At 41.9% G+C, this 127,244-nt stretch overlaps 2 protein-coding genes across 4 annotated transcripts in view; one reads left to right on the forward strand and one right to left on the reverse strand.

The window, feature by feature from the left end:
• Window positions 1–33,785, forward strand: part of sema3b (sema domain, immunoglobulin domain (Ig), short basic domain, secreted, (semaphorin) 3B) — a 60,109-nt gene extending 26,324 nt beyond the window's left edge. The window contains exons 1-18 of one of the 2 annotated variants that reach the window (XM_068597151.1): window positions 6,404–6,577; window positions 12,718–13,324; window positions 15,047–15,204; window positions 16,460–16,522; window positions 24,500–24,619; window positions 25,032–25,125; window positions 25,297–25,416; window positions 25,534–25,676; window positions 25,833–25,947; window positions 27,708–27,777; window positions 28,201–28,345; window positions 29,411–29,630; window positions 29,726–29,817; window positions 29,935–29,976; window positions 30,720–30,877; window positions 31,021–31,076; window positions 32,481–32,620; window positions 33,190–33,785. In XM_068597151.1, the coding sequence (XP_068453252.1) occupies window positions 13,153–13,324; window positions 15,047–15,204; window positions 16,460–16,522; window positions 24,500–24,619; window positions 25,032–25,125; window positions 25,297–25,416; window positions 25,534–25,676; window positions 25,833–25,947; window positions 27,708–27,777; window positions 28,201–28,345; window positions 29,411–29,630; window positions 29,726–29,817; window positions 29,935–29,976; window positions 30,720–30,877; window positions 31,021–31,076; window positions 32,481–32,620; window positions 33,190–33,702 (2,421 nt within the window). In that variant the 5' untranslated portion in view covers window positions 6,404–6,577; window positions 12,718–13,152 and the 3' untranslated portion in view covers window positions 33,703–33,785. Of the gene's footprint in view, window positions 1–6,403; window positions 6,578–12,717; window positions 13,325–15,046; window positions 15,205–16,459; window positions 16,523–24,499; window positions 24,620–25,031; window positions 25,126–25,296; window positions 25,417–25,533; window positions 25,677–25,832; window positions 25,948–27,707; window positions 27,778–28,200; window positions 28,346–29,410; window positions 29,631–29,725; window positions 29,818–29,934; window positions 29,977–30,719; window positions 30,878–31,020; window positions 31,077–32,480; window positions 32,621–33,189 lie in introns of those variants that run through there. The other variant, XM_068597150.1, reaches the window with a different exon arrangement.
• Window positions 33,786–46,775: 12,990 nt separating this feature from the next.
• Window positions 46,776–105,315, reverse strand: sema3bl (sema domain, immunoglobulin domain (Ig), short basic domain, secreted, (semaphorin) 3bl). Of its 2 annotated transcripts, none has more exons than XM_068597038.1 (16): window positions 104,961–105,315; window positions 89,683–89,843; window positions 84,733–84,795; window positions 76,129–76,248; window positions 67,402–67,492; window positions 65,742–65,858; window positions 65,074–65,207; window positions 63,184–63,298; window positions 62,999–63,068; window positions 62,377–62,521; window positions 58,523–58,754; window positions 58,297–58,388; window positions 57,982–58,023; window positions 57,645–57,870; window positions 55,547–55,677; window positions 46,776–51,309 (listed from the first exon to the last, which is right to left on the reverse strand). In XM_068597038.1, the coding sequence occupies exons 1-16, from the start codon at window positions 105,064–105,066 to the stop codon at window positions 50,797–50,799; spliced, it is 2,358 nt and encodes a 785-aa protein (XP_068453139.1). In that variant the 5' UTR covers window positions 105,067–105,315; the 3' UTR covers window positions 46,776–50,796. The 2 variants fall into 2 exon arrangements, with proteins under 2 accessions (XP_068453139.1, XP_068453138.1); XM_068597037.1 differs by having other exon boundaries at window positions 65,065–65,207.
• Window positions 105,316–127,244: the final 21,929 nt, after the last annotated feature.

Consider the following 127,244-nt stretch of genomic DNA (forward strand, 5'->3'; position numbering starts at 1 on the left):
TTTTTGGCATTCCTCACTTTGGGAAAGTGATTGTAAGTGAAGGTTAACAATGTCTGTAAATGCTTTTTATCCATTCTACTGATACCGTGTTGTGTTATGAAATACAAAATGAAACGTAATCTCTGATGCTTTGTTTGCAAAATTGCAAAATTTAATTATAAAGTCTGGTATAGTCTTTATAAGGTTATATGTTTTTTATAGTGAGGTTTTCATGTCTTTCTCTATTACAAAGCACATAGAAACTGTGCCTTGAAACAAAACATCAGGATTTCTGTACAGTTGTGACCCCACAACTACGCAATGTATCGATCAGTTGCAGTGCATAAGATAACAGGAAGTAAAAATAGCTGTTCCTTAACAACACAATTCCTTTGAAACGCACAAAAACAGAGTCATGAATAAAGGTGTATTCCGACAAGATAAAAACAAAGAGTTTCTGGGAACAATAAAACAAAAAAATGTTCTTGTAGAAATTCAAAGTAAAAAAAATATGAATCTTGAATTGAGCATAATGTGTCTTTTTTAAGAGCAATGGTGGCGCTCAGATTTCCCCTGGGGGTCTACAGCATGTGCACCCTCACACACGAATAGTGTCTCAACATTTCCTCAGTAAGTGCGTGTGTTTCCATACGCAAACGTGTGTGTGGCGTTAATCTGCTGTGGTGCTGAGAGCAGCCTCTCTGGTTTGGATCAGTGCCCATCAGGATCAGGAATCATCTGGTTGGGTCTGCTCACTGCTATCACATCTCAGGCCTTAATGAGGCAGCACAGCAGCACTGCTGGATGTGTGTGTGTGTGTGTGTGTGTGTGTGTGTGTGTGTGTGTGTGTGTGTGTGTGTGTGTGTGTGTTCCATTACACACCCTCTGTGCCTTATCGGCCTGCTTTTCAGCAAAAATACGTCTTAAAAAGCCTCCAAATCCGAACGTTTTAACGACAGTTATTTGGTTTTGATGTTATGTCCAATGTTTGAATAATCCATTGCACCCACTCTCCCTGTTGTACCGTATTATTCTGAGTCAGGTAATAGACATTGTACAAACATTAACCAAATGTCAACATGTCCAACAATGAGAATGGGCGTTGAGATGGGCGTTGCCTTTGTTCTCCACAGTGGCCCAGTATGTAAGGTATAGGTCTGATATGGCTGGCCTTGGAAGCCGAGCTAGCAGCTAAGTAGCCACAAAACTAGCCAATACAAAAATTATCCTTATTTGTTCCAGGGATGCTTGTTGTGCTCCGTAATTTACTTTTTAAATGTTTTTTTTAGTGTTGCAACATGTGTAAAGAAAAGTTAAAATAAGTTGAATATATTTAGGGAACACATTGAAACCGTCTGCATAAATAAAAGCAATAATTTGGTTGATTTAGTGGCAGGAACGGATGCTGGCTTTTATAAACTGTACATTTGAGTCTGTGTGCGGGCTGAACTTTAAAGCTTCTGTCTTTTATTAGGTAATTTCCCCGGTGTTATCTTTCATCCTTCCTCACTGTGATCCCAATTTTTTTTCTCAGAAATGGCAGCAATGTAACACCTAGGGTTGATTAAAGTGAGGCTCTGAATTACAGGGTCTTTGCTGTCCTCATGGATCAAAACCAGCCTCTGCTTGCTCGCATTCTCCAACTTTTATATTCCATATTGTTCCATATTTCATGAAAATAAGGATGAATAGAGAAAGATTATTTGCCAGTGTACATATTGTTTTAATACTTTTATTTGTTAAAATACTTTGTAATCATGTCTTAATACATATGTGATGGCTGATTCAGTCACAGACTTAAAGAAAAGCCCCCATCTATTAGATACAGGCCTTCATTATCTAGTGATCATCCAGCTAGATATAATAGTGGTGGGAACTAGTGGGGCGATGTGCATTCCACTGAGAAATACTGCTTATTGCAAATGTGTGTGTGTGTGTGTGTGTGTGTGTGTGTGTGTGTGTGTGTGTGTGTGTGTGAAACAAAGCTATGTTAATGCAAGGTGCTGTAATCCACTCAGTGACCTTCAGAACCTGCTCGAAGGTGCGTGTGTGTGTGTGTGTGTGTGTGTGTGTGTGTCTGTGTGTGTGTGTGTGTGTGAGTGAGTGAAAATGTGTCACTAAAGCTTATGCTTGAAGGTGGTCTTATCCACCCAGTGACCCTCAGACCCAGATGGTGTGTGACTGCGTGCCTGTGAGAGTGTGTGTCCCACCTATGAGCCTCCTGGCACCACAGTCAGACCCCCACTAACTCCACAATACTGCCCTCCTGACAGGCCAAACAACCCCCCTTTATCCTCCATCCTTTCAGGATGATGTGGGTGTGATCACATCAAAGTGCAACAGGGAGGATTACAGGTTTCTGTGCCTTTAGGGTTCCCAAGTAAGACCTCTCTCCCTCTAACTGTAACACTCTCTCCCTCTCTTTCTTTCTTTCCCGTTGCTGCCACTCTCCACTGGGAACCCTATAATCCCTGGTGTCAGGAGGCCAGGGCACCAAGTCATGGATGACCTGTCAGGACACATATAGTACAGCTGGAAATGGAGAGCTAGCTCGCTGAGCCCAGCCACCCATATTTTTTTGTATGTCTTTTGAATTGTTCCTATCTTGCTTAATGCATGTCATCATTCTGTTCTGCATTTTATCTTTCTTTTTATTTCTGGAATTGCAGATGCAGCCCCACTTCATTGACGATAACCAAGCACAAAAACCACCAAAATGGCATTTTGTTCTGCCCCATCAACTCCTGACCCACTACTGTGGATGCTATTAATAGACAAATTCACCGCACACATGCACAAAAACACACATACTTTTCCCTTCACATTAATGAGGTTAGCATGTGGTTACATACAGCTGGTAGCACAGTCTCCATTGTTGCTATTGATCCACTTAGTCCTGGAATTTGTTTTATGTGGGGTCAGCAGGCCTGGATATTTCTGCATCTGCTGCGCAAATGTTTACAATGCAGCACTTGTAATGTTGGCAGGTGTTAGGCTAACGCAACGGCACAACTGATTTTACAGCTATGGTCGGCCTGACAGAAGTACATGCCGGTTGAATCCGTTGTTCCTCCCTTGCTTTTGAAGAATCTGCATCTGTCCTGCAGGATTCCTCATCGAGGTGGAGCAACAATGCACGGTGCCGCCGTAAATTTAGCTCAGTTTGTTAGAAAGAGATGTGAGATTAGAAGCGAGCATAAACAGTGGCTCAAATCAATCATAACTTAATCGAAGAGTTAGCATGTCTGTTACAAAGCCAGTTTGGTCCAGAATCATCACCATGATGATGCCAAAAAATGCTGATATTTTGCCTCCTGGCTGGTTTCCTCTACAACATACTCATCCACGGAAAGGCCTGGCACGGGCCATGTGCTCAAAAGATCTTCAAAGGCAATGGAAAAATGCCTATCGCAATATTCATCGCATGCTCGCTACTCGACTGTGTGAGGCTGAGGCCAGACTGTCGGATGACACCATGGAGAATCCTCTGTTGCACTTGTTCAGTCAAACGCTCCAGCCAACGAAAACCACACAGTCTCTGGCCGCATCCGTCAAAACTGAACACGGTGACAATGTGTTCTCCGAAGAAAATAGAGAGGACACGGTGTTGGTGAATTCCACGGATACATCTTGAGATGTTGAAAGCCAAATTTTTAGTCAGAGATTATCTGCCAAATAGAACATTGCTTCCACACTATTCAAACACTAAGGCACGTGTTATGTGTGATGTGTAGCTTTCATAAATTCTGTGTTGATATGTTCATATTCAAATAACGGTTAGTCTCATTTCTAAATATTTGAAATATGCAGTCAGCGCCAGTCTGGGCCAGACCCAGAATGAAGTTTGGTGCTGATGACTTTTGTTGGTAAATATAAAAAGATAAACATATATTTACACTTGGAAATTAATTTTTCTGTTCTATACATTTTCATGGAATACCGTCACTTCATAAGACCACAGGGGGAGACACGATCCTGGTTGTGTTCTCACGCCAATCTAAAGATCATTTTGGTTCATTGACCTGCCATAAAACAAAGATTCACTAAAACGCCATTAGGAAACTGAGCCTTCGCCTGTTTCAAAAGAACAGAGGCTCTGGCTGAGACAAAAGCCTTTGTCAGGATCACAGCGCTCACTCTGCAGTCTGTAGAGACATCAGACTGGTTTATGACAGACAGGTCAGCAGGAGGCGGGCAGTGAGCTGAAAACATACTGCGCAAGCACATACACAAACATACACACACACACACTGAAGCACTCAGGGCAAGTGCATTGTGGTTAGAAAAGTGAAGGCAGCACACACACACACACACACACACACACACACACACACACACACACACACACACACACACACACACACACACACACACACACTGCAGTAGACCCCCTACTGTGAGACCCATGACCTCTCTGTATGAGGATCCTACCCTGGGTTTGTGAGTTTGTAGGTGTGTGTGTGTGCGTGTGCGTGTGCGTGTGCGTGTGCGTGTGCGTGTCAGGGTTGCCAAGCACATCACTGCACCTGCCGTAGGAATGAAGGCTAAAGGGCTGGGGCGACTGGAGGGAAGATGGACACACACCAGCACAGTGTAATGGTGGAACAAGCTCTGTACATCAATTAAGGATTGGGATTCGGGCTTTCGATTGAAGCATTTAACTCTGTAGGTAATTTTGTCTATAAACTCATAATGTTTAATGTAAAAAAACTTCATCCAGAAGTAAATACTGAGCTTATCAGTTGGATCAGAGGGTCATGCTGCAAGAGTTGTCTGGTAAGTTGAATGGATGCTTTGATATTTTTTTCCCCCCCTCGTGAAAACTTGTCATCAAAGGAATACATTGTAGCCGGGTGTGACGCTAACCACAGCAAATGTTGTCTGTGAAAACACAAAAACAAATACAAAAAAAGTTTTTAAAAAAATGCTCAGATGCAAACTTTAAGATGTTTAATAACTAAAACACTTGTATAGCATGTAAGAAGAGACACTTTTCACTGAAACTGCACTCCTTATATTAAGCTTTTCACACATACACTCATGTTTTCAGAGGCTGGTTGTCATGAATACCTGACCCACACTTCAACTTTGATTTGTGTGTACATGATGACGTAAAACTCTCATTTTATAAATGTGTGCAAAGTGGCTTATTAGCCTCCGTGATGTCCACATCCACATCAGTTGGTTGTCAGGACATCCGTCTTTCTGTTTGTGCACACTGCATGTCAAAGCTGCTTTAAGTCTTTTGAGGCAAGTTCAAGTCAGTTCTCTTAGTCGAGTCACAGCAATTACACCCAAGTCTCAAGACACATGTCTGTGACTCAAGGCCTCTACTTGCTGTGCAACAACGGGGATGTCGATGCATCGCATGTGAGCCAGAGACCAGAGAGGTGCAAGCAGACCTGGCTAGCAACGTGTCAAGTAAGAGGAGGGCCTTGGCGCAGTATTTCAACGCTGGAGGCTTGCGCGTGGTTAGCGGTGTGAACAGACTGCTGTGGTCCTGAGGTTTTAAAGTATCATCACACAGTATTTAAAGTCACAGATTACACTACAGGACAGTGAAGTTTTAGACAGGTCCCAATGCAAATATGCAGTAGTGTGCACACTCAAACAAACACGTACACACACACACACACACACACACACACACACACACACACACAGTCCCTGCCCCTTTCCACTCCCCACCTCCCACCTTCCCCTCCTCTCTTCAACCCCTCCCTCCCTCCCTCTCTCTCTCTCTGTCTCTCTCTCTCTCTCTCTTGAATTAAGTCCATTATTACTGCCTGCTCTCCCTCTGAGCACTTCTACTGTGCTCAGCTTCTGTGAAAACTGTGTGTGTGCGCGTGTGTGTGTGAGAACTCCTCCTGTGTGTGTGTGTGTGTGTGCTAGGGAGAGTTTTCTGTGTGTGCATAGGGGTTGTGTGTCTTTCTAAGTGGAGCTGGAGTGCAGCCGTTCATCAGTGGAGCTGACTGCAGACGGGGGGATACTCAAATCTCACTGCGTCGCTTTTTAACTCGCACACCGGCTGCTTTTTGGACTTTTTCTTTTTTTTTTAAGACTCGCTGGACTTTTCACACCAAAGTGGGACTCTGCCGCTGCTCTCTTTCAGCCCTCCAGGCACCATTCACATCACTGGAATTACGGGAAGTTTTTCCATCACTGCTTTCCCGAAATAACTTAAATCTATTTGTGAATCGATCTTTTTTTTGTTTGCACCATTTTTATTCTGGACTTCCACATTTTATTAAGACTCACCTCCACTTTCCTGTGCATTCTCATTGCATTTAGACATGCTCCAGCCGGAGAATGGGTGCTTTGCAAGCGCACAACAGGAGCTCAGTGAGAGCTCGTAGGTGTGTGCAGCTCTCTCTGCTCTGGTAGTCTATAATCAAGAGGGTTTGTCTCATGTGGACTTGTTTGTTTTATTCAGTATCGCAATGGAAACATTAGGTCAAACAGGAAAAGGCAGTCCACTCTCTATGAAAACTGTCAGCGCCGTCCGATGCATGTCGGGCTCAAGTGGACGCTGATCCCGACCTGGAATGTTCTGAACCCTTTTTTTTGGAATTTGGTTCCCCTGGAAACGCATGGACAGGTGAGCTGATATTTAGTGGTCCAATCAGGAATATAGAGGTTCGCTGCTTACATCCCACACGTGTTTTCACCATCATTCAAGTTATGATTCAGATAATGATGCACCACGAAAAAAGGATTTGGGAATTTCTGACAATATTTTAATGTGATGCACATGTGGTTTTGAAGTCAAAACCACTAAATGTGTCATTTTGTATATAAAAAAAGCAAACATTCAGTCACAAAACGACGTCAGCACAAACAGAAAGGAGATCCTAATTAAATAGTTAATCCTCAGCCTGCTCTGCTTGTGACCTGGTCTTGTGCAGCGCTGCCGTTACTGAGCCAGTACAAACCCACATATCTTTTCACGAGTCACGCTGATGACATGCGGGCTTCTTCCTCAGAGAAGCGGTCTGAAAGTGAGTCGTCTTCTTCCAGAGAGCCGCTTGGAGCCGCTCCAGTCAGGAGACCAGAGGCAGCTCTGTCAAGTCCTGACTTACCGCCGCTCCTGGGTTTAACACGGCCAAATGGCCGGCTACCAGCCACCAGCGGGCTGCCATCGCCTCAGCGGCTCCTTCATTGTCTCTTTTTTTCACAGCTTGTAATACCACATGAGAGGTTGAAGCATTCTTGGGACCATAGTGAGGCAGTTGTACATTTGAAAAAGAAGAAAAAAAAGTCAGGCTGTGCAAGCTCGACTGATGAAAACAAAACAAAAAAAACTGAAAAGATATCAATAATCATGAGTAAGGGAGCTCGGGGTTGGTGCGGGGTGGCACTTGCATTTTGGACACAAAACCTAGCAGCGGGTTCGCAGGCTGGGAAACTTTCCATTCGTGATGCCGGGCCAGGTGGCTCGGCCCCAGCGACCAGCAGAGCGATGTAACCTTCCTGGCTCTTTCATGCACTTCGTGTCTTTGAGAACTACTAAGCTCTCGAACCCCAGATCGTCTCGCTTTCCCTTTTTCACTCGATTCTTTTTCAGTTTAAATCCCATAAAGACTCCTAATCACTTTTGGCCTATAACTGCTTTACTTTGACATGTGTGTGTGTGTGTGTGTGTGTGTGTGTGTGTGTGTGTGTTTTCCCTTTAATCCTGTAACTTGTTTTGTCCCAAAGACCCTCCACTGAAAACAACACTGTACTTCTAATCCATAGTACACAGTACACTTTCCTTCAACAGTCATGTGACTGAGCTTTTTAGGTTTCGTGTCCCTGCAGATCTCTGCACAGGCTTCAACCAGAACTTTCCTCTTCAGTCTGACTATGGCTCTGACTTTCACAATGAATACATTTATGGATCAATGTGTATCTTATAACAGAGAAATGTATTATATTGCACTTTCCATTTAGTTGGCAATAGGTCTGCCTTCAACCTTTTATTTTTTCCCCCCGCACTTTCCAAGAGAAATGTGCCTCAGCTCAGCTCTGTGCTCTGAAGCAACATGATCACATGGTTTAAAACAATAACATGGTCACAGCTGTCGTCATTGTAAAAGTCATACTTTTTTTTTTCTACATGCTTGCTGCATTCAGTCGTTTGTGAGTCTGCAGTGCGTTGACGTGCAGCCAAGCCGCCCTGCATCACCTGCTCTTCCTCCCTCACTCTCTGCATGTTTGAGAAGCGTCTCGCTTTCATGTGTTATCGCTTTTCTTTTCGCTGGGATTTTATTTAACAGTCTTTTGACTTTTAATAACTCTTTTGACTTCCAAACTCAAATGAGTTTGGAAGTCCAACCTTTGACATGCTTACTGCACTTGTACTTCTATATACTTGTGAAGAAACTGACCCGCATTCAGCCTCCAGAGGGTTTTTCCAACTTTAATCACACTCTTGCTGATCACCACCAGCCCTTCTCTTTAAACAGTAAACTCTGTGTGTTTTTCCCCAAAGTCACTCCTGAAAGCGACGTTTTAACACTCGGATAAATGGTGAACCTTGTGAGGTTCAAATCAAGAATGGTCCCCAGATGGGAGGTTAGTCTCGACAATATGATGAATACACAGCATGCACGCACACACCATTCCTCCTATGTGCTCTGATATGCTGTAGATCATGAGCACTTGGCAAATGTTTGATTCAAATAGCAGAGAAATGCCAGAATGAAATCGTGGCGTGGAACATGTGCATACATTTTAAATGCATTTCAGATGCGTTTTATCACAACAAAATATGGAGAAAGTCATAATTGAATTTCAATTTAACTGCTAACACATAGCAGTTACTTTTTGCCATTTAAGGGAAATTGACTAAATCTTTGCATCCATGCTACCTCCTCTCTTCGGTATCCCCCTGCTCTTCTTCATCAGTTCCCCTTCCTCTGCTCTCCGTTACTCCATTATACTTAAACTACTGTTTTTTAAAGCCCTGTTATTTGCAGGGACAAATACTCCATTGAGGCAGGTAGTACACACGTGGAAATGAATTATTTCAGTGGTTCACAATGGATTTAACAACTGGCTGGAAGAATGAATAAGAATCACGTGCCGTTTTTCAAATGTATTCTTTTTTTGTCTCATTGTTTCACGCAATGGGGCAATTTCTTTTCCCGAGGTTAGATTTTTGCGTTCTTGCATTTCAAATCCTCCATAATTTGCTTAATCTTCCACCTCCCCTCCTATCAGACAAACTGGTGCAAAAGCCACCAGTAACCTGCTGTTTCAGTCATTTTGTTCTGTAAAGCTGAGAGCTCTCCCTCCTCCTCCTTCTCCTCTTCACCCTCTCCACCTCATTCTTCCTCTTCCTCCCTCCATCCATCCCTCCTTCCTTTCATTTCTCCGTCGCAGGGAGGCTTAGACTAGTTGGGAACGGGCCAGGGAAACTCTTTTCTCCCTGCAGGCGAAACAATTGGCTCCTTTCTCTACACCATCTCTCCCCTCGCTCATTTTCTCCTCCCTCCCTCTCTCCCTCCATCGTATTCTCTTTTTCCGTGGGACAGAGCTGAAGTGGTGTAACGTCTGTATATTGCTCTGTCCTTTCTTACATTGTTAACCTCTCGCTCCCCCCCCCCATCTCTTACTCTCCTTCGCTCTCCTCCCTCACCTTTTCTTATTACTTCATCTTCCAACTTTTTCCCCATCTTACACTTTTTTTTTCTCCACTTCCCACCCTTTTCAATCCAATGCCTCGTTATTTCTTTGCCTTCCCATCTCCTCCCCTTTTTTCTGTTTGTCCCCACTGTCTCACATCCTTCTTCTCTCTCATTTTACCTTTCTTGTTTCCTCCGGTTTCAAGTGCTCTTCACATTCACGCACACTCCTTTCCCTCCAATAATGCCCCTTTTCTATCATTCTCTGTCCCAAATAGCTTTCTCTCCTTGTCTTTTTTTGTATCTCCCTCTGTTGGTTCCCTCTTTATTAGATCCTGAGTGTCTTTAACTCTCTTCATATCTTCTTCTCTAACCTGTGGTAGTGAAGGGCTACAGGTTAAACTGCGGATAAACGCTCATTCATTACCTTGTGCTGCACTGTAGGCATGCACTCTAACCTTACTTTGAAAAGTCTGTCTCACCCTGAAGGCGGCGGCTTTGTCTGCCTGTGTCTATTTAGGCTGTTTTTGACAGGACGGCTTGTCCCCCCCCCCCCCCTGTCTCCTAAGAATCTCTCTCTTTTTCTCTTTATTTATAATCCACTCCCTCTTGGCATGCTGCTGCTCCATGTCTATTGAAGCTGAACTGAATGCAAGTGTCAGTGGGCCCAATGGCTTTTTTATTAAGATGCATTATGTAGCATGCAAGGACTTTGTGTATTTGTGTGAGCGTGTGTGCGTGTTTGGGTTTGCAGATCTAAAGTGCTGAGAAGCAGGAGTTTGTATATGATATACGTATATGTTCCCGCACATAATTGTGTGTGCGCTCAGGGCTCTGGGAATAGGCGAGGATGTGCGACACAATAACGCTCTCTTGAACTCATAATGGCAGATTTGTGGAAGACACACACATGATGAAACACACACACACAGCTTGGGGAGACTTTAGAGGAACAATGGGACGGGCCGTTCCTTTTATAGCGGCCGACAGGAGACTACGGGCTTCACTGCTGCACCCGTCACTCCCAGGAACTGTGACGTAAGGTGTCGGCGTGTGTTTCTGTTTGCGTGTTGCAGAGCTGCAGCTGACGAAAGCGCTGACGTCCCTCTCCTTAAAATACTGTAGCGTCTTTGCAGCACAGTGCAGAACCTTGAGACTCACATACAGACTCAGTCTTTATTCTGCCTCACACACAGACACACACAGACACACACTTGAACTCAGCAGATCAAAACTATAAAAGCATCCCAGACGACTCACACCTGCACACAGCTTCTTTGTGCAGGTCTGAAACACGAGGCTGTGTGTCCATTTGTCCATTCGCGTGTGTGTGTTTACATCCTGCAGGTTATGTGATATTTTATGTTCCTGCTCGGCTCTGTCCTGTTGTGTTGTGGCCTGGGAGCGGTGCGCTTATGAGAGCTCTCCTGTCTTCACGCCTCAATAACTTCATTATTCATAAAACTCTGTGCCAATAGCCTTGACGGGTCTGTCTCTCTCTCAGTGTGTGTGTGTGTGTGTGTGTAAACCACATCTTTTCTGTATCTCAGTATGCACGTGTGTGCATAAAAGTGATGCGCCAGAAGTTTTTTTTTTAAAAAGCTTAAAATTACCGAGGTGTTCTTTTTTTATTCAGCATGCTTTAAAGACGGTCGAATGGATGACGTGCATCAGGCTCAAAGCCACACTTTGATGTCCATCAAACCTCGCTTTGGTCACCAATCATACAAATATATATATATATTAATATATATTTAGTGATAAAGAGAATCTGCAGAATCTTGAAAGGACCCACTTTGTACTTTGTAGCTATTCTCGTAAGACTACAAAGACTCTGGTGTCACCTTAACCTGGAGTTCCACCACATCACCGTCTGAGTCGGGATAAGAGCAGCTGGTTGGCGCACTCGGCTATGTTCTTTGTTCTTATGCTACTCGAGTCTAGACCATATATGGCCGCGAGGTTTGAAAAAAGTTCTCGGGGCCAGTGGGCCTGTTTTGTCCACACGGGCTTCCTTAAGTCATTTTGAAGGTTGTTATATAAAAAAAAGTTAAAAACTATTACTCCATTCCTGATATTGTCCCCAGTCATTGCCATCAGATCCAGTTGCCGGGAGGAGGGGTGTGGGGATTGAAAGTGGAAAGCGGGGAAAGCAGACTGTCTGCATGTTACTGACTGAGTGCCAACTGTGAGGTGTAATATAATAAAGGAGACTGTTTCTACTGAAAGGCTTTATTGTTACGCTGACCGCAGAGTCCAAAGTACTGAAAGAGAGGCATGTGTGGTTGTGTGTGTCTGTCCAGAGCACACTTTTGACTACACAACCTTCATATACATGTAGGCTTACAAACAAGTGACCTCATTCCGGCTCCTGCTGTGGCAGAGTTGTGGTTTAACACTCTCACAAGCGAGGCACAAAGTTATTGGGGATTTTTTCCGCAACAATAACAAAACTGTCACCCTAAATTTGACTCCAGTTCTCAAATTACTTTATAGAGATCCTTTTTCTGTACTCCCTGACCATGCTCAATTGACAGAAAGTCCCCATACACCCTGAAAACAGAGAAACTCCACAATATAAAAGCCGTGTGTAAAGAAGATTATAAAAGCCAACATTTTGAAGCTTTATATAAGTTGTAATGTCATTAAATGTTAAATGTAATATTGACACCAAATCCTATTACAAAAGCAAAGAGTTTGAGAGAGGGAGTGAGAGAGAAAGAGAGAGAAAGAGAGGGAAGCCACTTTGAGTTGGCAGGGCCACAGACAGGAGGAGATTGCGTTTGGCAGCGGACATGTCATATCTCTGTCACTCTCTCACACACCCACACAGACACACGCACTCTTCACCATCATGGTCAGTTTGTGTGTTTTGGATACTGTCCCTAGGTCTCTTTGTAATGTGAAGAGATTATAGTGTTGTTGCCATAATGGAGGCTGGCGTTAACACAGCCTGGCATGAGCATCAATCTGACTCCGACTAAATATACCTCAGACGCCAATGCTTCTCTGTGTGTGTGTGTGTGTGTGTGTGTGTGTGTGTGTGTGTGTAGGGGAAACCCTGGCACATGCAAACGAATGTTGGAAGTGTCCATTTCTGAATCCTCTCCCTTTCTGTCTCTATTTTTAGGTCTCTTTGCCCACGTTCTGTCCCGTCTTGGAGGTGAGAGGTGAACCTGGCCATCCTTCACAAGAAGACCAGTGAATCTACCAAGAGCAACTCTGCAGAAACAAGGAGGGAGTTATAGAGATTACGCTGAATATTTAGATCTTGAAAGAAAGCCAGGGAGAGACTAAAAGCTCTGCTTAAGCAAACACCAAGACAGAGAATCTGTGTTGTGCTTACATAGTTAGAGAGCTGAGCTGGTACTGAATCCTCACCAAACAGGACCTAAGCCCAAGCCAAGGCAGGTGGACTGCATCTAATATACAAACATATTGCTCTGAATCAGAATCAGACTCTAACTAAATCAAATAATAAAACGAACATTGGGTATTCTAGGCTGAATACCACATTAAAGTATCTCCTCGTACTCAAGCGGTGAAGTTGACTTTGAAAGGAAAGATGATGACCATGATGATGATGATGGTGGCCATGACGGTCACCTGCAGCTCTCTTTTCCTGCTGGGTCTGGCCGCGGCCCATGCTTCGTCCAGCAGTATGACCCGCACTTCCTCTACATCTTCCTCATCCTCATTCTCCTCCTCTTCACCACGCATGAAGCTGTCCTACAAAGGTGAGATCCACTGCTTTGAGGAGAAAGGAGGACATTTCCCCTGTGTACTCTGGAGTGTTTGACTTGTCTACTGCCCATAATGTATATGTTATTTTGTGTGGACACACACACACACACACACACACACACACACACACACACACACACACACACACTCCCATCATCATGTGAGCTTCCGCAATATCCTTTTCAAAGTAAACAACCCTGAACAGCAGCCAGCTGTAATTTGTGGTTATAGTGTGATCAACAGCCACACACAAACAAATGCACACACACACACACACACACACACACACACACACACACACACACACACACACACAGGCAGGGTTTAGCGTTTTATCTCGAGCATTGTAAGTTAGGAGAAGGCAGCTCAATGCCCAACACAACCACATAAACCAGGGATGTGTTCCATCATTGAGAGCTGGCACTCGCAGCCTGAACTCACCAAGGACACGAGGCTCGCTGAAGGCCGTCTGGCCAGCTGAGATATGTGCTCCCTTTAATTTAGGCTGACAGTAACATGAAGCACACAGGATGGAAAGACAGCAGAGTATTTTATTTTCGTAGACACATGCAGGACTGAACGAGATCTTGATGACCTCATGTATCACTGGAATTACTTTTAACTCAATTTCGCCTACAGGTAAGCGGAACATAGTCAAGAGCCACCCTGGTTTTCTTTCATTTATCCAGGAGAGCATTCAGTAATGTCTGACTGATTTTGCTGTGATGCCTTTTGTGAGACGCTAAGTAAAAAGGTGAGGTGTGGGAGGTGTCTTATGTGGGCACCAGGTTATCATCATCACAGCATGTTGGAGCTGGATAATCACACATTTGCTAAAAATGGCGCATTAATATGAAAAAAGAGCAGACCTACAGTCCCTGATGTCATGCAGGCAGCTGTCGGGTGGCGTCGGAGTCACTTAATAAAAGTTATAAATTAGAACAATGGCAGACTAATAAAGCAATTTTAAAGCTCGAGCAAAGAGGGCTGTTTTCTTTTGAGCTGCTCGTTTAAGCGCGGGCCAGCAGGGTCGATGCACTCCCTTTATTTCTTCAGCTTCTCAGGCCAAGAACACAGTTTTTTTTTTCCATGACTTGGGGTAACTATTATAGCTTAAGTTTACAAATATAAGATGAATTTTCCTGGACACTGTTCCCGTAGAGTCTGTTCTTGCCAGTTTGGAAACATCGAGGATGCTCACTGTTTCCATTGAAACCAACAGTGTCCTTACTATCAGAGGAAATCGTCCCATCTCTTCACAAGTCGCTGGACCGAGGAGACAACCCTATCTCAAAAAGAGCTAAATTAGGGGGTCGTCTTCTTTATTAACAAGGTGACTTGTTGCAGCCTCGTGGACAACCAACTGATTTGAAGACTGATGTTTTGAGGCGGTTTTGCAACTTTGGTCACAGCCGTCCTCAATCTTAAGAGATTAACTCTTACGAGTTACTTTATTGAAGACTTACTCCCCAAAGAATGAGCTCACGGATAATGGCCAAAAATACATTTATTTTTTTTATTGTCGACAGCGTCAACAATAAAATGTACATTTTGTTATTCACTCACAATGAAAGCGCCTGATGATGCTTCATACGTTTTACAACCCTGACTGGTCTCAGTTTTAAGTGAAGGTCTATATTTGTATATTTGGAAGTAACAGGGGAGCATTAAACAGACGCATTAAGCGGTTGTCCTGTACATCTGCGCCCTTTTAGAGCTGCAGCAGTTCCACGGCGTGCGGAGGTTCGAGCTGGAGCGTTCGTGCTGCTTCAGCGCTCTGCTGCTGGATGAAGAAAGAGGCCGCCTCTTCGTTGGGGCCAAGAACTTCCTGCTGTCGCTATCGTTGGACAACATCGCCAAGCAGGAACACAAGGTTGGCCAGAATGTATTTATTTCGATTATGTTTTGGACAGATTGACAAGTAAAGTCTTAATATATGAACTTGTTGCTGGGTCAAAGCATAATGAAACCATACAAATGATGTCAGGACAGGAGGTTCGGTGTTTGACTCAGCCGTTATTTGGTTTCAACACTTTTACTTATTGTTGTATTTGACATTGTGTTAATGGACTATGTGTTTAAAATTCTCACAAGCTTAAGTTGTTATGACTCTGAAACATTGCAGTTATTGCTCTGTGCTCTGATTATCAAGCATATGTGCCTCTTATCATAAAATGACTTTTTTACTTTTACAAGTAAAGCAAGAAACTAGATAGCGGGGATTAAACTGCCATTGGATGGAAATAATGAAGTGTTGTTTTTTTTACAACCACTGTGATATTGTCTGATTCCTAAGGATAATTTGTTACTGTTATCAAGCCACACATGCTTTATGGGTTTTGTCTTCATGTGGACCTAAAGGCAAGGAGGAAGGAGAACTATCTAACTGTGGATAGTTGTTTTTTTTACCAGCATGCTCCTTTGAAAGTGACTGAATCATATTCTTTTACATATGTGACCACTCAAGTGAGCGGCTTCCTGTCTAACAATAGAAGAAAGATAAATGTGGGATTGATAGAGAAAGGTAGAAAATCAAAGAGGTGGACTGAGATGAAAAGAGAGAACGTATCCCAAAAAACATTGTGATTGATATCTAAATGACATAAGTTGATTGAAACCTTTCGCATAACGAAGGCACACTTGAATACACATTGGCGCAGCTTCACATCTATACCAAAATGTACACACTAAAAAAACATTGCGTGCACTTAAATGCATAGCGAACCATAGATACAAATACAGCCCACTCCAAACATCTGTTCACAGCTGTTTGGAGTAAATTACATATACGTGCTTGCTGCGTTAGATGTGAAGCCTCCGTCGGTTTGAGGTTTATGGGTGAGTTTGATTTATGACCTGGGTGTAAAGAGTAACCATAGCTGAAGCGGTTTTTCAATGTGGTGGGGTCATCCTTCTTTACAATGAGAAGGGAGAATGAGGAGGCGTCTCATTCGCTACGCTTAGGGCCATATTATTCATTTAGAGGGAACCAACGTGTCGTTTTTAGTGTTCAACAGTTTGAGGTTGTAAAGTTGTATGTGTTTGATCAAAACATAAATCAAGCCATTCAGATAATTCATTGAGATTTCAGGGATATAATCATTTGACCTTTGGCGGTTGTGTTTCAGATCTACTGGCCTGCTCCCGTCGACTGGAGGGAGGAGTGCAACTGGGCCGGCAAGGATATCACTGTGAGTGTCTTCACACCTCCTACGCGGTGCACGAGTGCATTAGATACCCTCCCATGGGAAATGTAAAGACCGTGCTTTTTGACCAAAGTAAAAAGAGTCGACGATTGATCAGCGAAACAAACTGACTGTGTATGAGTCAAACTCCATGACATAACACCCGTTTTAACACACCAGCCTGCAGACATACAGAACAACACAATGCTACCTTTTAATCCACTGGAGTCATGGGAGTCATCACAAGACAGAAACACCAGGTTTAAACTGATAACATGTTATACTAGGTGCAACACTGCTCCTTTAGGACCTGCGCTATGGTGAGATCACACCCTCAAAATCGGTTTGCTTGAATCCTGTCTGATTGGCTTAGTGTCACACAAAGACATATCTCAAAAATATCTCAAGGACATTTGTGTTTTCCACTCCGGGCTCCAGCGTACGTCCTCATATTTCCTACATTTTGTTGTGTTGTCGTAAGGAGATCTCAATCAAAAGGACCCCGGCCCTGAGATAGCAGGTTTATTGTAATGCTATCACAGATGGAGATGGGTAACAGAGGGGGGATGGCTGGAGATGGCAGAGGTGGATGGAGAGCAGCTGGAGAGCGTAGGGTGGCAAGCGGCCAAGCTGGCAAACAGGCCAACAGGAATCCTGGAGCACAGGAAACAAACAAGCATTAATTCAGAGAACCAGAAAATGGGTGAAACTATTAACAAATATTCTTAAGCTAGAAGCCCGGCTGCAGCTTCCACAGAGGTTGAGACAACAGTCTGGAAGAAACGCTGGGGTTGATATGCAGGAGAGAAGACTTCAGGCAGGTGGGCCGGTAGGGTCCTAGTGAGCAGCAAGACGGAAATGATACACACACACACACACGCACACACACACACACACACACACACACACGCAAACACACTCGAACATGGATTCTTGTGAAATCGTATTTCTTTTGACAATGTATACATATTTGGGTTAGAGTTTTAATCACAGTATTAACATGAGAACAATTTGGAGGTTTTTTGTGAAACATCCACTGACAATTGAACAGGAGCATCTTGAAGCAGCAATACTATTAAAGAACAATAATTACATGGTTTCAAAGGTACGGGACAGATCTGTTTATTGACCCACTGCAGATAAACACGTGGTAAAGCCACGCTGTGACCTAATTTGACCTGTTATTTTACAAAGAAGACATGATTGAAGTTAAAACAGTCATTTTTCAAAACTAACAACATTAAAAGGAATCTTTTCAAAATGTGTCACAAGATAAAATGATGTATAAAAGGAATATCAAGGTTTCCTGCGCGCTTGCAAGCGACTGACAGCATGTACGGCTGCTAGGTTTCTGGGATTTAACTCATGACCTAATGTGATGCTCCCAGGACTGTTGGGCCAAAGATAGCCACCCTGCTACTTCAACCTTTTTATTGGTTGCTAAAAAAAGAGAAAAATAAATCAAAATGTTCTATTTTAATCTACAGAAGACAAATATTATGTTTCTAAGAATATGTAGAGTAAATAGTGTATGTGATGATTATGTGTCTAAATGTGATGTGTGGGGATGGAGTCCGGGCTGAGCAGGCTCGGCTTCACTGACCGACATGTAGAGGCCACCGAGAGCACGCAGACCACCCAGGATCACATCACACACAATGAGCCAACTCGTATAGTTTGTGTGCGCGCGTAGGTGTGCGCACGTGTGAAACAGTAACTTCTCATCAACGCTCCCTGACATGCATATATATACAGTATTCTTATGTTCAACAGAGTGTGTATACGTTTGTTCATGTATGTTCAAGTGTCCGATGGGTGTGCGTCTTTCCATGTGTGTGTGTAGAACAAACCCTTCATCAGTGTGATTACACAGCTGGAGCACACAGACAACGAGCTCCATTCATTCAAAACCCCAGGCTCCAGTTTCACCTGACCAGGAGTCTGTCTGAGTGTGTGTTTGAGTGTGTGCGTGCTCAAGTTTCTGTGTGGATGTGTCCCATGTGTGTGTGTGTGTTTATGTTTGCTTGAAAGAGAGAGTAACAGTGGAGATGGGCGGCGAGTGAGTAACATTTCTCCAGAAGAAGAAGGGAAGGCGAGGTGGAAGGAGAAAGAGATAAGAAAATAAATTAGGGGGAATTTTCAAGACAAAAGATGCTTTGAGAAGAGCTTCCCGTTGTCAGTTGTTATTCCTGCTTTTCTGGCATTCGAAACGTTATTTTCATCCTTTGTTTAACACACTCCCCGTGTATTCCTTTTGACTTTTGGTATCTTTGTGAACATTCACCCGCACAGAGCGCTGACCTGACCTCACACCGTTGACCCTAATTACAGAGACGAGTTTCTCTGTAGCCAACATCTCTTTCTCTCTCTTTCTTCCCCCTTTTCTCTTAGTCGTCCTCTCTCTCTCCCCCACTGGATCTCTCCTCTCTTCCCATGCTCTCTTGTATCTCATATTAGTTTTTCTCTGGGAACCAGAAGTTTCTCATGTTGTTTACGACCCCCTTAGTCCTCACATTGTCTATCCGTACTTGTCGAGGAATCTTTTTGTTGTTTTTAATAATAATAATAATAATAATTTTAACTTGTATAGCGCTTTTCTAGATTCGCAAAGACGCTTTAAATTATGGACAAGAGACAATGACAAACGAAACAGAACAAAAATGGGAAGACAAAGCAAACAAAACAAACACACAGAACATTTTGGGTAACAAGGAAATAAAGGAAAGCAAACTGAAGAAGCTGCGTGGGGCAGGCAGGTGGGAGGTGCAGGGGTTTAACAGGTGAAAGCGAGTTGGGAGAGGTGTGTTTTGAGTCCTTACTAAAATGATGGCAGGGTGGGAGCCTGGAGTTTTTACACTGTAGTACATTTGCTGCACAAGTAGAGACATATACAGTATAAACATAAGAAATAATGTGAGATGCTAAAGTGTATGTTAATAAGTAGAATTAAATATATGCATCTACAGTACACTGCTTTTATATTACATAATTACTCCTAATTCGGAGTGTCTTCATGACACAAGGATTGTGCCAAGGACAAAATCTCAGGGATTCAATCTCTGGCAGGGTTGCTTCTTCTTTGGCCGAGCCGTCTTCAGAGCTTTCAGGTCAAGTGGGAAGCCAGCGATAAATCAAATTCTTGTCACCACAGTAGTGATTTGTCCTAAGCATCATGTTCTGGCTGAAGAGACGTTTTGTCTCACGTCATTCATTTGAACAATTCGGTGATGTGGACTGCGCTGACCAAGAAGTAATCCAACCCTTTCCCCCGCCCCATAGAACCACAGCTGCCTCCTGGTTGGAACATAATTTATCATATTAGCAAGAAGGTGAAACAGCATATTTCCCAAAAATGTCAGTCTGTTACATTAAAAGTTGGAAAAGGTTTGTGTACAGTACAGTACATACATACATATATATATATATATATATATATATATATATATATATATATATATATGCATGATTATTTTTAATGACATCCATTCAAAATTTAACTGCAATTACTAGCTACCTCAGAAATGAGTTTTCCAGCTTACACACCATCATGAGAGCTCAACAAAATACACTCAAGGCATGTGATGGGCTTCAGAAATTACCCACATAAGTAACAACACTGCTTCACTCATACACACATGCCCTAAACCACAGAAAAAAGCCACCTAACATGCATGTCGACACACCAACACAAACACAGACACATGCAAATTAACACAGCCAGACAGTGGCAGTAAACACTTGACTGTTCACCGAGACACTCAGTCTGACTCAGCACTCTGAATGTGGAGCTGGAGCCATATTTAAACCTCAAAAAACAGATAGATTGTGTTCACGCTGCTGTGTTAGCGCAAACTAAAAGAAGATAACCGGTTAAAATCCATTGACCCACTGGGAAATTGTGAAAAAGGAGGTTCATGTTCAGGTTGACGTGTAGTTAAAACCTGAAACTGTCGTCACCACAAAGATAACAACATTGTTCGTTTGTTTGAAGGACTGAAATAACTAATGAGAACACGTTTTCATTTCTTGACAGCGGAATGTCAGCGGAATACAAAGTCAGTATGGTTTTTGCTCAAGGGGACAACAATGGTGTGTACAAAGTGTGATGCCAATCCAGCCAATAGTTGTGTAGCTGCCATATTTTTGTCTCGACTAACACAACCAAGAAAAACGCCCATCGTTTCCATCCACAGAGTCGAGCCGCTGGCCTCGCGCCTGCACAATACTCACGTTTGTTTTGGTTGGCACTAAGGAAAGACCTGTAATTAGTCATTTAGGTATTTGGACCTGAAGTGCCTTTGAGGACGCTAATGCTTAACTATTGGGTGAAGCAGCTTCGTGAATGTGAACCACTAATCATTTGCCTTTCAGTAGAATGATTGAGTAGATCCCTGGAGATCTCCTGTTTGGAGATTCACTATACACACTGAAACAATAGAGCATTTCAATCCAACTAATCCAAAAACAGGAAATCGTGTCCTGCCTCCATGTGTTCCTTGGTCATATTATTACAGCTGAACAGATTGTTAAAGGTTAGAGAGCAGAAATCATTCTGCCGGAGGAGAAATGTGTCAGACAGTCCAATGGCTGTCTACTGTGCACAACCGGTCCGCGTGTTCAGTCAAAAGACTCCGAGCTATTCAAGTTTGCTACACTATGGGGACTCTTTTCTCTCAGACACATTCAAAACAGAGGAATAACAATCTATCAAATAGTTCATAACGACGCACTGAATAGCTAAAAATGTGTATCTAAAAGAAACAAGTGCCAGATAAAGGGGAAGAAAATGAGAGACATTGTTTGAAAATATTCACAGATTTGGGCCAAATTAGCTGTCTGAAAATGATAGTAAATAAGATCTAACATTATAACAAATTAGATGCTAATATATTAAAGAAACAACACATGTAATATTAGTAGAAGAAATGCCTCTGACGTCCAATTTCAACGATCACAAATATCATTGCGATATTGAGATAAACTGTACTTTTCTCTTGACTTTATACATCAACAGGCTACGTAATGCTTGCATGAAAACCAAGTTATTCTGGGACAGACAGAGGTGGAGAGAGGAAGCAGATAATGGCTGAAATAACAAATAGATAGCTCGGGTTAATCATTTCTAGAACGGAGAGGATAGAGAGAGAAAAGGAAAAAAAGACATCCACTGAGGAACAATACAGCTTTATAAGACATGAAGGCAGAGACCTACAGCTCAGGCCGCAGTGAGGTCACAGCCCGCATTTTCCTCACAGTTTCAACTAATGAGTCTGTGGCGGGTCAAAGGTTAGCCAGTGAACCATTTCACACCCACACAGACACACCCACACGCCGAGGAAATGTGATGGCTGGCATAATTCACCTCCCTTGTTCTCCTCCTTCCTTTCTGATCTTTTCAAGGTCTTTCAAGCCTCTTCTCTCTTCTTACCTTTTATTTTCCTCCTGCTTTCTTTTGTCACATCAAAGAATTGACTTTGTCAAAGTACTGGTCCGCTGACTCCTTCACCTACCTCTGCGCTGCGACACACACACACACACACACACACACACACACATAATGGGACTCAGATTGAGCAGGAGGAGGTCTTGCTTCTGTGGGAATCATGGGAGAAAGGTTGATTAAAACATGGTACGAGTGTTTGGAAGCTGTTGAGGTGTGTGTCTGATTTGGTGTATGTTCATATCCGTGTCAGCGCGAGGGTGGAGGCTAAAAGATGGGTGTGTGTGCCTCTTTCTTACTTAGGAAACAGAGGTATCCTGTGTTAGTCAACAGCCCGATCCACCTGTCAATTGGTTGAACACCTTCACACATGCACACACACGGAAGCTCGTATGCAATCACACACCAACAACTCGGACTCTAACCCCTGAGTGGTTTTCAAAGGCTGAAAAGCAGGCCTTTGTTCTAAACCACTGTGTGTGTGGTTGTGTGTGTGTGTGTGTGTTTTTTTTTCAGGCCTAATGAGCCACAATTCCGCTTGCCACTGGTTTCACAACCTGGCCCGTGTGTCTGTCACCCTCGGGTGATGTTTAAAGACAGAAGAGATGAATAAAGAAAGACATTTGATTCAAGGAACGTAAATGTTAAGAGAGATGCAGAAACATAAGTTAAATTGGAAAAATTGGATGACTTCCATTCATCCATATACAAATATTAAGAAAATAAAATGAAGAGAAGCGAAAACTATTCTCCCATCTTGCATTTCTCAAATGTACTTGGATTGAAAACAAAGAACAAAAAAAAACATCACCAAATTAAATATGGAAGAAAGCGATCGTTAATGGAAGGTCAGTTTCATGTCTTTATAAACCTCTTCTCCAGCGGATCCCGGGGGTCTAATAGTGTCTGTAATTTGATCTACAGACAGATGTTGAAATAGCCTGTCTGGAGAATAGTGGACTGAATAGAAAGGGAGGCATTCAGATGTGTGAGCCAGTGTTAGTTTACAGCAAGACATCCTTTAGTAGACTATAGTTTGAGGTGAAATTAACTTGTTTTGCGATTCCAACGCAGATGTTTGAAACCATCGTATTAACTGATCATGTGTTACCGAGGGACTGAAGACCATTGATAATCATGAGGGTAATCTTGTAAATTATAATATTCATCTTTTATTCTGGTAAAGGGTAGTTGAAAAACAGGCTGATCTCTATTAATGGTGTAAAGATCAGGCCAAAAAAGGTGTGTTTCCATCCAGTCTGTCCATGCACAGTAAATCTATTTGTCCAGCTGTCTCCTGAGATCCATCTTAATGAAACCCGACTCCCACATAGACAGATGTAACTGTGGGTCAATAACCCTCTGTCTAGATAAGAAGAGTAGGAAACAAACAGAAAGAAGGTTACTGACATGTGTTCAAATGAAGGATAAAAGAAGAGAATGAAAACTATTCAACAATAGGACACATTTAAAGTCAAATGTTAAGTTTCCAATTTCAGTTTAGAGGAAAACAGAGTTGTGCATCACGCGTGACATTAATATGACACATTTGTTGTGCCGGCTAAGTTAAAACAAATACACCATTAATTCTCAGTTGTGTCAACAACTGAACCATAGAGAGTAGCGGGCCAAAAAAAATGTCAATGACTTCCTCTAAAGGAATAGTTTTGAAATAAGTGAAAAGGTGCATTTGCCAAAATGTCAGTTGAGTTACGAGTTAGATATTAATAACTTATACAACCTCCAGCAGCAAGTTAGGTACATAGCCCCAATGTGACATTTGCACTTTTGTTTTTTGTACAAATGATAGAAGAAAAAATATCATATTAGTTAATGAGCCCCAGAGCTGCTGGACATAGCCAGGCCCGCCGTTTCCCCTTGCTTGAAGTCTTTATGCTGAGCTCAGCTAATCAAGTCAAGTACGCAGCTACGAGAGCACTTTGGATCCTCTCATCTAACTCTCTTGTACCTGTAATGTACAATACAGGAATCTATTCCACAAGTCACTGAGCTAAGCAGGGAGCATTCCTCTTTGGGTTTGTCGTCTCGTCCCATCTGTTGGTCATGAAAACCATCATCTGCTCAGTGTCTCACATGAAATGTCCTCGTGTTTTATGAAATACTTACTGTGCAAGTTAACCAGCAACATATTGACTAGCTCTAAGTCTCAGGCATGTGTTATACAAACCTCCATGTGAACACACACAACAGTGAAAAGTAAGAGTAGACACACACACACACACACACTGTAGGCATGTGTTTGTACAGCCAGGACACAAAGGCTGTCACAACAGTGTGCTAGAGGTGGAGTCATGGACTTGACAGTGTTGTCACAGGCAGACAGGGTGAGAGGAGCTATGTGAGGAATGTACATCACTAAACCTAAAACATAAGAGTCAGAGTTTTGTTGGTCTTGCCCTTAGTGTTTTTTTGTACCATTTTAGAGCGATAACTTCATTATTATCGCCCAGAATTGAATCCCTGCAAGTGTTTGAAGCTCCCAAGCAGTATTAACTAAAACTGTGTTTGTGTGTGTGTTTCAGTCCGACTGTGTGAACTACGTGAAGATTGTGCACCACTTTAACCGCACTCACCTGTATGCCTGTGGAACCGGGGCCTTCCACCCCACCTGTGCCTTTGTGGAGGTGGGACACAGGATGGAGGTGAGGATTACACGAAACTAAACCAACACACGACAGCTGAACTGCAATGTTCCGTTTTTTTTTACTGTTTCTTGTTTAAAGTACATCACAAGATCATTGACATTTAATATCTAGCAGATCTAGCAGTTGCTCATGCTTGGAAAGCGTAGCGTAGCAAAATTGACTCAAGCAAGCGGCAACCTGGACTGACGCTATAGAAAAGGTGATTAATGGCGAGACTGCAGACAAATCCAACAAGCTGAGCTTCAGTTCCCAGTTTCAAATTTGTTTTGAATTTGTTTTGAGTCCCTCAAACTGCCAAAATCTCGAATCTGACAAATTTAACCCATAAAATGTTTTGACAAAAAGGAAGCAACATGAACGTGTGATCACCCTTTAAATCCAAATGTTCCCTGTCCTCTCGCTCCATCAGGACCATGTGTTCAGGATTGACCCCTCCAAGGTGGAGGACGGGAAAGGGAAGAGTCCGTATGATCCTCGCCACAATGCTGCGTCTGTTCTCGTTGGTAACTAAACACATGCACATGGATATGAGCCTATCATGCATTCACTGGAATAGGTTTTTACTGAAATTGGTTTGATTATGTAATAGTTGTGATAATGTTCTAACATTTTCATGCCATAACATGCCTTATGATCCATCCACCTTATGATGGATGATTCAATCTGTTTCCCAGGTGATGAGCTATATGCAGGCGTGGCCACAGACTTAATGGGACGGGACTTCACCATCTTTAGAAGTCTTGGGAAACGCCCCTCCATCCGCACTGAACAGCATGACTCACGCTGGCTAAATGGTCTGTGTGTGTGTTGTGCCTTTGTGTGTCAGCTTAAGCATCACTTCTTTTTCCGTTTAGTTCATTTTATATCATCTGTCTCAACTGACGTTGTTCATCTCTCTTTCCATCTACCAGAACCAAAGTTTGTTGGCTCCTTTTGGGTCCCAGAAAGTGAAAACCCTGATGACGACAAGGTATTTTTCTTCTTCCGCGAGACGGCAGTTGAGGCCCAGGGGCTAGGGAAGTCCACCTACTCCCGCATCGGTCAGCTCTGCAGGGTGAGAGATCGTTTCATCAACCAAGTCCAGTATTCTACTTACAGGCTTACAGGCCTAGTCAACCGAGCTGCAGATTCTGTAACAAAATGAGGACCTATCACATTCAAATAACTACCATATCCTGTTAAAAGACTTGCTTGTTTTGTCTTGAACCAGAATGACATGGGTGGTCAGCGGAGTCTGGTGAACAAGTGGACGACATTCCTCAAGACCCGTCTAATCTGCTCGGTGCCAGGAGCAGACGGGAGCGATACATACTTTGATGAGCTGCGTAAGTTCACAGACACAGTTTCTACTGCATCAACTCGTTTATGATGACAGTGATGCTGAGCAAAGCATGACGTCATAGGAATTGGCGTTTGAGGGCCCTGCATACTCAAGTAGATGTCATCATATGTGACTTTTTGGGATTGAAGAAAGCACACCTTTAAGTATGAAATCACAAACTGTAGTCAAAGTGAACTGGTCTAGGTTTATATTTTGTGTCCAAATCCAAAACATTGTATTTGTCACAAGTTAGGAAAAGCTATAAAAAAAAGTTGCTGTTTGAGCTGATTTTCTAACTTTCTAAACCGTTGATTCTTTTACCCAGAAGCATATTGTGTGGGAGCTAAGGGAGAGAAAGTCCAAGAAAAAATTATAAATTAAACAGGATTTCTGACCTCAATTGAAGATTATTATTCTGCACCACATTCCTGCAGACTTGGAGAAAGCATGAGTTTGAGATTCATTGGTAATATATTCTGGCCTGACCCAAAGCCAATGTTTCAGAGAAAGTTTCAGGCTTTTCTCTGGTGAGCCTTCGAACGACTGAAGGCAATAATAGGTTTTTATCAGCCAAGATCCAGAAGCCGGGCTGTATTTCTAAAGCATAGATTGTGGGCAGAGGAATAGTTCAGGATGAAGAAATGAGTTCACCCCAGATTCAGTTACTTGTGTAATTATGAATACAATGTCCGGGTGAAATGGAACCAGACGTTTATGGAACAATCTAGGAGATAAATCAGCTTGACGTCCCTGAACATTGCGATAAAGTGTAAATCATGTTGGTTTCTCTGCAACAGTCGGTCCCTTTGCTAAACCGGTCCTACAAGCTATTTTCCAGTCATATTTTAGCAATTGAATTAGCCAGGACAGACTCTGAATGATTTTCAACTGAGAGCGTGCCGACTGATCGTTACCGTCGGTAACACACAAAGACTAAGGATATATTAAAAACCTAAATCAGGGCATGTGAGAAAACCTTTTTGCAGGGCTTGGGAAAATAGCATTTTGACAATAAAACAATAAAAATGTTCATATTTTAATATGCAAGGACCGCCAATGTGAAGCTACAGAAAGGTACAAAAACATCTCATAAAAGACAAACACCAACCCTACCGTCATGTGGTTTACATGGCAGCTGCAGCAGTTTCAGCTCTTATGCTGTTCATGATTTATCCCTCTGAACATATCTGTGGGCCATAATATGAACTGTCTTTGCGTTTATCTCGTGACACCATGTAACGTAAACTAAGAGGAAGTATTTTTCCTCACCCATTTGGCTAAGTCCATCCATTAAATTTCCTCATATGAACAATGAGTCCCTTATGTCTCGGCCATAAGTGTTTTGACCATACCTGAGGCCAATTATTTAGAAAGGACCTCCCTGTATAAATACCTGAACCTGGTGAAATACCTACACAACAAAACCTTTTAATAGTACCATATATGCTGAGTTTAACTGCAGCATTGTATGACTCATGTGCCAGATTTTGGAGATGCATCTTGTTTGTGGCAGACTCCAACCTATAAAATAATGTTTTTACACGAATCAATCTTGATAAACGAATGTTAAAAAACACTGCTCGAGGCTGTTGGGAATTTTGCATCATGTCATGACTAAGATATTGGTGAAATGTCTCTTTAAAGTAAACATTGCCATCGGGCTTTGCTTATCTTTCTCTCAACCTTTGACCTCTGGACTACCACCACCTGACTAAAGTGTGTGCGTGTGTGTGTGCGTGTGTGTGTGTGTGCGTGGATCCTCAGGCGATGTGTTCCTGCTGCAGACGAGGGACAGAAAGAACCCTCTGGTCTACACAGTCTTCTCTACATCCAGGTCAGAGTCCATTTATAGTGTGTGTGTGTGTGTGTGTGTGTGTGTGTGTGTGTGTGTGTGTGTGTGTGTGTGTGTGTTTCTGCAAAAGAAGGAAAAGGGAGAGGAAGATAAATGTGCGCGTGTTATTCATGACTTGTGGGGACATAAGTCTGTCTACACAATCACATTGTGGGGACTCGCCTCCCTTATGGGGACATAATCTACATCCAAGTAACATAAATCATCACATTTTATGGTGAATACTTCTTTTAAGGTTAGGCTACACAAGGTGAGGTTAAGGAAAAGTTAAGGGTAGGATTAGTCTGGTAGCGGTTAGTGTCTCTAGTTAATGAATGTATGTCAATGTAATGTCAACAAAAGTCATGAAAACTACACTGTGTGAATTTGGATGTTTCTAACTCAGCTCCCCCTGTCCCCCAGTAGCAGTGTATTTAAAGGCTCAGCTGTGTGTCTCTACTCCATGAATGACATCCGGAGGGCCTTCCTGGGGCCCTTCGCTCACAAAGAGGGGCCCAACTACCAGTGGGTCCCTTTCCAGGGAAAAGTCCCCTATCCACGTCCAGGAATGGTACGTCAATAACTTCTCCCTGCTTTCTAATATTTCTATATCTGAACTGTAAAGATACACAGTTGTATCAATAGGAAAACATTAATCTCATGTATTATCCTTGTGATACAGGTCTTAATGGCACTTCATACACAGTATTAGACCTACTTTCACCCAAAAGCTCTTCACAGTCCTCTCAATCAATATGTGCTTATTAGGTCTCTTACATTCTTCTAAGCACACCAGCATAGCGTCAGCAGGATTTGTTATGCAAAGCTTCAGTTGTTACAGCCACAGCAGAACAATCCCCTTTGTATGACTGCAGAATAGTAATTGTATTTGGCCTACAGTAAACCCTCTATCACTCCATCATTCCCCCACTGGGTTGTAAAATTAGAGGAAAGAATCAAATTGAAAGAAACAGACAACACTTTCAAGAAAAGACATTTCAGAGTTTAAAATGCACGAAACTGATCAAAAGGTTTTCCCCCCTTTATTAATTAACTATCTCCTGTGCACACCATGAAAAAGTATGCAAAGTGCATGCTCGTACAGTATAGGTTCGGAAAGCTTAAATAGAGAATTAGAGTCTAACACTAGAATTTTAATTAGAGAGGGAGGCTGGACTTTTGAGCTGGAGAAAATCTCTCACACCTCTTGTTGTGACCCATCACACCATAACACCTCTCTGTGGCCTGCTCGGCTTTAACTTTAAGTCACACATTGTATCCTAGTTTACATGCAGAACAATCACAAAACAAATCAGAAAAAGTTTGAGTCTAATTAGGGCAAAATGTTTCGAGCATAAAATATTCAAATAAAACAGCAAAAATACTTTTGCTGTATTATTTGAATATTTTAAATTGCTGGTTAAATATAATCCATTCATGATTACAAAATTACATTCTCAGAATAATATTTGCATTTAAAATAGTCAGTCTTAATTCTTTTGTAATATTTAAAAATTACTTTTATATTTGCAACATGTTTGTGCTGCATCTCATGTGTGTTTGTCTGCAAGTTTCTACACAAAAGGACCTTCTGCTGTAAAAATATTTCAACTTTTTTATTTTTGCCCTCCGATAGTGTCCCAGCAAGACATTCGGCAGTTTTGAGTCCACAAAGGGTTTCCCAGATGATGTGATCCAGTTTGCGCGTCACCACCCTCTGATGTACAACCCGGTTTACCCGATGAGCAGACGGCCCGTCTTCGTCAGAACCAACGTGGACTACAGCTTCACACAGATTGCTGTGGACAGAGTCAACGCTGCCGATGGACAGTATGATGTCATGTTTATTGGCACAGGTGAAGGACTTGTTTTCAGTTCTAACTTAGTTTGATATTTAAACATGAAAATAAAGAAATGATGTGAACTTGATGAACTGCATCTCTTATTTCAGACAAAGGGACTGTACTAAAGGTGATCAATGTCCCCAAGGAGAGCTGGAACAACATGGAGGAGCTCCTACTGGAAGAGCTGGAGGTCTTCAAAGTGAGAAAACTATGATAAAGCTCATTTGATGTTGATACAAGTATATGTACTGCTGTATATTGAGAAACAATATGCGTAGCATGGTAATTAATTAGCTGTATCTCATCTGCTCTAAAGGACGCCTCATCCATCATCAACATGCAGATCTCCTCAAAACGGGTATGTTTGTTTTAAATGTAAAATTATTGATAAAAACATATGGAACATTGTGGCTTATTTTGGCTTAGAATATGTATCTTTGTATCATTAATGTAAAAACCAGGGAAAGCAGTTTTACAAGCACAGGCAGCATTTAATGTAGGGATGTTGTAGAGCCTGTACAGTATGGGCTAAGCCTAGCACAGCCTTCAGCAGTTTGCAGGAGGAAGCTGCTTGTCGAGGAGATTCAGAGGCAAGAGGAAACTGCTAGATGAGCAAGAGCAGTTTTGCAGGTGAAGAGGTCAAGATGTAGGGAAGTATCGGGCAACATATATGTGCTTTCATCTTCCCAGAGTCTTGGACAGAAAATAAACAAGCGAGAACCTAAGACGTCCTGTTAATATTTGGGTACGGCTTCCCTTCAGCACGTTCTCTTAGGGTGTATCTCTCAAAGCCGCCACACCTGTAGATATAAGCGGGTGCTCAAGTGTCTAACAGCGGCGACTAAGTGTAAGCGCTTCTGTTCTTGCTGTGAGCAGAAGATAAAGACAACTTAAAGCTAATTTAATTCTGAACTAGAGAAAGGCGTTGCCTGCGATAGTAAATGTATGCGTAACGACCAACAATACCAACGCCATAAGAACGGGAGGCAAGGGTTGATTTTGTGCATGTGTTGAGTGTATTGAGTGTATTGAGTATATTGAGTGTATGCCTTTAAGTCCTGAAACTCTATTGAAACATGCCCCTCCGTCATGTCCTCACAGCAACAGTTGTATCTGGGCTCAGACACAGGCATTGCTCAGGTTCCACTTCACCGCTGCAGTGTGTATGGGAAGGCCTGTGCCGAGTGCTGCCTGGCCAGAGACCCGTATTGCGCCTGGGATGGAACATCCTGTACCCGCTACCTGCCAAATACCAAGAGGTGTGTGACAAAAACACTAGTGACACACATACACACCAGATGACCATTCATTACAATGAACAGGACAAACACAGTGAAAACTGATGTAATTTAAAGTATACATTCCTAATGTTGAAGTTAATTGTAATTAACTACTTTTACAGACGATTCCGTCGCCAGGATGTAAGGAACGGAGACCCCAACACCTTGTGCTCTGGAGGTATTTTACCAAATCTATTGTTGTGTCTGGTTATTAAAATAAATTGGGGGCGGCTGTAGCTCAGGGGGGATGAGAGGTCGTCCCGATACCACAAGGTAGCCGGCTCGATCCCCAGTCCCCCCACAGTTCACATGTCGAAGTGTCTCTGAGCACGACACTTAACCCCTCTTTGCTCCCCTGGCGCCTCACAGGGCAGCCCACTGCTCCTTCATCAAGGATGGGTCAAATGCAGAGAAGAATTTCCCCAAGGGGATAAATAAAAGTGTATGTTTTTTTTTTTTTTTTTTTTTGAAATAATGAAAGCCCTGTGCTTATAACCTTACGCTTAAGCGTACTGAGGATATTCAGCTTACTGAGGATATTCAGAAAATAATGCTCTGTGCTCTGACTCAGAGAGTCTTGGCATCTGACATCTCACGGTCCGTGTGCCAAAAAAATCCTAAATCCTTCCACCCTTTGCCCCTGGTGACCTCTGTCCTCTGAGATCACAATGCCAGCATTCTGCTGCTCTGTCTTTCTGCCGCATAACCAAATCAGGCAAATCGCTCAAACTCTAGGAGCTCTTGGGGAATACGATTACATCATGTGGCATGCAAGCCAGATTGTGTTAAACTAATGAAGGTGAAAGTAATTGTCTCTGATGAGAGTCTTTGCCCCAAAGCGCTGGTCAGAGGTCAGTTTAACACCCTTGCTTTCCCAATACGTTGTGTAGTGCTGGTGGGTAGAAACTAAATTGTTCATTTTCTGACCCAATCACGGTCTTAATAGTTGGATATATTTTTGTAAATCTAAGAAATTATCTTCGCCTAAATGAGTATACATATGTTCAGATTTCTCAGGTTAAGATTTGGGGCACAGACACTGATCCTTTGTCATAGTTAAACCTCATCACTCAGATTGACATCATAGATGAATAAGCACTGCCCAGACCAGAAGAGTCCTTGTTTGGTGTCACACATCAAACATGGGAACAAATGTTCAAATAGTCATCATTGTTCTGCAATATGCAGTCATTTCGTGATTGAAGTGAACTTTCTCATTGACAGCCAACCAAGACTTGCACTAAATCAGTGCCAATTAAGATTATTGTTCTATCACCTCTGTTGGGCAAAGACCTACTGTACTTTACACTTTTCTTGTGTGCCACTGATGCACAAATACATTTGCTCACAAGACTGAAAGACCCAGTAACTTCCTAAAATGTTATCTAAGATTTGGTTTGTTATTCGCGTTCACATTATCAGCTCAAGTCTCTCTGTCCCATATCATCCTGTCCTACTTTATTCTGACCCACCCAGGTGTCTTGGCTTTTCAATTCTTGACCGGTCCTGTATGTTATTAGTGAGCAGATGCCCTTGCTTTCAGTAGATCTCATAATGTCCTTGTCTCTGCTGCCCCCTGCAGACCACCATAAGCACCGCGTTGCAGAGAGGAAGCTGTATGGAGTTGAGGGAAGCAGCACTTTCTTGGAGTGTATCCCAAAGTCCCTTCAGGCGAGAGTGACCTGGACCTTCCAGAAACATCCACAGAACCCACGTGAAGAGGTGAGATGGATGGAGGACAGTGGAGAGAGGTTGTAACTAAAGGATCTGAGCATTTACCAACTACAAACACGTTTTTATATGACTGTATATATCATGAAGTCAGGAAGCCAATCTTTTGCAATGTGCAGTAAGTGTAAACATATTTTGATTCTTGGAAAAAAAGGAGAAAAAAAAACTTTATCCAGGTTGAATACATTTTCCCCAGATGCAATTGTTGTTAGGCAGTGCCACTCAAGTTAGTGTCTTCTGAAACTGAAGCACAATTGGTATCAAAGATCATTTTAGCTTTTTTCCTGAGTCCTTGGAGATTATTAACGCCTAAGCCAATTCAGATTAAAGAGTGTTCCACTGACAGTAAACTGGGTACAATGTTGCAAACCTTCACAGATAAGGTTTTAAATGTTAGCTGCTCTTGCAGTTAAAACATGGGCCTTTTCATATACTTGTGCATTCACATATCGTCAGTGCTGTTTAGAGCCACTGTCAGATCCATAACATGTCAGTTATCTTTGACCCAAGGGCTCAATGTCCAGCTCAAACATGTTGCTGAAGGAATTTCTGTTTCCCAGGTGCGTCTCGATGACCGCATTCTGCAGACAGACAGAGGCCTGCTGATTCGTCGTGTCCTGAAGAGAGATGTTGGCATCTACCAGTGCCATGCCATGGAGCACGGCTTCACCCAAACCTTACTAGGCATCACCTTGGAAGTTGTACCATCAACATCCTCCTCAGTCTCCAATCTACCCTCCGATGCCCCTGCCCGATTAGACCCTCGCAGTGGAGGTGGGCCCCCAATGACCAATCAAAAGCTTTGGTATCGGGACTTCATGCAGCTGGTGGACCACCCTAACCTGAGCACTGTTGACCAGATTTGTGAGCAAGTTTGGGCACGAAAGAATGCTGGCAGTGACCAAGGGGATAAGACTTTTGTTGCTCCTGGGAAAGATGCCCCTTCTGTGGGCCCTGCTCTCCGCCCAGCTAACAAGAAGTGGAAGCATCTTCAGGAGATAAGGAAGGGGAGAAACCGCCGGACCCACGACGGGAAGCCGAATCCTCGGGCGCCCCGCAGTGCAGGGGAGTAACAACGTCGAGAAAGACACGGAGGGTGGAAAGAATGACTTAATACAAGAAAGGAAGGAGGAAAATTATAGAACGAGACAGAGAGACCAAGGAGGTGATCACAACCACGTACATAAAAACAGACAAACACGCAGCGCCTCCTCTACTGTGTATATTTATCCATGGACGCCCCCACTATAGGGTACCCCGATCTCTTAGTCCTCGTCTCACTGGCCAGCCCCTGCATGTGCTGCCTTACGGCCCAAAATGATTCTGCACGATCCCTTTACACTGTTCCACTAGCATAGTCAAGGTTACATGCAAGATACATGAGAGTGAACTCACCTTTATCTGTGGACAATAAACTTACACTCGGCTGCTATTCCTGCTTCCACTGACTGTATATGGAAGGTGGGTCGACACACAGAAATCCCTACATCTTTTGTTGTCTACTTCATGGAAACTACACAATGTTATATGTGGATAGTAGCTCATTGTATGGACATCTAAACTTTGGACTGCACCACCGAGAACAAAAACAGCCCGCAAAGTTTTTGACGACCTCTGTGCACAGCTTTTTTCCTAACTGAAGATTTCGTAACGATGTAGAAAAATGGTGGACTGGAGTGCTGCACATAACAGGAGGGAATACAGAAACTGGAATATACTGGAAAGTAATGGTCTCTAACTGGATACACATTTGAATGCAACTATTTATGTGCAAGTGCAAATGCATTCAGACAAACGTTTTAAAACATTGTTACGACAAACAGACACATTGATCAACTTCCCCTGGTGCTCTTGTTGCACATATTTACAGTAAACTCACGTTTCACATGGGTTTGTGTGCATCATGCAGTCACAGAAGAGGTAGAGATGTCAGCATTGTGGGGCAGCCTGTGGAACAGATCAGCATGTTGCAAAACTGGTTATATTATATAGTAGTTTTTTTTTAATAGTTTCCTTTGGCACATTGAGGCATGTTGCAGCAAAATAAATCACATAATACAATGCAGTTATGGTTAGAGAGCAGTCAAATCTTGCAAGACGTAATTATGTTACTGGTCCAAACCACTAGAGTGATGGGTGGAAAAACTACTGGCATTCCACAATGTGAGAGAAAGATGAGATGTTTACAGGAAATGGACAAAGCTGAAGCACAAATAATTTATTTGTAAAAGCGAATAAAAGCCCCAACAAGACCTGGATCACATCTATACACCTTGTAGCATCTTTTTTACATACACAGCAGTTTTGACAAGATCAAAACCTCACTCTAAAATGTGCTATTTATTGGTTTTGTTTTTGGCTGCGTTTAATGTGAAGAACATGGTGGTTTGAGGTGGGGACATCGATACAATGAGGAGATGGAGGGAAGTAAACTCTCGTATAACAACCCATGTTTCTGGGCTACAGTACAGATATCTAGATATATATCTATAGATATTTAGATATATAGATATCTAGATCTATATAGATATATATCTATATAGATATAAATATATATCTATATATATACACTTATATCTATATAGATATATATAAGCATGATATTTATGAGTGAAACTATGATTTTGTTTTGTATTCTAAACGGTACTTCTACTCCTTGCTCTTTTACACTGTTCTTGCATATGTTTGTGATAGATATATGCAAATATGAGACGAGCCACACGCCAATTTCTCATTCAACATGACAGAGGGCTGTTCTGCGCTATCCACAAAGCATTTCATTGTCTGTCAAAAACAAAACTTTAATCCGACTTCATACACTGTTCGAATCACTTCTCAACGTAGTGTTGCAGTCATTAATATCATTGCCTTTTGCTGCTTAATGATGTCATCTCTTCATCATGAACAATGAGTACACTATGGTCTTCCTTCTCACAGTCTTTAGTCCAATCTCTCTCTGTGTATTATCTGTAAAGAAACCCGTTTGTTGCTCGTCTGTGCAAACATGTCGTGTGTAGCCTGCCTCCTTAGTGTCCATTGTGTGTACAGGCTTGGGTGAAGAGCCTACCTATGGTACCATACTATATTATATCATAGTCTATCCACAACCTGCCATGTTCGATAAAACATGAATTTGTGTTTTGCATTCATGACTCAAGATGATTTTTGGTCCAATTTGTGTTTCTGCCACAAATTCCTCAGAAGTATGGGTTAAAATATTCAGTATACTGAAATTGGCTAAACTTGGCTGTGGTCATTAATTCACAGTCCCTGACAACAGCAGGCAACACAAACTAGGTGAGTGGATTTTAGATGTATGAAATCATTGTCGTTGTTATTTATGTACCTTCTTTATAGAGATGTAATTAACTCTTTAAACTGAACTGAATGACTCCTGTACAAGGGACACTCTGCACTTTGACACCACATCCAGGATTTACTGCAAAGAGATGACATTAAAAAAAAGTTTAAATGTCGAAAGATGCTCTCTTTCGACATTTAAACTGTAGAACTAATTGAGGAAATACTACTAAATCACTAAAAAAGGAGATTTACAATGGTTGTGATGTCAAACCTGTTTGAGTCTCTTTCAAGCCAGCTGTTTTGTGCTCTTTTGAAATTGCATGACCAATGTTAGTGGCTAACGCGTTTGACAATGGTGCGGTGGCGAAAGAGCGAGAGAAAGAAAGCACAATGTTGAATATTATTATCATTCCTTTGTATTTATGTGCAAAGATAAGCTGATATGTTGTGGTGGATTTTTATTTTTATTATAGATTTACATGTGTTTGTGTCTGCTGAAAAGGACTCATCCTCAATTTTTTTTGGGACATTACAGCAGATAGTAAAAAAAAAAAAAAAAGATCCTGAACAATGTCCAATGTATGTCTGTGTTGTTCACACAGCCCTCCAATCAACACTCCTGTTGTATCCCATGTCATGTGACGCACCCCTGTACGCTAGCTCACAAGAAGAGCGTGTGTGTGTATGTGTGTGTGTAAGCAAGAGAAATGTGTGCTTGCTGTTTTTATGTGTGTGAGTTTTGGGGGAAAGCAGAGCTCTGTATATAATGGCAAAGGGAACAGTGGTGTGTGTATGTGTGTAGAGAGGTCTCAAGTTGAAAGTTCAAAGGTCGAAGGCCAAAATTAACGTGGTGCACCGTAATACTCCCAGAGGTCTTTGTGAAATGTCATGTCAGATTGTTTTTGATTAACACAATAAAAATATGCAGTTACTTAAAAATAAAATTCCTGATCCGTTTTTTAAGCTTGGAGGGGAACCGTGAAAAAAAAATCCTAACTGCAAAATAACTTAATGGGTCATATTCCTGGGCCGACTCAGCACTCAACATTTTTAAAAGGTTGAAGATTATGACAATGTGAGGATGTGCTGAATTTTTTTTTCTGCCAGCATAAGATTTCATGAATAAATAACTGACTCGAGAGACAATATTAAGCTTTGTGACAGAGGTTGCTTCATTTAGATCCTTTAAATTAAATATAGTTTGATCAGAAGTCTATTCTACTTTTCCCAGCTCAGGATTCTAAATGATGTCATGCACGTTTGCACCACATGGTGGCAATTGCAATGTGGTGCCTTTGTGTGACTTCTCATTTAGAGATTTGTGGCATATTATAGACCTTGAAATCTTGATTGAGTCCTTGTTTATTAAAATTCTCCATTCCATGTTACATGTAAATTATATATTTTTTTTTAAAAAAGGTGGAGTTTATTAATCTTTAAAAAAAAAAAAAAAAAAAAACTACGGAGGCAAGTAACAAAACCTGTTACAGGATGCACTAAAACATTTAAAGAAAACACAGTAATAAAAGCAACATGTTTTTGTAGTTTCTTCAATACATCTCCAGCTACACACGAGTTATTATGTTGAGTGTTTTGACTATGTCATGCTTCAAGTTAATGCTTAACACTTTTTTCAGTTTCACATGGAGGTGAAGTTGACTTGATCCTTAAAAAAAACAACAACTGATGAATCTCATGATTTTTCTGCAAATAACTGCTTATGCGCCAAATTCAATAATAAAGTAAAAACCAGTGTATTGCTTGCTTTTATTTTCAAGTAATGTTATCATACGCATAAACACGGCACTCTTGGAGCAACAGCAAGTTAACAGTATATAAATCACTTAATCTTTTTATGAACAGGTACCAGAAGAAACATTTGTTTTTATTATTAGGGAACATTATAAAACGGTATGTTCAGTAAAGTCTGGTTAATCTCTCACTGCTCGTTGAGCACAGAAACTACATAAAAATAAACGCTTTCACAACGGTCTGTTGTCAACACTGCCTGTCGGTGAGGCTACGTAAGCACACAGCAGTGCCATTGTATTGCATTTATGGAGTGCATCTTATTTATTTATTTATTGATCGACCCCACGCGGGCCGGACTGGGAAAGCATGCAGGCAGTAAGATGCCCAGGTCTGAACTACGCCAACTGGGAGAGATTTAGTGCAGCGCCTACCTGTGTGCGGCAGTGATACACCCCTCCCAATGCACAAAAAAACCCCGCAGTTTACGCATGGTCAAATAATTGTCGGGTGTTAAAGGATTGCTGCGTTAACACAGTTTTTACGTGTTAATGTGCCAAGCCCTAGTAAATACATATAGTGGCAAACCAGCGGGAAAGGTGGAGCACAGAGAGCGGATCCCCAAGCTCAGGTTGGGGGAGGTGATCAGGGGAGAGTACATCCCAGGTGCTGCAGCCAATTGGCACATGGTATTGGACGCACCTGCAGCCCATCAACTAATTAGTGTGAGTATATCTTCTCAGAGCTTCATGTAAGAAAGGTAGAAACTTGGGACATATTGTGAGGAAACTACAAGAAGGGATAAAAACAACTTGAAGTATGGGGACGAAATGGGGATTTAAATTCTGATTGGAAAAAAAACAAAGTAATGTTCTTTACAAAACAGAACTGGGGGACACTATCAGTTGAATCTTTATGCAAACAAATTAGAAAAAGAGGCACTTTGACAGAAGGTTAACATGGGAAGCCCATGTTAAGTGTTGGTGATGAGTGTAAAAAGTTATAAATGTACTGAGATGTCTGGTAGGGTGGACTGGGGAGCAGAGGTTGTGTCCTTGATAAATATACAAAGCTTTAACGAAAGATGGATTAGATCATGGTATTATATCATATAGTTCAGCATCAACTACACTTAAACAGCTGGATGTTATGCAAATCAGGACCCTCAGAATTTGTATAGGTGCAGTAAGAACATCACTGGTGTGCACCATCCAAGTAGAAACAGCTGAAATGCTTGTATCTTTGCAGAAAACAACTGTTGGTCAATTATTAGATAAATCTGAAAGGTCATGAAGATAATCATCCAACTAAAAAAAGTACTACAAGCATGTTGGGAAAAGCAAAAAGGTACCAAAGACAATTTATGGTTGGATAGGAGAAGCAGCAATAAGGAGTCTCTGATGTAGAGCTTATGTTGCAGTCAAAGTTTTGAAGTATTTAAACATAAAATTGTCTGGCTGGATGCACAGTTGAATTGTAAGCAATTGTTTTGGCCTCAGAGTGGATTAAACAGTGCAAGCCAGGCAAAGTTCTTATTTGTAGTGACTCCATGTCTGCACTCGCTCGTCTGAAGGTAGGTCCATTACTCAGCCAGATCTGATCTGTAAACTGTCAATGCATTCAAGAGCAGTAGAGCGGGCACTTCCATTATATTTATCTCCCCCACTTTTCTGCTCCGTTTTGGATTCCTGTTTTTTTTTGTACGTTCCTCAGCCTGTGTGAAGCCAGTACCTGAAATAACTTAACTGTTGCTTTGGCATTTGGGTCCACCTTCTTAGCCCCAGCCGATCTCTGCTACGACCACTACTATCTGATTAAAAAGGTAAACATGTTTTTTCAGATCATGTCTGCACCTTTTGCTATCGAACCTATGAGACAATAATGGACCATAACTGTCCACAGCTATGCAACGTCTGTTATACGGGTGAATGCCTCACTATGGCCACCGACACACGTGATAAATGTAATTGCATATGCAAATCAGAGTATTGTCTTGTCCAGCATACACAGCTAGCATACTCTATGATAGCATGAAGTATTGTGTGCTCTGCGGCAAGACATACAGGGTTGCCAAAAAAGAGCACATCTGTAAACTACGTGTTTGTATACACTGTGGCGAACCATAAAGGGCAGAGCACACTTGCTTTCTGATTAACAGGCTGAATAATGCATCTGACACCAAGTACATACAGTTTGATTTTGAGACTCGTTACCTCCTCGTCCAGACTGTGTACTAGAGCCAATAAAACCTGTTAGATCCCTCCAGCCTAATTCATGTCATATAGCGATCACACACATGGGGTACGGCCCCTAGTCAGACATCCCTGATCTTATTTAGAAATACTGCTTTATAGGCCTGAAATGCAGCTTTACCATTACCTTTCCATTTAAAAAAGGGTATCTGCACTTATTGATGTTCTTTCGGGTTAGCTCTATATCATCGATGACGTTTTTGGAGAGAGACGTGTTGTGTTGTGTGGCCTGTCATATGTCAGAGTGGGTATGCTGCGTTGATCGTCAGCCACATTCATACATCGCAAAAGTGGCACATAACTGTCACTAACCATTTGATAGTCTACAATATCACTATATATGAATATATTTTAAGACCCTGCATGAATGTCTGCTGAATAGGATGTCTTATATATTCTAACCATGATTTGGTTCTGTGGGGAATGTAAAAGCCACCCCTGGCTTGAACCCCAATATCGCTGCTACCTTACCTCTTAACGTAAAGAACACCCTTATATAATACCCTCAAAGTATATGCGATTTTTATATATATAAAAAAATGCCCCCACTTTGGGTTAAGCCCCGCCCCCTCCACAAAATGTACCAAAATAATATTTTTATATTGTCATTGCAAGTTGATGTAATGTCAAGACATAAGTAAAACTGTTTGACTTCAGTTGTCTGTGTGCTCACATTCATTCATGTAAAGACTCAGTCTTTAAATACGCTTTGGCAACATGTTTTTGATCAAAAAGCCATGCCAATAAAGTTCCATTGAATTGATTTCAGGACATTAAATTAACTGACAACTTCAGCTATATTGGCCGTGTGTATGAAAAGGTTTGGTCTCAGGTGACCAGTTCCTGCGGTGCCTGCTCCATACACAGTACAGCTGTTGCAGCCATCACACAAGACAGGTCATTACCTTTAAAAAAAAAATAAAGGCAAGCTGGGAAAGAGCCAACTCCAGCTTTAGCTCTGTTCCCAAACAGGAAAAGGAAGTTAACCCTAAGTGTGTAAAGTGGTAAACAACCTGTTGTATGAGAGTTATCTACCAGACTTCCCAGCAATACTGTCAACATGTGGAATGTAAGTGTGTTTCTGTACGGTTTACTGCGACCTTTAAATAACCAGGTGTCTGTCGGTCCTCTCAGTTGTTTATTCCGCTCTGGGTATAAACGGCACCTCTTTGTCTTCATCAGTTTCAAATACCTAATAGATGACTCTCAGCAACACAACATGAAAACACATGTTCTCCTGTGTGCTGCAAAAAACATCTGCTCACAACTTAAATAATGTTCTTGTTGAAAAGAACCTTGCCAATGCCGGGAAATAAGGCCCAAACAGTCAGTTGCGGTTATTGATGACTGGCCTCCACCTATTTACTGTGACGACAACTCCAATCTCTGAGTGGTAGACGCAGGCAAATAGGTGGACGCCAGTGGCGAGTCATTGCTGTGTAAATGATTGGCCGGATCAGAAGGAGGGAGACGCATTCAGTCTGGGTCCCTGACCAGCAACAATCCTCTGATCAATCTCAGAAGCTGTATAGCCCAAGAGTACCTTTCAAAAATCTAATTTCACTTGAGGGGCCGAGCAATAATAATTGTATGCTATGTGCCAATCTTTTCGCTGATGGTCTCATTTACTGATAGACGGCATCAAAAATATGATCAATTCAATTGACGTAGGCCAATGCTGCAGATTTTTAGCAAGAGGCTTTACAATCTGCACAGCATGACAGCGTTGATTTAAAGCCTGTTTTAACACATATCTAACACACACACACACACACTTTTCTTGAAGTGGTGGAAGACTTCTTACAAAAGCACACTGTCTCCATGTTATGACTAAGATTGTTTCATGTAATTGTAAATAAGTCTCAAGAGGACACAACCATGTAAAACAGCTGAGCGCTTTGCTTTGTAGTTAGTTTCAAACAGAAACCTGAATCATATTCAAGACTTTGTGGTCACTGTAAGCTGTGGCAAATTTAGGGATTGAAAATTCAGTGAAAACATTCTGGCCACTAAGATGTATTTTCATGGCAAGAGTTAGTTATCTTCTTCCATTGGAACCCTGTCTTTAAAAAACACTGAAACATTTTACTTCATGATTTAGTGCGCAGATGAAATGAACCTCATCCTTCAATGCATTTTTTGATTTTAGACTTACTAAGCCAGGGTTTCATATGAAAAACAATTCATGTAGAAACATTATGACCGCTTTTTAAATTTTGGTTCCTCCCAGTTTCCACTTGACACAAACAGATCAATTCAAAATGGTTCAATTGATAGAGAAAGTAGCAGGATTTAATAGAACTTAAATGTCTCAAATCTTAAAAATTGTCACATTTTAGAGACAAAAATAGGTCAAACTAAACCCAGCTATAATAGCACCTGCCAACATTGAGGTGCCAAAATAAGTCCAAATGAAATTCAACGCATGTTATGGAAATTCTAACACTAAAAGGACAAGGCAGGCCTGCAGTGAGTCAGTGAGACTGATTCTTTCCAGCACACAGACATAAAAGGAAAACCGCATGCCTCCAATCAGGATCAATGAGTTCAGACCCGCTCCAGTGGGTATGATCACAACGAAAACCAAAGAGCTGAACAAAAGGAAACTTGTTTGTAGTCGACCAGAAATAAAAGTGCACCAACAGAGGCCAACAGACCGAGTGGGAAAAGTGCCTCTGACGCAAAAACACAGCTGTGAGGTGCTGCAATAAACCTAAATCATAAGTTATAAAAAACGGCTTTGTCCCACATCTTTCAACGTAAAATGTATTTGAATACATTGAGACTGACACTTGGACACAGGACTGTGGCCTCATGCGCCTTGGGAACACACCAGAGACGGGAACGCAACATATCTTTGGTCTGAGCAAAGGAGACGGAGGCGAAAAGAAGGGTGAACCACTGCAGAGTTAATGTGTGCATGCAACATTTGGAATTGCATGGTGTGTCACTTTTACAACTTTCAAAAGAGGTTTATTATCCTGGGAACGTCCAGCTTGCCGCAGTAGTCTTTTCAGTGGATATTAAACATTGTGTATATTTAACCACCGTTGCTGTCATATATTAGTCTATAAACAATTGCACTTCTATCAGTTTCTTTTGGCAAAAGTCAGCGAATATGACATTAAAGTAATTTAAGTCCATTCAGTTTGGGCCATTATGTCCATTTAATGTATCCAAATACCATTAAACTTGACACATTTTTATACATTTGGCTGTCTTTAAGTCAGTGGTAAAGTAGTGAAGCCCACCTCTTGCTTGATTTGATTGGCTGCCTGGGGAAGGCTGACATTTTATTCCACACCTGGTGCTTAAAAATAGGATATTTTAAACTTTTATGGAAGCCCAAAAACCACTTGATAACACGGCAAAAGAGTTGAGCCTGTCAGACACACTATACCAAGACAAGTCATACCATGACACCTAACCCTAAAATTGCTCCTGTGTAAGCGTCTACGGTGTACGAATGGCTGACGATACCGATGTGGCACCTTGCATGGTGGCTCCTACCACTAAAGTGTGGATGATATCATGTAGTGTTAAAGCGCTTTGAGTAGTCGAAAGGCTAGAAAAGCGTTAAAGTACACGTCCATTACCTTTACCATGAGAAAGCACTGATTGTCGTAGATGCGTTCCTAGCGACGTATCTTGTGTGATCGGGACAGAAGAAAATCAGAGTCGTGATTCCAGTGCGAGGGACGAAGGTATTCCTTAGTGGAGTTCTATGAACTTCTTGAACCTCATTTAAACGTTCACCACAAGATGAAATCCCAAAAGAAGTCCTGCATTTAAGTGCAGCAATACATCTGGCCTGCAACACATCCATACATCACTGTGCAATGATTGATCATATGGAACACTTTTTTGGAAGCGGAGACTCCAATCTTTCAAGTCCCAAACCAACATCTCAGACTTAACAGACCGCTCCAATACATTTAGAATATTTACAGCCAATACAAAAGTTGTGGCTTTGTTACATATCGGGTTACATTCTTGTATTGACAAATAATGGGTTGGCTGTCGAGCTGTCAAGTCAACTGTTGCCAAGTAAAATTTTGCAATCTTTCATATCTATATGAATTACACCAGAAACACTTTATGAATGCCTGATAAGCACAGCAGTGATAGTCAGGAGCTTTTGCAGATATCAAAAAAGGGTAGTCAATTGCTCATTTTTCAAACATGACAAACCAGCACTAAAATAAACTCCTTAGTGTGGGTTCTTTTTTCTGCAGATGTGAAGATGAGGAATTTTTAGATATCCCAACAGGAAACTTCAGGATTGTGGACAGGAAATCCCCTTTTAGAGCAAACTCTGCTTCAATCAACCTTTAAAAGCAGCTTCAATGTTATCCATCAAAAAAGGTGGTGGACATCATTATTCACATTATCTGCACTGCCCTTTGGTCCTGAGCTTTATGAATGTATTAAAGTGTTGCATCATGCATATGTCATATTATTGTACCAGTGAGAAGTAAAGTTTGTACTGAGTGCATAGGGAAAAGCAACAATGACCAAAAGCGACCAAACTGGAGGGTGCGTTTGTCTATAACGTAGTTAGAAGTAATTGTGAGCACTTTGAGTCTATGGTTGTACACATACATTTGTGCACGTATAAAACATTTTACAGAGTTTAGGACTGTGGGATAGCTCTTTGTTCTGTGCCAGTTGGAGGCTGCGTCAGCTGTGGTTGTTTCAGTGCATTTGGTTTCACATACATTATACAGTTGGTACTAATGCATGCCATGCGTTTTTCTGTACCGATGTGATGAGTCTGAATACGAGTTTAATGTGCACAAAATGAACAAACTTACTGGCACAGTAAAGATGTGGTCAAAAGTGTTTTGAAATGTCCATATCAGTCACTATTTTGAAAATCGGATGCGTCACGTCTCCTCTTTCCACTCGTTTGAATATGTGTCACTTCAGTGTGAGCTGCTGCTGATTTGACCACGGAGATGATCCAAGTGTCTGCCGAGTTCACTGCACGAGATGGAGTTTATCACCCACTTTAGGCTGCATTCCCAAACAACCCGACTCAGAAGAATGGACCCGGCACAATGGGGGCTGTTACCGGCCCGGACCCCGGTGCGACCTGGGCCGTTACCGAAACCATTGGGCAAGCAGTCTTCAGAACTGCCCCACACCGCCCCTCCTCTTTTCCTTAAAATTCCAATATGCTTAAATTCAGCAGGTAAGCAAGGAAACACAAACACAAGATTTATAAAAACATATTTGTAATTCGTCAAACACTTAATTTGGGAGAAATTATTTGTCAACGTAATTGAAAATGCATATTAGTTCAGGGGGAACGTAATTTGTAGGGGACAGGGTTGTATCTTCCGGTTCAGTTAGGTGATGCCATTGGGCCCAAAAAGACTCCTTTAAACTCAGCAGATAATTTCTACTTTCCAGTACGAACACTTGAGTAGCCCTTATTCAAAATAATTGCAAATAAAAAATGCTGCACTAGTTAAATCCAGTTATTCTCCTTCCTCCATTCAGTTAAATGAGCTTGAGACAGTGGCAGAGTTAAAAGAAAATCTAGTTTGCTTTACCTATGGTCTATAGATGCGAACGAGCCAAGTAATTGTATACCTAGGAAGTTTATCGTTTTAAACTTCATGCACCACTGAAACCAGGAACAAACAGGCCTCCACCTATAAAAAAGGCGGTATCCAGTTCTGACGGTTCCCCCCTCACCCTCAATGTATTCATGGCTAATTTCTTTCGAGGTTTGACCCATACTGTGGACAACATAAACACTGGGGGCACTTCATTTCCTTTTCAGAATTGGCATTGTGAGGGTTTTTACAAGGCTGTGTGTGTGTGTATGCGTATGTGGGTTTTAATACATAGGCAACCTCAAATCTGTGTGTGCAACGCCTGTGCACACAGGCATCGCCTGTACTTGTGTGCATTTATGTGGCTGCGGTATTTGTCAGGGTGTGAAGTCGTTTAGTGGGTCGTTCAGTTGCAGGTTTGGATTTTATGAGATGGTCTGTTTGCTGAAGCGACAGGCAGCCATTGTTACTGCACAGTTTCCCAGATGTTTACTGCCCAATTACCCTGCAATCACATGCCTGGCCGGACCTCGTAACTAGGTAACGTAATGGGTCAACACTGAGTCTGTAAATTTGCAATCACAGACAAGTCACATTTCCTCCTGCTAAGAACACTTTTCAGTGTGTGCACACCCACACAGAGCAAGCAGAAACACCTGAACCTTTGCACTGACACGTATTGTTGTGATCGCGAACAGCTAACCGCTAACGGAACAGCGAGGGTTGAGACTATACGGGAAAACAGCTTGATAAATTTAATGTTTGTTTTTTTTCAACATTGTATGCCGTGACAACTCGAGTCGATGACCTGCATACTTCACTGCTTATTTTACCATTGATATCTATACAGGGAGTTAGCCAAATGTGGGGTGTAATTGTTGCAGACACCTACCGGAGATATGCACTCTACTAAATGACCTTATCATTTCTCATCTAAACCCAAACAGTCCAGTAGGCAACACTGAATCTAACGTTCTGGCTCTCACATAAAAGACAGACGTACAGAAATAAGTGAAGACAGACATGGGGAATAAAGACAAGTCTAACCCTGAAATTAAATGCCAGGTGTGCAGCCTGCAATTTGTTGATTTTGTATTCAATAGAGCATGTCTTATTCAGTGCAGTACAAGCTATAGTTTAAAGAAACAGCTCATTTCAGAGCACCGCTGTTGCCATCTGTCACTGACATCATTAGACTGCCAACGAAAACATTAAAAGACTTCCTCAGAGAAAAAAACAAAAACAAAATCAGGATTCACCTTCTGTATGTTAGGAAAAAACTCACTTTAATGCTGGTAAATTGCATATAAGTACATAGCATGCATGGTAGAAAGACACTTAAATAACATAAATATGCATTTCAATTAGGCTCCGTCAGAGACCCCACAACTTTACAGTACAATAAAATGGGATTATTAAAGTTGATGCAATTTTTTTAAAGCCAAGGATCTGAAAATCTTTTAGCCTAAATTCTACTTTGAGCATGTTGCCTGCATTTTCAGTAAGAAGGTTTTCTGTGAGGAAACCGTTCTGGTTTGTGACGGCTTGTTTGATTTCTTGGACTGCGGACACACCCGAGTTTACGGTTGCCATAACTATGACTTGATAACGTCAAGCGTGTTTGTTTTCCCTGTAGTGTCTTCTTTCACAGTCAGAAGCTGACTGAACCTGTCGGTCTGGCTTGATATAGAGCAGGTGTGATGGTCAGTGCATGTGCAGGCATTTAGTAATTAGTGGACCTCCAATCAGGAGGCAACTAATCAGTGAAATCAGCTGGTTTGACATCATGGCTATCACAGTACATGGATGACATTGAGCTTCAAAAGCCTTTGTCAAACAATAAATCAACTATGTGTTGTTCGCATAAAACTTTGGACATTAAGGCAGAATAAGTGCTGCAAATTCAACATGTGTTTCAGATCAAATTTATAAAGTATTGACAAACTTCACTGAATTATTAATAGAGTGGACAAATTGAGAGTAAGGTACAAATATAAATGTGAGATACACTATCGTGACACACTTTGTACAACTGTACAAAAAATGTATTTCTGGTCTTAACAATGTGTGCGTCAAACATGAAAAAGAAAGTACTAATTAATGCAAAACAATTATCATTTGCTTTTTCGGCCCCATAATGACGGTGGCCCTAAAATGGAAACTAGCAATTTCAACTTCTACAATTTTACAAACTTTAAGTTTACAGTCATAGTTATAATAGTTATCTTTAACAGAGGTTTTTTTTTATTATTATTTTCTGATTAAAGTTATGCAAGGTCATGATGTGGCATTACAGGAAGAATGATAACAAACTAAATATCATCTTCATTGAACACAAAGTAATCATGTAGCAAGACTCAAATATAACAATTGGAGGAGGGTGATTTTAAAGATGATTATTTTTATTTCTTTCTCCTGCCAATGGTCTCTTTGTTTCATGTATACCCTCCTCCTGTCACACAAACACACTCATTTTCTTTCCTTTTAGATAAACATCAGAAGCAATATTTATAAAGAAAACACCATTAGTGGAGTCTGATAACCAGTCTCACAATCCTCAAACTAAGAAAATAAACTAAAATGCATCCTTAAGTGGGTTGTACTTACTGGGGAAAAATGTCACCCCTTTAAATACTCTCTGCATACTGGTGAATTGTAGAAAATGGGTTTTAATATGCATTATGTTTTTTGTAAGTCTCAAATACAACCTTCACAAGATGCTTATAGTACCTTATTTCATAAAAATCTCTCTTTGCTTTCTTCTCCACATTCCTCTCTTTCTGTTGACCTTTAAGAAGTAATTCACACGCTATGAAGGTTACATAAAGGTTAACAAGTTCACTGGTGTTAATGTTGTTTCTTGGTTACTTTTAAACAATTAGAGGGCTCCCTGAATATCTATACCATCTTCCATATGTACAAATATTACATACTGTGGCGGATATACTGGAGGCCCTTATTAGCAACAGGTTATTTATGAAAATCTGGTTATGTATCTGACGGTTTGCAGCTATCTCCAAATTATTCTGATGATTTCTCCACTTGACAACCAACCAACATGTAATTTATTACAGTACAAATGTAGATAGTATCAGCTTTGATTTTTTTTTTTTTATGGAAACCGACTTGTGCAGGGACAAAGATTAAAGTTCACAGATTACATTAATAAAGTAATTTTAGGCTTAAAAAATATTTACAATTAATTTATTTTTCAGTTTGATTATTTTTTATCTTTTATATTGTATTACTGAAGCTCCAAAATATCTCACTGACCTCTACACACGCTTAGTACTTCTTTGACTGAAGCTTGGCATTCGTTCTCCTCTCCCACTCTTTTCCTGCCTCCTTTCCATTTTTCTATCTGTAGTGAGGACAATAACAATGTGGATTACCATGTGTTCAAACCATGGACCGTCATAAAACCAGTGTTTACAAAGCAGAAGACATAAGAGGAATTGGCCTTTACTACAGCTAAACTGTGGGATAAAGATTTTTGTGGATGATTGAAGTGTGATGTGAGGCTTTAACGGGGAGGTCAGGTCATGTAATTTGTCTTTTAATGGATGCTTTTTGAGTATTGTTAAGAAAGAAAATACAGCCACAGTAATTGTTTAGTTTTAGACTAAACAAACATTTTACACTAAACAATTACTAAAGTAACAAATAAGCAAACTGTTTGAAAATAATTATCTGAAGGCCGACTGGCTAGATGAGTGTTAGTCTTACAGACAACCGAGTTGAGGTTCAGAAGCATTCACATGGAAGCAAATATGAGCGCCTGAACAGGGCCATTAGGTACAGTCCAGGAGGTGTTACGGTATGCGCCCATAAGCATAAAAGTAAGCCACTGTGAAATATCCATTTAAGGGTCGGTGGAGGGGGTATCTTGATCTGTAGCTGGTGTTAATGTAAAGTTCAACCCACAGCAGTAACAATAAACCAAGTTGTCTTTATTCTGTTGAACCATCAACAGTCGTCTCATGGTAACTTCCAGTTTGAGCATTTAAACTAATGCCTTCTGTGTAATGTGTGTGTGTTTGTGTGTGTGAACATTGGCAAGATCAGATACAGTGATACCTGATTTTCACTGCATGATTGAGCTTGACTCGACTCACTTCACTTTTGGTAACGGGTGTTTTTTCTCAATTTCATTTCCTCCGCAGATCGTGTTTACTTAGGGGATCGCACAACACTTCTGTGATCTGCCACAGTACGCGGTAATCAAACAGTAACTTCCATACAAAATTTCACAAACGTCAGAACATCAAACGCCCTCATGTCTGGGTTCATTATATTATCCGTAGCCGCACTGCGTCTTAATAACTGCCGGGTCCAGCGCTTCTTCAGGCTGACCAGTAGCCAGTTTGATCAAACAACAACAAGACCGCAGTGATCACAGGCGGAGCAGCTCAACGCTGATTGGCTTTCGCAACACATTCACGCATATTTTTCACCACAGTTGAAATATGGCAACTCACTGGCCGTAAATTTGCGTTGTTTGCATCTATTCGCGTCTGTACATTGACTTTGCATTTAATCTATTCGCACAAAACATTTGCAAGTGGAAAATCCCAAATGAACGGGCTGCAAGCAAGTTGAGTCAAGCTGTGCCATGCAGTGAAAATGTGGCATAACTGTCTAAACCTGGGTGCATTGGTTGCATACGCCTCTTATAAATACACTGCAAACTCAGTTATGTCTTGCGTTAGAGTCACACATAAATATTTCATTGTAAAAATGCCAAGTGCAGACCAAGGCTGGAAACATGGACCGTTAAATACTACATGAAGGAGATGAATACAGGTATTGCCTCGCTCTGACAAAAATCTAATGGAAAGGAAGCTATTTTGAAAAATGCAATTGCTATGTCGCTCTCATTTTCAAGCCCGTTAGCCAAAACCAAACACCAAGTGTTCCTCAAAGAGTCAGTCCACAGGCATATGTACATTTCATAAATTTGAGATGTGTAAAGCTTTTAAGTGACTTGATGAAATCAAAGCAGTGTTCAATAGTAAAAGTATACAATGGCAAAAGTGTGTGAGCAGGAGGAGTCCTTGGTAATCAAGATTTTTTTTTTCAAACATCCTCAGAGTGTATTTGAAAGATTCTTTACAGCAACAACCTGTTCAGTTCAGTCACAGTCTCTTTTTGTGCCCTCTTTCAAGACGGACACCATCTCTGTGTTTTTGGGCCCTAGCCAGAGCCGGCCCCTCACACCTGCACATCTGCCCCATTCATTTTGTCCTGTACTGTAATCTTTGTCTTTTCTTCCCACCTCTCCCTACTTGCTTTCTCCCCATTACTCCTCCCGTGCGCTGAGATCTCTCGGCGTCCGGTTGCGTTCGCCGGAGCTCTTGCTTCGTGCCTTCCTGGCACTCTCCTGCGCTTGGCGGTATTTCTCCAGCATGCTCTTGTGTTTCCTCCTCAGCTTGTCGTTGCACCACATCCTCTCGCAATACTCCTCCACGTGTGGCAGGTTCGACGGCCCAATCAGCTGCATGATATCTTTGAACCATGTACGCGATTGGCCGATTTGGCTTGATGAGCCACCCCTGCTGTAGGAACTGCAGGGCATCCAGGCCCTGTAGCTCCCTGTGGACCGGTCTTTGAAGGAGTCCGAGAGGCCAGCGGTGTCGCGGGCCATGAGCTCGTCCACTGTCTCCCCCTGGAGGACTTCAAGGGTGAGGCGGGCCAGGGTCTGCGTGAAGCCATGCTCTCGAGAGCGGCAGATGTACACGCCTTCATCATGGCGGAAGACACGACGAAACAGGAGGCCTTGCTCCGTAGACATCATACGTTCGTCCAGCTTCACCTGGGTGAGAAAGAGGGAGAATATGAGTCTATATTTAGCTTTTATACACGATGGAACAATAGTACTGTTAAGATTTTAAAACATGATGCAGAGAAGAAAAGAAATCTGTTGAAGACTGTGTGACATTCATTTGGATTTTGCTGTAAAATCCAAGTTCTGACAGTGATTTCACATTGTTGCAATATTACATAAGAAGCAGTTGGAACAGAGCTCTATTTGACACCTTTAAGCAGCGAAGAGTCTGCAAAGTTGCGAGCCAACCCTGTAACAAAATTTCCTGTTAAATTACAGGAAACAGCTGGCAGCTACAGCTTCCAGTTCTCAACTAATTCTACAGCATTCCTCCTGTAATTTACAACAACTGTTAAATATTACACTACAGCGCGGTATGAAAAAGGATTTACTGTTAGCTTACTGTTCCTACTGTAATGTCAATGAACCGCTCATTACCGTAAAATGTATTACAGTATGAAATGTTATATTTTAAAATAAAACCCTGAAAATTGCTAGCATAGGAACAACTCACGAGATGGTCTTACAAGAAAATATTTTTATTCAAGCCAATGCAATGACAAACACATTCAACAACAATTACAGTCACATTTTTGAAAAATACAAACAATAAAAAGATCCATATACAATTGGCTTCATTAAAGCAAATGTTACATTCAATAGCAGAAAAAAACCATTAAGGAAATACGTTATTATCCATAATCAGACCAGACCACTGAATCATGTAAACACAATCTCAACAATCTATATACAACTTAACTATTTGTAAAAGAAAATAATCTGTAACTGCACATTTAACGAAAGAACGCAGAACGCAATTTCAAAACTCGTTACGCGAGGAAAAAAGACCACCAGGATGCAGAGCGCTAGCTCTCCTTCCTCCGCTGTAAGGTCCTGTGTGGAGATATGCTGTGGGCTACATAAAGCCCCTCTCTAAGCCTCGTAATTTCATCGGGCGTTGCTTCTCAGTAGCAGGTCTCTTGCTGTTGGCAATGTCTGATTGCACTTCCTCCGGCATTTGAGCCCAAGTTTTCGTATCATTTACTGGTCATGTTGGCTGATTGGCTCACTTGCCTCAAAGTACATGGTGACGATGCTTGTTAAGTAAGTAAGTAAGATTTATTTGTACAGCACCTTTTACAGACCAGGGTCACAAAGCGCTTTATAATTACAACAAAACAATACACTGTTAAGAAGTACATGCACATTTAAATTAAGAGCTTGATCGTGAAGATAAAGTAGAACAAGGCAACGGACTGGGGACCAAAGACAGACTTGTATGTGTTGAGATTTGGACATCAAGGGTGACTGTAGTAGTTTCTGACACATATACAACATAAACATGTACAACACATTTATTTTTTTTATAAACAAAAATTAAGTATTACGTCAGTTTTTACAATCTTTGTCTCAAATTCAAATTGATATCATTGTGCTGGATGGTCTGGCAGAACACTCTGGCAGTGCCTGAGTGAAGCTTGGGCTTACAGGTGCATCAATGAATGAATCAATGAATTAGAATATCATCTATATATTAATTGATTTCAGTAATTAAAATTAAAAAAGGGATGATTATGGCTTACAGCTAATAGCCCCAAATAATGAGTTCAGTATTGTAATCAACTTATCAACAGAAAACACCTGCAAACGTTTCCTGAGCATTAAATGGTATCTCAGTCTGGTTCAGTAGAATCATGGAGAAGACTGCTGACCTGTCATATTTATTCATGACAGACGGTCATAAAGAAAAAAACTTTTCGATGATATTTTAATTCATTGAGATGCACCATTCAGTGAATGGAGAAGGTGCAGCAGAGTTGGCAGGTGAGTGTGATAGAGCTAACGAGGCGGGTGTAACTAACAGGTGCACAGAATGAGACGAGGTAATACTGAAGGGAGCGAGTGCAGTGGCGTGGACAGGTGAGTGTAATTGAGCTAACGAGGTGTGACAACCATTGTTTCATTGTAGTCTTCCACGTCGAATTCAGAGAATCCCAGCACTGCAAAAGCTGATGTCTTTCAGCAAGACTTCAACAAAGAATTTTAAAGTTACGCAGCTTTCTTGCACACAGTCTGAAGTAAGTATGCTTACTTTCAAATTGTAATGTCCACAGACGAATGAGCGGCCAAAAGTGCATTAGACATACAACTATGAGTTTGCATCTGCCTGACATGTGCAAATGTATTGCTGCAGGTCCAAACACATATGCTGCAAGTTATCTTCTTTATATTGCAGCCTAAAGGGCTTTAAAACAAAATATAATAACGTCAGTGCACATTAGCTCTTATTCGCATCAACTTGCATTTTTCTAAGCGTCCTGTTCCTCGTGGGCAGAAAAGCAACATGACAAATCCTAAAAATCTTTTTATTTGAAGTAACATTCGCCCCATAGTAGATTATACATAGAGCCCAGCCCTTTCACATAAATTGATATTGTGCAACATGAATAAGGGATTGTATCTTACATGGGATCTTTTTTATTTTACAAAATTAACATTGAAAATGCTGTAGCCAAAATGAACACAATGTCAAGCTAACGTTAGCTGACTTAACTCTGCTTGTTGATTCAATTGCTGAGAAATTTAATCGAGTGTCTATGAGAATGAAATAACTCGCTGGTAATGCGGTTTGACAGAAATATAACGATAATAAATGTTGTGACTCGAAAGTATTAACGTTAAGATGTGCTAGCTAAAGTTAGCTGGAAGCACAATGCGCCACATGTGGTTAACAAGTCACATTATCGGCAACGAATCAATACAATAACATTTGAATTAAACACAAAGTGACTGAACACGGTAATGCTGACTTTGATAACATCCATCTTACCTTATTCAGTGAGCCACAGCATGGACTACAGCGTCCGCTGCGGTGGAGCAGCGGGTGGTGCTCGGTCCACTGAGGCACTTCGTTTCGAGTCCAATGAAAATTGTCTTCTCAAATTTACTTGTCTTCTTATTTCACCCTGAATATAATCAGGAATCTATGATGTCTAAGGCATATATTTCCATAGTCTTCACATTGAGTATGTGCTGAAGAATATACAATAGACACTTGCAATGTTGCAATGTGCTTTTGAAGAGTAATGGGTGAACAAAAAAAGGAATAAATACTGTAGTGTGTGTGTGTGTATATATATATATATATATATATATATATATATATATATATATATATATATATATATGACAGTAATGTGTTGTAGAAACATGTTTTACTGTATTTATGAAGGACAGTACATTACTGTTGAGCATTTCTGGTATTTTACTACAATTTCTGAGTGAAGTGTATTTGACAATGTTTCACAAAAATTACATTTTCAAAAAATTTGAACTTGGATAGATTATTGTCAAAACTGTTACTGTCTATTTTATAGTGTGCTTAATATAAACAAACTATAAAATGGAAATCAGAAATATGTTAGAGTGGATCATTTAGTCCACTTAATAGAATAAGAAAAGAAAGAGGGCGAAGTGGGGTCTTTGTGCAGTAACACCATAAATGCACTATTCAACCTCGTCTATCTCTGACTTCTCCTTTCTTCTCAGTCTCTCTTTTTTTCCCTTACCCCACCCCAAGTCTCTCATCTATAAATTATCTTCCATATTCAGGTCCAACCTCTCCCCCCTCTTCAGATTCCATTCCTCCTCATGTCGATTTATTCCTCCGTGCCAACATAAACACGGCAGCCTTGTCAGCTGGATTGGCAGCCAAATGTTTATTTGCATGAAATGGAGAGGAGTGGTAATTTCCTTACACTTGCACGGCAGGCCTGGAGAAACATACCCTAAAACAAGTGAATGATTACTGTGGGTGTGTGCACCCGCAGCAACATCACTTTCTGAATCGCACTTTGAAAAGATTTTGCACAGTGGCAGGTGGACATTGAGTGACACTTCAGCTTTCAGTGGCACACTGTTGGGATTTGACTCCGCTAGACAGAGTGGTTGTGCATTTTGCTTTGAAATTTAACTGCTTAATTTCAACCACATGTCAAATTGCCGTTGAATGTGTCAACCACGTGCCAAATTCACACGTAAATCCCACTTCAAAAGGCAATTACTCCAGCCACTGTTGTCCCGCCCTCTTATATAAGGGTTAGTGTGTGTGTGTATCATATATATATATATATATATATATATATATATATATATATATATATATATATATATAATCACAATCTTGATTGATCTGAGGCTCTTTAATTATCATTTATCATCTTACCTCCTCCTTGCGGTCATCTCGTTGGACGAGCCAGGTAACGGTAGCTTGTGGGGAGCGAGGAACACACTCCAGAAAGGTGCTGTTGTTCTCGGTCCCATACACCACCCTGTCTTCTATCACGTCAATGTCCTCTGGTGGATAGAGAGATCATTTGAAAGAATGAAAATGCAGACTATAAAGGAATGCATAGGTAAAGGACTTAACTCTTGTTATGGGTTGGACCTTCTAGACACCTACTGTGTGCATAACATGTATGTAAGCATCCACCAAGTAAGCCTAAATTCCTCTAGAGCACCAATGTGAACAATGTGCATTTGAGACGGTTTTACACATCCCCAACTTAATTAAGTGATGAAGTAAAATAAAAGATGAGGATGTGATCTAAATAAAGGCATTATATATATATATATATATATATATATATATATATATATATATATATATATATATATATATATATATATATATATATAAATTAGCAAGTTTTAAAGGCGCTGATACTCAATATCTCTTTACCCTTGTTGGCAGTTGTTCTGCAAAGCTAAACTAACCAGCTGCAGGCTTTACCTTGATATTTATCCTGCAGACATTAGAGTAGAGTCAAACTCTCAGCAAGAAGGCAAAAAAGCTTTTCTAAAAATGTCTAGCTGCAACCTGAAGTGCAAATACAGATGCTACCAGTGGGATACGCAAGTGGTCTGAGCACATAGTTGGTAAACCAGGCAGTATCTCTTCCTTACCTTGTGAAAAGTTTGGGAAAAATCTCTAACAAATAGCAAAGTTATAGAATGATGTTTCAATCTGAGCAAAGACAACACATACCTCTGGGAGTTTTACTATTATAACAACTTGACACCTTGGCACAAATACACCTCATGAAACGTGAGTTCATCCACAGGCCTCGAGGCAGGCATATTTCATCACCTCAGTATTGTACCGACTACTCAAACACACATCCAACATATGCACACATCCTTTCTTCTCCGTCTTCACAGCTTTGTTCTCTTTTTGGTCTGCCTTCACACTTTCTCATACCCTCACCTTCACATCTCATATCTATTTTCTCCTGCTCATTTGTCTTTCTACTTTTTTGTTTGGTATAACTTTTTAATAGGATTGCCGACGGCTTTAGATAACCTCAGTTTGAGTTCATCTGTCAATCTCAGCTCTCACACTCTCTCTCTCACACACACACCATCATCTTTCATTTGTCGTCCTATAGTCTTTGAGTATGACGGCAAAAATATGGAGATCTGAATGTCTTAAAAGCCCAAAAAGTTGTATGATCTGGTGTTAAATAAGAACAACATTGTGTACTAAATGCATTATGTAAATATCCATGTGGTGTTGTCTTTTTTTTGTTTCTATCCTTTACAACATCTTTCTTACAAAGCCTAGGTAAACTGCCAGTGCATATCTGACTTCTCACATAAACACTGTTCATCCTGGGAGAGAGGCACTAACACACTGACCTTCCCAAACTTTACCAACCCAACTTTGCTAACAAAGAATTCAGAACATGACATTCACTGAAAACAATTCAGTTATCCAATTTGTAGGATATTTAGAAGTAATTTGGGTTGTTTATTTGAATCATGTCTCATAATTCAGCTTTTCCTTTTCCTCTCAATTTTCCTCTCCAAATCTAAATGGTGGATCAGAGTCCGCATCCTAACCTGAACCTTTCTAATACACCTACCCTTTATAATAACTTTGACCACTTGTATTGTGAAATTTGTCCGTGATGTTAAAAGGAGAAAGTCTCCAAATCCCCATAATATGAGGCCGACCTCTGCATTTTTACATCTGAGGTTTGCAGTTCAGCTTGGCATAAGGTTTCTTTTAGGATCTCTAAAGCTCATTCATTAACATCTTGTTTGTTTGTTCCATCCAAAAAAAGTGTAAAAACTAAAAGTTTCCTAAGGACTATTATTTGGCCGGGTGCTGTGACTTCCTGGAGTCTCGTCTCCGCTGGTTGCCTGGGATCCTCACAGTTGCAACAAGCCTCCAGGAAGTCACTGGACCCAGCCAAGAAGTGGTCCTGCATCATGATGAAAAAATAACGCCGAAACAAAGAGTTTAAATGGGTCACACGTACCACTCAGATTCTGATCCATACACTGTAACGCAGGGTTTCCGTGCCTGATATCCTGTCTGCGGTAGCGGCGTTTGCTGTTGGGCGCGTAGCGTGCGCACAATGACCCGTCCCAGGCGCAGTACGGGTCTCTGGCCAGGCAGCATTCAGCGCAAGCCTTCCCATAAGTCTCACAGCGATGCAGCTTAACCTGCGCCACACCGGCTGGAGAGCCAACATACAGGGCTTGCTGTTTGAAATCATGATGGGAGGAGAAAAACCGGCGTAAGACGAGATGTCGGAACAATAAGATACTAGAAGTGAAGCGAGCATTATAGTAATAGCAGTCAGATTAACATACCCTTTTCACAGATATGTCCATCGATGTTATTGGAGTTGGCACCTGTAACAATGCAAATGATTCAGGTATTTCATAATGTGCAAAAAGGCTTGCAATCAGAAAAGCAATGCTTTTTAAGAAAATAATTGTTTAAGAAGGAGGAGAAATGATTGTGAAAAGGTTCAAGAAATCTCTGGGGTTCCTTATCCGTCGACAAGAAAGAGACTTAGTAAAATATTATGACTGGCTGCTTCTTCAATATGGACAAAAAAAACATAAGGGGATAAATGGAGAACAGGGATAATAAACTTAAACACACAATGTGGTAAAACGTACTTTGAAGACTTGTAGCTCCTCCAGTGTGACCTCCTCCGTCTCCAGGCTGTTTCCACTGTGCAGGGCAAGGACCTTCAATACCGTGCCAACATCTGGAAGACACAAACACGTATCAGTGACGAGGTTACAGACCGGGAGCACATCGTTTCATGGTATCGCATATTATTCTCTAACACAATAATGCAGCTTCCCCACAGGGCTTGATTTCATTACACGCTCATATTACCTGTGCCAATGAACATCACGTCATACTGCCCGTCCTCTGCCTCGACCCGGTCCACCACGATTTGTTTCAGCTTGTAAGGAATGTTTGCCTTTACAAGCACAGGCTGGCGTAAAGCGGGATACACCGGCCGCCACATCAATGGGTGGCTGCGGGCGAACTGCAGCACTGAATCAGGGAAGTCCTTCGTGCTGCCAAACTCTCTGCCTGGTTGGTTGGTGATTTTACTCGGGCACTGTAGAGGCAGAGGGAGGAATGAGAGAAAAAAGGGCAAAGACACAAACTCGTAGGGTTTGAAAAATATATATCTTTAGTAAAAGTATGATGGTAAAGTCTTTGGCTGGCTAAATGCAAATGCTACACCGGAAGAGCGAGATAATGGATGGAGGCAAAGATAGAGAAGCAAGACAGAAGAAAACATAATTTGGGCCATCCCCAACATGACCATTTTGTTAGTTCTACCAAAAGAAATGTTGCCTAATCATGGTCTTGGAGCCTTTTCGGAGAACCCTCATTAGCTGTTTTATGGTGGCTCAAAAATGTTGATGAAAGTTCAAAACCACAGTTGGAAAGTTATGTGTTTGAAGCAGCTCTACGGAGTCTGAGTTTTTTTTGTGTTTAAAAATCCTCTCATTTGTGTTCCTGTAGTAATGAGAACATTAATGTGATGCTACTTGGCTGCGATACTACACTGGCTGAATCCTCAAAGAATTAAAAGGGTCGAACGCTGTACAAATAAAGACACTTTTGAGTGGGTAAGAAAATGTTGACTGTTCTTTTCAGGAGTAATAGGCTCATCTTGACTGATGGCTTGTTAAACTCTTCCTCCATTAAAAGCAGATTTACCCTCCTGAGAACTGAACCTTCACAGAGCTTCTGTCTGGGTTTGCAAGACTCCAATCTGAACGTGCAACAAAAAGACTGCTTTTGGGATTGATTGCATCACTTGGAAATATAACTGGGAGACGCTCGTAGCTGCTCTGTGGTGATTAATAATTTCACTAAAACTTTGAAGTATTAAAAAATTACCTGAGAGGCTTAACAGTGTCATAAAGGGGGAGGTTGGGATGTATTTCTTTTATTTACTTTAAGTGCAGACAAAAATAACACGTCAGCGGTGACTGCCTAAAATGAAAGCATATGTCAAAGTCAAGAGCTGACAATTATCATAAATGAAGTCGTAGAGATCGACGAGTCTTGAGAGAGCAGTTTGTCATTTGTTCAGGTATTTGTATAAATCTCAATACTGCTATTCCGGCCCATGCTTCCATATGGTAGAAATATTGTTACTCCTCCTTGTCACAACAGAAACTGATCCACACAATAGCTCTTTAATGGTCTGGATTCAATTTCCATTTCAGGTGGGGCGGGGGGGGGGGAGGTTTTAGCTGAGCAGGGACTTTCCACTCAAACCTGCGAAAACTATTGATGGATGGTGTGGAATGTGTCAGCAAATCCAAGCTCCTTATCCAACTCGCTGACTTTAAATGCTTCTTCAAAATGCTTTCTTAAAATGTACATTTACAGTTGGACTTTTCTTGCATGAACTGTGACGTTAACCTTAGCTGTGAGTAAGACGTGCGCCAAAATCAACATCATTGTTATTTTTACATGCGGAACATAAACACGATCTTTTGCACTTCCCATTAGGAACTGACGGGACCAATTTTTTTTTCAACATGTATTTATAGAATATTTCCTCAACATTTATACGTATGCAGTTTCTAATGCACATCTTTGATATGTTAGTGTTTTTAAACTACTCATCTGTTTGCACTGCACCTAAAACCTAAAATGGAACCGCTCCAAAGTGTAAACTCATTCAAACATTGCTGCAGCAAGTCGATTGCTTTTGATCTCCAACTGGGAGCCAAGTGAGGATTAATGACTGGGAACAAGGAGGTGAGCATGTTTGGCAGACTTCTATTCATTCCCATTGTAAGTGCCTGTGTAACTGTGTTTGCATGTATGTGTGTGGAGCAGAGTGTGCATTGGAAATGACCGTTTGTATTGCATTCATATAAAATGACTACATTACAACAAAGGAAAGACAGTTTAGCCGAGGCGCACTTCCTGGAAAGTGACTTTCCTCATTTTCACAGGATCCTCTCTAGTTGTAACTCTTCAGGATTGCTCTACGTTCAGCACAAACACAACTGAGCCCGCTGATGTGATTATGTTGCATGATTCAGGGACCAATAAAAGGCCCACTGGGTGCTACTGTTACTTAATTGTCGGTGCAGTGGAAGAAAACAACACGAGTTGGGAGGAAGGGATTTTGCCTTTCTGGCAAACCAACGTATTAGTAAGTTAGCAGAATCCTCTGTTTGATTTAAGAAACATTGATTATATCACTTTAATTTCCCATGTCAAACCAGAGAAGGCAGTTAACATTCCTGAAACAAAGTTTGGTCCAGCTAGGATTACCGGTGAAGCTTTAATAACTCTGCAGCCTGGGACATCCCATCATTTCCTCTGTTACAGAATGAGTTTTGACACCATGTGCAGTGATGCTTCAATCCAAGATAAAAATCTTGGGAGGATAAATCCACTAAATCAAATGACTAAATCGCTCTCGCATCAACTGAGCTTGTATTTTCCATACCAGGGTACGTTTTGACAGGTGAGTGAGGAGACATAATAGATATTACACAGGATAAAGTTGCAATGAAAAATCTTTAAAGTTAATGATAATATAGACTGTCTGGTGTAAGTGAGACAGTACTGACATGTCGAGATGTCGGTAGATGATTGAATATATATTTGTAATGTAGCAACTACTGTGACTAATTTTCCTTTACATTACACAACTTTCCAGTTCGACATCCATGAAAGATGGCAAGGCATTATTCATAAAATGACTTTGAATTAATATTTTAGCAGGGAACTGTCTATCTTCTCACGCTTCATTCATTTCCATCTCTGCCTCCTCATCCGTCTCTCTTTTTTTTACTCCGTTTTAGGCCAAGACATTCCTGTTAATCAGTTAGTCAGCTGAGTGAAACCACAGAGTTGTCTTTTCTGTTCTCACATATTCATATTCCTTCTGCCTCCATGTGCCCTCCTGCACTCTGGTAATGAGGCTGAATTACACCCGCTGCGTGTGTGTGTGTGTGTGTGTTGCCTTTTATACGCGTGTGTTTGTGTGCATAACGAGTCTGAATTACAGTGATGTGGTTGAGAGAGTGTGACAGAGCTCCGCTGAGAGTCGGGAGTTAAACCAGGAGACGGCTCTGCTGTGTACATTCGGCCCAGCTGCACTGCCACATACAGTTTACTTTATTGATATGAAACTTTTCTCCACCTCATTTTTCATATATCAACATTTTCTGTTCTTGCACAGGCAGTAGGCCTTAGCAGCCACTTCTCCTATGAATGACATTTGTACCCAATTGTATTGTATTTGTCTACATACGACTGGTTTTAGGTACAGTCATGATAGTGGTTGATCTATAAAGAACCCCAAGCTGAAACTAAGTCCTGCAACTAAGACCTTAATTTAGGTTTTAACGTTAAATTTTTGTTAAAAGTGTTTGATGATAAATTTTTCAATCTTGTTAATCCAACCAACAACATTGCAGTGTTTGAAATGAATGCATTGATCAGTTTCTCACTGCCAGTTTGAGATATAAATCATCTAACTTGACATATTTTGTACAGATTAAATAGTTTGTATTATCTAAATATGGCAGGTTTACTTGATATATGTTGCTTGCTTGATGAATAAATAAATGATAAAAAGATGATTGACCTTCCGGACCACGGTAAGTACAACATGTTTTAATTAAAACCAGTTTGGGTTAGAAATTAAAACATCTGAGTAAATGTTGGGGTCAAGGTGATGTGCAATCACTCACCACGCCTGGTCTTGGATAGGGGACCCTGCCTTCATAGGCCCCCCACTGGTAGTCGGGGCCCTCTTTATGAGCAAAGGGTCCATTGAAGGCTTCTCTGATGTCGGCCATACGGTAAACACACACGGCGAAACCCTGGAACACATTACTGTGGAAGAAAGGGGGATAGACAAATAACTTTATTATTTGTATTCAATATTTTGACAACAAATATGAATATGATTGAAGATCGAGTTACATTTCCATGAAACATGAACTGAAAGGTAAAAGGTTAGTAGTATGCTGCAATTACAATAATTAGTTAAGCAATAATAACATTGTACTGATAATTTAACATCTCTGATGATGATCCTGTGTAGAGACACACACACACACACATACAGGTGATGATGCTCTCTCATGTGATAGTGGAGTTCTTTAACCATCACGGGGCACTACCAACTTACAAAATAGCAAATATTAAATTGTAAGAAAAAAAAACCACAGTAGGAAAACCACAACTGAACACTGAAGTGCTTTGAACTTTCTCGGAGGACCTCCAAAGTAAATATTCTTAAGGTGAAATAAGGCAGAATATATAATGCGAGGATAACCTGTCAACACATGGAGCTTCATGGTTATTCACCTGATGGTGCTGAAGATGGCATAAACATCTGGGTTCCTCTCATCCTTGGTCCTCAGCAGGAAAACATCCTCTGTTTTTAAAAGGACATTTAATACACGTGTTAGATACTGAAGGCTGACAGTAAAATGTGTGATCTTGTGCTCTATAACCACCTTGTTAAAATAAAGGACGTGTGCGTATCTCACCCAGTTGGTTGAAGTGTGTGTCGATGCCGTGAGGTCCTGGTACAGAGCAGACCAGTCTGGCTTTGATGAAGGTGCTCCACTTGTTCACCAGCATTCTCTGGCCTCCAACATCATTCTGGTAGAAATGACATGACACACAATCTATAAAACACAGCTGCATACTCATTTCCAAAGACACATTTTTATTGTTCTGGCTCTGTGCTCTAGCACACTGTGTTGTAGCCCAGTGATGTGAACGCAAAGGGAATTGTCTCAATGGAAAAACTTTTTCTTCTCAGTGTTGTTTCCAGTGCCGGCATTTCAGATGGTTCTGTATAACAAACCTCCTCAAAGAGGGTTGAGGAGGGAATACTCCAATATGTGTAGGAAGGGGAGAGAAAGAGAGATAGATGGGAAGAAAGAGGAGTAACGCTTTGTTCACACCAAAAGGGATGCAAACGCTTTTTCGCCCTGACTTTACTCACATGAATTTGTAGTTAATTTGCTTTTTTACTCTGGAAAAGGGGCGTGGCTTTTCTCCGTAGCTTTACTCTGTGAAAAAAGTTACTATTTCCGCCATTTACCGTCGAAATAACCACGAGTTCTACTTTATACTTGTTTAGGAAGTCCCATAAACGTCGGAACATTAAACGCCCCCGTGTCTGGGTTCATAATATTATCTGTACACGGCTCTGACTCCCCCAGGACGAGTGTCTAAACAAAGTCGCTTCTAGCGCTCCTTCAGGCGGACTGGCAGCAGTTTGATTCAGCAACAGCAAGATGGCGGTGACAACGGGCGGAGCTTCTCAACACTGATTGGCTTTCGTAACTCAGCGTCGGGCGAAAAAGGACATTTTTGCAATGCTTTTTCGCCTCATTCGCGCCGCCGGGCAAAATATGTGCTTTTTCGCAACAATTCGGGTCTGTGCATTGACAAGTAATCTACTCGCGCTAATATTTCGCAACTCTTTTGGTGTGAACGCAGAATAAAAGAGGGGGAGATGAGAGAGACAAAGAATGTTGAAATGTGAAGTTGTCAGTGGTGGTTTCTGGCACAGTTGTCCAGTCTTTGAGGAAACACACTGATGTGTATTAGTGTGTATTGTTCTATGCATGCCTTTATGTGTGGATGCTGCACACGGCACACAGATGGTTTTCTAAGACAAATCAATTTGTGGTCGAAATTGACAGAGTGTGCAGAGCAGATGGGGTTACAGTTGGCACATTCAACAGCTGTGTGGGTTTTGGATGGAGAAAGAATACATATGATTCTGAATACCACGATGCTTTCACAGACCTTTTAGGAAATGTAAATAATATATCGCTCCAAAATAGATTCGTCTTTTTTCCCAAGAGGGTTTGGAACTGTCACAGGAGCAGAACAAACCCATAAAACCATGACCTTCTTGGAAGCAGACACCATATAGACAAATACTCGCAGACCCTTTCTCTCTACATATAACCCTCTTCCAGTGGACCCAAGTGGGAGTATGAATCTATTCCTTGGACTGAAAGGCCAGGTGGTAACTCCCCAGAGAGCCCTAAAGTATCTTCCAGAGAACAAGAAAGCCCCGCAGGACTCCCAGATCACAACCTCCCCTTCAAGAAAAACACACCTGCAGATGTCTCATTCCTGGGACTGGATGTGTGTGTGTGTGTGGCCATAAGTTAGTGCATTGGGGAGCTCACCTGACCACTTTCTGTGTACGTCTGTGTCTAACTTCAGCCTTTGAAGTATCCTGAGTAACTGGAAAGGGAACCAAGGTTTTTCATGTGATGCCACAAGACTCGACACTGCTACAAGATAAATTATCTCCATACTAGTTTCCATGTCTCAATAGAAACATCATTGTGTACTGCTGAGTAAATGTGTTTGCGTGCAGAGTTTATAAAGTATCTCACCGCACACACTCGTCCGATGCGCGTGTGTATGGCCCCCTCCCGATCCCCCGGCTCTGTGGCCTTCTCCGTGAAGAAGAAATACACTTTATCGTTGTCTTTGTCGTCGTTGTCTGGGATGAGGTGGGCACCGATGAACTTTGGGTCTGCAGAGGAAGACGTAAAGATGGATGGAGAGTTGGCATGAGAAGAGAGTAATCAATTTTAAATCTAAATACCATCAAAATCCTTGTCATAGCAGCAAAGCGCATCTTGATGCTAAAATGTAACGTATATATATACACACACCACCAAACCTGTATCTTGCTGAGACTAAACCAATGTGGTCCCCTCCCTCGAGTGCCTCGATAGCCCTGATTGATATGCACTGATGAGGATGAACATGTAGTTATTGCATTGTCTTCATTGTCATCATTGTCTTTAATCCTTTCAACGAAGACATTTTGTGTCTCATTCAAAAAGATTTCCGGTAGATAGTTTGTGCGTTCAAAGAAGTGTTGAGCAAAGTATATTACACAGCATTTTACCAAAGTCATTGTGCTATATTCTTGATGAAATATAGCTAATTATGAGTTTAAAAAGACATAATATGATCAAGATAATAGCCGCCAAAGGTCTCCTGACATGGACAATGATGTTGCGTGGTCTCATTCCTGGTGGATAAAACAGTGAAACATTACCGTGGAGAAGCTTCTGGTCGGTCTCTGTCCTCATGGTGGAGCGACCTCCCATACTCCTGAAGATCACGGAGTCTCTCCCCAGGAAATCTGCCGTCAGTCCTGCGTACAGCTCCCCACCTAGAGAGAGGCAAGACAGAGGTGGTGGGAGATGGAGAACAAGTTCAAGAGTTTAAGAGCGATGTAGTGGAGGACATCAATGGATACGTACAACAGGAAAAAGGGGAAAAGGTGGAAGAGAACAGATAAAAAGGGGAGATATGTAAAGAAACAGCAGCAATGAAGGGAAAGGGAGAAAAAAGTTAGGAAATCATGGGTGACGGAGAAAGGAAATTGCGGTTCAAACAAATGAGGCATGGAGGGAAAGAGGAAATACAACACGTCCAATATGCTGAAGAGCACATCGTAATCTGAAACCAAAACTGAAACACACTTTGTACAGTATATCCTCCATGGACCAGCATGGACTTATTCTCAATTTCAGCGACTCAAAATATTGTTTTTCCTGCATATAGGTACTAAATCTTTCCTCTGGCACTTGAAGAAAACCTTTAGCAGCCAGCGCTATCAGCTGGACAGCAACCTCAGCTCGCCTGCAGCGAGAAATCCCTCCAACTCAGACGATGATGAATTATGAGGGATATTCTTTTGAGAAGAAGCCCATTCGTTTTCTTCCCAGCACAGGGACTAGTGGAGAAAAGGAAACTGACTCCAGACGGTGATCTCATGGGGTAGATGTATTCTTATCTTATTTGGCTGCGATAATTGCATTAGAAACACGCACATCTTTCTCCACCTTGCTAACAGATGCAAGCACACAGTAATTGGGGATGACAGCCTGTTGAGTTTTGTGTGTTTTGGGAAAAGATCCTGAAATTGAGGAGAGGGAAAACATGTTGGGTTGATAGCTGACGAATAGGACTTTCATCATCTTTTACTGTTTTCTTTCTTGGCATCTCTTGTGATTTTTCATCACACGCTGTCACATGTTGGTCAAGCTCTGTTTACTTATGCCTGTCTGCGTATTTTTGGCGACACTTGAAGGTGTACTTTATCCGTTTATCTCGTTATTTGTTTCTTATTTTACGGATTAGTTTCAAGGCTGAAGTACTTTACTTCAGAGGACGACTGGAAATAGGAGTGCTGCATGGGCCAATAGCAACACTTTTGCTTTTTGCACACCATCGATTTCTGAGGAGAGAAATCCATAGAGAGGTCAGAGGTCACAGTCAGAAACAGAGACCGACACCCTGAATCTGGCAGTTAAACTCCTACTGTCTGGTGATCATACACAAGCCCGCTGACCATGAGTACGCCAATAGATCTGCAGAGTCAGCGTTTTCAAATTTAACTCTCTGAGCTCTATGTCTTTCTACGATAGACTTTTTTAAGGCCTAATGACATTCCTCAACAGCTTTGTGTGTATTTTTCTGTATCTAAGTAAAGGCTATTCAGTGCTTGGCTGCAATTCAATGATTCCCTGACAAATGTGATGCTTTGTGGGATGAATTCTGATGCTCAAAGTTTCCACAGCGGCTTCAAAGAGAGGAAGGTTTTTGGAACATTTTGGAAACTGGACCTTAACCCTAACCATTTTAGCTAAGTGAACCACCTGAGGATTGTTAGAGAATTATAAATATAGACAAATTAACATAGGGCATACCGTTGAAGGTGCTGGCGAAGGGAAGGCTGGGATCATGTGGAACTTTGCCTCTTCCATTCTCCACATTTGTAGGATCCATGGTGAACACATGCTGAGGAAGAAAATGACACATAGAGGATTATAAGTCATGAATTCATGTGGTACGATAAATCCAAACAGTTTTCAGTTTCAGCCGATATGTTTTTTGATTTATTTGTCCTCCCACCGAACTCTGCGTCCGTCTGAGAACTAAGACGCCGTCTGAGAGACGAGGAAATGCAGGATCAGTGAAGTTGCCAGAGTTTAGAAAACGTCTCCCACATGGTTCCGAGTATACGGGTCAACCCTGAGAGCTGAACTGTACATCATAGAACCAACAGGGTAACAAGGGATATTTGGTTTGCAATTAAAGATTATACACTTAATATTGCAACTTTATCAACAACAAGTTATTGTGACAGTTCATATAAACATATTTCATGACCCTGCGGCTCCTAAAAGCCACTCAACACATAAGCAGTGATGATCAAGACAACATACATGTAAACATGTTACTTTTCTTTCATGCCAAGTGAACAGAACCAAAACCATATTCATGAAAACGATTTTGTTTGCTGTAATATTTGTTTTATTTTGTTGAGCACCATATTTTTTCTGTGGCGAGGAAGTGATACAAGAGCGGATTCCTCAGATTGAACTAAAAATAAAAGTGCTGAAGGAAAGGTTTGTTGATGAACCTGCACGGAGCTGCGTATAACATCAAACTGCAGACTCCATCAGTGAAGACATAAGGGAGCTATTTAAATAGTAGAGTGTTTCTTTCATTCACCAGTTAGTCAAGTTCACCTGACGAACACTAGCCACATCCTTGGATTGTGTGATTGCCAGGTCAAAGCTGGGTCACTGTGGACAAAAGACATTTTGTTCTTGGCCTTTCTACTCCCGCCGCGAGGACATGAGTGTCTCCGGCTGCTGGGTCCGATCAATGTGAGTCCCGGCGTAGTCTACTTTCAAAAATCAAAAGGGAATGCAAGGCGACAGGACCTACCGCGAGACATCCTGTTTGATTCCACGTTACTGATTTAAGTGTCCTGACAGTGAACTCTGTGTGTGACTCTGTTCCTCTCACAGACAATGGAGCATTGTTATTGGGAGGCGGGAGTCTTCGACTGAGCAGAGATCACAGGGGAGATGATGACATTGAAATCAGCGGGATGAAAACACTGTTATGAAACACGGTGGACAATATGTACACCCACGCACACCGGGTTCTGTACGTGCACCAACACACACTCACATGTGGTGAGCAACATGGACACGGCAAATGCACACTGTCAGAAACACAAAATATGATTACACTAGTATGTGTAGCGGGTCTTAGGAAAGAAGTTGAGGCAGTTAATTTCTTATTTGATCCACATGTCTCTTTTTGAATGTTCGTAAAATGATTTGAACGAGTTTTACAGGTGTCAACGCGCACACGCACAGCCCACCAGCACGCACAACGCCTACACACACTCACACTTCATTGAGTTCAGACCATGCTGGTTAAAAAGTTTACATCAACTTGATGTATAAAGACTTCTGCACGTTATGATTTGAAATTCATTTATTATTAAAGTTGGACCACAATCCTTTATTATTTCCAAAGTTGTGAATGTATTATTTAAGAAAAGTGATATTTATTGAGAAATTACACGCCAGCAGAAGATATTTTTAATGCTTTCGTTCCAATACGATTGTTCTTCATTATCACACAGATACTGAGCCTTTTCCTTTCTTTCTTCCATCTCTCTTAACCCCTTTATTCTCTCTCGCTGCTCTTATTTCCATCTGACGCATGCTCTCCATCTCATTCTCTGTCGAGATCTTTTAGTTCCCTCGTAAGTCTTTCTTATTCTTTCAGCACCTCTTCGCTCTTTTGTTACTCAAGCAAATGCCATTGAATCGCTGTGTGTGTGTGTGTGTGTGTGTGTGTGTGTGTGTGTGTGTGCGCTCGCGCCCAATTTTCCACTGCGCACTGGTGCATCTTATACATTCAAAAGACTGTGCAGTTCGGGGCTTGTGAGTCTGTGTTATCTTATTATAATCCGGAGGAATGGTGTGGCTGCCTGCGCAGCTGATTAGACTGTCAGAGTCACTTTAGCCAAAGCTCTGCCAAGATAAATAGCGAGTGCTGCGATAGACAGAAAGAGAAGACATCCAGGCCACTTTGTCCTCCGCTGTGCCAAGCAAAATACATCAGGACCCCCTGCACCAAACCGCTCAGACAGGTGACTACTGACACACACACACACACACATATTGTATATTTTGTATGCATTAGCTTCTACTCGCTTACTTAAACAACCTTACCATTTACAAATCTCTTTAAAGAGATGCAGCCTTCAGATGCAGAATCCGTAGACAACGGGACACAAGCGTGATATCGTTATGGAAGCGTTCTGGTTTCAAGTTGAGGTCCAAGTAGCATTGACCAATCACGTCGAGCAGCGTTGGTTGAATGCAGGTAAAAGGTCCATGTGGAGATCTCAGAACCCACTGGCTGTCGTCTGGCGATGATTTAGAGTCCCAATGGTTTAAAAGTAGCTCGTAAACTGGCTACTTGTCAAACATTCCAGTCGTATATGTAGTCGCTCAGTTCACATCTCAAGGAAATCAAACTGTAAACAATAAGCAGTGCACGGAAAAAGAGAGTCTTGGCCCGGATATCCACTGGCTACCCTCAGAAATATAGTCCCTTACCCACAGAGGTTTATTGTCGTCAGACCGATGGGGGTGAAGATTGCCGGCTTTCAAAATCAAAACCTACTGCTGGCTCCAATCTGGACCCTAAATCAGCCTCCTTAAAGTGAGATGAAATAGCACACTTCTCCTCTTATGAATGAGAAGTTAGAATTTATTGGCCATAAAATGCACCCTTGCTCAATTTAAGACGGCCAGAAGTTTTACTGCTACGGCCTCACCAAGTCTGCTAGGACCATTAGGTTATTGTTTCTAACGTTAGCGCTTCCCTCTGCTTTCTAACGTTAGACCATGCTTTAGCATTTAGCGTTACCACGATATTGTCCTTTTGGGCCACAGTGGTCGCTGCTCAGCAAAATGGCAGGCTCGTCTTAAAAGGAGCAATCCACCCGACAACAAAACCACAACTGTTTAATGGTAATGGATGTTTTTGGTTTCAGTTCCAACGAATCAAAGAGCTTCTTTTGAATCACTTCCAGATTCATCTTCTAAGCAACAGCGTTAGGTCATAGAGTGAGAAAGAGTCACAGATGGCATTTAGCCACATATAGTACGTAGCCTCAGTGGACACAGTTGCATTTATACATAAAATACTTTAATCATTTGCTCGTAAAACTGAGTATTTCAAATCACTGACTGCATACAACCCTGTCTGGAAGTATCTGTGTTTTTAAAGAAATTCAACAAAAAGAACAAAGTAACTCCCAGAAGTCACAGCCGGGTGTGAAACCAAGAATTCACCTTGCATTATAATTGTGTCACCCTATTATAAAACAAACAAACAATAGACGTCATTACACAGCAATGCAGTTACATGTAGCATCTCGCGTGGGAGGTTCTTCTGAGCGAGAACTGGCTCCTTGATCGCTCTTCATTGACTTTCAGTCTTTTGGAGGACTTCAGGACCTCATCAGCACAAGAAACATAGAATCAGTGCATGAACCAAACAGCTTCTCTGCCTGCTCTCTTCCTCTGTCCTAGTTGAACAAAGCAGACATCCACCTTTTGTCCTCCCGTCTCCTTCCAGTCTCTCATCTCTTGTCCTCCCTCATTGTTCATGTCACAATGAAGAAGAGGTTGATGTGACATCAGTGTATGCAATTCTGTACCAGAGCTGCCCTTTTAAAGTGAATGATTCAAAACATCCGTCAAGGGTCCCAGCTTTTCAAAATAAATCCACAAATGAGCTTTCTTATTTAATTTTTTTCGTGGAAAACATGTTAATTTAAAAACTCAAAGGTCGAAAAAAAAGGTCGAGTCAGGTTTGGCCTCACATCAAGCAACCTAAAGACAACTTGGCCAACCAACAGACCCCATTAGACACGCTGTTGTGCTTGGCCTGTTCCTCACTGTCCAGTCAAATGATGGCTGGGCTCCCTCTCTCACCACTGTCAAGCTTATTCTCTCATTAAATCTCCTTTGTTCTTCATCCTCATCCTTTGAAAGAGCACATGAGGGACAGGACAAGAGCTGATTGAGAGTAATGATGACAATTACAAATGGGGATTATGTAAATGGGGCAAATATTAGGGAAAAGGCTGAAGCCGTATAATAAACATTCATTTATCTCCAGTTTGTGGGGCTTGGCTCCAAAGGCAACATACATGGGAGAAAGAAATGGATGATTTATAAGCAATTTATTTTTGATTATGCTTTAAATCTTTTTAGTCCTCTTTTTTTTTATCCAGCTAACGCAATAGCTTATTTTCCAAAAGGACTTCGAAAGTATCCCATGATGTGTAGCACTCACTGAGGTCGCGGAGAGGAAGTGAGTTACTCAGCAACTTACTATCCAAGTGCCAAAAATCAGAACTGCAAAGGAAAAGTGGGCTTTTACTGAGAAATGGAGCATCTGAACTGCTTTCGTCTCCAAGTCTACAATGTTGAGCAGGCCAGGCTGCTACTTGTGTGTTCAGCTTTGAATTGAGTTTTTTCGTTCGGTCAGTTGTCAAATAAATCTGCTTTCCCGTGTGTGTGTCAATCTGTGTGTCTTTCTGCACATTTGCTTCTATATATTTAGGTTTATGCCTGACTGTGCGTGTCTGTCATCATGTGTGTGTGTTTTTCTGTCTGTATCTTAAAAATGTATATGTTAAAGTTTGTGTCATGTGTTTTGTTTGACTGTGCGTGTGTATGTGTGTGTGTGTGTGTGTGTGTGTGTGTGTGTGTGTGTGTGTGTGGGGTCTAGTCTTTTCTATGGCGTCGCTATAATATGGTGGTTTATTTTCCCATCGATGACACTGCTCAGGCAGCTGTGTCACTCACCATGGGTGCTCCTGTGTGTGTGTGTGTGTGTGTGTGTGTGTGTGTGTGTGTGTGTGTGTGTGTGTGTGTGTGTGTGTGTGTGTGTGTGTGCGTGAGCGAGAGAGAGTTTGGGACAAAGGAGTGAGGCAAAAACACATCGACCCAAGACAGATTAGACGTTGAGTGTCAGTAATATGAACACCATGTGGTGAAAATTAATTCAAACAATGTTTTCACACTCAAAGACAGACAATTAAAGACACATTTATTGGATAAACTAAGACATGCTGGAAGCTTTTTTGAAAAAACCTCCACTGAAATTCAATCATATTGTCCAAAATAATTTTGGTGATTCGGAAATGTTCTTCTTTAAGACCTCCCAGATGTATAAAAACTACTGACTCTCCTTTTCATCAGGACTGCACGGTCATTGGTTGGAAATACTAGAATTTTGCAAGATGCATTTCTTTGTTTTCATCTTGGGATGAAAGCATGAAATATAGTTAAGATTAGCGGACACTGGAGAACAGTAACTGCTCCAAGGCTAAGACATTTTTAAAAACACAGTTTGACAGTAGGGGAGCCTATTTCCTTTCCACTTCAACACAGCCAGTAAAATGAGCCTAATTCACATATTAAATTATAATATATTATATAGTATTTCTTGCTACATTCATAGATTTTCCATAAAGTTTGGCTGACCAACGACAAGACCAAAGCAGAGAAAAGCTGGCATGAGAAAGAAAGAGTGCGTGTCTGTCTGCCCCTAACTGGGTTGGAACACCTAAGGTCAAAGGTCATCCCACCCAGAGTCTGGTCCGAGGGCTCGCAGCCTCGCTTCCCTCGAGAGGTCAAACAAACAGACGGGTGTGTGTTCTCCACCAGTTAACGATTGGCTAAATAAATGGACAGGCTCCCTGTGGTGTCATCCATTCACGCAGACACTCGGACTCGCTGAAAGGTCGCAGTTGTGGTCGGAGTGATGGAGGGACACACGCACACACACACACAACTACAGACACGTAGGACAGCTAAGGTGGTCTGAATTTTAACGCACATACAGCTGACACGACCTGGGAGCCATTTCATGCACAGAAACAAACACTCTATCTCTCTATCATAAGCACACTCCCTGGGGTAATTTAAACAAAAGTAGCAGTGTTTAGGAAGAAAGCTGCACGACAGTCACCATCATGAACGAGTGAACAACAGATTGAAACTCCTTTATTTACACAGATTATGGGTTGCTTCAAACTGTGCATGTCATTCTTGTCTTTCCCTCAGTACCCACAGACATTTGCGAGTACGATCTACCGCGGACCGAGAAATTTAGAAAAGTCTGGCTTGTTTTAGGCTTTATAGCGAAATTACCGCAACCCAACACAAATATCCAAAGGTTTTGAGTGGTTGCCAGCAAACTCATTTCCAGAGCGTCTAATAGCAACTCACAAGGCACTCGTTAGTGTGGATGAGACGCATCGGGCTTTCAACTATTTCCAATGCGAACCCATCTGTGTCAGAGACGCTCAAAGCAACAGATGCAGTATCAAGAGCAAGAAGTCCTCCAAGAGCGGGAGTGAGGGAAGCGATATGGGTCACACAAACACATGACTTTCACTCAGGGGACCAGCGTGTGTCGCCTGAAGTTCTGTGGAGTGGCGCCAATGAGTCACGTGACGTTTCTGTACACTATCTCATACGTTACGTAGTGTATATATTTTGAGCCAAACCGTGATGTTTATTCAAACCCTGAGTGTTTTCGTTTCACAGCGTCAACCAGGTCGTACAACGTCAACCGTGACAATATCAACCACATGCAAACCTTTTAGCGTCATTAACAGTGACCCTGGCAAGTAAACAAGTAGGGATGAGATCACCTTGGAGGATTCATACATGTGACCTACTTGTATGTCTTTTGGCCCAGCACTACCCTCCAAGGATTCCACTGACTAATCTTTTTATTCTTTTACTTTTGTACTTTTGTACTTTTCCTTATTCTCAACCATCCAGACTGTTGTCCTGAGTACTGTAACTGGGCACAACGTTGTTCATCATGAGCAGCCGTGCTTGTTCATGATGTGCAGTGAAACCCATGGTCCGAAATCCACACAGAGTATGACAGATTGAGGGGGAGGCAGAAAATGACACCAAAGTACACACACTGTGACCAGCAACTAAATCTGCAGGAAGTCAAAAAGAAAGAAAAAAGTATTTGCACACACGCACACTCACTAAAAGGTTGGCAGTCTCCCACACCCAGTGTCTCACTTCCCTTTCCTGAGCACTTTGCCAACATCCAGCTTTCCTCTCTCCCCATACCCAGTTTGACCCCCTCCTGCTGGGGCGATCTGGAGGACCGCCGCGAAACAGCGAGCTACCAGCCCGTCTTAATAGCTCCATTCATTGATTTTTGTCTTTTAAATGGCTCCAAGAGCAAGCCTCGGCTGAGCTAAGTGACTGTGTGGAGAGCCAGCCTGTGTAGTTGAAAAGAAGTATAGAGGACCCGACACTGCAGCTGAGAGACTCATGGCAGAGCTGCCTGCTGAGGCTTAACCTCGAACCCCGAGGTACTGGCCAGTCTGAGTTGTGTTTTGGCACCGAGCACATTTGTTCCATTACCCCGGTGTCCTCCACAGGACTGCTGAGAGGACACCCATTGATTCCCTTATCATATCATCTGCACAATACTTTCTATGTATTATGATACAGTGGCAACGCAGACATTTCTTCATGACTTATTCATACCGTGAACTAGTAAGACAGCCATTCCTCGGAAGTTTTAAAAATCTAATTCCACTCTTGTCAGCATTTTTTCCAACTTGGTGTTACTGTAAGACTTCAAAATATTGTTGAACACTAAATGTAATCATAAAAACTTAACCACGAGTTTCTGTGGCGGTTTTCCAGCCCTGAAGTACATGCCACACACAATGCTGTTTCTTCTCTCTGTCTTTGTGTTATGCAAAATATTTTTTCTTGTAACGCTGAATCCACAGAACATAATCATCAAACTTAGTTTTTATTTAAAACTCTTTTAGCCCACTGTTTGGGTCTTTGTGTTTGCACATTTGCTGTGTAGTCCAATGTTACAATCCATAATTCCGTGTATGCATAACTTTACTGACCCGTCACCAAAAGCCTGAAAGACAAAGTTGGCGACTGTAACTGGTGAGCACTCGAGCATTTAGCAGATGAAAAGACAACTATTGTTTCCTCAGCAGCGGGTAGAGGCCCAACCAGAGTAAGATGAGAGTGACTTTAATTAAACCTGCTTTCATCAGGTGGATGGACACAATATCACACTGTTACTTGAGTATTAAATTAATAGTTGTCAAAACCAGTTTGTGACTGATAATAATGAAGTGCAATACCACTTGCAAAGGAGTAACGGTAGAACTCAACTCGTACTGAGTTGGTGGCAAGGTAAACTTGGCAGAGCAAATTGAATAATCTCTTTAATGGCCCCACAGTGCATAAAAAGAGTGAATATAGTCTAAAGTTTCCAAACATTTCCTTCAGGAAATGAAGAGAGAGTGCAGCAGTAAGTCAGCATGCATTAAATATAATAAAGGTCTTCAACAACTGTTACAGTTGTATATCTCAAAAACACAAACTGGAAAACGGTTTGTGTTTGTGTATTTCTCTGTCTCTGTGTGTTTGTGCATGAGTGATGTACCGAGACTCTCTCTCATGACACACACACACACACACACACACACACACACACACACACACACACACACACACACACACACATACCTCTCCTCTGTGCCCCACGTAGATGAAGGCACACATGGGCTGGAATGCACCGGTGCCACAGGTCAGGAGGTGGGTGCGGTTGTAGGGCTGCAGGAGCCGAACAAAGTTGGCGCACTCCGTCTGCAAAACACAGGTACGTACACACAGGTTAAAAACTTGCATCACAAATAAATATAGGAAAGGGTATAACACATATTATATACAAATAGTTTTATGTGTGATCGGTCATCAAATACCAAGATCGACCAAAGTTAATTGTCATGTTTGAACTTGAAGAAAATGAACAGTAGTTTTGCCCACACCCTCTATCACCACTCAATTAAACTTGTTTGCACCTCAACACAGATGAGAAGAAAGCAAGATGGCTCACTCTTTAGTTACATCCCTCATCAGCTCAGGAAAAAACCTGATGATTTACTTTAGATTTACAAGCCCAATGTTTCATTTGGCTTTCCTGGGGCAATCCTTTTTTGTTGAGCCCTGCCAGGATGTAAACATTTACTTTAGCATACATGTTACACATACATACGGCGCACACACTCACACACACCCACCAGCGAAGGGACCTTATATAAATCAAATCTCACAGTACAAAGTTACCTGTCATCCACATGCAGATAAGTTAATTTTCAGGGTACTGAAAAGACACAAAATGTTTTTCTCAACAGGGCTTATTGATCCCACATGTGTGCAATGAGGGCCAAGAGCAGAGCTTTATTAGATGTAACGTGATATCCTCAGTGTCCCACGTAGGACTCGTATCTCTGATTTTTGGATCTCAGCCACGGTGACATGCTGATGTTGTAGAACAAGTTTCATCACATTCGGGTCAAAGGAACATTGTCAAGATTTGTAAAACAGCAAAAGAAGGATAATGTTGACGTGAGATGTGAGTTGTGGGTCATATTGGATGTGAAGACACCAACAATAACGCTGGGTTTCATTTTGATCACTTCGCTGAACTTCCTAACGTACTAAACTAGAGACAGCAGGCCTGAAATGGAAACAAAGATATCCAAGTAGACCCAATGTCAAAAGGCCAGACACTCAAAACAAATGAGAGAACAAAAGAAGTGGTGACTGAGGAAACAAGTATCAAGACATGTCTGCACTACACAGGAAGCAGAGGGCATGACTACTTCCTGTCTGTTACAGAAGTGGCTGACAAAATGGGTGTGAGCGGAGAAGGAAGGGATCAGCCGGGTTGTCATTCATTCAAGTTGACCAGGTCAAACTCATATCTGCACGAGGAGCGTCTGGTTAGGGTCTGTGCTAAATATGTGCATGCATGGCGTGTGTTAACGTTAATTTAAATGAGCTCCAAGTGCCTTGGTGCATGATTCTTGTGGGAACTTCTGTGTTGTTTGGTAGTTCCTGATGTATTCGCATGTGCGCTGGTCTTTCACAAATCACAAGTGTAGGAAATCTGTCATTTTGTGTGTGGCCCACGTCCGTCTCGTACACTCAAACATTTCCTTGAGTGCTCTGCAGCGCTGCAGACTTGATGTAAACTATGTCACTGCAGTACGAGAAGTAGTTTACATCCCCATATTGCCCTTTGCTGCTGGCTCATTTCTCTCACCAAACAAGACCAGACCAGTAATAAACCAAATGGAAACACATTTGCATTAAGAATGCTTTCTGTAAATATCAAATTGTGGTGAAATATTTGATCTATACTAAAGAAGGAGCAACTGCGTTTCACATATGGCGGTATCTGTTTCTGTTGAGGAAGAGAGGGAATCATAAAGCAAATGTGACATGTTGTTTCTTTCAAATGATTTATTCCAAATTAAAATTGGATGTCTTTATCCATGACAAAGCAGCCTACTGAAAAGTTAAAGGCTGGATGTTACATCATGTCTTTATTACAAAAGATATATACAAAGTCCAGGAGAGCTTAACCAGTGGACTGAAAAGCATCAAAAATGTGTCTCCTATGTTTCCGTTCTACTACTCTGGGACGCATCTCAGAGATCTGTGTGGCCGAGGAGAGCAAAGAGTGGAATGAGATGTTGAAAAGAGGAAATATGTCTCTGCTCTTGGACTCTGGGATCTGGGGTTCTCGCTGTCTGTGTGGTCTTCCTGAGATTAAGTGGCGATGAAGGGAGTGGTGTTCAACAGAAAATGAAGTGTGCTTGATTACTAAATCTGGTTTTGTCTCACAGGGAGATTTCAGGGAGTAGTCTTAACATTCAGCCAGCATTTATTCACTGCATATACCAAAAGGGTCAGGCTAGTTGGTGGACACAAAAGCTCACAATGTTCATTTGTTCACCTTTGATGATCAGGCGGAGGTCAGCTGACCACACATGCTCCTTCCCAGCAATACAACGCTGTCGAAACTTCCTAACTGACCGCAGAACCCAAAGTCTTGGGGGTTGAAAAAGGATATGGATAGAAATTGAAAAACCAAAATATGACTGCATTTGCTCTGAGACCCATGTGTCATTAACATAAACAAACACGAGCGTTGCCAAGATCTCTGGCAGCCTCTCCATTTGCAACTCTCATTATTTCTCATGGGGTATGGTGATTTTGGAGCGTGCAAAAGAAGGGCATTGTGGTCCAAACGAAGGCTTAAGATTTAAAAGTTTGATAACAGATCAATTCCTACACGTACATTAACAGGTCAAACAATTGTTCCTCTGGTTGAGGAACCGTAGCCAGTCCAGTGGATTAATCAAATGTTTATTTTACATCCGACTTCTTTAGCTGAAGAAGCAGAGCGAGTGACTCCAGAGCGAGTGAAGACAAACGTCTTCTTCATGACAGAAAGAAGGTTTATGGTTAATTTATTGTGTTTATTTTGACAAATGTGAGCACTCAGAGTACCACATGCTACAACTCATTTGAATCATGCATGGTCTGATTTATTTAAGTATAACACACTCATAATTTGGCATGGACGCATGCAATGCATTTTTAAATATGCTGTGTCTAAGAGCAGTCAAGAAATGTGGACCAGGAAAATGTGTATCATACTTTTACTTTTCCAAGTTTGTCCAGGGCAGGCCAATAACTCGGGACTTTCAACCTCTTTGGCACACAGATGCATGTTTGCAAAGAGGTTTGCCAAAAATAGTGCAGTGATGAGTTACTGTGTAACCAAAAAGGACTGAAAAGGAAAGATAGCATTATTAGTGTGCCGTGTCAGAAATAATTACTAACCAGCAATGCATTGCTTACATTTTGCTAAATGCCAATTGATTTTGGTTTTTGAAATCGGAGAGACCAATTTGGCGTCATCAGCTAGCTGGCATTGTTGTTGTTCTAGGAGAACGTATATGTTTCAAAAAGGAACGGGGAATAAAGGAAGGTTGATCACTGCAGAGCTGCTGCCTGGATCATTTCACTTAACCAAACTTTCATGGTCGGTTATGTCCATGGAGCGTTAGAGCCAACATGAAGCCGAGGCGAAGCCAAACATGTTCTCTGAAGAGTGACCCGGCAGGGAGAGGCAGGTTTGGACATGGAGAACAGTTTCCAGTATGAACAGCCAATGTGCAGTGGAGAGAAGTCGTATTCTGTAATACTAACAGGACATTTGGACCAACACATTCACTTACACACACACATGCAATTGTACAAGACTACAGTCAACAGGACCCCCCGTACACAAACACAACCGCAGACACACACACATACAGTAAAAGCAGTTCAAAGCCGGACAGCTGGATGAACCTTTCAAAGTCTTTTGGTGTCAGCAGCTGTTTGATCCACAAAGAAACTGTTCTACTCTCCACTAGACAGCCGGGAAAACATTCAGTCATAGCAAGAAACTCTCTCCAAAGTGCGTGAGGTTTTTCCAAACATCTACCGAGCCATCTTCCAACATATGACCAATCAAATATGTTTGACACAGTTCTTTACTTAGATTCCTGGCAGGCGTATGACCTGCAACCAAACTTTTGGCAACAAAAAGAACAGCAATGATCTCACACATGGTCTCTGTGTCTCTTTCCTCAGCAGCATCTTTTTCTCATTGACATTTATGGAAGTTGCTGAATCGCCCCAAAGCTGTGCTACTGTATTAGACGACTGTAAACGGTAATGTATATGAAAATAATCACAGGGTGTTGTTATTTTAGCTTGAAACAAACATAATTTACTAACACATGAGAATACGAATCAAGGACTCATTACTTTAAGGAATTATATGCTACTAAGTAGTTGGCTTTGGTCACATTATGCTTTCAGAAGTATATTTATTAAATTGTAAAATACAAAACAGGTATTTTTTCAGTGCTTTATTATAAATTTACTCGAGAAGGTATTCCCATTCCAACAGTGTTTTATACTCTGCCCTTTCAGAATGAGTTCTGGGTAGCTTTTAGCAATTACACATGTTAGCGATAGGGACACATTGAAAGAAACCAACATTCCCAGTTAGTGGGTCGAGACAGGACAGCCTCTCACTTTCCTGCACTCAGACACAAAATGCCAAACATTTGTTTCAAGCAAAGCGAAACTGATCACAGCTCAACTGATAAAGTCAAACCATATCAAGCTCGACATGACAGAATAAAGTGCAGAATTGAGGCACACAAACGACCGGTTTGTGTGGAGTTCTCAAAGCTGAATTGTTCACACACTCTAAAGCCTAGTTCATGCTTCTGTGTCAGGTCGACGGCGTACCTACGTACCTACGGCGTAGCCGGACGTGCACCTCCCAAAAATCCTAACTACACGTTGCGTTGACGCGGACCGCAAGCGCCGTGATTGGTCCGCTCAGAACGTAATTTCCGGCAGTTGCTTTTTTTAGTAGTCGTACTGACCACCTCCGCAAACGTCTTTTCTGTCGCCTGCGAACATTTGCAATATAAGCATTTGCTCTTCAATATTGATGAGCGCCGACTCTACAACCCCTGAAACCACACAGCCACACAGCCCTGGCGGCATGGCCGTGAATTGCAGAGCAACGCGGTCCCTCGACGCAGAACTTCGAATGCTCAACGACGGCGTCACGTCGAAGGCGTAGGTACGGCGTCGACGTGACGCAGAAGCACAAACTAGGCTTAAGTGCTGAACTTGCCATCTTGTCTACAATCCCTACTCTGCGCTCAAAAAATGTTGTTTTTTCACAAACAGCATAATAATTCATGAGACATTCAAGATGGTGCAAATAACTTCCAGATCAGATAATCAGATAATCAGATAATACGCAGAAGATGCAGATAGAAACATGTGTTAACAGCTCGAGCAAGACCTTGCATGCTTGTCTGAACTCCCCGAGTGCCTCCCCTCGGCCTGTTATTTATTTGTCTGAGCTGTAATTAATGATGCTGAAGGTTATGAGGTTGGTGACTGTGGGAAGAAACGCTATCAGTAAGAACATGTTCAAGGTGGTGGACACTTGTCAGGACAAAGCTGTGGCGCTTTCATGAAAGAGATTTTTTTTTAAAGGGGACTGGTTAACTTATTCTTCACTCACTTTTAATGTCGAGGTAGGAGGACGGTCATGCAGCTGCAGCAGAGGATCGAAACGTTCTCTTTTTCATTCTGTCTTGGTCTCAAATGTACGTCCTCTCTATCACCAAACAACGTGAAGACCTTTCACCTTTCAGCCTCGACCACATTTTGTCAAACTCAGTTATGTTTACCAGACGCAGACGGCAAACAAAGGAGATGGATCATGTGTGTGTAGGTGTGTGTGTGTGTGTGTGTGTGCCTCTTTTGCTTTGTAGATGCCAGTGGATACAGCAGCAATCAATCTAACTTGACACCCAAAAAACTCAGGAGACGTGAAGGAATGCAGAAAGATGCCTGTGTAGTTTACCAAAAGCAGACAAACATCTCTATCTTTTACTCACACAATTACACACACACACACAAGCACACACGCACACATACACACACATTCTTTATGAAGTAAGGTAGAGTTACAGTTTGAAGACCTGTCTTGTAACGCAGTTTGACTCCTCCTCTTCGCCATGGACAGTACGGTAGCGCTCACAAGCATACACACATAGCGCTGTGTGAGCCCCGCGCAGAGGAAACACCTAATAAAACGGATATAAGACACCCAAGACACACCTGCCAGTTCAAACACAGAACATATAGCCCAACTACACACACACACACACACACACACACACACACACACACACACACACACACAGTCTTACCAGCTCCAGATGGCTGTCAGTGCCATGAGCTCAAGTAGAAAAAGCCAGTCATTCAAAACTTTGAAAGCTGTGTTTTCATCTGTGTGTGTGTGTGTGTGTGTGTGTGTGTGTGTATGTGTGTGTGTGTGTGTGTGTGTGTGTGTGTGTGTGTGTGTGTACACCAGTAATTGGTGCCAGTTTTTGTATTCTGAGCACACAGAGCTTTTTCTCCAGCTAAGACAAAATTTGACGACATCTCAGTAAAGAGACGTTCTTACAAATCTCTTCCTTCCCTTCTTACTTTATTCTTTCTCCTCCTTTCTTTCTGTGAATCTTTCTTTGTTATTGCCTTCTTTGTCTTTATCTATTATCCATCTTTCATTGCTTGCTTCCTTTGTGTATTTTGTCATATTAACAAGACTAAGAGTCCCCAGCCATGTCAGATTTTGGCATTGAAAGCGTTCTGGTTTCTGTTTGTAGTCTAAGCAGTAAGTACGGTCCAGTTGAAGATTGGTGGAAAGCAGGTTAGCAGTCGGTGAGGTGAAAGGCTTGATTTAGATGTTTGGGGTTTAAAATGACCTTGTAAAATCTTGTCTACATTACTCACACAGAAAAGAAAGTCTTGCTGGCTACACCGGTAGACTAGAAATAAAAACCGCGGCTCTAAAAGCCCCATGAATCCCCAAATTAATTATTCACTAACCAAAGAAAGGGACACATTACATTTCGACGTCAAGATTGCTCTTAGTGAAAAGTTCAGGGATCAAAAAAGTTAGAAGATAATTCATGAGACTTTTCACTCAAGACCATGCATGTTAACCTTGATTGTAGCGTCAATAGGTTTCATCCTCTGGGGAGCATGAATGTCTGCACAAATATTTAAGTCTTTACCTAAGTGGTGGATCAACCTACCAGACCGGCATCCCTGGAGCCATGCCAGTCGCACGGCTAAAAGTTAGACGGTTGCACGGCCTGCTTTCTCTGTCAGGTCTTTCTTTCCTGTTTTTGATGCTCCTATAACTGTAATTATCTTCGTCTTCTGCTCTCTTCCTCTCCCTCCTCATCTGCGGTGAAGTACAACAAACCTCATCCAGGCTAACAAACAGAAAGCCGAGTCAGCTTCTGAGGAGGGAAACGACTCAAGGTGCTGACACATTCTTGGACACTGGTCCCATTCATTATGGCTTTTTTTTTTTAAAGCTGAAATTTTACTCCGAAATGGTTTGTTTCTTTACATTAGTGGAGGTATGAGGTATAAGAATCCCCCTCTCCTCGTTTCTCTCGTTGTAAACATGGTCATAATTACATGAACATTATCCTCCCTTTGTTTTTCTTCTCTCACATTCCCCTCTTGTCCTGCATGTAATACTTTACACCTCCCTCCTGCTCCATTTCCTGATATTTTCCTTAATTCCATCTCTCTCTGTATTTCCAGTCATCATTAAGAGAGGACGTCCTGCCTCGATTTTCCCCCTTCAAAGAAGCAATATGTCTTTATTTGGCCTCATTTAGATTTCTTCAGTCATTAATAGTCCATCGTTTATTGTGGGAGCAATATGGCACTTACTTGTGTAAGTGTGTAATTACTGTACACTAGTTTGTTAAACTGTGGGAGGCACATTCTGCACTTTCCATCACATGGTGCCATTCTGGGAGTGTTGTTAAAAAGGGGCCTTGAACAACTGATAGTAAAGTAGACTGAATCTCTGAAAGCGCATACACCAGCTTGACAAGCCAGGGTTTGGAGGACACAATCTTGCTCTTTACTGGAGGTTTTTGGCCCAAAGTTCTGTCGGTCAACTTTGTCACTTCATTATTGGAAAAAGCAGAATCGGTTGGGTTCATTTTTGACCACATTGTCTGTCAGAGTTCAAGTTACTGGAGACAGTAATGGCAACCCGAGACAGAAAGCTCAGCTGGGAGAATAAAATGCTGCCAAAATAGGCAGGCGGCCAGGAAAACAAATTCAACAATCAGCAAACAGACAGGACATTGGCAACAGGGCTGGTTATCAAGAGCAGGCAGGAAAGTGGCCTTGATGGCTACAGCAGTAAAGCAACATAGACAATGTTGGAAAGACTGAAAACTGGCCTATATATTCTGTTTGCTCCACGGCTCCTTGAAGGAGTACTGGTTGGTAGGCTGGTGTTGGGTCAGGTGAAGCAGGCAGGATATGAACATTTCCAGAACAGACACTCTGGGAGTGGGAACCGAGAACGTGTCTCTATAGGCACATGTTTTATCTTGAAATGTAATCCACTATAATGTGTGCAATTTGTATGTAATCCATGTAATCTTGAACCAGGAAATACAACATACATAAGGCCAGTTTGGGCCTGATGGGTGAGTCCAAACACCACTGCTGTTTGTGTCCCATGCAAAAACCAGAAGTCAGTGTTGATGTAATTGTAACCTACTTGAATAGCACCCTGTTCTATTAGGATACGTTGCATTTCTTAAGGGAAATGTGTTAAAACGAGCAAGAATTCAAAGTTACCTGTGGTTCCTTCCCCGTTTGAATGCAGTCCTCTCTGTTGCCGGGTAATGGAGGCCAGTGAAGCTACAAGAGAAGAAGAGAAAGATGGAGGGAGAGAGGAAAAAAGAATAGAAAACGTGTGATGATTAATAAGCTAATATCTTTGAAGAAATGCAAACAACCACCTTATCCAGCCATATTGCAAAAGGTAATTGCTTTGTTGAACCCACACAATGTTTATGTGCGTCTGTGACTGCAATCAAAAGATACTAGTCAGCCCATGTGCGGCTCAATTTGAGTTCTTTTCTCTGCAAATTGAACAATGAGGCATATTGAGCAGAGCTGTGATGAAACAAAGGCTTTGGAATGATGAGCTGAGCACTTTGGGAGTTTACTTTTGACCTCTAAAGCTGAAACTTTGAGACGCGAAACATTTATCATTACACTTATTCCAGTTATATAAAAAGATTGGTTCTTCCAAATAAAATAAAAAACAATGTATCAGATCATTTAGATTTTATATGCAGGGGGAATATCTGTCTCAGAACCAAGAGGAGTCTGTGTGTTACAGAAGAAGACTTTAAACTAAACAATAGTTATATCGATATAAAAGTGTTGATTTCAGAGGGTCAGTCCCTGTCAGTCATGTATTTTATGCCTGAAATGAAATTATAGTTTTGGCTATAAACAAGCAGGAAAGCTGTGCTAAGCCAAACCTTTAGAGTATCATAACAAGACCATCTGAAGCTTAACTAAAGAGCAAATAAATAAAAGGCAATTTTCAACATAACTTCTCATAGCTCAGATCCAAGATTTCCTGATTAGGAAAGTCCCAAAGTCGTCCTCTCGTTCTTCCAGTGAAGCAAGAAGAAGAAAAGGCATGACATATCATTTGGACCTGAAACAATGCGACTAGTTTTCACGCCGCTTTTATAAAAATAAAAATAAAATGAAATTGCCACTGAAGAGGAGAGACCGAGTGTGTCTCTGTGCGGACACAAGGACCGATCTCACACAATAACTCTTTGTTTAGGAACTGGCTGTGTTTTGGGTAACGGGGAGAAAAGAAACCAGAGAAAAAGGCAAATGGTCCTGACTTGCATTACAATGTGTAGATCAGTGCGTATGGGAGCGTGTGTGTCGAGGGGCCACTGAGGTAGCTCTGGGGTTTTGAAGAGAGTGTGAGAATGGGAAGTGATAGAAATTCAAGTAGAGAGAGTTGAAGAGATGAGTGAATGTTTCGCCTCCCTTGCTCCTCACGCCCAGGATTTCATATCAGCAGTAAAATCGGAGACGACTTTTGTCATAATTCTAATTAATTGCAGTGGACTCGCTGTAAATCAAGATGACTGAATCCTGGCTCACAGAGATTTAAGTTATCTGAAAAGCTCCGTCCGGATAAAGGATGTGACACTGGAGTGCCTGGAAATACTTTAACCCCCGTAATGTAATAGAAACTGACAATGCTGTATATGAATTTAATGTATAAGATGAATGATAATATCAGATATCAAGAATCAAGTTGAAAGTACATGAAATAAGTCTCCAGAGCAAATTGGCTTTTGGCTCCAAGGAGTTATTTCATATCCACTGGTGGTGCAAGTACAACTATGTGTAGCCTATACAGTCTTGTTACTGGATCAAACCTACTTTATGAACACATACAGACGCACACATTCTCTCGTATTCGACAGGTACTTATTTTGCTGTAGGCAGGATATTAGGTCCATTTTGTATCATCATATGAATATCACATTTGCAATAAAGACAACAACCAAATTGAACCCAGTTTCTAAGTATTTTCTTAGTGAAAACTCAACATGAAATGGACAGCATTGAAAAGAGGCTTTTACAAGACAGCTCCACCGTCACATCATCTGATTGGAGTCTGACGCCCACTCTGTATATACTGTCCGCTCAAAGCCGACTTGCAAATGTAAGACTCCGTGAGAAACTATTTGTTTCCTGCCTGACTGAAATGAATAAATAAATTAGGGCCGGTCTAAATCTTGGCATCAAATAGGCCTAATCTTTGGACCAGTTTCTTTGGCACGATGCTGGACTGATATGAATGCGTGCCTGTCCAAAGGCCTGGCTCACACACGCAGTTTAACCTAAGCAGCCTGCTAGCTTGCCTGCCTGATACTGATATACTGTGAAATCAGGTCCTGCGTCAGATCTGGCTAGCGATGGTCTGAGTAAGTGCAGTGCGATATTCCATCTATCGTCCCTGAGTCTCGCTCCGCACGCTTTAAAAAATATGTCCAACCTCCACCAGCCGTCCATCTATCTCCTGACACTTCATCAGTGTGTCTCTTTGCTCTTTCATTTGTATTCGCCCCTCAGACATGATTCACATTAGTTACGTCTTTGATCTTTGAACTTGGAACAGTATTTATTTCAACTGCAGGAACATCTATCTCGAGCTGGAAACAAGTGAGGGCCAGAGGCCATTTGTAAAATCACCAAGGAAGCACAGCGACACGACACACACCGCGTGTACGCGAGTAAACACCGAGCAAAGTCAAGCGGCTGTCTGAACACGCTGAAACATATTTGAGATGCCAACCACATTTTCACGCCAAAAGAAAAATCAAAGATTAATCAAAGATTCCTGCTGGTTTTAAGGAAGGAGAACATTTCATATTTAGTCCATCACGTGAAACATTGACATGAACTGAATCACTATTTGTTGTGTTTTTTCCTGGTAATTATCATTGTGAGAATTGTTCCACTTTCCAGATTGGATTCATGAAGAACTGCATCCAGTTTGAACAGAAACACGCAAGGTTCACTGATTTAATGCCATCCGACTTGCTTTCAACCAAAGCCCCGTGGTTAGAATTACGCCTCACTCCCGTTGACATTTTACTACACAATGTTGCTGTTATAGTTCTAGTGGAAAGAGTGGAAAACAATCGGCAGTTATTTGAGTTGAACAACAACATACTTGTGTAAAAGAGTTCAAACCGGTTTACAACTATATTCTAGTACAAAGTTTATATTTTTATAAGAAGTGTGTGTATGCCTGAAGTACAATGGATGAAACACCTGGTTTGCTTCATCTCTGATATGTGGAAGGCAAAGAATAGAAACGCTTCAGTCACATGACACTATTAGACGTATCAGTGTGTGTTGCTGCAGCAGATGCTGAAACAAGGAAGCGGCTGACAGGATGGTATTCAACCCCAACACACACATCTTGACAAAATGAATGTAAAGGAACAGTTACCAATTTTGGGACGTACAAAAATTCACGCTCTTTCCGAAAGTGAGATGATAACATTGATTCACCGATTTGACGATGGTGCATCTTAACCGCCACGGTTGGCTCGGCTTAACATAAAGAGTGTAAGTTCAAAAATACACTTTACCACCTTTTAATGTTAATAACTAACATGTTGTACCTTGTTCTTTGAAGATAGTTTGATGTTTTACAGAGACTTTTGTGGTGTTACTTGGCATACTTCTAAACATCAGAGAGAGCCGGGCTAGCTGCTTTCTGTCCTTATTGCTAAGCTATGCTAATTGACTGGCTGGAGTTCAGCTGCATGTGCATGTGTTCTCTGGGAGATAATTTATTTTCCAAAAGGCGTACGCAATATTTATTCTGCTCTTTTCTCCTTCTTTCAGCTTTGTTTTTTGGGGTAGTTGGAAGATGTGTGTCATCTCTTCAACCTTTGTTTCACTGAACTGCCTTCACGGATGAATTTCATAACGGCTGGCTTCGTTAGAAGCCCGGGCATTTAGGCCCAAACAGCTTGCAGCAAACCAGAGTATCAGCAAGCTTCATATGGTTTCATCAGCCAAGACAGAGAGCAGTGAGAGGAGGCCGAGACAGGAATAGGGCGGATAAGGTGGGCGACATCTGGTTCTCTGTGTGTACATACGTTCCCTGATCACTCATGCACTTTGTGTCATCTCAGTCTCCCATGTATGAGCACACACACACACACACACACACACACACACACACACACACACACTGCTCCGTTTAGCTAAGGTGCTGAAGCAATAGGGGGTTTTCTGTTTTCGAGAGTTGTTTCTGTTCCGCGTTACTAAACCAGTTTAATGCAACATCGAGCACTCAGCTCCCTGCTGGAAAGTCAAATATGAATTAATGCTTGCTGCACATTTTCCCAGAAGTATTCTTCAACAGATATGGAGATGAAATGTTTTAATCTAAATCTGTTCATTTCTCTTGGGTCAAAGCCGTGCAATAAACTGAAGAGATATCACTGTTCTGGTCCACTGGCTGAATGACATTTGACTTCCAGTCTCATATGAGATACATGTTTTTTCACTATTGTCAACATATTTTATCTGGCCTAGCCTGCCAAAGCACTGCATCACAGTAACGCATGCTGATTCTTGACATTAATACATTTCATTTAAACAGTTAAGTTTAAAAAATAAATTGATAATAAAAGCATTCCTCTCTCTTACTGCAATACATGTATTGTATCCATACATTTGCATGTATACTGTATGTATATGTACATAGTATAATTGATCAGCACACAATCCCAAATGTATTCCAGAGAACAAGTGCGTCATCTATTAATTTTGTATTGTTTTTCTTCTGAAAACTACGCTGTGTTGCATAGTTTCAGCAATGTTTTCTGTTCCAATTTCAGTGATGATGCAACAACAGTAAAATATAATAAAAATGGCTGTTTGGGTTGAAGTCATCCTGTTAATAGTTGATTTATGAGTGTAAGAATGCTTTAGCAGATGTTCTGCAATGAAAGTATTCTGGAAAAAAAAACACAAAAATGGTACACCCATCCCTACAAGTCATATATTATCTTCTTGAGATTGAAACCGCTGCAACGTAAATCAAAATTAAACGATGAAGGTAGACTGTGCAGTGACTGGCCTTTTACCAAACATCAATCACCGGAGCAGAGTGCCATTAAAATACGGAAATAACTTCCATCGTATGCTATTTATTGTCTCCAAAAGCCTCACCTCTTTGGACTCGCTGCTGACAGGTCCCAGCAGGAGAGAGTAGAGGACATCTTTTCCTCCCAGGAAGAGGCGGTCGCGATACTCGTCCAGGAAGACCGCGGTAAGAGAGAGCTGACCCTGGTGGCCGCTGAAGATAGACGTCCTGTTGGTGGACAGCAGGTCTGCAGAGAGAGAGAGGGAGAGAGAGAGAGAGAGAGAGAGAGAGAGAGATAGTGAGAGAGAGAGAGAGAGGAGAAGAAGGATGAGCAATGTCCTCACTTTTAGTTGCACACAACTTAAAAGAATTCCTTTTAGGCATTAAAGCATGAAACCCAAGCAGGTGAGTTAAAAGACGTTATGATCGCGGTGAAGAGTGTCTTCTGTTCTTTCAACAGACGGCATCACGAATGTGTTTTAAAACGCAGCCAATTCTCACGCTGAAGCCTTCCTGATTGTGTAAGGCCCGTTTCCGCTTCAACGAAAATAGATCCAGATAAATCTTCTCAACACCTTTAGGTTGGCTCCCTCGTGGTGCTGCAGATGCCTAAAGGTGAGTCTGACACTCTGACGCCACTGAGTTCAGACTTGTGCTGTATTGAAAGGGATGTGTTCATTTTCTCTTCAGTGCCACAAAAACCCTGCGTGTCCACATGACGCATCGGCTTTGGTTCCACTACAAATGCAGTATGTGTCTGCAGAGCCCGCTCCTGTTGCTGCTGTCAACGCATCATTCCCGTGTGTTAAAGGCTGCTGAGCCAAATATTGAAACATGAATTTAATTCAATTCAATTTATTATTGGTTCAAAATCACAAATTTATCTCAGCGGGCTTTATAATCTGTACTCGTACGGCACCCCCTACTCCCGGGACCCTCACTTTGGTCCAGGAGAAACTCCATATCAGCGGTGGATCCATCTGCACACACCAGCCTGCACCTGGATCTCCTCTCTGATCTTACAGCAGCTTCAAAGTCAAAAGGTTGATGCAACGGACTCTGCAGGAATGGTAGAGGGCGGGTTGAATTCAAGGTCAGCCAGACGTGGGGTGTCTAAAACAGACTTTCACAGCGTCGAAAACCCATTTTCTCACTCAAACGCCTGTTATATACCTTCCCTCTATCTCCTCTCTCTGAAACGAGATGAGGAGATACATTTTTGTGGGAGAAGACGTCTTCGGTATGTCAAAACTCTCAGTGGCGTCTTTCGGATGAATTGGTTTTCCGTCTACCTCTCATCATTCGTCTGTCACGCTCGATACACACACACACACACACACACACACACACACACACACACACACACAGTGACAAAGTAGGCCACTGAGTCACTCACCACTCAGTAAGGGCATTGACTAAGTGAAGCAGGGGCCTCCTGTCCCAGCAACACTGTGTCCATCACTGGGGCCTTCCAGACTCTCTCTCTCACACACACACACACACACACACACACACACACACACACACGCGCGCGCGCACACACACGCACACACAGTTTTTTGTGTAGAAAAATGTTTCACAAACTCGCAAGCTTCCACATACTCACACCTGAATACTTGACAGTGTAATCCCACCTCCCCTCACACACACACAGACACACACACACACAGACACACACACACACACGCACACACACAAACGGACACTATACTGTATACATAGACACATTCACACACCTTCCCCCTCGATCACACTCAATACCAGTGCAGAAGAAACTTACCCCAGTAAGTTTCTTCTGCACTGGTATTGAGTGCAGAAGAAACAGTTTAACACTCTATCATGTTCACGCTGTGTTTACACTTGTTACAGCAACCAAATCAAAATCTGAACCAGCATCAGCGTGTGTAAAAGCCTGTTAAATCCTCTGCAGACACTTATAAGGTTTCGTAAGAAGCTGCTGGCGAAGAGAATAATGAGCAGACGCCGGAGCAGGAGGACGTTGGGGATGTTCTGCAGCGAGAGAAGGAGTTAGAGAATGGAAGATAAAGTTGGAGAGGGAAGGGCGGGGGGAGTGTTGTGGCTTTTAGCAGCTGGTAAAAGTCAGGAAATAATGAGTAGGTAGAGAGATAGGCGGGCAGAGAAAGCCACGAGACGGGCAGAGATTGCGAGGCTGTATGATGGATTTATTGAGACTGACGAGGTAAGCGGAGCAAGATCAGCCGTGGATCTGCTTTACATTAGACGCTGGAGATCAGTGCCTCTGACTGATGGCCAGTTTGAATGCATTCATTCAAAGTGTTGTGATGTTTTAAAAATGAATGCTGATATAGTTACAATGCAACATAACTGGCAAGCACAAATTAAACATCAAACACCCATTCGCTGATAGCAGGAGGCGTGTAGAAGCTGGAATAAGTGTTTTCGTGACACAGTTTATCAGCAGAACATGCAGGCAGCTCCACACACCGTCAGCTGATGACTGTCTGTCTCCACAAGTTCAGCTTTTTCCGTGTTGCTCCGAGCCCTGAGATGACCTGTGTGCGTTGGGTTGTACGAGTTGTTTTGTGTGTGTGCTGAGACCTTCAACAGATACTGTAGGTTTCAGATCGAATGTTCACGGCACACCTCTTTGTTTTGACAGAAAGATTGCAGGAGGTGGATCAGGTCCCAGTTGTGAGGGTGAGGCTTGGAAGTGAGCAAAAGAAGTGATTGTGTCCTTGAAAACATTCATAACTTCTGGTGGTATAATGTTTAAGATGCATATCACGCTTAATTCTTCACCGAATTGTATGATGATGCGTCCAAGAATTGTTGAGACATTTCACTCAAAACCACAAATGAACAGTCTGTAGGATTCGTCCTCTGGGGACCGTGAAGGTGTCAATAAAACTACAAACATTTGAGATACTTGAGGAATTGAGATAATCAGTTTGGACCAAAGTGGTGGACGACCAACCAATAGACCAAATCTGGACTAAGAGGAGGTCGATCGTGTTATTGGTGAAGTCACACCCGGTGCTCTGCGTGAAGTTTGGCACTTTGTCAGAGAGAAAAGAACAAGAGTGTTTCAAGGAGCTCAATGTCTCTGGGCAGTGATTGGCTGCTTAACACACACAATACCATCATCACAACTCTTTCAGTATTTGCTGGCATTCTCACACTTTCTTTTGATCACCTATCTATGCTGTGAACAATAGTTTCCTGAGCGATCGTCCCAAAATAGAGTAACCATCTGATTCTCTCACCCAAGTTCAAGAGTATTCTTTTTTTTATGTTTATATTTTCATATTATTTCACACTCAAATCCTGTTTGATGTCTCGGTGTTCTTTCGTTCTACCTTTGTATGATGTTAGTCACACAGAGGTATCCACAAACCTCCCTCAAATAACAAGAAAAATGTACACGCATAAGTACTACACACACACACACACACACACACACACACACACACACACACACACACTTTCTCTCTCTCACACAGAGGGGAAAGGTGAGCTAACAGCTTCCATCTGCAGCTTGTTATCACTCCGGCAGCTCATCGCCTCACTGTGGAAACCACACCACTGTCTCACCTCTCACTAACTGTTCTCTCCTGCTGTCAATCCATCCTCACATCTCCTCCGCCTATCCGTTTAACCTCCCTCTGCTCCCCATCCTGCTCCGGCTCTACTTTCTATCCATTTTTTTTTTCTTCACTTCCTCTCTTCTCTCTCTTGAAGTCACTTCTTAACACGTCTTCAATTTCATCTCTTGTGTCCGTGCATCTGTCTTCCTGTCTCGCTCCCCTTTTGCGGCTGCATATTTCTCTCCGGTCTCTCTCCTCTTTGTGTCCTCGGACCCCGTATATACATCCACAAAGTCCCCTCACAGCCTCCATATAGGGAGACGTCCACATCTGTCTCCAATGTGCCTCGGCAGCGAGCCGACGCTGCACTGACAAACAGCTGAACCGAAGCGACACGCGGACGAGCATCTGGTTCCACTGGGAGCGTCGAACCTCTCGCAGCGTGCAGCCCCAACCACTTCAAAGATGCGCATGCAGTCGCTGTTTCCTGCGATGTGTTTACATTGTCAATGTTCTACTTAGTCAGGCTGAGGCATGCCCCGGTGTCTGTCAAATCTGAGAGTCAGTGCGATCTCCTTCGCTGCTGCTGTTAGGGAGATCTTTTGCTTATTTGCATATTTTAGTTTGATCTGGGAGCTTACGTGCTTCTTTCATCACCCAGTCACATGTCAAATGAGCTTCTGACTACATTTTTTTTTTTAAAGATTCTTCTGTGATGAAACTGAGGCCATTGTTACTGCATAAATGTATTTGGGGGGGCGAGGGAAAATGTTACAAAGACGACATGTCTGGTAAAAACAAACAAATCTAACTGAGCAGAGAATGAATAACAGTTGACTCCCAAATCTCATGCTGACATCTCTAATGTACAAATTGGGCACAGGCAGAGTGTGAGTTGTGTTAAGCTGCACACACGCGCACTCACACGCACTCACGCACACACACACACACACACACACACACACACACACACACACACACACACACACACACACACACACACACACACACACACACATATGTAACTAGGCACATACGCACACACAATAGTATCATTGTTATCGTTGGCTCAGTGGGAGAGGGGGACACATCTGAAACCTATTACACCTCCTGTGCTACAAAATGCATCCCAGAAACACACACACACACACACACACACACACACACACACACACACCATCATACATTAATTAAAAAGTCCCTTGTGGACTCACACCTATTCCCATCTCAAAACTTACTGGCAGGCTGATATCTCCAAATATTGTTTTCTGACATTTTGTTTTCATATACTGTGACACAGACACACACACAGACAAATACAGACACACACACACACAAATAAAGACCCATTAGACTCATTACACTGCTGCTTCCAAGCGTATCATTAGATCTCGGCTGTATATTGTTGCAGTGTGCCAAGTATTTCTGGAATCTGCCGCATGCACAAAAAGTAATCTCCTCCTCCTCCTCTCCCAGGTCAAATACTCATCTCATCTTCCTCAGTTTGCCTGCATGATTTGTTGTGACATGTGCACCAGGGCTGGACAAATTGTCTTCATTATGGATGGCTTTCTGACCTACAATTTTTCATTCGTACTGTATCTGCTGTCATAGAGAAAAAGAAGCAAATGCAAAGAATAAAAAATGCAAACAGCAGGTTTTACTGTACTCTTGGTTGCATCTATTTTTATTCAAGGCGAATGTGACATTTCTCTTGCTGTAGAATATAGGTCACATCACTCATATCTAGATAGAGAGTATGCTGATAAGTGCAGGAATTTGAAAATACTACACATTATAGGATATTAACATCACATACCGTAACATATACATACACATACTGCACAATTGCACAACTTCTGGGCGGCTGCACTGCGTTTAAAGCTGATTGGCAGATGTTAGCATGCTAACATGCTAACCTTTAGCATGGTGAATATGTTTGTAAGTAAACATCTCATCTGGTAAACTCTCCTCACTCCTGTACAGGCGATGGAGACACACAGTAACTATGGTAAACCGAAGACTCCAAATAAACTGGGACAGATTACTTTTACAAGCTCATCTACCCCCAGTGCAACTTTTATTTTTTAAAGTGGCAATTGTGAAATACGTCACAGTGGTGAGCATTGCTGTTCCCGCTCTCTGTCTCTTGTGTAAAAGGCCACAGCGGCAGATGAAGGTGTCAGATGTCAACATAGTTGCACGTTAGGCTTCTATGTTACCACTATTCTATTTCCCGTTTATGGTTTAAGCTCAGTTATGTGTTCATTGACGGCAATAAGACCGCCAGATATCAGTTTCTATTGTTTAAATTCACTGCGATGTGTCCCGGCAGAGATCTCACAGGCCAGATAGCTCATGACAGAGTAAATCCTGGGATTTCCTGCCAGCCTGTTACTGCTGCTCACAGGAGATGTCATCCCAGCATGCAGCTTGCATTCCTAACACACTTGATCATGTGATAAAACCATGAGAAGTAAGACGAGTGCCAAAAAAAAAGAGCGCACAAACCAACCGGCCGATTGACTTTACAGTCAGACTTTAAAGTCTTACTTTCTGTCTTTCTCTCACACACAGAGTTGGACTTTAAAGACTCCTTCTCTCTCTTCTCTATTAGAGTTCCTGATACCTGATCTTTCCTTCCGGGGCAATAAAAACACAACGCATGGTGTGACCTCATCGCCCTCGATTCTCATCAACCCTCACCCTCCTCTGTCTCTTTTTCGTTTCTCATTTCATCATCTCTCCCTCCCCTCTGTCTCTCCGCGATGTTCCTTCCTCCCTGACGGACAGTTGCTTTCTCTCGATCCATCTTTCTCTTCCGCGCACTTTCATCTTTTTTTTTCTTCTCCCATTTTGAATCTTCTCGTACGTCATTACTCACCCGTACCACACGCGCCTCTTTCATTTGATGTCTCTCATACAAAAATGATCCTCAACATGCCCGCTCCTCTTAACCTGAGCTTTCCTCCTTCCTTTACTTCATAGCCGCTTCCTTCCTTTCTTAATCTCAATTCCTCCCTTTGACTCTGACACGTTAACCTCTATTCTCATCCCTTTCACTTAATTCGTACAGATGCGGCATATTTATTTCTGAGGAAATGCTAATCCATTCCCTCGGCTTAAACTTTTCTTAAACTTCTGTATTTTAATATTTTACTTTTATCCCTCCCTCCCTCAACGCCTCATCAGAGGCCTCCAGCTCCTTCTACAATTCTCATTTGGCGGTGTTGCCTCACACACATGTTGTTAATTGAACGCAGCACAGTGCAGGCACACATTCAGATGTTCATTCTTCAAATTGTGTCAAAACTATGTTGTTTTTTTTTACAGTGACATTATTTCATTTGTTTGATTTGTGTTTTCTTTGTTTTTACAGTAATTCTAAAAACATGTTTTGGTTTTAAACCAAAATCAGCAAATAATTATTTCATGATTATTTGTACTTGCTTTAAGAAAATAGACACATCGAGATTCATATGGACTAAACAAAAGCCGTATAGCTGCTCTATTTGGCAGCAAATGCATTGAATCCATGGGAGGCCAGTAAGACAACTGGTTTCGATACACATTGTCAGATGCACAACAGCATTCACACATGCACACACCGACCCGAGCGTCTCCACTGGTATTTGTTAACGGTGATGTTTGTTTGCATTTGTCAGCTGCTGTCTAATAGATACATCGGTCCACAGAGGAGACCCTTGTGCTCGGCTCTTCTTGTCCGGTGGAACTAATTGATTCGGTTTGTTTCTGTGGAAGGAGGAGCAGCACCCCACTGTTTGTGACATGTCCTGCATTAGAGAGGGTTCCCATCAGCCCTGTTTCTCCATCACTTTGCATTGGTTCTGAGCCAAAGTGCAACATGGTAGGACACGAAATTGAGGTTTCCATGTGTGTGCTGGCGTGTTTTACCCATCTTGAGGGGACAGAAATGTGATTACACGATCACATTTTGGAGATTTGCCTTCTTTTTGGGAGCAATATGAGGACAAGATGCACGTCCCCGTAACGTAAGATAAATCATCATATTTAGAAGTGAAGATTTGGTTTAAGTTGGGTTTAACTTTAAGTAAAGCTAAGGTTAAGAGTTAGTGTTTGGCTGATAACGGTTATGGTTCAGGTAAGTCTTCTGGAAATCAATTTAAGTCAATGTAATGTCCCCAAAAGTCATGCAAACATGATTGTGTGTGTGTGTGTGCGTGTGTGCGTGTGTGTGTGTGTGTGTGTGTGTGTGTGTGTGTGTGTTATCATCACGGTAGGTTTTTCATTCTGTTGTTCTTTCTCTCTGTGCTTGCTGCTCTCTGCAGGAGGACCCAGCTGCACTACTGTGGATGTAAAGCCTGTAATCCTTTAATGTCTCCAGTGAACAAATACACAAGCAGAGCTGATGGTGTTTATCCATCTCACAGGGTGATGGAGGGATGCTTCTCGCTCAAGTTGGAACAGTATGACTTGCTATAAATCCCTGGCAAGGCATCTGTCATTCTACCACCGCGACCCAGCATGCACTTGGCGGACCCAGACCTAGAGGAGGAGGCCAAGTTCAACATTAGTCCAACTGAGCACAACGTTTTCACAAGGTGTTATTGTGAGACTGTGATTTGTTGAAGTATTGAACGCTTCGGGTGGACATGAAGAGCAGATGGTCGAGTGAGTTACACACTAAAGTTCAATACTGCCTTTGCTCTGGTTTTCAAAGATTGTTGGCATGTTGGAGACATTAGGCACCAACACAGGTTGTGGGTCATGTTATTTTGCCTTTGTTGTATAATTACAGGCACCGCAACAAGTGGTTTTAGTTGGTTAACTGTTTGGAGAAAACAGCATTTTAACATTTCATGCACCCAGTTTCTCTGGAAATATAGTTTATCAAACGAAAATATGCCATTTGAGTTATTACAATGCTGTCAAATAAAAATCCTACGCAGATAAGCTTTTAAATATTATTGAGAGCTGAAGTATAATGGAACTAACAGAAGAAGAACAGCAAAGACCAGTTCAGACCAGAACAGAAAAGGAGAGATAACAATGGTGTCAGAGCGAAGGCTGGGTCGGACCTCCGGGGGTCTGCAGAGAGGAGCGCTGCTGGGCTCGCCAGGATGTAGAAAGCTTAGAGAAATAGTTTTTCAGGACTTGAACCCCCTTTGGTGAACATCCACTGCTGTGATTTTTGCAACGCTCATGTTAAAACGACGCTGGAGTTTGTTTTGGCCGGCCTCTTAGCACACATGCACATCTATTCTTTGACTTGCTTATGCTGGTCAAACAAGAGTGAATAGACATAATGATTTCACAGAGGACGGAGACACAGGATACTCCCACAATGTGCACAAGACACACACACACACACACACACACACACACACACACACACACACACACACACACACACACACACACACCATAACTCCAGTGTGTAAGTGGGGTACTTAGTAATCTACATGACAGATGGTCAAAGCCACATTGTTGGGACTTGAACCCTCAACCTTTGCTTCTCAAAGGGACCAGTGTGTTTCAGCCTTCAGGTTAGCCTCTCTCCTCCTCTTATCCTTCTATCTGCCATGCCTCCCTCTCCCTCATCGTTCACACTGCGCTACCCTCCTGTCTTTTCTTTCCTTTTCTTAGCCTCTGTCCGTCTTTGTTTTTTCATCCGTCTATCTCTCTCCACCACGGGCCCATGACCTCTTTTTATCTGCACTTTCATCTCTCTCATGCTCCCTTTCCCCTCTTTTCATTCCCTCTGTCATGGATCAATCATTTGTTCTCTCTCCACATTCACAAATCGTTCCTTCATTATTCCCCCACTTCCCTTCTCTCTCATTCTCTCCCTCTGTTCTTTGAAATTCATTGATGTTCCCTCTCTTTCATTGACATTCCCCTCTCCTATTCACCCTCCAGTCCGTCGATTCATGCCAGCATTAGGGGCGCATGTTTTAATTCTTAGCGCAGTCCTGGTTCAGCCAATGGAGCCATGTGCGCTGACCTTTAAGGGGTATCAATGCAGTGTTTTTCTGGACATGTTTTGCAGCAGGGTTAAGCTGTTTGAGTCCAACAGGGGTTTATCAGTTTATCCTCGGACGTTAGGGGGCGTGGTGGGTGTTGGATTTATCTCACAGGGGTACGAGTAGACCTTTATCCAGAGGGAGTTGTTGAGTTTCTTCTTTTCATGGCATTTGTTGCATATTGTCAGACTCATCCTTTAAGCACCTCTGTCTCCTGAAAGGTGCAGTGTGTCAGAATCCAGCTGTGGGTTGGCAAACCAACTGAAACTGTTTTGTGTGTTTGTGTGTCTACTTTAGAAACGTGACAGCCGGTGTAAAGGGCTCATTTCAGAAGGTGAGATGAACAGACCCTCACGTGGTTTCTTAGCTTACGGACAGAATGTCTTGTTAAATAAGTTTGTCAACCATTCTCACTACTGCTGCCCATACATGAGGAAAAATACACCCACGTGTTGCTGCTTTAGTTCAGATTGGCTCTGCTGAGAAATAAGCCCCAACTTGACCTATTATTTAATTTCCTTTCATATGCTGAAAAATTATAGGAAGTTGGGGTGAGTAATTATTGGCACGATGGTTCAGCAATAAGAAACAATAAAGGACAGATGTTTTCATCTCCTGTGTTAATAAAGGACTTCTCATTTTTTACCTCGTGGCTTTAAATAATTTCCTAATAAGATGTTTCCTCTTTTTTCTCACGCTGTCCTTTTTCTTTTGCCTCAAACATCACAGGCCCCTTTTTTCTCTTTATCATCCCAGCTTCCTCTCCATCTGTGCTCTCTGATCTGGCCTTGTGTTTATCTCAGTCCCTTTCCCAGCTCCTGTTCACTCACACATTGACAGTCAATTATCTCACCACCTGTCTCTGGCCGGGTCTGTGATGGGTCACAAGAGAGAGGCTGTTGAGGCGACAGATGCTATTGCCCCCTCTCTCTTTCCACACAATCATGCAATTTAATTAAAAAAAAAACACACTCCAAAGGGTCAGTACAGAGATTTCTACCTCAGAAGCAATGTGTCTCTTTTTCTGTTCCACACACATTTTGCACTTTATATACATTTACAGTATGTATGAAGTCCTACATATATCTACAAAAGAAACACCTCTGCTGTAGCTCTCTTTTCTTTCACACACACGATCGGTCTTCACCCGGCCTGCGCTGTCAGAAACATGGAGTGTGTTTCCTCTGTCAGCAGCTCCACATACCAGACAGAAGACCTCTCGGCGGTGTCTTTGGAGCCTCCAAACTAAATACGCTGATTTTCCTTGACCGGACAAAGCACGTTTGTGCCGCTTCCATTGCATTGAGGCTAATAAATACCAAACACACAAATTTGCTCATCTGCCGACATTGAGCTTCAATGGCCTTCCTTAAATATTGATGGTATTTCGGAGAATGGAAAGTCGATTTTTTATTTGATCACATATGGCCCTTGTTGACAAATGGCCATGATATTGGCGAGATAATTCCCTCCAAATTCTTACATTCGATGATAGAAATAGAGTGTGGCCGTTCTGACATACAACTCTTTCACATGACAGAATACACACCATCCAGCCATCAGAATGCAGCATCCTCCATCTCTATACCACGAAATGTACTTATAGACTTTATAGACGCACCCATTAAATGCCGTTATGAGGCTTTCCCAGCAAAAAAACGTTTGGGACACAAACTTGCATACAAAACTTTGCCTCTCGCTAACACTAAAATGCCTTCGCCTAAAAGCTTAAAGGCTTCACAAACTGTTCCAACTCCATGAAAAGACATGTCTTGATCACTAATGTGGACAGCTGAAATCAATAAAGGATTCAACAGTCTGATCTTTATTTTTTCAAACTCGTATTATTCCTTTTTCTTAATTTTATTAAACTAGTTGGACTCTATGGTTCACTCTGAACTTTAAATATTGGCAATATAGCCAGTGGGCTAAGGAACTTATACAAACATCTGAAATTCAAACACATGTCAACCATTACTAAAACAGTAAAACCTCTTTTCTTTCTAATATGTTTTAGAGCTGAAGCTTGTATACATCCTGGTAAAAGAACATGCGCCTGACAAGCCAATTGGCTTGACTACTAAAACCTTCAAGTTCTTCTCTTTTCTCTCCTCTTTTTCTTTCCTTTACTGGGTTTTAGATCAGTCCAGAGGCCTGGGAGCACTTAAACTGAACTCGGGAATGGCAGGAGAGAGGAAAGCTGCAATGAACGAGCTAATATGTGGAGCAGGGAGCGAGAGTGATGGATGAAAAAGAAAAACGGAGAAAGAAAGGAAAAGAGCTGCAAGATGAAAGGATGGGAGCCGCCCTACATTTCAGCAGCTCGGGAGTCTCAAACAGACTCCGGGTGACAGATTACGCCGCTCCGCCTCAGAACAACTAACACCCGTCTGTGTGCGCGCATCTGGGCCGCGCCGACTAAGAAAACAAACTCATTAATTCACAAGCTGTAAGCAAAAACAAACACAGCTTTTCACTCTGAGAACTAATGCAATCTAATGAAAATGGGACACTGATGTGTGCCCCTCCCTTCCCTGCCTTTGGTGAGACAAAGTGAATATTGTATTAGACGGAGTGTGTGAGGCTGAAGTCAGTGGGTGTTTGTGTGTGAGAGAGAGCAACAGGCACAGGGAATTCAAATGAGTAAAGAAGCAGGCAGATTGAAGAAAGAGGAAGACAAATGAAAGACATACAGAGACAGATGGAGAGAGGCAGAGAGATGCATCTTGGGAGGTTGGTATAGATGCTTGGCAGAGGGCTGGGAGTGCAGCCAACCACACACACACACACACACACACACATTACATACCTCAACGCCTCAATGTCACACACACACACTCTCTATCTCTCTCTCTCTCTCTCTCTCTCTCTCTCTCTCTCTCTCTCTCTAACTCTCTCTCTCTCCCTCTCTCTCTTTCTCTCCCTCTATTTCTCTCTCTCACACACACACACTCTCTCTCTTTTTGGGTGTCAAGAGATTGAATTGCACTTTATTTTTCATATGAAATAGGATTTCTTTCAAACGTGTTGTTAGCTTATTACTTTCTGAATCAAACAAAGGAAGGAAGACCAATCACATGACTAAATAAAGTAAAAAAGTCCCAGAAAGGACAAGTTATTTGCATGTCAAAAGCAGTTCAGGTGTACAAGTTCAAGCTGGGATGCACTTAATGGAAATGTTTGATTTGTTTCAAGATGTTTATCATCTAAGTGAAGGCAACATGTGTTTAAGATCCATTTCATATTTAAATGAAGCCCTTTCAATGTTGTTGAAAGACTTGGTGTATGTGGAATAGACATTTTTTTTTAAAGATCATCTATTCAACTAATTTTACTTTAGTACTTTTAAAATGGATTCATTTTCCTGTAAAGGCTGAAGTGATGCCGACTGTGACGCGTGAAGTAAACATAAACAGATGAGAGTACTTTTATAGTTCGAGGTATAAATGGCCTTCTTCCTGTTTGAACTTCTATCCACTAATTGATTGAAATGAGATAATGACAGCTTTTCCTGTCGCTAAATTACCTGCACTTCCTCTTGGGAATACAAGCGGCCTCTGGGCTTCTCTGGGTTCTGATGAAAGAAGGAGCGCTTAAGGAAGAGACACACACACAGAGGACAGAAAGAACACTGAGGGGAGACGAGAGGATTGACAATTACACGAGTGAGTGAAAAGATGAGACAAATGGAATTATTTTCTATTGAAAAATCAAAGAAGAAGACAAGTAAGACCTGAGTCGAGGGGCAAATTATGTAAAACAAGGTGAACCGTGGGGTCAAATCTGAGGTCGTCTGAGAGGAAGCGACAAATTGGTCGGTCACAAGTAAAAAATTGTATAAGTAGAGCTTCTTCCCACACTCCTCATAATGCTTGTAGAATGAGAGGCGTTTATTTTCTGATGGCAGGTCATGAAGAAAAGTTTGTTACAGGACCAAAGTGAAAATGGATCGAAATAAAAACAATCTCTAAAGTGCAGCGACTCACAATCTTTGTACTGCTTTTTCCACCTCTAATGTTTGCCCAGGGCATGACTTCTCAATTGTGTTGCAGGATTTCCTGAATAGTATTCAGTAAAGTCTGTGGTATAGCAAAGTTATTACTTCTGACGTCATTTCACACCAAAATGACCCTCCGGATATAAAACTAGAAGAACAAATTTAGAAGTCTAAATATGATTTTCTTTTTCTTTTCCACTTTTCCACACCCAACTCCCACGACACCGAAGTGTTACAGTAAACATTACAAACAGCACATGACCTTTTTTTCCATCCAGGCCAGAAGAAGTGGGGCTTGAAGTGTTACATTTGTTCTGTGAGTGGCGCGAGAGGCCGTAGGGGTTGATTACATTTACACGATTAATCGCCTTATGTTTTGTCCTCAAGGGGCAGTGCAAGCACATGCTCATTGACTGCTAAAAAAAGGAAAAAGTTTAGCATCATCAATAATGAAAAAGGTGATGTGTCTCGAAGATTTTGACAGTTGTTGTGCATAAGTGGATTTTTTTTTGCCTGGTGTCACATGGTGGAAAGGGTAGGGGTCACCTAAAGTGTTAATCTGAAACCATGAATATGACTTTGACCTAATAACTATAAAGCAGCTTTGTTGGTGAAAAGAAATATTGTATCCACTCCTTTTGTTCTCTCTCATTTGTCTGTGAGCAGTACTTCCAGTGCAGCCAACAGGAAGACCACTAAACTCAGCTGGTGACTTTTCTCCTGAAAATATGGAGCTGAACGGGAGGAAATCCTGTGCGATATCTATCGCTATGTGATGATGATTGCAGACCGGCTGCGGCCTGAGTGGAACGAAACAATGAGGATGGTTTGGCAACAATACAGTCAACATCACTTCACAAACAAATACACCCCCCCCCCCCCCCCCCACACACACACACACACACACACACACACACACACACACACACACACACACACGTAAACTGGGTGAGTCCCGTCCAACAACAAGGTTCAGATTAGAGAGAGGAATGTACACTGGCCAAAAGGTTACTGTATATGGCAATGTTGGAATTTCGGTCATTTTGGCAGCACAAGGCCTGTAATCAAGCCCATAAAAGCAGTGTAATCATACTCACGGTGATAAAAAAAAAAGGTGAAAGGTTACTATCATAAGGTTACATAAAGTACAATATCCTAGGTATTTTCTAACGGCCTGTGTTGTTAGGTCTTTCATGACTAAATGCTAAACACCATGCGTCCATATGTACCACAATATAAACATTAATATGTAACATCCTTCCTTGGTATTTCCGTTGCGGTTGCTGCTCCTCATAAACCTGCTGTAGTGAGGCGGTCGCTCCTCGCTGTGTCCCACCGCACCGCGAGGAGCTCCAGCCAGAAGCTCCTCTGGCGGGACATCCCGCCTGCAGCTCCAGGCTGCAAACCAGCAGAGCAACGTGAGCGTGCCTCCTAAAACACAAACCCTCCCACCCATACCCTCAAAAAACAACAACAAAAAAAACAGAAGCCAAGACATCGACCGGATTTAATGGTCCCAGTTCGGACCTCAGCGAAGAGAATAATTAGTTTGAGATAAATACACACGTGGAAAATAAGCCCCAAAGCGCACGTGTGAAGTTTAAATACACACAGAAAAAAATGGATATTTGCAGGAAAGGGAAGGAAGACTCTAAATACTTAGCACGAGAAGGTCAAAACGCCAATTGATGCCACCTGTAGAACACGAGCGCACACAGATAAGGGTAGATAGACAGACAGACAGACAGACAGACAGACAGACAGACACACAGACAGACAGAGGAATACTTAATTACCTTTATATGACAGTCTCAGCCGCGGTACATTTAACTTGGTCGACGAGACGGTGGCGACAAGTAGTGCGACGAGAATCACGTTGAAGAAAGGTATAAATCCCTCCATTCTGCTGAGGAGATGCCCTCTGGCTTTTAATTGATTCGAAATAGACTAAACTAATATGTTGCCTACAATCAAGAAGTCTATTCCACGAGACTTTAAGGGGTGGGACAGTTGTTGGATCCTTGTTCTCAGTCACAGTGCCTACATTTGCGTTATCAGGTGGAATTCCTCCCGGTGAGCGCGCGTGTCTTTGACCGAGCAGCTGCGTCCTCTGCGCGGAGTGACTGCTGCTCTGCTCGGGCTGCGGAGGTGATTCACTTACTCCGCTCCAAAGACCGACACTCCTCCAGATCACTGCTCAACAGAAGAGAAGAGAGGAGAAGAGAGAGAGAGAGAGAGAGAGAGAGAGAGAGAGAGAGAGAGAGAGAGAGAGAGAGAGAGAGAGAGACCTGCCCCTCTTTTACGCACATCAGACTCGCCGGACAAGGCACGCTTCTCTCTCTCTCTCTCTCTCTCTCTCTCTCTCTCTCTCTCTCTCTCTCTCTCTCTCATATATATATATATATATATATATATATATATATATATATATATATATATATATATATATATATATATATATATGGTCAGCAAAAATAAGTTATGCGGGTCCAACCCCTGTAATAGCACTGAGGAAGACCCTTTTAAGATATTCACTAAGCTATTAAGAGGCTTTATGATATATGGATAATACATTAATGAAAAACATTTCCATCTCCACATTCATCCCCACAGTGAGTCCTCTGCATGCTTGAACTTTAACCCCCTCAGCGCCAACGGGACGTGTTCAGTAATTAAGTTGTATGACCCCCTCCCCCCCCCCCTCCTGTGTGTCTATTCACAAGCAAGCCTCCAAGTGAACACAGGGTCTCAGCAGGGGGAGTGAGAACCACTCAAGGTGTCAGTGTTACTGGAACCTAGAGTCCTTTGGGAGCATTTGTTTGTACCGAGAAAGAGGCTCTTATACATGTTTCATAGAGACCGGGAGGCAGAAAATGGGGGAAGTAGTGGATGCTTGGTGCTTGAGATGACATTGTGTCTCTTGGGCATGCAGAGGGCTTGTTTTTGCCAGGGAAGGGGCTCCCGTGTGCACTTCAAGGTCCTGTTTCATGGACCCTGTCATGTCCGGGCAGATCAGTGGCGTGACTAGAAGAGCCGATCAGTATTGATTTGATTCCCTCTCTTAAGGTCTCATGTCCTTGCATAAAGGTTTTGGTTGTGATTACATTGATGTAGTGTCTTGGAGAATCCCAACTGTAATTCTCAAACAACAAGATATCACGTTTCTTATTTAAATGTGTATTTTGGCAATCAGACCTCAGATTACAAATGGAGATTTACAAGGATCTAATCATAGCGTGTCTGAAATGTTTTTTGTGCAGTGGTCGCTAGTTCCTTATCAATATTATTTATTTGACTTTATAAAAGGAATGCGAAGAATGCATTTAAAAAGTTAAATGAAGTATTGTGAACAGTGAGAACGGATCAAAATGCCTCTGCATAATTAATGCAGACAAAGGAAACCGCAGCGCTGACAACGAGCCGCCTCCATCTCATTCCAGTGGTATTGTGCTTCTTGATTAAGATCATGTTTCCATAAACACGGATGCTTACGGATGAAATAAAGATGTTGCTACTTGTCGTCGTCTTCCGGCACATGTTTTTTTGTATATTTTAGACGACAAACATGTTCAAAATAATTTTTCCATCTGCCATTCTCTCGTTTCATTCTGTTCCATAATCTCTACTTTATCCCTTTATGGCACAAACCAACAGTAAACACATGTAGTTAATATTTCTGATTTCTAACAAACTCAGACACGGTGGTGCAGAATAGGACATGAGCTGAGTGATGGTGTTGGAAGATATGTTTATTTATTATACTATTCGACCATTGTTGTGCTTGAATTATTAAACATTGGAAAATATGACATAATGAAGGGGACTCTTTATGAATCCAGATAGCTTTAAACCGTTCTAATAATGCTTCAAAATATGGTTTATTCATTTTAGACAAAGAAAATATCAAATGTCTGTGTTGCATGTATTCTGTTGATTTACAGTATGTGCAAGCAAAACCAAATGAGGCTTTTTGCAACAAAAAAAGCATCAATTAAAATGATGTTGCAAAATTAAAATCAGAATTATTCAAAAGGATTTGCACATGCATGTTGTTTTTGATAATGACAATGCATTTTATTCAAAACAACCAATGTCTCAAGTCAGCGAGCGCCTGTCATTGAAGTTCTTCTGATTGGTGTTTTTGTTGGATTGAAGTGCTCTCAGGCCTCCTGGCTCCTGATTGGACGGCACTCGTCCTCATGCAGACTCTTTTCGAAGGACGGACACACATGGGAAAGCAGCAGAAGAGGCCAAAGGAAGCGGGAGTGTTCAAGAACTGAATTCATTAATTTGTCAAAACACCATCCGTATGAATGAATGTCCCATGGATTGTTCTGCTAACAGGCCTCTCTAGAAAAGCCTCTCGAACCGCATCGTCGTGAGAGAAACATGAGGAGCTGGGCTGATTAAACAAAGTGAATATATTTTTGCCCCGCTTAACTCTCTTTTTCTGACTCTCCCTCTAAATCCCTCACTGTCGTTACCAATCAACATTCATACAGGTTTCAAACATGGTGCTTGTTTTAAAAAATCCAGCGAAGGATCTTTTTTTATGTCTCGGTATCGCCATCCAAACTCTTGGACAATGTAATTCGCTCCGAAAGAAAAGCCGTACTTCTCAGAATCCACTCCGTTTAAGAGTTGCGGTTCGATGTCTCATTGAATTGTTCTGTCGGAGCGAACGGACCGTCTCTGCGTCTCACAAAATCCTAACAGGGCTGAATCACGCTCTTCAGGCTGTCAGAGGAGATGAAACGTAAGACCACTTACCAACATCTTGACATTGCGTCACTTTGACAAATCAGACTGGTGCTCCTTGAGAGGTTATTGGGAATGGCAGGGCAGAGGTTCATGAATTCACAATGTGGAAGGAAGGTGCAGAACAACTCTGAAGCAGACAGCTGCTGCGTTTGTGTGTGCGCCTCAGGGTTCATAAATGTTTCATCTTTTCGAGGCGATAAGAGGAGGAACCCGGATATTGGAGTCGACACGAGTGGAGACACAGTCAAGGACAAAGTGACTCGGGGAAGGTCAGAAACAAGTGGCGAGGGGGCCGGGAATGAGACGACAAGCGCAGTGCACTCTGACGGGTGGATGTGGCTACTGGCTGCTTGTGCCACTGAGCACCCGCTGTGTCGAGCTTAAGCAAAATGGTCACAATCATTTATGTGTTCCACATTTTTTTAAAGTGACTCTGTTACATTAAATAGAGAACAAAGAGAGTACATGCTAAAAAACAGGGACATTGGAACAACAGAATTAGTATCTTGAAAAAGGTTAAAGCGCGGGCCGTTTCACAGCAGAGATGTTTCACTACAGGAAGAGCACAGGTGTTGCTAATCTCATTAACGATGCCTCTGCTCTATTCCAGTGTCCAGTAAGTCAGGACAGTGTGACAGAGCCTCGACATCCAACACCAGGACCCTGGGATTTAATCAGGTAGATCGCCATTCAGACCACTTTGTGTTTTTGTACATTTTTGATTGAAAAAAATCGAATCAAAAAAAGGTCCATTGGATCCTTTTCAGGTGAGATGACTGAAGAGTGAGTGCAACGGGACCCAACTCAAGAAACATCAATCTGTTTTCTCGCAGGCGGCAGTGAGTGTGTTTGTTGTGTCTGTCAAATGTTGAAAAGTAGCAGAAGAGTATTTAACACTCGCCCAACTTCCACACAACACCAAACAAGGATGTATTGAGTGTGTGAATGAATGAAGAGAACTATTTGTTAGTTCACCAGGCATTTTCATGAGGCTTTTGCCTTTTTTACACATATTCTGTCACAAACTTTCGGCCTTTTCTTCAAGTTCCAGGAACACTTTTTTTTCACCAGAAAACTAGTGATGACTTTTCTTTGAGGAGCAAAATGCACAGCACGTTTCATCAATTGAAAAAAAAAAAAGAAATTGTGAAAAACACTTTTGCAACAGTTGCTGCATCTGTGACGGGAGTGACCTAATTTCCACACTGCCATAGATGTTTGGTCATATGCTGAGAGAAACTGTCTTTATGGTTTTTGTCAGTTGGGAATAAGTTTTAGGAAGATTTTTTTTACTAATATGTATTTCAATACCAAATGGATGCGGAGAACAAGTTTGCTCGCAGTATTTTTACTGGATGTCTTGGGCCAAGCGTCTGTGATTATAATGGTCATTTTGAACACCATTCGATTGTGTTCAACTTCATTACTTTCCTAATTTGATGTGGCCCAAAGGCTGGACAACATAATCCAGAAAACATGCTTTGTTTTTGAGCGCCAGTTTAAGAAAAGCAGAGTGGACAGCTTGTGAATGTGATGAAATACGGAGGCTAACAAGGCAGCAGCGATTCTATTTCAACATATTCGACTGGACTTTAAGTTCCCACTGCACAGATGTGTCGGAAGAGTTACACACCAGAAGGACCAGCGACCTCCTTGGCTTTCCTTCAGGGATTATTTGAAGAACTTTATTGGCTGTAAGGGATTAGTCATACAATTTTAGAAAATCCTAACACAAGACAGCTGTAATACTTTTTTCCTCCGTCATCTAAGTCTAGCAAATCGAACGAGAAGTTCAGATCTTCCATGCGCTGCATATTACCACCACTATGATTTATCACTAACTATTTATATTAAAATATGATGTAATAAATTGCATTTTTCCAATATATAGATGTGTGTGACTATGGCTTAAGGTGACCTGTGATGGCCTGTGCAGCAGAGGGGGAGGTTTTAATTTGTTTTGGGACCTTCGTGACATGGCACACACACAAGCACGCACGCACGCACGCACGCACACACACACACACAGACTGCGCTTTTGGGACCTTTACGTGCCCCAAGTTACAATTTAGTCTGATTAGACCTGACCTTAGCAGTGAACTCTCACGCAGGACTCCTGCCTGTCCCGATTGAGACGTGACCCTGCCACTGACCACTGGACACTAAACACTCCCAGACCAGGAGAGAAGCCAGCTGACGTACTAGAAAGAACACATGGGGGAAAAAACTAAGCTGTGCAACTGCATGAGGAAGTCATTTAAAGCTCCTTGTTCTGCTCAAACAGAGCGTCATTTTGTTCACCGCAGTGCAAAGGTTTCCTACTAAAATGACATTTTGACCTTTGATACTCCCATGAAACACAACATGTAATGTGTTATCAATTACCTGCATCGGTTGGTTTATCTGAAAACCCCTTTTTTTTATGTTAGTTTGATTTGAGTTATTGTTCAAATATGCACTGCATTGGTTGCATCTTTATTATACTCCTTTAATGAGTTTATGCTATTTAAATTGTCAATAAGATTCAAATCGTAAAAAAAAATATGAAACACTTAAGTTGCATTTTTTCCACCCTATAATTTTTCCAGAGTGCTTGTGGTCATTTCCATCCAGATGTCGCCACCATAAAAGTTCCCCATTGCGTGCATTGTGTGTTTTCCGCAGTTGCTCAATTTCTCAGATGTTTAAAAAAATAAATTCTTGAAAATATTTAATTTACAGATGAAGAGCAAACATAATCTAATGCACCAGATGTCATGCAGCATTTGTTGTTTAAGTTAATATAAATATATTTTTAAAGTCTGCATGTGTTTAGGCTTTTCTTTTGTTTTTACTGACGCTCTACATTCTCTCTAAGTGTTATGCCTCTCTCCTTTGTTCTCAAAGACGATTATCTGTATTTAATCTATAACCTGCTCCAGAAACCAACTGCGTTGTGTCCTGTAGTGTAGGAACAATGGCAGGTCAAGAAAGACGAGCATCTTTATTCTGCTGCCAAAGACGGACACGCGCACACAGACACACAGACACACACACACACACACACACACACACACACACACACACACACACACACACACACAAACACACAGACAGAGACTATTCTGTCCTGTCCAAACACAATCTAAACACCATCTACTACTCATCCTCAAAGTAAAACCAACCAAAATGTTTTTAATATCTTTGTCTTACCACCTTTGTGAGGTCACTTCTTGTAAGTATAAAAATATAAACCGAAACCCAAATACCAATAATGCAACGTCTCCCGTCTTCACCGTCCTCTCCCTCATCTGAGTCATCGACCCTCTCTCTTCTCCACTCCTCTCCTCTCCTTTTCTCTCCTCACCTCTCCCCCGCAGTGATTGTTGCTTGTTTCCAGTCGAATGTCTAAAACAGCCTGTCAGGAGAGAAACTAGCAGTGACTTCCTTATCGACGGACATGCAGACATAAATTGTCTGCATGATTGTTGGGGGACATTTTCCTCAGCACAAATGTACTAAAAAATCTGTTGCACCAGTGCTTTAAGTACAGCAGCAGTGATTAATGTCGTCCCTTATTAAACATTGCGTGGTAATAACAGTATTTCATGACAGAGTCCTGTATTAGGGGAAAAAACAGCTTGTCGCTTGCCATATATTTTTCTTCTTTACCTCTATTCAACCAACCTTCACGCTCTCGTCCCAGTGGTTCCAGTCTGACCCGTCGCTGTTTACCGTCTTCTAAAAACAGAGAAGACTTGAACAATAACCATTCAATTAAAGCAAATGGCCCGCTCGTCTGCGTCCACTCTGTGGGGACAAAGTGATGACTGTTGTGTGGTTCCTACACTACGCCAAGGTCGTGACCCCGCAGCAGAGGTTAGGATCCTTTAATGTGGTTGATCATCATGATGGTGTCTTTAACACTTACAACCAGACATTGGCCACGGTCTGTAACCTTTTGACCCCATACATCACGGTGCCAGATGTTTATTTGTTGATTCCCCCCATCCATCATCACTGTCAGAGTGGGGAAGGAGGGTGTGTGTGTGTGTGTGTGTGTGTGTCTGAAGCATTATGGGTGCTGTTGGTTTTCTGTATTGTCATAAGCTTCAATACAAATTAAAAGATGACATGGTTGGTCGTGGTGTGTGCATGTGCTCTTGCACTTTACTAATTGGAGTTTTGGGCCTGATTCGGTCCAGGTTGGGGTTCAGCATGTAGATGTGACACTGAGATTGTGTTTGTATATGTATGGAAGATGGATGGGTTACACACACGTGTTAATGTCATTTAGCACTGTCACCTTTACAACTCCCCTGCAGACAACAAACACACACACACACACACACACACAGACACACAGACAGAGAAAACGGACACACGAGACTAAACAGACATTCACTAAAACTAAATGAAAAACACAAAACATAAACTCCATGTTGAATGTACCTACAGTACATTTCATCAATTCATCCTGTCTACTTCAGTTAGTGATTTCGTGCATTTCACATAATTACTTTCAGCAATTCCCAGCATTTGGCAATGAATCACTGAACAGAAATATTTAATTAAGAGGACGGCAGTGAGACATTTATTTCCCTTTTTCAAAAAGAGATGTCTGCTTGTTTTCGGCCTCCAACAGAAATAATTTGAGGTACATCACCCACATCTGTTACTGTGTGGTGTATTTACACTTTAATTGCCATGCGCACTAGACCAGAACTAATGTTTCTGTTATTGATTTATTCGTAAGTTCTCTTCTTGTGTTTTATATGATACGTTGAACAGTCTACTGCCATCACTGACTCTGCTGTTAAAGAGCAGTGATGTCACATGTTGCTGTATTTCCGGCTGTCTGGAAGTCACCAATCCAAAACTAACAACTAAAGTGGATTGACTGAAATAATATTTTTCATGGTTGCATGGCACATTTTTCCAGCAGTGATCACACACTCCAGATGCAACGCACCGCCAGAGGTGGACCGGCCAACTAAATCAAAGTCGCCGAGCATATTGACAAATGAAAACATCCAATTTAGAACAAACTTTTCCCTTTCGATTAAATGAAAATTGTGAGCTAAATTTCTAACGTTTCCTTTCAGATATATTTCTTTGCCTGGAGGTGATAAACACCAGCCTGCTGCTGCGGGCCGCACCGTGTTTTAAAGGTCGGCTGTTTAATGTCCCATAACCCTCACTGCGTAATGGTTATAAAACCTCAGAAACAAGGAAAACAAGGTGCCACCTTAAAATTTACGAGACATAATATTTTTTTCTCCATTAAATTGCAGTCAATCCATCACCGTTAAGGCTTTTCTCAAAATGATCACAAAGCCTGTTAAACAACTTGACCAGTTTGTTTAGTTGAGGTACAAGGACGAGGTGTGTGTGTGTGTGTGTGTGTGTGTGTGTGTGTGTGTGTGTGTGTGTGTGTGTGTGTATGTGTGTGTGTGTGTGTGTGTGTGTGTGTGTGAGAGAGAGCCTTTAACTTTCCTTCAGTTTATGAAGAAATGACTTATACACTTTCTTCCTGTGTGTGGAGGCTGGTGGTCTGTCAGTCTCTCATCTCCAGGTATTTCTCTCAGAATAAAAGGTAGAAATGTTCAACCTTTTTCCATCATCACCAGCTTCACCAGCTCTGTAATTTCCTTTTGTGTGTGTGTGTGTGTGTGTGTGTGTGTGTGTGTGTGTGTGTGTGTGTGTGTGTGTGTGTGTGTGTGTGTGTGTGTGTGTGCGTGTGTGTGTGCGTGCGTGCGTGCGTGCGTGCGTGCGTGCGTGCGTGCGTGGGTGTGTGTGTGTGTGTGTGTGTGTGTGTGTGTGTGTGGGTGTGTGATGGGTGGGAAGATAGCATATGTTGTAATGAGTGATGATTATCCATTGCTAATTTCTTCAAGATTCCACATGATGACATACGCTTATCTATCCTAATCACTATAATTATAAAGGGAGTAATCGTTTTGAATATGTTTCGACAAGGAAATTGTGCTGTTGCTGCAGCATGACAAATCAAATTAATGAGAACTGCTCTGAGATAGACATATGATGTGAATACAAAGATAAATACCTACCTATACAGGATGTTAACAATTACCACGGTAGAATTAGAAACAATGATACAGAAATTAATATTTTAAATTCTACATAATAATATTATAATTGTATGATGCAAGTATGAAATCCGAGTCAGCCTCAGCACTTAGCAGCACAAACATAAAAATGACATCAATAAGTAGATTCTCTCTGATTGTAACTATGAATTGCCTTTTCCCAGTCAGTCCTTCCTGTGAGTCATCGCCTTGCTTTACTTTTCATCCATCTAGTGCAGGTTCAGTCGTTGGCACAATATGGAGTACAGAGTGGAGGAACAGTCCAAAGACTCTTCAGGTTTATAGACGACTGGGCGATCGCAGTAACTGACGGTGATCCGATGAAGTAATACAATTCCATCTCTTCACGTTTCCCTTTCCCACCCTCCTCCGACTCTAAATCCTTAAATAAAAGTCTCCACGCTTCGCTGACACTCAGTCGAGCGCCAACGTCTTTCCTCTCCTCTTAAAAGCCAGCGCCGCCCTTCCCTGTCGACAGAGCGAGCCAGCGGATGCTTCAGAGCGTGCCCAGTGGAGCCCGATTACAGCCCCCAATGGTTTCTGCCTGGCAGATCACAGCTTCACTGAAAAGTTAAAACGAGAACAGTTTCTAAAGCTCGGCTCAGAGTCACCGCCACTACTTTTCCTGCCAAAATTGACGTCACACTTTTTTTGGGGGGGGGTTCTACATTATGGTGCTTTTTTTTAGAAATGGGGATTTACAATGACAGCTGAATCACCTCCTTTGTTACCAACATTATGGAGGCAACCAAGCAGTCAACGCTGCCGTTTCTTCTTTCTCTGACATTTAAATGTTGGCTGGGAAATCTTCTTTGTATCTCAGGGGAAAAGTTGTGGCAGAAAAGTAGGAAAACATAGCGTGACCCTGACCCAAGGCTGCTAATATTCTCAGAAGAAACCAGAAGTTGACAGAAGCACACCGTTTCTTTTGATCATCTGTTCTATGCACTTATTTCCTGGTAAAAAAAAAAAGCACCGTCTTTGTTTACCAAAGTGCCAAAAGGTACAAAACAACTAGTTTCTTTCAAAGAATTGTCTGGTTTCATTATAACTCTGCATGCCGTGGATGTGAGCTTCTGCTACAGTTGGCAGTTTCCTCGTCTGACTCAGAGCCGTGTGCAGCAGCGTTTCGTGGTTTGCCATCACACCGACATTACGTGTCATTGTGAGCTGCAAGACCAAAGTTAGTGGGCCTAGAATTCAAACTGATACTGATAAAAGCTGCACACTCTTTCATCAGTCTGAAGTGTACTTTGGCTGAACTTAGGTTCGCGCACAACTTCCATCAGTTCAATGAATGTCTACGATTACAGTTTAACGACAATTACCAGAACAACAATCACCTCAAAAGCAACGCTGTTAGATGTAAACAAGGCAACACGGTTTAGGAAAATGTGGTAATGATTTTGAGAAACTGACAAATTGTATGTTGGCTTTAACAAATGTTTCATGTTGCACTTTTATCTCTTCCACCACTCACATGGCTCGCTCACTTCAGTCACTCGCTCTAATTTGTTCTTCTGGGGCCAAAAGTTTATCTCCTGTTGTCTCCTTTTAATTTTGTTCAAGCAATCTTTCTTTCTTTCTCTGTCACTTCCAGCCTCTCTGTGACCTCATTCCTCTCTTGCTTCCCTCTTTCCTTTCATCACATGCGAGCCCTCTGATGTCTTCAGCGTTTCCTTCCTTCCTCTGCCTGTTCCCTCTCGTCCTCCGCTTGTTCTTTTATCTTCCCACTTTCCTTTTTTGTTGTTCTTATTAGCTCGTCTCAATATTTTCCTTCTTCTTCTCCGATCTAACAGCCACCAGCTCTGTCTGGATATGCACACACACACACACACACACACACACACACACACACACACACACACACGCACACGTTTGTCGAACCACTTCTGATAATTGCTTTCTAACATTATAGACATAGAGTCCATCTACCGTGCACATTAACGTGCACTTGTCCACCTCATATTTCTATAAAAAGCTGACTGAATAATGTTTGACAGGCGGCCGCAGGAATTAATTAAAGAAAGTGCTTCTATGACTGAATGGTATGCAATATATAAATATATATATAGTTCATTTCATTTTCAGATTTTTTTCTCTGGTCCACCAGTATCTCAGTAAGTAATATGCACTTACTGCATATTACTTAGCTTGCTTTTTCTGGTTTGGATATATTGGAAGTTTCCAGTTTGTGTGACGCACATCCAAAACTTCCTCTGCTTCTGTTCACATGTTTGTCACGTCGAGCTCTTCTGTTCTTTAGCTCTGATCTTTTTCCATGTGTCCCGCTGTCTCTTTTGTCGCGTGCATAACATGCACCACATGGTATCAATCCATTTAACTGATACATTACACGATGTGTGTGTGTGTGTGTGTGTGTGTGTGTGTGTGTGTGTGTGTGTGTGTGTGTGTGTGTGTGTGTGACAGTCAGACACTGAAAGTGAGATGGTAAAATAGAAATAAACCCCATTATGAGAACTTGAAACCCAAGTGATTTACAATAGGTGTCCAGTCCAATTACCTCTTCAATATCCTCAATTCACTCACACACACACACACACACACACACACACACACACACACACACACACACACACACACACACACACACACACACACTCCTCAAACTTTATTGCACCTCTCACTACACCTGAGAGACCCGGGTCAAGAAGGGCGGCGAGAGGAACGGCAGCGCAGAGGAGCAGAGAAAAAAAGATGACTGGAGTTAAAATGGGGGATGAAAGCAAAAGCTGTGCTTTAACAGATGAAGTGAGTTTGTCTTCTTTTGCACAACTGATAACACAAATGGACGAACAGTAAAACATGTCCTAAAGAGTTTATTATCAGTCATCGTATCACTTTTCGCACTTCCATTACTCCCACGTTTCAGACTCCAGGAGTCAAGCGTCTCGCTCAAGGGCCCTGCAAAGCGCTGGTACTCCACCTACGCCTTCCTCCAGCTGCTCCACCGTTTTACAACTTTCTGCACCCCGGAGGAGTCCAGCGGCCAGAGTTTGACTTTCACAAAATATATCGCAACGTACATCAAGCAAAGATGAATTACACCAAATATTTCAATCCTTCGTTATTCTGCGTGTTCGTTCTCTTAAAGGTTTCTTGATCAAAACAAGGAATACAGTGAATGATTATCTCAAAAGTAATAGTATTATTTATCCCTTGATGACATTATGTACACATGTTGTTTGGTTGCACATCTTTTACAGAATTAAATCCAAATAAAGGGGAAGCTTTACTGCACCTGGTGAAACTTTACTGCACCGCTTCACCTGCTGATTGGAGGGATTTATCAGAAAATGAGGTCATTTCTGAAAGATAGCTCGAACGGTATCCTGGATGTAGAAAACAGAACTGTTCATGCATCTGTTACTTTTCACTTATTATTATTATTATTATTATTATTATTATTATTATTATTATTATTGTTATTATTATTATATGTGAACGAAAATGCGATTTAACTGTTTTCTAGTTGGCGGTTCTGATAAAGAGCAGCTTTCAACCCTTAATTGGCGGGTTTAAACCCTCGTAAATGCAGATGTGTTTTGATGACGGCTTAATAAAATAAGCGTCACTGTTTGGTTGAGATGGGTAAAACCATCATCATTAAAAACAAGAGTGGGGTTTAATGAGCAGCGTCACCCACATAAACATAAATGTGATTTTAACAGCAGCCTTTAACTATATAAATATGGGTTTGTTTTTTCTGCGGTTCTGACACTTCTTCTGATCCTTCCACTCCTGACGAAGCACAGACCGCCCCTTTAATCCCTCACAGCCCCCACCTCACCTTTAAGGCTGGCTTTTATAGTCAACATAACTCACAGCCCAGACTTTTGAAGCGCTCTTCCTATGAATGAGGCCTATTTAATCCCCGCTAGAGGGTCACGTGTGGCAGCGAATGTTGCAGAGCGCTCACACAAACACCTCCATCAAACATACAAGCAGACCACTCTCCATATGCGCAACAAAAACACACACAGCCAAGCCTGTCTGCTGCAGAATATCTGTAATATTCTGCATTAGCTAACAGTCCAGTGTTTTATCCCAGAGAATTGAAATTATGTTTTATTTACATATAACATTTTCACATTTCGCATGCTGTAAAGGATTTATCATTCACCTCAATTACAAATTGAAAGCAGTGAGATATGTAAATGAAATAGTTTTGTTCCACTGTACTTACTATATTGTGCACTGCAAAGCAGAAAAGGTACTTCTGTGAACTCAAAAACATATTTCTTCGGGCCAGTTGAGGGCATCGGAAGCAAACACAAAGCATTGGCAGCCCATCACCTGTCATATTGAACTTGTTGAGCCATTGCTTATTTACATATCCAGCTTCTATGGAGCAGCAACGCGTTTCTGGTTACCTGATAAGTCTAATATTTAATCTCTTTTAGTTCTGTTTTAGGTCTCTACTCCTGAGGGCAATATTTGTCTCTTTAGATGCCAGACGCTCCACTATAATTACTGCTGTTAGTCGTTGGTGCACAGTGGGTTTTTAGAGCTTTTGATCTGAAAACCGCTGCCTGGCGCTACACGAGGTGACACTCAACCAAAGCCGTTAAGTTGTGGCCGAACAGCTAAACAATAAGCAGGAACTTACGACACAGCTCGTAAAGGAGCTGCAGATTCGGGTGATAGTCTTTTAGGATTCATACAAGATACACTTACACATTGTCATTTGATACACTGAGATCCTAAAAAATACTGATTATGCTTTAAACCAAGATAAATCTTATATAGAAAAACAGAGTTTACAACGTGACAAGACAGTCACGGCAACAAAAGCAAAACAATAATAACAACTGAAAGCTCCACAGTGAGGCCCAACAAAGCAAGACCAACTAAGGTAACAGGTAAACCCTGATAAAAAGACATTAGATGACAGTAAAACCAATCGATACCATACAAATAAACACATAAATGAAATAACTTTATAAAGTCCACAATAAAATAAAGCAGTGAAGTAACAACATCACATGAAAGCCGTTGTGTAAAATTAGGTTTCAAGAAGTGATTAAAAATAAATGAATGATTCTGGGTCTCATCTACTCAGGCGGGTCGCTCCAAAGCCGAAGGTTCCTGATGGCAAAAGCATGGTGACCTTTGCTCAGCCAGAAGGGCCTGCGAGGTGGCTCATAAGGGGTCAACATTCCCTCTATATATTTTTGGGGCAAGACCTCTAAATGTGCTTTCAATGTGATCAGTAAAATCAAACAATCAATTCTAAAACAAACAGGGAGCCAGTGAAGCCAGAATTGTGGTGATGTGATGTCGTTAAAACCAGTGAGGAGCCGAGCTGCTGCGTTCTGAAGAAGACGGGAAATTAACACGTTCACATATTTATTCTGTTTGAAACATTCTTTGGCTGAAGAAAAAATACATCTTGGTTGGCTTAATTACACGTTGAGCGATAAGGGGCCTGTTTCTATGTACCCAGACAATGAGGAGAGGTGCGGTTCTTTTGCATCATCAGCATTCCTGTGCATCTATTCATCATGAGTATATTAATATAATGTGAAGCAGGACATCTATTTACATACAGTATCTTCAAGTGCAGTTGAGAAAAACCTCTTTGTACGTTTGGCTTATAGTTTCTTTCTCTCTTTCTCTCTATCTCTCACACACACACACACACACACACACACACACACACACACACACACACAGACACACACACACACATTTCAGCCCATACATCAATTTCCATGACTACGCACACGCAAACTTCTCTTCAGCCCTGAGGCTAATTTACTATTTCCACGCGGCGCCTCGTCCTAATCCTCGGTTTGACTCCGCTGAAACGGCTCCTCAAGCTAAACCATAGACACACAAACACACTTGTGCACACACAAAGACTGCAGCCTTCCCACCAGCAGCCGGAGGACGCCCTGAAGGCCTGTTCGACCTCACAGATGCAGATGTGTTTGGGTTGTGAGGTCATTTTAGGTATATATCATTAGGGACTTTGCTTTGAAAGTTATTAATGATCGAATGTTTTTAAAAAAAAAAACATTGACAACAGTAATTCAACCATTCGCCTGCGTGTGAAGCTTTTACAGTTGCTGGGGCGAGACACAAAAAAATGATATGTGGATTTATAAGGATAAAGACGGGCATGCGCAAAAACAGAAATATGTCTCTAAATCTCAGTCATTATGAATTATAAACAGATGCAGCTCGTAATTATCCACAGGCTCTTATTTTTGCTTGGATTTAAACCACGCTCAGCCTGTGCTCAGTCTTGCACATGGCAACTTCCTCTTTCGAGTGCCAAAGCAGCCAGTGTGGTGATGCAAGCAGCCATTGTGCAGCAGAATGATGACGTCGCCATTAAGTCTTTTAATTGTTGGCAACAGGAAGCCAAACGTAAGGTCTGTGAGCTGGTGATGTTTTAGGTTTTCAGTTGGACAGACCATCTATTGAGAAAGAAGTAATACATGTTACATTTCAAGCAGTAACAACACTTTTTATTTAGACAAATATCATATAAAGTGAGTAACCATAGCCACCAGGACTGATCATAAACGGGAGATACAATCCACAACGAGTTTTAACTCTGGGTATTTCAGAGCAACAAAAGACTGACCAAAGAAAAGCATTTACCAAATACATGTATGCATGTTTACTTTGAACCACTGTCTCCACAGAAATGAACCGCTTGCGGCTGCAGAATGATGAGCAGCTCCTCAGTGTGACGTCGCCCAATCTGCACATTCAACAGAGACGGAAGAAAAAGCAAATTCCAGCATTTATGACACAGATTAAAACGCATTCGATTCCATCCAAAAACATCAAAGAGCAAAATACGGTCTGAATACCGCTGATGACCGCGAAATAGAGAAAACAGAAACCAACGCGCACACACACACACACACACACACACACACACACACACACACACACACACACACACACACACACACACACACAAACAGAGTTGGTATTACACTTCCTGATGTGATAAGTCTTAATCACAACTCAATGGAGCAGTCAAGAGTGCGAGAGGCGGCTTGGTGTGCACAGTAGTGCGTCTGACACACACTCACGCACACACATAATTCATTCAATTCATTGAGCAAACCCAATCCAGTGGTGGGCTGTGCAGACTCCCAGGGGACTCGCAGATTAGCCCCGGCCAAAGCCACTAATCCCCTCACATACCTACACACAGCCTCAGACACTGCCTCTGCCCTGCGCTGGCCACATGCAGTCTCACTCAAACGAGTCCCTGAAAGTCGAGGGGGATCACCTTAGAGTGGTCTTACACACACACACACACACACACACACTCACACACACACACACACACACACACACACACACACACACACACACAGAAGAAATGAGGGATGGAAACTGAGAGAGAGGTGAGGGGGTTTGTCTCCAGAGGGTTTACTGAAACCACTGGGCTCTATACCTTTTAACCTCTCGTTTCTTCTGCCATCTGAAGGATTCCATGCGGGGAAGAGAGGAACACTTTTAAATGCTTTTTGAGTTTTGTTATGCTCTGACGCATCAGCAGAATCAATGATCCACATTTTAATATCCTCTCAAGGCTCTCCAGGAATGCATGGGCGGGGGAAATGTGGCCCACTGTAAGATTTTTAGCCTGAAGTTGCCGGAGTAGCAACGCACGCTGCTGGGTTGCAGCAACTTGGTTTGGTGGAGTTCACAGGTATGTTAGAAGAAACGACATGTCTTAGACCACGCCTGATTTATCTGTATTCTTCTCCTCAGCCAACACAAATCAAGCCTGTTTGCCTCCTATCCTAAAGGAGGGAGGAGATTTTCATTGTTCATAATGCAAAACTCATAGTATTTACATCTGCATGCAATGCGCGTTCATCAGCCCTTCATTCAGGAAGGTGGTTCAACAACACACAATCACTCCCCAGCTACAACTTTACCACATATCTGATGGTTTCACAGCGGCTAAGCTAACTCCACCGTAACTAAGACGAGGTCACAAGGTCAAAGGTTAAAACCACACTGGCTCCTACTCAAAGATTCAGTTTCCCAATGTGTGTGTGTGTGTGTGTGTGTGGTTGTGTGTGTGTGTGTGTGTGTGTGTGTGTGTGTGCCTTGTTTAGCCACTTCAACGTACCGTAACAATCACTCTCCTCCTGCTGACCACCAGCTCAATATCCTGTGTGCTTTGATATGTTGGTTCAGAGATGTTTGCTTCTTGTCTTCTGTGTCTTTTTATCCATGAACCTTTTTTTTCTTCTTTTCTTTGTCGTTCTTTCGGTCTGTCTCTCATCATTCCACTCAATCCTTCGTGTTTTGTGATTTATTTCGCTAAAATCATTTACAGTCTTCACTTGCATTGTGTTTGTTTCTTTCTTACCCTGGCCTTCCTTTGCAATAGGCTTTTCAATTCATCCACTTATGCACTCAATCCATCAACTAGACCTTCTATCAGATGCCCAGATGCCTATTGGGGGGGAAATCCAGCACCAAACTAAAAGCAAAAGATTACACGTCCTTCTTAAAACGGGAAGATGAAGAGCGAGAGAACAAGAGCCGGTCCACTTTTAAAGGATTACTGGTTTTAGCCCCTAAGAAAGGGATACCCTTCCAATTTTAAAGGATTACCTTTATGCCTGGAAAACTGGACAATGACCAAGAAGAAGAAGAAAAAAAATTAATCTGCCCTGTGGGTTAAGGTTTACGAACAAGTTTCTACACATTTTTCTTCAGGATTATCATTGCATTATACCTCTTTGGTGGTCTGTGATAAAACCTGAGCTCAACACAATCACACTCTCCATAAATTGTTCCGCGGACCTTCCAAATTGCTGACGTACAACATTTTGCGCTCAGTAGAATGGAGATGTCTACCAGGCATGTCTCCCTCGCCGCTCCTAAACAAAGAGTTGAGTCTTACTCATTTGTCCCTCACGGCTCTAAACAACAAAGATGGAAGCGAAAATCACAAAAACTGGGATTTATTCCACTTCAGTGGATCATAATATATCAGGTATTAATTCATCTGCAGTTTCTCCAGTTCAAAATGAGGCCAAACTTTGAGACCAAACTAACCCTTAACCCTTAGCCTCCGTGTGTGCCTGTGCCCTTTGTGGCCCTCGCAAGAAGGCCACAACTCTGACCCAAACCTAACCCTATGGATGTATTTGAGTCACAACAAAGGTCAACATGTGACCTGCAAAGGCGTGTTTTCAGGCGAGTTGGTTGCCTCAAATGCCGTTCGCTAGTGAAGCAGTTGTTGATCACTTTTGGGCCGACAGGTGTGTTTAGAGGACTCGGGAGTCAACAGTCTGTGAATAAAACTGTCGCTGAAATAGTTTTTTCAACATTTGTAAATTGAGGCAAGCACAGAGGTCTATGAGCATCCAAACACAACAATATCGGGCTGATGATGGGTCCAGTAGTATGCAAGATTAGCCCTGGTCATTATCAGTCCACTTGCGATACATGTTGACTTTATTTGATGAACTCTTGAGCATACAGTACAAACAACAAGGAGCAGTGCACATTTAGACGGCTGCATTCTCGCAATGACACACGATTGCGTGAGAATTGTGGAATCTCATGTTAAACCAAAATCCATCTTTCCAAGTTTACAATGATGTGTTGTGTCCAGTAAGCCAGAGCACAAACCAGTATCACACAGCATGGAGTGAGGAGCTACTGGTGGGATCTAGGTGTGTGAGAGACGTGACAGTTTGGTCGAAACAACAATGGTGGAAAGAGTTTATTCATCGAAAGAAAAACTTTTCTCGATGGAAAATATGTTTTCAGAAGAAAAAAAACAGGAGAGGGGAAAATAATAAAACGGCAACGGACGTGTTCAAGAGAGAAGTTTCCAAACAAAGAAGAAAAAGTAAAAAAAGTGTTAAGGGAAGGTTTGGGATCCAACTGGGGAGACCAAAAAGTGAAGGAAGAAGAATAATGATAGAGGGGAGGGGGGAAAGGATGAGAATAGAGAATATTAAGACAGTGGGAGGGCTCTTGGTATTCATGGAGGTAAATAATGAGAATCTCATGACATCGGGCCTCCAGGAGAGCGTCCCACTTTCCTCCCATTCCAGTCCTCCTCCTCCTCTTGTTTTCATCCGTGCCCCTCTTAGCGGACATCCTTTTCTCCTCCCAAATCCTTCCTGCCTTTCTCTCAGTCAGCAGCACACACACACACACACACACACACACACACACACACACACACGTATGAATCGACCTCGGCTTGATTTGCATAAGAAGAGAAAACACTTTTTCTCTCAAATCCTCGGGGACCAGATCCGAGACGGCCATTAATGATTAAACAGTGATTACTGACGTGTCTGCCTTTTGAATCCCATCTGTCTGGGATGCCATGAATAAAAAGATAATCTGCAACACAAATTATCTCTGAAGGAATGTGAATGCGTTCCCCCCTGCATGACCTTTATTTTTGTATTTATTTATCACCTTTATTTGATCCATATGTGATGTACATTTTCATCATGTAAAATTGTCCTAGTGATCTTGATCTACTTATCTGCTGCACGCACAACTAAAGGTTTACAGCTGCACACCCGACAGTGAACCCCAAACACAGATATTCCCTCCAGCTCATCCGTGGTTTCAGCTGCAAACTGCTGAATTTAAAATTCTGCTGATGTTATGGCCTATTGGACGCTCCAAGACAATAAGGGAAAGCCCCATGTAAAATAAAAAGCAGAAGAGGAGAAGGAAGAAGAGGAAGAAGTTGGGGAAGAGGAAGAGAGAGACTAATTAATCTATTTGATCAAGTAAAAAAAAGAGCAATATTTATACAGACATGCTTATGGACTTGTCTTTGGGGCCTATTTGATATTTAAGTTTGATATCCACTTGTCTTTTAGCTTTAAAGTGAAGTTGAAACAATAAAGAAAAGTGTAGCATGTTTTTGTTCTGGAAGTGGTAGCAGGTTTTATAATGATTGATTTTGTCTGCTCAGATAACAAAACAACACGCTGAAAGCAGCTGAAGTGCGCTGTGCAATCTCGGGAGTTTCGTCATTGCTGTGGAGCTGGTGGGTTGGCGTTTGTCGTTTTCATCCTGTTAAAAGTTCACAAAGTTTGGGAGGCAGAAGTTACAAGCTTGCTCTCACAAGGTCCTGCATGTGTGCTCATTTCCCCAGTAGAAGTCACACTGTTTAACCGGTACACACTTTTCACGTGACGCTACTGTGACAAACTATGAATTCAGGTCATGAAGGGGAACATCAGCCTGAAGGTAAATAGATGGAGCGAGTTTAGGTCTTTGTCCATGCTCTGTAGCAGCCCAAACTACATCCCAATCCCCCTCTGTACACGATCCCCCCAGTTTCATTTCCTTCTTTCCTCTCAACACACATGTTGCCTTAAACCTCTCTCATCTTCTTGGACCCCACTTTGCTAAACCTCCTCAACCCCCTCACTTCCTTCTCTCCCAGATCCCTCTGTTATAAAATTCCTTTGGGCTGCCTAAGTGATGATAAGACCGTGCACGCTCTCTCCTTCCCCCCCTCTCTCTCCATCTCTCGCTCCCTCTCTCTCTCTCTCTCTCTCCCTGGGTGCTGATGAGATCATGTGATGATTTAAGTGTGTTTATACCATTGGATTGACTTCAGAGTCAAACCACAGGTCGACACTACATAAACCTTCTAGAAACCTACAAGTGTGTGTGTGTGTGTGTGTGTGTGTGTGTGTGTGTGTGTGTGTGTGTGTGTGTGTGTGTGTGTGTTGTCCATAATGGATATGTCGTCACTTTGAGGTCAACGGGGTAATCCCCACCTTTAAAGCAAGATAATCAGACACACTGGAAGTGTAATCCCACACGAACACTCTAATTTATGTTGTTAAAGAATTTCTGCAGCATTTTCTAAAGATCATCCTTATTTTCCACATTAAGCCGTTTTATTTAGATGGTTTCGGATGATTTACACTGCTTTATCATAACATAACATAAAGAACTATCAGAAATATAAATCCACACCCACTTTTGTGATCCTCGTACAATAACGACATAGTTAAATCTGAAATGATGAAAAAAGTGCATGTTCTTTACAGGGAGTTATAGAGAACAATTTTGTCAGTGGCCCTCTTTTTTTTTGCAACAAGAAGAGACACAACATGGTGGAGTACAACTGAACACTAAAAAAACAACTTATAACAAAATGTTACAATTAACTGTTCGATAACAACCAGGACAACTCTCAGACAACGCGATGGCAGCGACCTGTCAATCACAAAGTCGCCACAACTTAGAGCCGGTTTTACTCTAAACTTTATCATAATTTACTAAATAATTATCACGCTGTATTGAAGGCTCGAAACTAGCCTCATGTTTTCAATGTTTATTGAGGGAATAAATCAAGTGAGAAGTAATCATTTGCTCATAGACTGATGGCCTTCAGGCCTTTCTGCACTGACTCAACTTTTCAAATCTGGAAGTGAAACTTCGGTGATGAATATAAGGTATTTCTTAAGGTAGTTCACACTAAAAGTCTCCATGTTATTCACCTTTGCAGTCCTGTGAAACAAGTCTTAATACGGCTCTGGAAGAGTCTAGCGTATCTGTGTTTGTGTGTTTGTGTGTGTGTGTGTGTGTGTGTGTGTCTATTGTCATCTTTGTCAATGAAGGAGAGTCCTTACTTGTCCAGCAGTGACAGCAAGAATTATACCCCCTTCACTCTACCATACGCTACTGTCACTACACATTACAAGCTACACACACATGCACACACACACACACACACACACACACACACACACACACGTTTGGTATTCTCATATGTATGCTCATAAAACTGAGCATTCCCTTTTTTTTTGTAAATACATTTGCAGACATCCAGCCCTTCGTGACATGTTACAAACACATGCACTCATCCTGAGAGAGTCCCATCATAACCTCTAACACACTCTTCATTCCCTTCTCTTCCGTCATCACCTCCAGAACTGAACCCAACTTTGTTCAGTGTGTCTGTGTTTTAACCGTGCACTCCCCTGCTGAGTGACAAATCTCTCTGCCAAAGAGGCAATCCATCAAGCCTACACACACACACACACACACAAACACACACACAGGCTCAATGTGTGCTATGAAGATTGAATATCACGGTAGCCTCAGATGATCCAAACAGATACTCATCCTGAAATTCTCGTACGAACCTGCAGCCGATACAAAGATCACAGCAGGAATGCGAATTAAAAATGATCCAGACCAGAGTTCTGTCTG

This window comes from Clinocottus analis, unplaced genomic scaffold, assembly GCF_023055335.1.
Source record: "Clinocottus analis isolate CAN_PGR_092001 unplaced genomic scaffold, fCliAna1.0.p SCAF_4, whole genome shotgun sequence".
NCBI lineage: Eukaryota > Metazoa > Chordata > Actinopteri > Perciformes > Cottidae > Clinocottus > Clinocottus analis.

What these genes read in the sequence shown, in the direction of transcription:
- sema3bl (XM_068597037.1), bottom strand. Translation starts at nt 105,066, where the DNA reads ATGGAGGGATTTATACCTTTCTTCAACGTGATTCTCGTCGCACTACTT. An exon ending in AAACGGGGAAGGAACCACAG is followed by an intron (nt 76,249 to 84,732) that starts GTAACTTTGAAT and finishes TGTGTTTTGCAG; the next exon opens with ACGGAGTGCGCCAACTTTGT. An exon ending in AGGAGCTACAAGTCTTCAAA is followed by an intron (nt 58,024 to 58,296) that starts GTACGTTTTACC and finishes GCATTGTTACAG; the next exon opens with GTGCCAACTCCAATAACATC.